Genomic DNA, 124,402 nt, shown 5'->3' on the forward strand with positions numbered 1-124,402 from the left:
AGTAAAAATGTCACCCTAATATTGGGGCAGTTCCTAGAGATTTTGCTATTTATAGACAACCCTAAAGTTACTGGAATACTAAGGAAAGCATATCTAAAGAACACATAGAAGATTTAGGACAAAATTGGCAAAGCAACAAAAGCAACAAAAAGAGTTAAAAGATCCCTGGGAAAGAGCCCATGGCTGAAGCTGCCTGTAGCGAGAAAAACTGGCTGTAAATTTGCTTTTGATCAGCTCTCCAGATATGTTATGCTTCTTGCAATTCCTTTTGCATCCTCTGAGTGTGTATGCACAAGCATCCTCAAGAAACCTCACTATGCACCGGTGGGAGCAAATGATTTGGGCAGAATTTTCTGAAGAATGGGCAGTATGTGATTGCAGTCCCTCATGGGGCAGCCAGATGGATGGTGTTCGTGTTGTGCTGCTGCAGAACTGGAGCATGGCCATAGTCCAACCTTGCAAAATGTTCAGAAGCTAACATTAATATTTCATTGAGTAACACCAGATGCATGTTATGTACTACATTTGTAGCAATACCTTTATTGTGATTTAAAACAAATTTTCTCTCTCCCTTTTGGTTTTTTGTGTCTTTTTTGTTTTCTTTTCTAGTTGTTTAGCAACTCCATAATCCCCCTTCTGATTACCTGTTGTCAGCTCAGTCTCTCTTGCAGGAGCAATAGCAGAAATTCCTTTTCCAGGACAATGTGAAAGGGGTTTCTCCAGAACAAAAAAGAAAAAAAAATTAAAAAGTAGTTTTAAGTGCCCACAAAGATAGAAATTGAGGATTTTGTTTATCAGTCTTTGAAGCAAGCCATGGCCCATAAAAGTGGCAGATAGATTGAGGAGAAGACCACAAACAGCAAAGAAGTCAGTGGCTACAGAGGGTCCTGAAGAGTGGTGAGGCTGCTTTGCTCCTGCAAGTGAGTCGGGACTCCTGCAGCTTCCCAGGGGCTCTGCAGCAGGAGCTGCCAGGAGCTGTCTGCATCTTCTGCTCTAGAAACATACACTCAGAGGAGGACAGAAGTTAAAATCCTATCCCATTTCCCACTGGGGTGACAGCCCCATTGGGTACCAAGAAGAAGGCCTCATATCTCTTCTTAGTCACTTCATTTTTCAGCTTGCTATTGCTTCCCCTAATTTCAGCATGTGAAGTGTTTGTTTTTCAATGTCCTACAGGCAGTGGTAAGAACAGTGGGTAAGAACATACCTGGGTTTTCTGCATAAAAGAGAACAGGATGAAAAAGGAACACATTTCTTTTTGAAACAAGGAGTGAGGGCTGGCAAGCAGCTAAAAAGTGTGTGGCTGGTAATTCCATGGGAGCTCTTTATATATTATGCAACAGTGTTGCCCTAAAGGACAGCAGGTACCATAAAGAGGGTGCTTTGGGTCAAAACAGATTGGTAGATATAAAAGCAGTGTGTCCCAATCTGGGCTTCTCAGCAGAAGAGAGACATGGAGCTCCTGGAGCAGGTCCAGCAAAGATCATTAAGGGACTGGAGCATCTCTGTTTCAAGGAAATCTGTGGGAGCTGGGCCTCTTCAGCCTCTGGAAGAGATGACTGATGTCGTCTGATGCCTCACCAATGTCTGTCAGTGTCTGAAGGGAGGGTGCAGAGAGGATGGAGCTAGGCTGTTCTCAGGGGTGCTGAGCAATAGGACAAGAGGTGATGGGCAGAAACTGCTGCACAGGAAATTCCACCTGAACATGAGGAAGAACTTCTTTACTGTGTGAGTGACCCCACACTGGAACAAGCTGCCCAGAGGGGATGTGGAGTGTCTCTTGCTGCAGACACTCAAGAACTGTCTGGGTGCAATCTTGTGCCACGTGCTCTAGGATGACACTGCTGGAGCAGGGAGGTTGGACCAGATGATCAAATGTGGTCCCTTCCAACCTGACTGATTCTGTGAAAAGGCTGCAGCTGCCCTTCTGAACAGAGTGGGAACTAAAGAGCAGTCATTGTCCTGCAGATTTATACTGATGGTGGCCCGGGACAGAGTCACACAACTCCAGGTTGTTGACACTATTTGTTACATTGCAGTTCCACATGCAGACCAGGTCTTCACTGTGCTGGAAGAGAACCTCATGTATGAAATGAAGTGCTGGCCTCTTCTCTGACAGTTAAAAATGTAGTTTATTTGCTTCATCACAGGACTAAAACTGGTGTCCTTGCTGCTTGTACTGCCCTTGTTTATCTGGATGGTGCAGTGATTTGGGTGAATGGCATCTGTAACAGATGATGCAAGTACCCTGGGGTGGGTGGCTTTCTTATTGCCAGAGACAGCTCTTTGCAGCTGGGAGATGGGATTGTGCTTCTCCTGCAGAACCAGTTGCTGTCAGCTTGAGATGGGGCTTATTTGGTTCTTCCACAGTTACTGTCCAGCCTTGCCAATGCCGACGTACCACAGTGTGAGCAATACAGTTTCCAAAAGAGAAGGAAGACCAGCTGTATCCTGAGAGGGAGCATTGTCAGGAAAGGAAACAATGAGCAGCTGGTACTGGGAAAGCATGAACTGCAGTTACTCCTTTTTCCTAGGACCTCATGACTGCACACTTCAATACTGAGAATCATATTTCAACATTTACTGTTTCCTGTCATTCCTTTCTCCCACCACGTCAAACAACCAATTCATGTTGTTATCAACACCAAAGCATTCACACGAGCATCAGCTTTAGGAAGCTTTGCACCTACATAAAGTACAATGGAGCTCCTACTAGGGCTTTTTTATTTTCCCTGTGATGTGGCACATGCTCTTTTTATGCTCTTTTCAGTTCCTGATATTCACAGGTGATAAGAATATAATATCCTGGAGTACTCTACCCTGCATCACCTTTAACTGAAGCTTTAGTCTGTCTCCAGAATGAAAGAAGACATGTTAAGGAAGGACTAGACTCACCATTCTTTAGTAACTAGAAAAATCAGAAAAAGTCATGCTTGCCCTAACTGACCAATTTGCAGTGCCTCTCTTCGGCAAAGTCCTTAGTAAAAGATTTTCCCCACCAAAGAACTTCATAATTTGGTGCACTATTTTTAAACCTTGTAAGAATAATTGATTTTTCCATCCAAAAAACCCTATATAGCTCGTGTTGCCTTTACAGGGTTTGCTTCATTGACCGAAGTGCAAGTAGCAAACAATGAATACAAGTAGGATGACCTCTTGACTTCACTCCATCTTCACTCTGTCAATTGCCAAAATTATAACAAACCTTGCAGTAAACAAAACTGTAAATCTCTTTCAGCTCTTAGACAGGTTCTCATCTATTGATAAATCTACATAATCTTCCTTGCCTTAGGCAGCAATCTAGGCATTGCAGACACATCCTCATAAAAACCAAAGGAGGAGAGGATTTTTCAAGGCATCTACGGCAGTAATTCAAAGTTGCCTTACTGCAGCCTTTATTTCTTTTTTTTTTTTGAGACAAGCTGAAAAGTAAGGAATTTGTAATTTTGGAAAACAATTTTTATCAAGAAGTTTTAAAATGTTAAGCAAGCAAAAAATAAGTACTTTTGAATTTTAACAGCTGGTTTTACTAGAATAGCATGTGAAACATCAGCACATAAAATCCTCAAGGATAAGTAGTACCCTAATATTTAGAGGAAGACAATAATTCCTGGAGTCTGAAATTACAGTCAGAAACAGCGGATGTTAATACACATCATCTTGTGTTCCAGGAATTCATTACTGGTTCAAGAGCCTGTAAAAACTTACATCAGTGAGCCCACAGAGACAAATTCTCAGTTAACTCAAGCCTCAGCTACATTCAGCTCAGTAGAGCAATGTTGATTTACCTCAAATGAGAGTTTGCACAAAGTAATTTCAAATATTTCCCTTGGTACAGAGTAAGCAAAGATACAAATTCCTAAGTATACATCAGAATTTCGATTCTGGCCAGCTTTTAACCCCATTTAAAAACAGTAACTCCACAAATTCTTATGCATAAAACAGAGAGGTCTAAATTAAAAATCAATAAACCAAGCACAGACAGCAACATTTGCAACATGAAAGCAATATAAATAACATATAATTATATATTCTATATATAATATAGAATTTATAGACCATAAAAAAACAACAACAAAAAGCCAAGATGTGTTGGTTACTATGTAGAGCAAGCTTTGCTCAGCTGTCACTGTTTTTCCTCACCCTATGAAGGTCTGAATCATTTTGCAGTAAGCAAAATGACTTTAAAATAGAGATTACTGTAAATGAAAAGACAGCTGCTCTTAAACACAAATTGGATGCAAGTTCTACACTCTCCAAGTTTATCTTGCACTTCTGTAGAGGAGAACAGCCTGTTTTGTCTGGGGAGCACTGACCACACTGTGGGTACTTGGTGTGGTATTAACTTCTGGGGCAGTCATGAGAAATTCACTCTGCAAGAGAAATTCCTGCTGCCCTGGGTGCTCATGAGTAGGGCACCAATAATGAGCATCCCTTGCAATTTTCCTCTCCCTTTTATAATGAAAAAGATACTACTGCTTCTATAAACCAGAACTTTCCCAGCAACTTGAACTAAATGCTAGTTATTTTAGATACCAATTAAACAGTATCAGATCTCTATGAAATAAATCAGGAATGAAGTAATTCCCCCTGACATGATGAGAAAGTTCCAAAGTTCTTAACCCAATAGAACCAAAATGGCTGGATTTCAAAAATCCAGGAGCTGATTCTGGCCCACTGTAAAGACTGTTTTGCTTTTGGCCTCTATCCTGATTCTGCCATGTACCACAGTTGAGGATATTTGGCATGGTAACAAATCCAGAGATCCAGTTTTCCCAGCTGTTTCTGAATGCTCCATGCTCCCTCCCACCAAATCTTTGCAGACACTGAGGCTGCAAAGTGCTGCAGAACTGCAGTCAGGAATTTCGTGTTGGTCAGGAGTTACACTCACTGTACTCTCATCCTAGTCCATCCATATTGCATTTTATACACTATGGTGGGACTGTGAGACATCACTGAAGTCTGATTGGCAGAGCTGTCCTGAATCACCATCTCTAAGGGGAAAACTACCACATTTCTATCCTTTCTTTCCAGTTATTTATTTTACCCAGTAAATACCATGTTTCCTTGTTTTTAAAAGTTGTTTTATGGAAAACATTTAGTTTGTGGTTTCTGCACTCATAATAAAGCATAATATTTTGCTGGACATCTGTATGCTAAAAACTGCTTTTAAGAATAAACTTCCAGCTGTAAATGGATTCCATCAGCTTACCCCCTTTCCTGTCCCAGTGTCTGGCACATTGGCTGTGCAGCAGAGCTGTGCAGAGCAGTACAACTGGAACACTGCACAACTTCCAGACAGATTGTTAGAGTGATAAATAAGGGTTCAGCAGATGGAAGCTCTTTCCTACTTGCCATTTTGCAAAGTGTAAAAAGCACAGATCACTACAGCAGTGAGATTTGTTTCAGCTGCCACTAACAAACTTTGAAGAAAGATGCTTACAACCCCTGGGAAAAAGTCAGGGTGCTCTATGACCTTTTGCAAATATGATTTATTAACATCCAACTAAATTGCTTACAGAGACAAAAATAATAAATCAAGTTGTGCATCAAGGTACTCCAATGTTATTACAAATATTTGGAGTGAAGCAGAAAACAGGGATGGTCCTGACTACAGAGAGACTTCTCAAATATCTGAAAGTCAGCAATAATTCTAATACATAAGATACCTTTCCTCATTCTGAAATCACTAATGCCCTATCAAGACAAACAACAAATTCAGCATTTAGCAGCTTTGTTTATGTAATACCTCATACATGTGAAATGGTTTTCCAATACTGGAACTAGGAAAATACTGTTAACACAAAGATCAGATTCTCAGGGACGCCAATCATCTCCAATGTGTGGAGCTGATGGACATCATCACCTCTTGTGGATCAGCATCCCAAACATTCTCATAAGCTTTAATTCAGTTTTGTTTTACACATTAAAACACCAAATCCACAATTTATATTTTAAAAAAATGAACCATTTAAAATTATTCTTGAACATATGGCAACTACTTACGCGGAAAATTTCTCTTACTGCTTTCAAAAAGCTGCAGCAAGAGCAGTAGCTAAGAACTGAGCAGTACAGTAATACATTTGGTGGTAGGTTACAGCATGTACTAAGTTTCAAAAGGTAAGCCAGATAATGTGCAGTTTCTTATAAGCCCACAGCTGCTGGAGTAAGTTGCACCCACCAGTAGCTAGAAAATAGAAAGGATGAGTTATTGAACACTGTGAATTTTATTGTAGGAATAATTCAGGAATGAAAACACACTCAACCAAAAAAACCCTGTAATTTTAATGTCACTCATTTCAATAGCACCATCTCATTCTTCTAGCCCTTGCAAGATGTATTCAGATATGTGGACGAGTTGGATGTCATCCTTCTCGCAATTAAAATGCACCATGGGCCAAGTTTTGCACTCCTCTTCAGCTTGCCCCCTCTGCATGAGTTGTACACAAAAAAGAAGCCATACTGAACAAAGCAGGATCTGCTGAAAGTTTCCTGCTCTGTCAAGCTGGTCATTTGGAGAGACAACACAAGAGATTACACAAAAGCAGATGCAAGGACATTTGTAATTAGGATCTGTTGAGCAGGTATAGATGCGTATTTCCATAGCACACTACCCTTACCAGGTTTGACTGGTAAGAAAGTCTTATTCACAGTCAAAGAAAAGATACAGAAGGAATTTATGGGGAAAAAAATTAACTACAGCCTCTAGGTATGACCTATCATTTGTTGCTATGGACTGTTTTCCTATTCATCACGTTATTTTAATAAAGAGAAAAATAGGACACTGAATAAGGGACCACAAAGAAAACCCGAGCAGGACTGTAAACAGCTGAGGGAAAGTGGGGGGCATGGAAAGGTGTGAAGTCTTTGTTAGGTTGGGTTTTTTGGGGGGGTTGTTTGTTTTGAGACCAGCACTGGACCATTGTGCAATGTGAAACCACCTGCCCCTGGTTGGGCCCTAATTTCTGGTCCCGTGAGTTGGTGTTCTTTCTGTACCATGATCTGGACTCAACACTAAGCTGCCAGGCAGTACAGGTGAATGTGTTTGCAACTATTATGTCCTTCAGAGGCCAGATTTTAAAAGAAAGCAGCAATCCTGTTTCCAGTCCTTCAAAGAAAACTGGTTGGTGTAAGAACAGATCTCCACGATGTTTCCGTATCAAAATTTGTGTTGGTTTTTGCATTCCTTCCAGGCATCTAACTTTCTAAGCTCTGCAAAAAGGATCTAAGTACACACTGCTGGATCTGTATTTCAAAAAGTGTCTAAAAGAAGTAGTTCAGTGCTGGCAATCTACCACATCAAGGATATCTCAGAGAACAGAGATCCAGAAAGGAATGCAGTCATTAATGGCGCATTCTAGCTCCACTTGGTCTAAAGGGCACTTTACACTACCCACAGTTGCCTCCTGAACAAGTGATGCTGTTTTGTAATCCCAAATTTACACAAAATCAGAAACTAAGCATCAAGACTGCAAATCTGAAAGCAGAGCTGTGGGTTTCTGTTCCTATGTAAAATATTTCCCTGGATTTTTTTTCTTTCTATGCTTTACAACTTGAATAATGACACAGGGGCTCAACACCCAAAGGCCTGAGCTGCTCCATCACCTTGATGGAAGTTTATAGTGAGGGTTTTGCTTTATGAAGAGACACACAAAGACAGAGCTGCATGAGTGCTTCTCAAACTGGCCTCCAAATTCATATTAAGCAGTGTCTATAAAGTCATGAAATAAGACAGCTACAACAGCAGGCAAGGGTCATCAGGAAATTTTAAGACGGGTCCATAGAGCCACACACCTTGGGGATCACAGCTGTGTCTGAAAGGAAGCAGTTAAGTTGCCTGATGCATTCTTTTTTTTTTTTACCATTCAGGGTAGAAATAGTGGGTAAAAAGTCCCTCAGTGTCAGTTATTAAGAATAACAGTTGTCTTCGTTATACTGCAGAAAGCTAATATAAATTTTGTACCCATTAACACAGCTGAAGTTTTGGGGAAGAAAATTACCAAAATTTCAGATTTTACCAAGAATAACTTTATAGAATATATTAACTTTGTGAATGTTGAATATATTTACATGCAGAAATACACAGAACTAACATCAAGACAAATTTCTTCCACTTCTTAATATACAGATAACAGAAGTTTAACAACTAAACCAAATTGCTTCATACAAAAGTAAGCAGGGAAAACTATACTGCAGTTGGAAATGTGGGGTCAGAGGATCATTCACAACTGGTTACATTGTATTTGGAGGTGTGTACTAGAGATTTACAAAAGGAGCAATTACTTGTTCAATGATTTTGCTTCATGCATTTAAGAAACACCCTGGATTATTCTCAGGCATTTTTACGGAGACAGTGCTAAAACTCTGGAGTTTACTTTCTTGGTACAGAAATTTTGATGAAGAAATTTTTATATAAGGCACTGCTCAGCCCAATGCTTCTTGTCATTCATCCCATGTCTGTATTTCAGAGAGTTTGGAGTGTTAGAGAAATCAGACTTGGCACTGCCAGTCTGATTTCTCAAAAATCCTGACTCAAATACCCCATATGAGACTTGTTTTGTTTCATACCTGCGTGGGGGAATCCCCTGCACACACAGAACACACAAACTCAGCAATCAGATCAGGCAGTATCACAGTAGCTGCCAAATATGACAATGAGCAAGCTTAATGCAGCCTCCAGAAATTTTGCTCCTTTTCTTAAAAGCTTTTATTTCCTCTACCCTCTTTTGTTTTTAAATGAACCTTAATTTTAGTATAAATTGTAATTACCAACAGCAAGGATAATTGCAATTATCAACTCATTTCTGTGCCAGGTTTTGACAGTTAATACAAGGATAAAAGACAGGAAGGGAACAAGGCATGAAGAGAACCTCATTTTTCTTGAAAAGCCAAACAGCCCCCAAAGTTTGAGACTTCCTTTGGAATCAAAGCCCAGATTTTGTCTTCATATAAGTGTGAACCTCGCCTTGTTTAAAGCTGCTGGCATGGTAGTCAAGTTTTTCGAAGACATATTAATTAGATATAATTATGCTAACTTCTTTGGTAATAAATTATGGAAATGATGGTGAGGCAGATCCTGGGCAAAATGAAAAATGGTGAAAAAGCATTCATCTGCCTCTGAGACAATGAGGCTTCAAGGTAATAGAAACCAAAGTACAAATACACATCTAATCTGAAACCACAGATTTTGTTTAAAATTTAAAGCCTTCATAGTATTTCCTTCATGATACATATAATACAAAGATCCATTTTTAATAGATTTTCTCTAGAACAATGCAGCACAATTGCAGTAAAGTGCAAGCTTTTCTAAGCTATTAGTCTGTCCTCCTAGGAGTCTACTTTATCCATACCATATCCAGTTGTTCCAGCCATAAGCCAATTTAACAAACCCAGCATTTGGGTTTGTTTTGTGTCTTTACAGTGGCATGTAAAGAAAAGAAAAGGGTGTGATGACAGAATGCAGGTCTATCACATAGAAAACTGCATTGCTGCCAGAGTTGCAGACACATGGAGCAGATTTGAAGAACCATGGATCAGGCTTGGGTTGCAGATATGTGTGACTGATCTTTTATCTTCTGATCTATCTTTTAAATTAGTCTGTTAATGACTGTGGCATTGTGATTTGATGAAAAAAACCCAACAATACTACCCATCTCTATAATCTTCATTCAAAAGTGAGGCTTCTGCTACATTTGCTTCCTGTTAAATTTCTGACCTATGGTTTAGTAGCTTCACAAATTGAACCATATGTATAAAATTACAGCAAAGGGATGCAATTGATTTAGTGCAAGACGTTTAAATAGCTATCTGAACTTAACAAACAAACAGAGGAAGATCAAAGACTCCATACACTTCTCCATAAGGCAGATGGTAATTTTTTAAATATAAGATTTTAAATACGTTATTTCTTAAGAGGTAGAAAATATCAAAATACTAGGAAAAAATTTCTAGCTTAAAATAATCAGTTTGCTTACTTTTTAAAAAGTCTTACTGTTGCAATTTTTAAGTGAATAAAAACAAATGAAGCTATGGAAGCACAGGATTTCGTGCTCTGTATAAGATTTCACTTACTGGAAAAAGAGAGAGCTTCTTCATCTAGTCAGTGCTCAAGCAGTATATACAAATGATCTCCTCTTTTTGCCCTGTTGGGGGCTATAAATTTGAAGTGAAAATTTTTCCCAGTGGAAAATTTTGGCGATTCCTGACTTTCTAGCACTACATTTAACCGGGTACAGTTTATGTATAAGGCAGTAGAACCACCGACATAAGCTCAGAACTACCTCTTCCATAAAGCTCAGAAGAAAGTTAATAGAAACAAAAGCTTACTTAAATCTTTCCTGCAGACAGCAAAAGATCACAGTCAGATTCCAGCACCAGCTGATAATCTGTTTCAGCAATTTATACCAGCCCAGAGACAGCTGAACTACTCATTGCACTGTGGAAGCCTACCTACAATTTGAGTTACAAAGGCTTGCACTCTTCCTCAGCACAGCTAGGAGATGCTGATGCTACTGTCTCCAATGCAATTCAGTAAGGCATAATTTAACTCAGAACTGACATTATTACACATTGAAAAAGTAGTGTAAAAGCTCCTCTCTTTTCCATCTGTTAACATTCAGTACTATTTATTAAATATTTTATAAAAGGAAGTTAGGATATTTATACATTCAAACAATCACTGTAATAGTTGAGTAAAGGAAACAAATGAATTATCAGATTCTAAATTAAGCATGATTCTGGAGATTTGCACATATGCACACACCACACACATTCTGTATGTGTGTGTATATATAGATATATAGTTATATTTTATATATATGTGTTTTAAATCAGATTCAAGAATACAGCACAGAATGTCTTCACTTAGCTCCTCTTTCACCAGAGGACAGGATTGTCCAGTTTGGAAAAACCAGGTTCTTTCCTAAGGTCCATGTAGGTTCCATTGCTCACCCAGGAGTCATCGCTGGATTTCCTATGAAAGATTAAACAAATGTAAGCTTATATTTTCCATCTATATGCTGTGTAATGCAGTGTAGCACCATGCACAGATACCAAATCCAGCCCACAAACCAGGAGCAGTGCAGCTCATTGCAGCCTGCAAACAAGGCAGTACAGCTTGGTGTGTCTGCAGTGGGCCAAGGAGAGGCATCTCAATCTCATGTTCACAAGAGAACATCACTATTAAAGAGCCAAACGCATTAACTCCTATCTGCTCTAATACTTTTGCTATATAATAATTAAATTCTTTATTCCACCATTTAAATCTACAGGATAAATCTCAGCTTTCAAATCCTCATTGTAAGGATTCAAATCCTCATTCTTATTCACAATTCTCATTGTGAATATACAATCACAAAGTATTAGTGTTGCAGACATCTTTTATGAAAAATCCTTTCTTTAGGATTTTTCCTTCTGAGAAGCTGAGAGGCCTCAGGAACAAAATGTAAACATTGATTATCTGCTGCTGTGGATGCAACAGGTGGATCTGTGATTGGCCCATGTTGGTTGTTTATAATTAATAGCCAATCACAGCCCAGCTGGCTCAGACAGAGAGCCCAAGCCACAAACCTTTGTTATCATTCCTTCTTATTCTATTCTTAGCTAGCCTTCTGAAGAAATCCTTTCTTCTATTCTTTTAGTATAGTTTTAATGTAATATATATCATAAAATAAATGAATAAAGTCTTCTGAAACATGGAGTCAAATCCTTGTCTCTTCCCTCAACCTGAGACCCCTGTGAACACCATCAAATATTAGACTTTGCCTTTATCCTGCTTCCCGTTAGCAGATGGGGTTGGCATGTGATGAGTTAGCTCACCAGCTTGTCAGATGTAGTAGTGTAAGCCATTCCCTTTTGCACCTATTTAAACCATTCCAGTGTTCCTCAGAAGCACAGTATAGATATATCCAGAAAAAATAGGATCCTAGATCTGCTAATAGGCCCATACAACATTTATCTTGCCTCCAACTCTTTCACTGCAGGGGGACAGAGAAACTAGGGGGCAAAAGACCACATCCTCACCAGCATTCCTTTTTGTCTTTTGATGCCTCAAGTCTCCTGTTTAACTGATTTACAATAGGAAGAGATAAAGTGCCCTCAGAACAATAATTCTCCCCCCATAAGATAGGGGAAGCATGTTCAAAAATAGCCCTGGAAGTGAAAGTCTGCACACTTCCACACCAGGCAATCCCACTGAATTCAGCAGAGGTAATTGAGCTAAATCCAGCTACTCCAGTTTGCTTCAAAGAATCAAAGGTGCTACATTCACTCAGGCAAATTCAAATGTAGACCAATTGCCATCAAGGCAAAAAAAAATAATATTCAGGGATGCACTAATAAAAAACTAATACATAACTGTGAGTTTTAACCAAGTCGGGGGTATTCTACATTACCAAAGTACAAACCCAAAGTATATGGGGGAGCCCTGGAAAACACTGGAGCCTCTCACATGGAAATTCAGAATCAGATCTATAATAAGCATTTCAATAAATGATAGTATATGCTAATTATTATGCTATCTAGTACCTGAAAAATCTAGGCTGATGCTCTAGATTGTTTTCTTCTAGCACCTTCCGTCGTTCTCGCTGTAGCTGCTCGATCCTCTGCTTTTGCATTTCAGCTCCTTCAATATTCCCTTCTTCCAGAAACCTGCAGCAGCAGTGATATAAACAATTGGTCTCCTGCCCCCAGAAGAATCTAATCTTTCCAGCAGGTATTTCACAGTGTTTGAAAGGTAAACAGCTACCTCTGCAGACAACTGCACTATGAAAAAAAGCACTTAAGGAAAATTGACTCTTGTAAGAAGCTCAGAGTCACAGTTAAATTAGATTCTTCTACTTGGAAATTTGCAAAAGCTAAAATTTCACTGCAGAAAGGAGTTTCAAGTGTCTCAGTTTTAGGTTACTCAAATACTCTATGCTCAACATCCAGTACCTGAAGTACTGAGGTTTTAACCTCCTTGGAAAGACAGTTATCTAGAAACATCCAAGAGGCAATTTTAGGATACACTTCCATAATAACTAGACCATTTCTCAATAAGTGATTACAATGTCTGTTTCAGATGCACATTAATGTAAAAATAGAAACACACTGCAGTTATCCACAGAAAATAGTCTGAGTTCAGGGTAAAGTGAGTGTACAGAAGATTAAGAACTATTTAAGGAAAATATTTCAGAGTTAAAGCTTCTTACCTTTGGTCTGGCCTAAAACGTGTGTCAGTGGATGGGAGTAATGACCTAGTTTGTGGGTCCAGTTCATTTAACTCCAGTGCAAATTGTGTAAATCCATACCATTGTTCATAATCTTTAGGCATTGGATCTACAGAAGAAAAGAGTACATTCAGAATTCCAATTAAATGCTATTACACTGAGAAAGAAAATTTCAAGCTCCCTCCAGTCATTTGTTTATGCCTGATCCACAGTGTCAATTCTGGGGGAACAAGAGGTTTTTAATAATGTGACAAAAGAGAACATCCCCCTTGATAATTGCACTGCAACAAGACAGATTTCTGTTCTCTCAGCTGAATCACAGCACAACTGTGATGAAGGCCATGCTATTATCATAATGTTTTTTCAAAACACAGTGGATAAAACCCCACAAGCTTGGGAGAAATTCAGCTATCACTGTCATTACAGAATTGAGCTTTGTGGGCTATCCTCCAGTGTTCAACACATGAAATAAACAACACTTCTCTGCACAAGCAGTAGGAGTTTGTTCCTTTTTTCCCCCTTCCTGCTAGAGTCCTCAATACTCACTTCATGCCCAAATATGAAAATGAGGGAGAATGGAGAAAATTCAGCCATGGGATTAAGTTCTCATATTATTTAAATTATATATTCTTCTGATGTAACTTTTAAATGCTTGACAAAAATCTAATATTCTACAGAAAATAACAAGAAATTGGGGCATAATAAAGATATGAAAACAGTAAGCTTATACTGAAGATCCCAGTTTGTGTACATGAGCAATTCTGATCACTAACTTGCTCTCCATATGCAGTTTGAAGATGAAGTTGTCCCACAATATAAACTTTCATGCCACTTCCCAAAGAGTCGATGCACAACTTTCCCAGATTTATCCATGACACTGCCTTCAATCTCATGTGCATTTGGACTCCAATACTTTGCCTAGAATGAAAAGGAACAAGGAGAAAGAAGGTGCATAAGAGCTCAAGTGCAGCCCATTTTGCCATGCCAGCAGCACCAGGCTGTAGACCAATGAGAACTGTTCATTTAGGTGTGCATTACAATGTCAAGTGCAAACAACAGCTGTTAGTACCATTAAAATACAAACCTATTAGTATGTTAGCTTTTTAAAATACTGATGTTGAGAATTGTATTTATTTTGTTTGCCTTTTTTAGGAGCAGTATGAGGTGAAGTGCAGCTGACCCTGAATTTTGCCCAAGGACAGTTGACCCGAGTCCTGGCTTGGTTATCTACATCTCTCCCAAATTTGCAGAAGAGGAAGAGAAGGAATTCATACGTTAATCTCCACTTTAAACACTTTACAATATCAAAGGTGTGAGATTTCAGGCTCTCAGCCTTAAATATTTGAACTTTGAGTATCCAGAGTAGCTCTGAAAATACATGTAAGTACTTTCAAGTAAGTATTTGGAAAAAAAAAATCATCCTAATGCTTCTTAGAAAGCACAAAGTATTCAGGAAAACAAATTTAAAAACCCCAAAGTTGCTGGGGAGCATGCCATGCTGCATAGGTACACTGAAGTACTGTATCCCTTGTATTTGTATGGTCTGTTTTATGTCCAGCAGAGCCTTTCTCCATCAATCAGGTACACAAAATGCAGGTTAAGGTAAGTCTCTTAGGATGATTTATAAAAGTATTTCTCAGGTTAGAAATTTTGGCATTTCTTGACATTTTCATTGATTTTCATTTACTACAAAGTAATCTATTGCCAAAAACTGAATTTCATTTCAGTTATAAGGACGATTCCTGAAGAAGTCATATACTGTACTTGTACTGTAGCAAAAGCTTTGAGTAACACCCCAGCCTCTTACTTAAACTCCTCTGAGTACCTGCAAAAGGCTAGAAAAGAGCATCAGGAGAAACACCCTGCATAAGCACTGGTCCTACAGCTGCTGAATGGCTGCAAGCACAGCATGTGCCAGTGGGCCAGCAGGAGGCATGTGGTAACCAATGCCAGTAGCCACCTTGTGCCTTTGTCTCTCATCAAACCCAGAGTAGGTATTCCATGATATTCCTTTCCCCATAATTCCTCCATTTCCAGTGGAATCACTCAAGAAAGCTGTTGCTTCTCTTTTGTGTCTAGTGAATGGCAGTTCCTTCAAAGTCAGTTTTCAAGGAATCACAGGTAATTACAGCTTGTAAGCAGAAGTACTGAGCTTCAGCAGGGAGCATCCTCCCACTGCTGTGCCTGTTAGAAAAGGCAGAGCCAGCACTGCTGTGGTTACCTTTATGAAAGTCAGCTTGCAGTGGCACGTGTCATCATTTAGATTTTTTATGATGATCTCTCCATAGTGTTCAATCCATCTTTGCCCACTCAAGATGTTATGGATGCAGGATGTCACCTTGTTCCATGCAAAATGGTCTTTAAAACTGTAAGGAAAAATACACACAAGAAAATTGTCATGCCATGTTCAAGTGAGCTCAAGCTTGAGGAAAAACATTTGGAGGCAAATTGATTAGAGAAACCAAATAAACTTTTTTTTTTACTAGACTGCTTCATCTTGTTCCAAACCTTCTCAAAAACAAACCCTATGGCAACAATTCCACCTCCCAGAAAATCCTTTTCACTTCTGCTAGATACTTTGGTCTTGAATTCAGTTTTCTCTCCATCTACTTGTCCTTCTAACCAGTTTTAAGTTTCCAGAAGTAATCATTCTGCTATCTTCTACAGTCTGAGATGCCCATCCAAGTTTGTAACACAGTGACAAGGACATGGGCCACCAGAACATGTACTTGGCTCAAAAATAAGCTTGGCTCAAGCCCTCAAGGCTGAGCCTAAGATGTGTGCTTTAGGCAAGAGCCAAAGTTCTCACCAGGCACTTCAAGATGCAGTTGCACACTGGGAAACAGCAGACAGGGAGAGATAAACAAGTACCAATAGTGAATGCAACATTTCACCTTCTATGAAGGAAGCAGATGCTCTTATAAAACAGCCTTATAAAGCATCAAGGAAAGGAAAGTCTCATGAAGACATACATTCTACAATTTCTTCTGGGTATGGATGGCCAACTCACCACAGGTAAGGTAAAATATAAACTTACAAAGCACCACTTTCCCCACAGCAAGTGCCTCACACACTTCCTTGTGAAGTTACTGGAATCTTTCCCTTCCTCCCCTTAATCACTTGCTTTCACTTGCTGCTTTCTAAGGGCACACACAAGGACAGTTTGTACAAACTTGCAGATATGCAGCCAATTTATCCCACAGTAACTTGTTTTTCTGCCCTTACCTATGCATGTCACATCTTATCATAAATGCTAAAAACATCTATTAGTTTAAAAATGAACCTTAATACTAATGCTTAATTTTCCCCATAGCCTGAGCACCTTTTTTGTACCCAATTCTGTATCAAATAAACAGGGATACAAATCAACACATGGAGATCACACATGAATCAGATTGCTTCCCAGTTCATCAGCCCATCATAGGCCCTAATATATTAATTATTTTGGCTCTGAGCACTCATTCACATCCTTTCATTTCAAAGCTTAGGGCAGGTGCTATGAACATAACATGGTTTATACATCACCTTTTGGATACTATCTTACTAGGCTACAACTTTATCCACTTGAAAAAAAAAAGACATGCTTGATTTGATGAGTGCTAGGTACTTGAATTCTTTGTTGTTTTTTGGGTTTTTTTTGTTTTTTTTTTTCAGATGGCATGATGGCAGATTAATTAATTTTGTACTTTCTCACTGGAAAACAGATTTAATTGGAACAATACTCAACCTTTAGACCTCTGGTTCTGCAAACATGATGGATATAGGCCAAATTTTAAGGGATTTTAATTGCTCATCAATAATGGGCACTCTGACAAGCCAGCATTGAAACACTACAGATTTTTATTTAAAAAAACAAAAGGAAACAAACCAATTATACTCAACACTTCACTACAGTGGCTGCCTCCTTGGATAACGAACACCAGATATGTAAGTGGTTCTACTTATCACTTACAGTCATTATTTCTGCAGTGATGATGGTTGTTTGCCTTGCCTACAGCCCAGAACACCCCATGGTGTCAGGGTCCCTACAAATATAGTTAAAAAAGACAGGAACACCACCACCTCTTCCCCCAATCCCATACTTGAGCAAAAGAATTCATAGCTTCCTTTACCCTACAGTTTTTCCCTGTGAGTTCAAAATGCATTAAAGTTGAAATTCAACTGAAGTATGAAAATACCTTTTCATACTTTCAAAAAGAAAAAATACTTCTCTTTTTTCAAGGTACACAGAAGTAAAGGTGTTTTTTTTCATTGTTTGTTTTTCATAACTTTTGAAAGACTCAGTGCTTCTGATTTATGCTTCTGGTTTGGTTTGGTGGGGTCTTTCTTCCTCCCCTTTTCTCTTTAAATGAATTCAAAGCCCCCAGTCCTTCCAAAGGGCAGAGCAGAGCTGGCTCTCCTCTGAATGAGCGTGGCTGCAGTGTGTGCAAGCACCAGTGCCTGTGCAGGAACAGCAGAGCCCAGTGGCAGCACTTACGCTGGAAGAGTCACGTGTGTTGTGCCAACTGGAACAATCTCCATGGACTTCCCCCAGAATTTGTTTTTCCATCTGACATCTGGAACAAGAAGTAAAAAAAAAGACAGGTTTAGTCACAGGTGGGTGAATCATGCTGTTTCTGGGCTCTACTTTATTTTCAAGAAATTCAAAATAACAAAGTGCAACAGAAGCGTTCAAAGAATGTTGTGGGACCTTCAAATACATGCTGGTGGGTTTGGTGTTGTTGCTGTTTGCTTTGTTTGATTTTCATCATAATATTGGTTATTTAAATAGTAAAGTAACAGATGTTTAACAGTCCTCTCAAAAATTTTTTCAAAATAAAGGAATTTGAATAAACCATAGGCAGCATTTACTTGTCTGCAATTCAGTTGCTATTCAATGAATGCAGACATTTTCAAAGACAAAAGCAGAATTTCAAATACAAAAATATAACAAGAAAATTCACAGTCAAGAGGCTAAAGAAGGTTTCAAATGGCATAAAATGGCAGAGGGTTTTAGTCCAACTCCCTCTGTAATTTTAACTGGTCTTTTGAAATCTTGTTTGAATCAAAGAAAGAGGTGTCCAAGTCTCATGCCTTTCCTTCAAAAATATAAAAAAGATAAGAAAACTCAATGCAAGTTTAGCCAAATTTATTGAGCAAAAGCACCTGGAAGAGAAAGAAACAGAGAGAAGCATGACAAAATGTGTGTACAGTTAAATTGGGCTAGATAACCAGGCAGTAACTTTCACAGTAACTTCAGAGCTCAAGGGAATAGTACCCTTCCTATTTTAGATTCTAGGAACTCCGTTCCCTGCACAACCTAAAAAAGAGGGGAAACTTCAACTCTAGTCTCAAAAAGATGCTAGTTATAACAGAAGGAAAACAAAACACCATTTCATGTATAATTCTGGGGGAAACTCTTACACTGGTTGTGAGATGGATGCTGAAACCGCAGCTAAGAAATTACTCAGGTATCCCCTGAGTGTGTATGTGCAAGTGAGGAACGAGCCACACTGGGCTGCCTATCATTGCCAAGACTAGAATGGGATATAGGGCAGAATTCTGCACACAAAGAAATTACTTTTCTTATCATGTGAGAAAAGGACCTTTTGGGTTTTTTGGTTTTGAAGTCTGGCGCTGGGTCAGCATCTTCACTGACAGTGATTCTCTTGTGATTCCTACACTGCACAAGTTCTCCAAAGCTACTTCCAGTATGGTAATGTTGAGGCAAATTCTGTCCTGGCTGTCTCTCTTGTGCAGTGGGATGGAAGAGAAAGGGCAAGGGTACACCCTACGAAGTTAAACAGTTAAAATGCATCACCAGATTGTGCCAAATTCTGTGCTGTCATAAATGGCAAAGCTGTCCCACAGCATGTGGGAAACATCTTGGGAGCCAGGGTACAACTTGATCACACAAGAATTTTAGGACAGAAGAGAAAAAGCACAGTGTTATTTCAAAGCTGTGCTCACACTAATTCATGCACAGATGCTGGAATAGCTGAAACTTCCTTCATTTCCACTGCTCATGTGTTGACACTCCTCTGCAAAAGCAGAGCCAGCTTCCTAAGTCATGGAAAGCTATTTCCAAACTATTGGTGCCTGTGAGAGCCCAGTCTTCAGTTCACAAGGTGTGATCAGGAGATTCCTTAGTGATGGAACACATGAACTAAAGTCAGTGCCTGGTGGGATGACAGCATTACCCTGGCAATGTTGCTGTCTCCTTTTGAGCTGAGAAGATGACACAGTAAGTGAAAAGGTCTTTGCACACAGAAGGAACTGAACTCACTGACAAGCTGCCTTTATGATTAAATTGGTGTTAATCTTTCCATGTAAGTTAATGTAGCCTCATTACAAGAGGTCAAAGCATTTTAAAATTGCCTTTACAATGGAAAAAAATCACTGTCTAGCCCTCCCATAAGCTCAGTCAGCCATATTTAAAAACAAAAGAAACAAAAATCCCCAATCCTGCTGCACCCTGATTGAATGTCCTGTGCCCACCAAGACCAAATCTCAGACTCTAACATTAATCAGATTCTCAGCTCTCATTAGAAGAACTTCATTCTCTAAATGGAAGTGTTAAAATATTTGAATGATAAGAGTTGTCAAAATCTGTTAAACAAATCAGTCTCATCTATCTTTATTAAGACAGGGTGCTATCTGATCTTATTTAAACAGTGTTCAAGTTACAGAATAAATTTTTGGTCATCTTAGCTTTTGGGTTACGAACAAAAGGATTCTTGTGTCCCTGTATTTGTTTACAAAGCAAAGAATTACACAGAATAATAAAGCCCAGACTAATGGGTTCCAATATCTGTTCAGTATGGCTCCATCTGTAATAACTATAATCAAGTCAGCAGAGCCAATCAGGAAAAAAAAAAAGATGACAATATGGCCACATTGTGATTTGACAAACCCCTGGGTGAAGGATTTTAAGTGAGTTAAAAGGCATGGTTATGTTTTGTGTGCACTCCAAAATTATCTAATCACACAGGTGCTGTTACTGGCTGACACCTTCACTACAGTACACAGCAAACAAAGCTCCAACACACATCTTTGGAAAAAAACCAGTAGTCAAATAGCACAAAATCTTACATACTGTAATAACGCCAGCAGAGAAAGAGAAGGTAAATGTATTTCCCCTTGCTGTTATGCTCATTTCTGAAAATTGCTTTCAGAACAGGTTTACAAGAATTGCCAAGGTTCAGGATTTAACCTGTAGTGTTTTCATGCTGTCTTCAGGCTTGTTTGTTTTGTAAATAGCTTGACATACAATTCTTTTTTATTAAAAAACAACATCCCTCCCCAACACCCCAAACAAACCTGATTTTAAAGAAGAACAGATATTTGTACATGAAAGTAATAATCAATTAATATTACATGAAAAAAATCCAAACAAAGCAAAATCTCTTGAGAATTTTTATAATAGCAGAAGATCCAAGTAAGAAACATGCAAGTAAGGATAGGCTAAGATAAAACCACTCTAATACAAATTTAAGGAAGGAATTTCAACTTTTCCAAATTTCTGGATACTTTGTGTTAGACATACAATTAAAACATTATGAACATTGTAAAAGTAAATGACAGACTGAAGAGTTACCTTGCCAAAAAGCAAAATTCACAGATTCAGCATGGCATGCAGAAATAGGTGGGTGGTGACTGACCTAATAGCAAGACATGAAAAGAGAGGGGGAAAACAGATTAACATATGAACACTTGAAGAGTCCTTTTGGTTTGGCTTCTTTTGTTCGTTTTCTCCTTCATTCCCATATGGCATCTACAATTTGAACATTAGTTTTCACTTTGCAGTTGTGTCCTGAAGGGGGAGGCAGTGAGATTAATAAAGGCTCTCAGACCCAAGAAACCTTGAAAGAAATGGCAAACAATTATTTTAAAAGGCCTGAGATTTTGTTCCAGTGAAAATCTTGCAATATATTTTGTACATTGTCTCTAAGGTAACAATTAAATTTACCCTTAGGACCTCTTACAGATTAACAAAAACCACACTTCGAGTGCACAGACAAAAATTTTCAAAAAACCAAAAATACAAGAAAGGGCCAAAAGCTTCTGTACAGTGAATAACCACAAAACCCTGAGTATGAGGGAGCAGATGGTGATCAGCATCTCCAAGGGGTCAGGGGTGAAGAAATGAAGCCAGGAAATTCCATCCAGCAATCCCCACCAGTGCCGCAGTGACACCCCAGGTGTTTCTAGGTGAAACTCTAACCACATGCACTGCATTTCATCAGCTTTGGGCAAGAGCACGTGCCGAAATTAGGGCAACCACCAAAGCAGCAAAGCAGGGACTGTGAGCAAATAAACAATTCAGACTATTAAAATGCAACAGTAAATAAAAAAGCACAAAGTGAAAGGAGGAGCAGCCACTCCTCCTCAACCTGAATTCTCCCCTCTGGGTGAACACAATTAACAACTGACCAGGACCAGCTCTTAAGATGTGCAATGCCTGCTGTTCCTTGGGCAACTTTATTTTCAAGTCAGACTGCTATTTTTCACTATGAAAAATCACCTCAAAAAAGTTAAGTCAACTTTTACTTTATTACTCTTTTCACAAATCTCTTACTAAGCATTTTTTCCCACAGGCATCCAGTTATTTATTGAACATCCTCTATTTGGTTTAAAAAAAAAAAAAAAAAAAAAAGAAGTACTAATTACTTTCAGCTATGGCCTAATTCAGCAAGAGCAACACTCTCTCTCTCTCTCTCTTACATACTGTACCCAGATTAACCCCAGATGTCACTGTAATACTTGGGTTAAACTTAGCTCTCAGTTAAACTGTTATAATTCCAGAGTAAGGTCATGGTGCTTACAGGAGTTATTCTAAACTCCCTCTAGTGATAAAACAGAATCTTTCTTACTTTTGTATCTTCTGTCAGTCTATGCCATTAATTACATTCTGCCTGCACTAACAAGGTATCTGGAGCAAGCACCAAAATGCTAGTGCAAGCAATAAGACACTGGTCCTGATGTAAAGAGAAATATTTAATGCTTGCAAGCTGCATTAATTTTTTTCTTCCCATACTGTGCTCTCTTCCTAATATTCCTCTACCCCATATTCTTACAATAAATTTACCACTCTAAATTCACCTTGCTTATTTCTCATATTAGAACAACAGTTGTACATAGCACAAGCCTGCTCAAGTAGTAAAATTCTTCTTAATAAAAACTAGCCTTTGTACTGGTTTACCCAATATTCAAGTGAAAATATCTTCCTTTAATTCAGTGTAACGTTAAACTCAGTGCTAACTTTTATTCACTACTTTGCTACTCCAATTTGATGCTGTGCTGATACTTGCAATGCTCCATACACATCATTTTAGTACTGAAGTAGCACAGTGATGAACCAGATACATGAACTTTAAATTTGATTCTTGCTTTGACTGTATTACTTCCTGTTGGGTTTTTTTCCCCCTCATTTTTACTCTTGCCTGTGACATTTCCTGAGACTAAGGAAAGATCACATAACACTCTTTTCTGTCAATTCTAAAACATAATGTGCAAAGTGCTTCACAGGCAGTAAAAAGCACTTTTCATTTCCTAAAGGAAGCCTCTGAGAAGTCTTTCTCTGATCAAATTTCTAGGTTGCACACCTTTGCCCACTTGCACATTTTGTATTTTTTTTATGTCTAGACAGAATGAGACAGCTTTCAGTCATTCTTACTTTGCTACCAGGCACCAGGTATTTGAGTTTTATCTTTTTAACGTATGTTTCAAGTTAAGCAATTTTGGTAGCTTGGCTGGTTTAAATTTAGAATTTAGTATTTTTCACTCATACTTAATAATTATTCTACTACTGGGGAATTATCTTCATAAACACTCAGACCATGATGTGCTGTATAAATCCTTCACCTACTCAGCTGTGGTAGCGAATTCTCAAGGCTTAGCCTACTAAGTATTTGGACAGGAAGCACAAAGAGTCATGGTGCCATTGGAAATACTTGTGGTTGATTGACTTATACAAGGGATACATTTGTTATAAAAGAAGGCATTAAACAGCTGAAGATACAGTATTTTTAATGACCACACACAAAAGAAAATGACAAGAATGTAAATTTTTGTTGTGGTTGTGATCATATTACAGCATGGGGAATTGCACTCAACCAAGATATCTTGTTAACTGGAGCAGGCAGCCTGCCAGCCTGTGCTCCTCCAGTGTCAGCTGCTGGTTGTGATGTTCCACATCAAATTTAGCAGACTTTCCTCAAAAAACATTCCCTTTGTTTGTAATTCAGCAAAGTCCCTTGGGTTTTGCTGGGCTCAGGTAATGTAGAGTAATCTTGTATTTTGCCAGTAATTCTGGAGAATTCCAGGCACACATTTAGAATTCAGCAGTGTATCAAGTAGCCATTCTAAGGGTTGCAGCATACAATACCTGTTCTGCAAAGAACTGGAAACCCTTATCTTCACGGATACATTCATAGGTTTCTCCAAGCACAGGATTAAATGGCTTACTTCCAGCTCGGTAGTAACTGGATGCATAGGCAGAGACTGCAAAGGCAGCTATGTACACCTGGGAAGTACATTTTTGGGACTTAGGTTAATTAATTTACAACAGACACAAAACAAATAAAAGCAAGCTTTATCCTGATTCTGTATTTTCCCTTTCATTTGCAGGCTACGGACATGCATGCCTCCAGCAAGCTAAGCCCTAGTTCACACACTAGAGGATTATTCAATTTTCAGAGTCATTCAATAGGTCAGGGATAGAATTTCTAGGGTCAGATACTGCAAATTTCATCAACTGAAAAGTGTTTGAAACAGTTTAGCATTCTGCAACACAGTTTAAAGAAGTAACCTTAAAGTCACTGTTAAATTTAGTATAATAACTGGTTTTTATAGTTATATCTGTGTCTAATAAAAGTACCAACTATCCTTTTCATAAACATGGCACACGAAGTATTGGATGATTTTTCACCAGCTTTGCTATTTCTAATGCTGTTTGACTTAAATTGCTTTTTATCTACTGGGTGCTATTATCTAATCATGAAACTGTTGATCATGACTGACACACAGGTAGCCCTTCCAAATTTTTGCTGTCAACTCAAGCACAACATGAGAAATTAGAATTCAGGGTTGTTTGATTCTTTTTTGTAACACTTTTTTTCCTCTTTTCATTCCCTTTTCCTCATCTTGTGAAAGTGTAGATACTCTCTTTTCACAGTTTCAGAAAACAAATCCACTGAGGATAGGCTCTTTTATGAACTATTGCAATTACTATGCAACAGCTAGCATTAAATTTTGCTTGAGGAGTTTCTCAAAGGCAAAGAATACACCAGTCTGAGATAATTTCCAGACGCTTGGGTGTGGGGAGAAGGGAAAAGGCTTCTTTTCCCTCCCTTTTGAACAACTACTGCTCATTTCCTTTTCCTTTTAGCAATATGTTCTCAAGAGAACACAAAATGCTATGGACTGAAACCCCCATTGAATGACCACACCCTGGGAACAGGCCCTAAATTATAACCCTTGAAAGTATCAGAATGAGGAAAGAGACTTTTCAAGTAGTATTTCAACATGATTACCTACTCTCATTAATAACCTCATTTTGAGATAAGATACATTCAGTTGGAAAGGCTTAATTTAATTTATGGGAAAATCTCTATCTCTCATTTAAGAGAATTTAGGGAGCTTCTAATCCTTTATTTATGGGCTTGCATATTAAGTAGCTCTTGTACACCTGGAAGCAGAGCAACAAATGCATTTCTCTCTTGTTCTTTTGCCAAATGCAGAATTCAGGGTTCTGCACTGGAAGAGGATGACATCATTATTGTACCCAACATACAGCATACAGCCTGGTTTTGAGATCTTGAACATTTTGGATAAACACAAAAGCTTCAGAAAACCAGTTACCAAAAACAATGGAGCTCATTTAGTTAATATAAAGATGTCACAGTCATGTAGGCTGGAAGATCCAGCATCTCTATGAAGAAATGTGTTACCACATCAGACACCCTTGAAAAAGATCTATTGTAGCTTTCATCTTTGAGAGGGAACTAAGTTCAATCCCACCCTCTCTTTTTGTTGTAATTTTTAATATTAGAGAGCAAGAGCTGCAAAACAGAACTAAGCTCCTTTCTTGTTTAAACTTGCAGTACAGCAAGGTACTTGAGGAGAGAGAGACTTTCTGGAAAAGCAACAGAAATGGAACAGAATAGTCAAAAATTGTGGCTGTGTGAGTATGTACAGACATTTGGAGAGTTTGCCTCTCAGCTGACAGAAACAAAACAACGGACTAGAACATCTTCACTTGTTCAGCACTGCTTTTATGTTAATTCTCACTCTCTAGAGTGTTCTGAGAGTTTGGAATCAGGAGCTTACCATGCGCTCGAAGGGGTTTGGCGTGTGCGCCGCTGTATCCAGGAGCTCGCTGTACTCCAGCTCCTCGCAGAGGCGCTGCAGCGTGTTCAGGGGCTCGTTCAACTCTACAGGCATGGCCACCTTGGAGAGATCCTTCCCTATGTTATTCCTCAGGATATTCCACAGGCTGATGTTACTGGTGTTAGGGCATGGAGCTGGTAAACACGTTCTCCGTTTAGAATTGCATCCGATTCCACTTTCAGAAATACAATCTGAAAAGGAAGGAAGTGGCAGAACAATTAAATTCACATTTTCTTAGTTTCATCCCCCTCTGCAAACATACATTAAAATGCAACCATCTTTCCTTCTGTCAAAACTTCCTTCCACCCACGAATCATTTAAGTATTTCACTTGTGGTTTGAAGATAGCCTGTTATAAAAATGACAAAATTAAGAATCACATTTTATGTGCATTAGCGGAAGTAAAATGCCAAGTACAAGAGATGCATAAAAATGACCTTCTTTTCCCTTAAAGTCTGAAAGAAAAGGCTCAGACTTTCCACTGAATTTGAAAGAGTAAATATTATAACCATTTTATTTGTAACGGAGATGGATTCCTATCTGTTTAGGGGATATAAAACCTCCTTCCTTGACAGAGCTTCAATTAAGTTGACACTTCTCAGAAGGCAAGATATAACTTACAGATGCAAGGATAATAACTACTCCTACTGATCTCTTCCTACTTCTTTGCATACTCCTACCAGGGAAATTTACTGTACCATGAATTTACATTCAGGCTTTTCCACATTGCTCCCCATAGCATTTAAACTTAGTGGTGTTACTTTGAGATATACCCCCCATATATTGATGGAGAACTGATATGTTGTAAGGATGCAAAAGCTGAAGCAACTGTAGAGCTATGGGTTTGCTCAAGATTTAAAAAAAAAAAAGGACTCAAGTCAAGAGTCCTTGACATGAATATCTGAACTCTGTGTTCCTGTATCAAAGCAGTCAGAACAGGATAAATAGCTCTAAGTGTGCCATGATAGGATTTGTAGCAAAATCCAAATAGAGCTACAAGCTTCCACAACAGGCACTAGTCTGAAGTGATTATATTGCTTAGCTGTACATCACTTTTGTTTCAGAGTGTGTTTGCCACTACAAGAACATATTTTATCTTTCCACATCCTCAGGAGCACCTAGGAAGCTCCTGCCTTAGGATCAGTTACTATTTGGAGACACCCAGGCATAGCCTCAGTCTGTCAAGCCCTGTCCTTTTCTGGCTTTCCTCACACAGCTCTGTCTTGAAGGAATTAAACCCACACTGGGCTGCACATCTCCTTCTGAGCTACGCATGCCTGGAGAATCCCTGCCCTTAAATGCACTTAACCAGTACTTCCTCTTCTCTGCCACTGACATAAGCAGGGTATCAGCAGTGCTTACAGCAGGGACAGCTGACCACAAGGACAAACTTCTCCATGCCTGCCATGCCTCCCAGCCCCTGCCTCACGTGGAACATTTAAAGGGTATTCAGTAGCATCAGAGTTTTGAGGAAGGAGTTTCCATCTTTCTTACCACTGGCAAACTCCAGTTCCTAATACCTCATATGACTGAGTTACTCTAACAAGGTCAGATGAACCATTTGCAGCTCCTTGCCTCTATCTTTCTTTTTGCTTAAAAAATGGCATGGGCACTATGGGTTCAAAAACCTACCTGAAACAATTATACTGTTGAGAGTTATGGAGCTCACTTCTATACTTCCCTATTGGAAGAATTTATTTCATATCAGAAGAGGCCAAAAGGAAGGATGTTCCCTTAGATACCTCAGGAATGAGGTAAATGCTAAAAACTTATCCTTGTTTAAAAGAGCTCCCAGAAATGGGATTTGGCTATGTCTTTTGACAGCTTCTGATTAAAAACAGAATGCAAATTGGCTCATTTACGTATTCTGGACCAGTCCATTAATTGAGGTAAGCTGCTGAAAAAACAGAGTGGACCAAGAACTTCAGTACTCAGATACCAAATTTTCTAAGCAGTGAAGTTTGCCTAGTCTCCATCACAGAATGGCCCAGGCAGTTCTGGTTTGTAGGAGCTGTGACAGACAGGATGAATGCCAAAGGAGGTTTAGACATCTGACCTCCAGTGGGAGTCAATGACTTCTGAGGCCAAACTGCACCATTATGAACATCTGATCTGACCTTCTACATTACAGTGGCCAGAGGATTTTGTCATAATCCCACAATTTATGGTGCAGCTAAAGCCCTGTAGGAAAATGACATCCAGGTTTCTATTAATGGCAGTGGCAGGCTGCCCAAAGCACAGAAATAGCAGGTACCAGAAGCATGCAGAGGTGCTTCTTATACTGAAGAGCTTCAGTGACAGCCTTTGTTAAAAAAAGATTAACTGCCACATTAATACAGCTTTCTATGGTCCCGATCATGAAATAAATTCATTTGTATTCTTTCCTATTTTAAAGGAAAAATTTGAAATTTCTTCATTTTGACCAGTTACAGGATACATATCAAACTACCCAAGTTAATAGGAATCTGCTGGTTCTTGGAGATGATCAGGAAACAGCTGCTAGTGAGAAATCACTGTTCAGCATTTTTTGAAAATAAAAATATATTGTTAGACTGGGAAGAACATTGTGGTTAGCTGAAATGAGTTGAAGGCACAAAGCCAAGTAGGTTGTAATGACCAATTCTTCTCCTTTTTTTGATTCTCTTTCCATTAGGAGGAAATATTAGCATAGGTATTATCAAGTACTTATGCTTGTACCTTTTTTGCTTGTATTACTCAAGACTATCATGAGTAATACAAGCAAGAGAGAAATTCTTATGGTCATGCACCAGAGCTGCCAGTGTTCCTTTAAACACTGAGTTCTTCTAAAACAACAGGACTTCTGAATGCAGTTGCTAAATTGCAGACTGAAAAAAACAGTGTGACAAGGAAAAATAACTTTTTTGAAAAAGTGAAAGCAGCTGGTCCTTACTACTTTGAAAAATCCTGTGGCCATGAGAAACTGAGAGAGAGTGGGAGTCACTCAAAGAAGCCAAGGAAAGAGGTGTTTCCCTGCTGATACAGATCCATCATCCTGCTTAATCAGCAGCGCCCAGATAAGCAGATTAGCTGGAATCTGCTCTTCCAAACCAATCTCAGTCTATATGAGAAAAAAACACAGACTTTTTACATCTCAAAACCCATAATATCAAATTATCTAGTAAGAGAAGAAAAAAATATCCAAAACAAGCAGAAAATAAAATTCTCAAAACATGGCATAAAAAACTCACTGAACTTACCTAAAGTTTGTCTTTCATTCTCCATGTCATTGCTTAGGTTATCTTCTGAGGCATTATCACTGATATCACTTACATATGAGTCATCATCTGATACCTAAGTGTGGGGTGGGGAAAAAAGCAAGATATATCACTCATTAAAGTAATCCCAAGTGCATGTGGACATTATTACTTTCAGCTGCAATTACTGTTTTAATATAATTGAACTGTCCAAGCTGTCTTTCAATGCTATAGAAAAGTACTACGAAGTGCTAAGATGTTCTCAGAGTGGAGCCCTTGCTCCACTCTGTTTGAGTTTGGGAGAGATTGCTATAATTGAAATTTTAACTTGAGTGGAGACATGCTTCCTCTCCTTGGCTTCACTACCAAGAAGGCTTTCCTCATATCAAAACTCAAGGTTTTTATGGAACTCAAGAGAAGAAACAAAGATCTAATAAATTTCAATATGCCTGACATCAGCCTCAAGGCACCTCCAGGTACCACAAGGACAGGTATGAACAAGTATTTTTGTGGTGCAAAATACTTTTTTTGTGGTGTAAAAATACAAGTTCCCTGGGCACCTGTATAATGGACTCAAGGCAGACTACATGTCTGCAGTATCTGCATACAAGCTCCTTAATTGCCATCTCCCTCACTGTGTATGTAAGACTTCTTCATAATACTTGCTACCCTTTACAGTGAAGAGACAATGACAACAAATAAATATAAATGACATATTAATTTCTAAAAGTTTTGAAAATTTAAATTTTCTGGCAATCTTCTGATGTACAGTTAAGGCTCAGAAAGATTGCCAGTCAATAAGCAGATAAGAAAATACATCTGAATGACATCAATCTCCTTGCTCAGACCTCATTTTCTGAAGAACTAGCAGACAGCAGGACTTCCTGTGCATCAAAGAATTCTGTGAGAGAGTCAGCAATAGACAGTCTGCTTTCATTGGACACCTGGTGAACCAGACCTCTGCCTTCCTCTCTTGAATTTTCCTGTTTAAAAGAAAAAAAGTTTTGAGCAGGGAAGAAGCACAAACAACATTCAGGCATGCAATTCCACAGTCTCCTAACTTGAAGGGCTGTAAAACACTGGGAGAAGATTGCACATGCTCCTCTTCAATTTATGTGAAAGACAGCATGTGTTTCAAAGTGGGATTTAAAACCAAAGTAAAACAGACCAAAGAGAAGGAAAAAGAAGGAAAAGAAAGCAATGCATATTGAGTAAATCACCTAAGGTGCTGTATATAAAAATGCTTTGCTATTTGAATGATTTAACCAGATATATCCAAGTGTATCATCAAAAAGCCCACAAAAGAACAAAACTCCCATCTCTTTATATTATACCCTGGATTTACATTCCATCCTGATCTTAGCAAATTAATAAATCTTTTCCTGCTCAAGCTTTGCTTAATGCAAAGCCTGCCATAGAGTAGTCTATAAAACTCAGAGGGGTAAAGTTGCTTTGTTTATAATAGTATGTTTTCCTAGCTCTTTTTATTCCCTAATTTTCTATGCTGTGCTTTTGAAGTCATTCCTTCATATCCACACCTGAGATATCTCCACGTTACCCAAAACCAACATATTATTAAAGCCACATAACCAGAATTGCTTTTGCTGCTGGAGGCACATTTGACTGCCACAGAGATCCTGACAGCCCCTCCCATGGATGCACTACAGATCACTGGTGCAAGCAGAGCTCCAGTGGGTGGCCTGGCAAAGGTGGGGTGACCAGTGAGACCTCCCATTCTGTGCAGAAGCTTGTGTGCTACTGTTTTCCCAGTAACTCCACCAACGCAAAGGGAATGAGCTATGCTGGCCCAAATGAGTGTATTAGCTGCTCTCAAGATTTTCTGCATGAGATGCTTTACTAGCTTATAACCATGACTTCCACATCACAATTTTGCAGGAATTGTAGTATTTTATTTTCAGAACAACATAATGAACAACCTGACAAGCCCAGAATCGAGCTGGCAAAACTTCTTTCAAAGCTTTTCTGTTGGTAGGCTGTGCTGTGGTATGGAATGTTATTTGGTACACACTGATAATGGTGACATGGAAACAAAACAAACTGCTATAAAAAATACTTGAAAAATCCCTCCTTTTACAGCAGGGATAAAAGAGAACCTCAACATTGTTCCTCCTGGAGGAAGGCAGTAATACTAGCCTACAAGTAAAAAAAAAAAAAACAACCAACCTTACACACATAAGCATTGCTACTGGGATTATTTCCAATACTATTTTGAATCTGAGAAGGAAAGCAAGCAGGAAAGACTCATAAAAGAGCATCAGGTTTATATATCTAACACATAAGCTTCAGTTTTTCTTGTTCCACATTGGCATGATGAACTACAGTTAAATTACCCAATAGACAAACAAAACTTTTCCCTTATGCAAAGGCTTGAGATGCCACTTTATACTGCTTCAATTTTCACAGGTGGATCACAGCACCCAGTGTATCATTTAGTGACAAGTTTTGTGCAGTGGCCCTGTCTTCCTCAAAGCAGCACTACTGTATCACAGTCCTCACACAGTCTTAAAATGAAGCTTCTCCAGTATAAGTGATTTCATCCTCAAGTTCCAGCCCGAGCCATGCCAGAGGGAATTTGTGAATGCAACCTCCAAAGGACCTTCTGAAAGCTATTTTTGTCATGTGTGTCTCTTTGTGTGTGTATAGCACATAGCACAAGATTCAAAAATAACCCATTGTCATTGCAAGGACCTCCACTGAAAAAGAAAATAACTCCTGAAACGAAGTAACAATGCATTAATGCTTTTCTGGATAGCAGTTTAAGGGCTGTTCAAATTCTTGTGGGTTTTAAAGCAAAAGGCATTAGAATGATCAACTACCTAAGGAAAAAACCCAAAACTGAACAGCTAAATATGACCAAAACACAGCTCCACTACACCAGAACTGAACCAGAAGCGAACAGATGGAATCTGTTCTGGAATGACTAAACTGTCTTTAAAAATAAAAGGAAATAATTAGTTATGTAAAAGCCCCAGCATTACATGCCCTCAAGTTCTAATGAAAGATTTATACTACAAGCACAGCAGAGGTTTCTGTATGAGTTAACATTTAGGAAAATCCATCAGAAATAACACAGTTCTGGCTTCCCTCACTAACACCATTAACACCCACATCTTATGACCTATAATTACACCATTTTCACATGCATTCTGCAGCGAGCCAAAAAACTGTCTGAACATCAGTGGAATCTCAAACCAGCTAACTGGATGTAGAAGAGTCCCTGGCTTCACACAAAGACAACTAAATGGCTGAAAGGGCTCTTTTATGTCCCATTTACTTTGATCCTTTAATGGAAATGTCTGAAAATCATTCTAAACCTTACATGATCCACAATAGTAGCCAACATTCTGGGCTAACAGCACTTGGATGGGTGACAGAAGATCTACATAACTTAGCAAAGGATTAAATGGGCAAGAGAAACAGTGGCACGAAGGGTGACAGGTGGCAGCTCTGTGCATGCTGAATGAGAAGCAGGCGAGGGAGAACACCAGGAACCAGCAGCAGAAAGCAATGGAAGATGTGCTCAGGAAATCTGCTCACAAGGCAAGTCTTTGAAACCAAACACCACACAATGCATCACCAGATGACTCACAGCCAGGAAAGCAGACTGGCTCTGCTAACACACCACACCACGGGGCAGACACCGAGAACAGACAAGAGGCAGCTATGCAGCACTGTCTAGGTGTAAGGGCTGGAGGAACAGGACATCACTGAAAGAGGAAATCCATACCCACCTTCACCAAATCTGGGCTTGATTTTGCATTAGATGCTGAATCAATGATCTTAGATTCGGCATGTATTCTGCGTAACCGGTCTTTAAGATCTGTGTTTTGTGCTATTGCCTGGAACATTTAACAAAAATATTGGGGATATAAAGTTCTCTCAACTAACTCAAATGGGGCTTTATTGTATAGAAAGGGGCAAAGACTATTTAAAGTGTAATATAAAACACCACCACATCCCTTTTTTACTGGTTCAGCAAATCCTTTATTATAAATGCTTCAAACCTTATTCCTTATCTGTCAAATTAAAACTGTTTTTTCTAGTGTGAGGAAACAGAGACATCAGTGGAGGAAAAAAGTCAAAGATGGCAGGGATATTTTTCTTTTACACCTCCTTTCCTTCACTCCCATCTCCAACATAGCCTCACTCAACGTTAGTTCTTGCCACATCAAAAACCATTTGATTTTCCCATACTGGCAGTTTCCTTTGCCTTTCAATGACAGAGAAACAAGACATAAATTCACACAGGTAACAGGTAAAACTTGTGTCCTATCAGATTATAATGGCAATGGTCAGAATAAAAAGCCTCTACTGCAGACTCATGTTTGTTATATGTTATTTACTTATTCTGGGTGCATCTGATAGACAGATGTCAATTAGAGTAGACTTGTAGGAAGAGAGCCTAACTCTGCAATGAAAAGGTCTCTAAAATAAAAGACTGTATTATTAATTTTGGGACAGGATTGAAGACTTACATCCCATTTTAGTGATCTGAATCAATAGCAGGATGTGGAGAACCCTGCTGTTTACACATACACTTTATCCCACAAATGCTTCTGCTCCTGGCAGTAATTTGTGTTGGAAATTATCTTGGGTGCAGGAAAGCCGGAAAGCTCAATGTGATGATGGAGGGGAGAAAACTTATTTCTGGCTTTAGCTGTATGTGGTCTGAATTTGCCATAAAGATTTATATATCCCTACTGTGTCAAATGCTCAGCACTGTGTTAAATCCTCATCAGGCAAGTGCAAAATAGCTCACCTGTAATGACAACTTTCCATTTTCATTATTTGCTACAAAATGTTTTCTTCTTTCTGCTGGCTTCTTCCTCCACCCCAAACCAGAAATATTGTATCTTTTCCCATTCTGTATTTCCTTTTCTTAGAATGTGTGTAGGTCAAGGCTACTATCTTAATGAGGGGAAGCAGAGGCAGATGTGCTAGTTTTGTGGTGGTTTATTCACTTTAAAGCTGCTCATTTTTCTTCCACTGCCAGCCTGATGGGAGCAAAACAGACTTTACAGATCTGCAGATTAAAAAGAGCCCTCATAGGTGATTACCCTGCTGAAACAGCCAAGGTTCACAGATGACTTCTGGATGGGCTACAAGACTGATCAAACACCAGATAAAACTTAACAGAATTGCTTTTTAGACATGTACAGGATGAAGATGGACAACCACATTTCACTGCCCAGAAAACAAAATAATTCATGCTAAGCTGAGTGTTCACTAAGTTCAGCAATCTTAAAAGTGGTTTTCTGATACAAAATGGTAAACAAGTAACACTGAAAAAATAAAAGTCACCTATTCAAATACCATAAGTGGAAAATCTGAAAGCCAAAAACAAAAGAAGTGCAAGTGAATGAGTTGTTACACAACTTCAACTTCCTCTAAACACTGTGGAGACATCACAGCCTCTGTGATGTCCAGGCAAAGAGGCATGTCATACTCTTAAAAACTGTGATCACATGCAGCTTTTGTAAAGCAAAGGGAAGTTTTCATACTGAAATAATTCTAGAGAGAATCTACATCACACTGATCAGTGCCAGAGAGTCTTCCCTGCCCCTAATGTGGTGTTTGTAATAAACTCTGAAATTTTAAGACCCTGGTAATGATTGCCCTCATTGCCCTGGAATCAGATCAGTCTTGTTGTCATTTTTAAGCATGACCAAGTTGAAAAGTTCTGATCTCTACCAATTACATAAAGCACACCAACCAGACCCCTACCTTTTTAAAGAGCACAATCTTTTGTCATTTAGAACTCTGCCCTAATAGCTCCATTGCTGCTTTTAGAGGAGTGAGAGATAATTGAGGCTGGAAGTCAATATAGCAAGTTGTACTTGAATTTGCTTTGCAGAGTCTAGGTGCAGCATGGTGAAGCTCTAGTGCATTAGAAGGGACAGCTGAGTGCATTCAGCCACCATCACCTTTGTTTTATGCCAAGTCATATACAGAATATTTGAGTGCTGTTTAGGTAAAGAAAAGGAAAAGGAAACCTGCAACCCATCAGAAGTAAGTATTAGCATGTTCAGAAAGAAAGCATACTCATAGTCACAGAGCAGCCCTCTGATTCTCCATCTCAAATGATACAATTAGACTACATACCTAAATCAATCCATCTATCAAAATCCAATGATCTGACAATACCTTTAACATTTAGCAAAGTCTCTGAAAAATGTGATCTAGAATAACTTACTGTGATTAAATTCTGCAAATTTTAGCACACAGCTGACACTAAAGAAACAAATTAACTACTCTAAAATTTAAAAGTAGTATCTGATGACAATGAAGCTTTGTGAGCTTCAACATGTCACTTACAGATGTTAGGGCATTCTTCAAGCCCACTATTTGTGCAGATGGAGATGAGGATGCATCATACTCCAGCATCTGCTTCAGCTTTTCTCTCTCTGTAGATATGGTGCTGAAAGCTGACCTCAAGGTGAAGTAAACTGGAAGCATTTCATAAAAAGAGACAGTTAAAAACAGTAGCAGCCAATTGTATACACACCAATTACATAAAACTTCAATAAAGCATCATTTATGGTGACAGAAGCAAGAATTTAGGTCGAGAGATCCAGAGTGGGTTACTAAAACCAAGAAATATTAATCAAGGCTATAGGGCAGATTTTTTGTAGGAGACATGTTTATGGTGAAGGCTACTGTGTTGACTATATTAGCCACAGCCAAAATTCCTCTGATTCTTTGTGACAGATGGCAACAAAGCTAACTAACCACATCTGCTCTTCACTTGCTTTTGTTTCCCAATTAGCTTGAATCTTCAGATGGTCATGAGTCTATTCCATATTCCTCTATAAATTTCAGTGGGGGGGAGAAGAAGAGACAAAAGGAAAAAAATCAAATAGGGAAAAAAAAGGCAGTTCTAACACATATTGTGCAACAGCTATAGGGTTAGTAGTTTCCCCACAAGCAAGTCAACTGTGGTATTATGTTTTGTTATCTCTTTCTGTGATAGAGAAATTTCAGCTTGTTAGATGATTTAGTGACTCAAAGGGTCAGATCCTGAATGATGTGCATGCTGTGCTGCTACTTCTGCTCCTTTCTGAGGCACTATCACCAGCCCAATACATTTAAATCAGACAACAGATCATGCAATTTTAACATCACTACAGGGGGGTTTATAGGGGAAATGTACTTTTAGAATTTTTTTCACCACTACGACATTGCATCTTCTCTTTAACCGCAGGGAATAAAAATTTATTTGAGCAGTACTTGTTGGTGTAGGTTTTCAACACTCATCTGACTGGAGCATTAGAGGACTTCTGAGGACCTAATCAAGCCCTGTAATACAGCCATGAGACTTGCCAATGCAAAAATGAATCCATTTACAGGGAAATGAAGATGATAGAAAATCTGAGCATGGATGCATGAGAAGGGCAAACAAGAAATTCCTAATACTCTGTCTCCTGATCATCCACTCTTGAGTTAACCTGAATCTTCATCATTTCACTGAGTAGTTATGTAACCCAATTTGGTCTTCTGAAAAATTATTCTTAAGGTATATTCCAATACTGCAAACCATTACCAAAGCTATTCTTATACTACCCAAATAAATCTTTAACAGTATCATAGGGTGGGGAAGGAAATATGTCCACTGTGATCTATTCTGTTAGGCTTTCTTTTAGATATAGACAACATGACCAGAATCTTCAGTGACCTTCAATGGCATTTCATATTTTGTATACTAACTTTACTTTTCAAGAATTTCTGCCTACTAAATGACTGATGTTACATTTTATGCAATTTGTATCAAAAAAGTGACACAAGAGGTTTCTCCACTACTTTTTCTTGGAACAGGGGTGCTATGAAGTAACTTAAGAGAAAAATTCTTTATCCTCTTTATCCTCTTAGTAAAATGATTCTGCAGTCATTACAACAAAGTTAATTGTCCCTTCAAATGTGTGGATCAATCTAACCAAAATTTCTGTCATGGGCAATTCCAGTAAGATGATCTTGACTAGGTGATTTCTTTGCTCTGCTTAACAGCAGCTTTTCCCACTGCATCCCACCCTCACTTCTTCTCTTCTTCAGGAAAACATACGTCAGTTTTGACTGTAATTGGCTTTATGAAGTTTACTACTTGCATACATTCCTTACATAACAGAATCAAGATACATCAGCACCAAAGGGGAGCAGCAAGCAAAGAATGCTTATTGATACCATCAACCATTATCTGTGCCAAAGGGGACAAAGCCAATCCTCCCAAAAGCCTTTCAGCTATAAATGCTTAAGTGCCTCCCTCACCAAGACCACTTAAACAATAAAAATGTTTCTGCTGCGAGGGTGATGGAACAAAGCATTGCTAAATGAAAAATGATTTTGAGGGAAGAAATATTTCTAGTCAAGCTCCCCCTCTGGCTGCTTTGCATGATTTACTCTCCTGTATTCACTAAAAATAGGTTACTACCATAGCAACCCTTGCATCACCAACAAATGTTGACTCTGAACCACAGTGAAGCACACAGAATATAGAAACATAGATGTGCCCATATGCACAAATATGCATGCAAGCACAAGAGAGTAAAGTCTGCTGTATGTATTTCTAGCAGCTGATTTTAGGTAATTTACCTTTTGGCAACAAATAAAACAATTTAGGCTTTTAGCACATAAAATAAGGAGTAGTTTTCTATTAAACAAAAACTGTAAAAAGTGGGGATTAAGCCACCTTTTTCAAACTACTCAAGATCTCAACACTTGCAATTCCTCAAGGAAATTAAAGGAAGGGTGTTTTCTAAACAATAAACAGGAAGCATTCTCAGAAGTCATATCATTATCTAAACTGGGATGATATAAAACCATTTATAAAAGACAATTTCATTTACCTTTATGTGCAACGTGAAATAAGTCCTCTTGCATTTTAGTAAATTCTGATGATGTTTCAGAGCCATCAGAGTAATTTTTCTCCTCTACAAAATCTATTGTAGATAAGTTTGGATTGGAAGCATGCAGTCTCATAGGGGCAGAAAATACTGAAGGCACCTGCAAGTAGGATAGTAATTTGTGATGGTTTTATAAAAAAAAGAAAATCTTGTTTTATTGCACCCACTTGGATTCCATGTTGGAGACACCAAAACCAAAAAAAAATTACTGTCAATTTTCAATTGAAACTTTGAATGGATGACACCTGGCAAATGAAAATGAAGAGATATAACTTTGCCCAAGGTGCCATAATGGGAGATTCCCAAACTCAAAAAAACAAGCCCATTGAGATCTGTTACATGGGCTAGGTTATTTCCCCCCCCTTATAAGTATCTAATCACATGACCTCTGGATGCAAATGTGCACAAAGCTATCTAGGGAATTTGCAAAAATCTGTACTCTTTAAAAAAAAAAAAATACCCAACAAATTAGAGAAGACTGACAATGGGTAAAAAACACAACCAGTGTCTGAAGGTAACAGGACAGATATTTATTGCAGATATCAATGACATCACATTTGTGTTTTGTCTGAGATATTACCACTTAAAATGAGCTAACACAGGACTCTATTAAAAAGGACTCATATTTCCTTAAGTGGTCATGCCAAGAAGTGATCAATAACTAAGGTTTGGAGGAAGGTGGGCTCTGAAAGGACTGAAGTTACCTGTAACATTCCTTTAGCCTCTTTCCCAACAACTCTGGATCGCCACCTCCTGTGTGTTCTCTTTTCCTTCTTTGGGCTTTCATAAGGTCCAACCTTTTAACAACACACAGGACAAAAGCAATAGAGACTGCCATAAATCCAATAACGCTAAGAAACACCTCAATTCTTTAGGATTTGGGGTTATTTTTTGGAATTGAAAGGGAAAATAGTTTTTGGTTTTGTTTTTAAACAACAAACCTGCATAGCATTTATAGCAGGCGCTGAATATGTCCTGTGAAGAACATCCATGCTCTGTAACAGCTGGTTCATTTCCAGTAAATATGTGTGACAGTTGGAGAGGTCTGTTTGGAACAAGAGAATGTTTTCAGTTGCCCTAAAGTAACAGACACACTGACAGTTTTCTTTCTTTGGAGGTTAAGCCTATTTTGATTGCAGCTAGCTTAAGTTATTCATTGACTAAAAGCATTAGACTGCTGGATAAAATGATTGTAAATTCAAAATATTGAAATGCATCTATGTGGTGTATATAATGATTATGATATCTTCTCCTAGCTGGATGCAGAAAAATGAGAATAATGTAATAATTTCTGCAGTTTGAGATTTGTCAGAGCTCCTCATGGTGAGGGTAACAATGCCACAGGCATCAACACTGAATTGTACATTCAGACCTAGAGGTGAGGCTCCTCTGCATTAGAGACAAAGCTCATTGGTAGGTAGAAATTTAAAAAACAAATATCACATAGACATTGCCAATATGAGAAAGATCTTCCTGCTCTTAGTAAAGCATGAAAGCAGAAGGTGACTTTGAAGTACAAAGACTTAGTGCTTTTTAAGTTACTATGTTTTGGATGTTCAAATCTTACTACTGAACATGATGTTCCTACATAAAAGAAAATGTACTGAAATGCTCTTGGCTTCTTGAAGAGCTGCCCACAATTGATACCCCCACTTCCAAAATTACCAGTTCTTTTGAAAAAAAAAAGTGAGTAACCACTTAATTGACAACCACATCTTTCCTCCCTCCAGTTTCAGAGAAAATTCTAACAGCAACGACTACTTAGCGTATAATACTCTCATTGTTAAGGGAAAACTAGGGAAAATACTAGGCAACTTTCAATTTTCTTAAAATATAATTACCTCTTGAGCATTTTTCCATGTCTTCAGAAGACTGTAGCCAAGATGAAATCCTTGACTCATTACTCGAAAAAGAAAACGACAAATTACCTCCAGTTGACGTTGAATTCTGTTTGGTCAAGCTGCCTGCCTGTTCCAAAGAAGAACGAGTGAAGTATTAACACACAATTTTTTAATGTTTTATGCACAAATTCTGACAACCAGCAGTTGAGGACCATGATCATGGACAAGGACTGAAGGCATCAATTACATGGAGGGGGAAGAAGTGTATGATCTGGACTAGGTATACAGTCATTGAGCACAATGGCATGATAACTAATGTAACTGCTGTCCACAAACAGCAGAAAAACTCAAGGAACCATGAAAATTTGCTGAAAACTAAATTTTGAGGAAGGGCAAAGTTATGCATAAGTTAAGTCAACTCAACATAGTCTTAAGTTGCGCCAAAGGAAATATAGGTTGATTATAGGAAAAAGTTTTTGACTAAAAGAGAGATCAAGTACTGGAATGGTCTGCCCAGGGAGTGGGGGGAGTCACCATGTGTTTAAAAAAAGACTGGATGTGGCATTGGTGCCATGGTTTAGTTGAGGTGTTGGGGCATGGGTTGGACCCAATGATCTTGAAGGTCTCTTCCAACCTATTGATTGTGTAAAATAATTAAAGTACTATATCTGAAGAGGACCAAATTCAGACATTCTGTTCCTCCTCCACGCTTCCCAAAGAAGCCCCAAAAGTAGCTAAGATGTAACAAACACATTTGTTAATGCTATTTTTCAGTGTAAAAACAAGATATCATTTAAAATTTTGACGCTAGATGTCATTTAAAATTTTACACAAGTTTGAAAGGCTTCAGCATGGATTTAGCTCAACACTCCTTAATACAGGGATGGCCATAAACCTTATCTTGGTAAAAACTATCCTTTGACAACATCTCAGTAAACATTTCCACATTAGTTCAATTACAACAGTACTCATCATCAGATGCTCCAAAACGTGATGGAAATTCTGCATAAGAGCTAACTGAGGAGTATAATTATATAGCTTCCAATGGCAAGAAATTTTTACCCAGTACTAGTACTATTACTATGCTGTTTTCTTTTCTAACCTAACTACAAATAATAGCCATTCAAATACCTAATTATTTGTACATCTTACTAAACCTTTCATTTTCAAAAAAACCCAGGTAGGAAGATGCACAAATCACATGCTTTGTCAACATCTTGTTAATAATCAGTTTTAAACTGTTTCATCCTAGTGCCTTTACACAGCCACATTACTTATGGTCATGAATAAAGCTGACTAAATTGTTTGGCTCTTCTCTGAAGCATGCAATTTAAAAACTTTGTTACAACCTGCTGCTCACCTTATATCAGAACTCCAATAGTAGTAATTTTAAATCTATTAATAAGAAACTTCATCTACATCTCAGTTAGCTGCATGTTTCTTAGTTGGCCTTTTTAAGTTTACAGCATAACCACCAACCTGAGTTTCAGAATAAAATAAAATGCACCATCCATGTAATGCCATTTGGTATTTTGTCAGTATGCAATAGCAGTAAGCATCAGTGAGCACACTTGTTTTTAAATTAATCAATGCAGCTTAGCTGGCTTATTCCTACATAAAGCTGTCCCAGCTTTAGTCATATATTTAGACATATACATACACACACACATATATATCCAAATAATAATATCAGCACCTTTAAAAGCACAAGTAAACTGAATTTAATGATGGGCAATTATATTGGCATTTTGTGAACCAATTTCACGTTTATCTCTTCATTAATTGGCCTCACCTAACCAGTTTTTCCAGAACTCAAATACATAAGTGAGGTGAGCATGAGGAAAGAAGGAAGTAGGGATTACCAAGAAGCAGACAAGAGAGAGCTTGTGTAGCTCCAGTTTTCATAGTTTTGCTTTGGATCAGCACAGTTAAGCTTTAGAATCCAGGAATTCCACATACACATGTGTAGATAACTACACCTGTCTCTCAACAACAATAAAAAAAATGTGGAAACCAATCAGGTGCTGCTAAAAGCAAATAAAATGCAACTCAAATTTCACTTGATATATATTTCTCAAAATAACCTAAGTGCTGGAGTGATATCAACTAACACCAAGCTAAGGCTGGTGTAAATTGGCAGACTTCCATTTAGCTTGAGCACAGCTAAGGTGATTAACTGCAGCTTAAGAACTATCCCCTTCTATTTTTCACATGAAAATAAGTAGGGCTTCTTTGCAGTGCAAATCTGGATTAATAGTCTGAATTAAAGCCTTTCATGCCAAAGAAGAAATGGTTAGTTTCCTGACAGTAAGCAATAGATTTTAGATATGCTGATCACATAGGTTTCTTTGGTGTGGGTTTTTGGGTTTGTTTTGTTTTGTTTTTTTTTTTTTGAGGGCACCAGCATAAATATACCACAGACTTTGCTATGTTCCACTTCTGCCCTTGATATTCTCCCCTGCTTCTATCCCTGCTGTCTTTCAGGAGAAAATAACTGAATGTCCACGGGAGACCTGCCCTTCCCTGGCTCTCAGGAGAGCAGGCTGTCAGGAGAGCAGGCTGTCAGAGCCCTGGAGCTGCTGCTGGCACACGAGGTGCTGCAGACAATTCTCTGCAGAGCGGCCTGGTTACCGCAGGGTGAGTTATTGTTCCTTCAGCTGCCCACTCACACTGACCCCCATCCTGCTCCACCACGAGCAAAAAGCTGCTCAGACACACGTCCGTGTTTGCTACAACTCATTCTCACTCACAGGATAAGGTGAGGAACGGTGGGTATTGGAGAACAAGCCTGCTCAGATCATAAAGTAATTCCACCAGGGAAAAGCAAGCCTTGGGCAGAAGGAGAACAAGAAGGGCACTGCTGCTTAGGAGTCATTCTGGAGCTGACAGAAACAGTTACTACATCTCACTTGTAGTAACACAGAACAGTTTTGGGTTTTTTTTTTTTTTGATTCTCAAAAGCAACCAGTGATTCTACACTGGAGCAGAAGAGCTGCTTTGGGTGAAGGTCAGCCAGCCAATGCACAGACAGCTCCAGGCACAGAGGCTGTGTTCAGGCACAGAACACACAGCATCTTCCATGAAACTGCAAAGAGGTCATTTATGGGTTGGACTGAGCATTTGTCAGGCCATTTGTGAAACTAATTCACAGACTTTACCAAAAGAGAAGTACACGGCAGACTGGACCCATCCAGACCCCATATCCACCCACAGCACAGCCCTTGGATTGGTCTGAGTAAAGCTTCTGCCTCAGTTAAAATATAAATAGTGGTCTTCCAGTATAATTCCTTTTAGATATAATATATTAAAATATATAATATACTACATAAATTCACATAATATAAATATATAAATATAAATATAAATGTATATGATTATATAAAATATTATATATTATATAATATAAATATATAAATAGTATAACATATGTATAATATATATTCCTTGTATATATAATTTCTTGTATAATAGTGAGTTCTTGCATAATTCCTACATACTCCTTAGTTAAGTAGTCCGCTTCATTCATGTAAAATGGGAGAGGGTTTATAAGCTAAAGGACACACAGCAAAATGCTAAAGGGAAAAAAAATACCTAGCTAAGTGCTCTTCTTTGACTAATAATCACCAGGACATATCAGACAAATATTGATATATGTCCCAAAAATTATGAGGATTCTAACTCAATATACAGTTTTGAAATTCACTGTGAAAGTACAATTTACTGGATTAAAATAGTGAAAAACTACTAAAAATTTAACAACATCATAAAGGAAACTGCTCGAGTGTAAACCAATAAATAATAAATTTTCCTCTTGACATTTTACAACGTAACTTAAGTGCCACCAACAACTTCCATGACGCTCTTTATTTAATGAACACAAATTAGACTAATTTACTTCCTTATGGAAGCTCATTATTTATAAATAACAACTATTACCTTTCTACCTGGTGCAGAGTCACAGAAACCTGGGACAGAGTCCGTGGTAGTAGACCCGGGGAAGAAAATGTTGTTGGCGTCGTGAGGAAACATGGAGATCTCGTTCTGGCGGTACATCCTGTGGTGGCGAAGCTTTGCCACCCACTCATCAAACAGCTCCTGAGACTTCACCTGTACAAAATTTCAGGGCGGATGACATTCACATTCGAGATAACTAACAAAGAAATTATGGAATTTTGTGCTCATCAGACATCTAGCCTGGCTGACCTTTACTGGCAAAGTATCAGGAAAGTTTTTTCTATGGATGCTCCTACCAAAATGCAAACTCTATGAGCTTAGGCATGACAGAAAACCAATCACAAGATAAAGTCAGGGAAAAAAGAAACTACAGTTAGTAATTATGCCTTCCAATGCAGAACACAATATTAGAGCAACTTACAGATTAAAAAAACCCTTAAAATTTGAATAAAGCCCTTCACGTTTATCATTTCTTAACTGCCATAGTTAAAGCTAGGTCAGTGTTTAATTAATTACAAACAGAAATTTTATTTTCTTGATGTGTTTCAAAACAATTTATTCTGCAAGCAGAAATCCTCATACTTGACCACAGGAAGCACGTCTTCTAGATAAGACAAGGATGAAGATACTGAAAATAAAAAAATTTGTGCAAGAAAGGAAAAAAGCACTGCTAAACATGAGGCATCTTCAAAGTTTCTGTTCAGAACAGGGTTACTGATTCTGGGCCCTAAAACAGTGCCATAGGACCTCTCCCATTATTAAGTGCAAACTAATCTGATGAGACTAAAAAGTTACTAGTGCAATTGAGAAACCTCGTGCTATAAAAAAAAAGTGCTCCAAGCTACAGAGCTAATGGCAGTAGTTTGGGAGCAAGGTTATAACAATCTTGAAGACCTACCTTCAGGTGGTATATCTGCTCCTCTGTATCCAAATCTATACATTTTGTTGATTTCTTTACAGACATGACAGAAAGTCCAACATCGATACAGCCATGAAGTTTTCCTCTCTCTATCTGCAAAAAAGTAGAAAGTAAAACCACAATCACTCCAGATGAAAGCAAAAGGATAAATATTACCTTCTGAAATCAGCATTTCTTCCCCTCTCAACCTACTGTTTAGAACTACTGAAAACTCTGTTTGTCGTTGCCAACAGTAGGGAATTTTTGTTATTTTGGATCCTTGTTACTTTGTAATGGCCTTAAAGGGTTTCAGATCACTTACATCAGCTCGGCATTTAGAATACTTCAAAATCCCTCTGTCCAAAAAGAAGTATCTCTGTAACAGAAATGCAGAGAATTAAAACCAAACAAAACATACACAAAAAGAAAAAGCCACAATGAGAAAAATAGCACAAACACATCCTCTCTGCTTCCATTACTCTGGAGAACACTTTCTCTGCTTTTATGTAACCTTTTTGTCAGAAAACCACACCAAATAAGTCCCACTCAAGCTTTCAGATGCACATTCCTTTCCTACCTTGTGCCAGCCTTTCAGAGGCCATTTCCTCTTTTTCAGCAAGCAGCCCTCCTGCTTCTGTGGCTCCTGGGTACAGTTCATTGCTCCCCGGAGTCCTTCCACAATTTCCCAGCTGTCCTGCTTAAACAGAAAATCCAAATGTAGATCTTATTTCTTCCAAATAACTGAATTTTTAAGAGAGATTCAAGAAGAAGAAGGCTATAAGAAAAAAAGACAAAACCCAATTGATGTTGAAATATAACCAAGGTTCCATCTTGACACTTTGTTATGTATCATTAGAGAGATAAGAATCTTTTTAATTTTGATGGAAACAACATCATTAAACAAAACACAATTTTTATTACACCATCCTCCATTGAATTTTTATGTATCTTTTCCTGCATACACAGTGCATAACCATAGCATAGTCACAATTTAGCAAAAAACCTTCTGTCATCAGAGACAGAAAATGTTCTATGTTAAAAGGATAGATTTTGTAGGTTATGAAGCAAAAAATAAGACATTAAAAATGAAGATCTTTTATCTGAAACTCTTTTGTTACTCAGTAACTCAAGGTTTTGTGTTTGGTGTAAGTCGCAGCCTCCCTAAAGTAAAAATAATAAGGTAACTAAACTAAAAACAATATAAAAAGCCAGGGAAGTACTGTGAGGAATATGACATAAATGGAAACTACAAGAAAAACAGAAGTCACCCTTCATCAGATAAAACTAATTAAAAGCGAATCGCTCTTTTTGCCACCAGGAACTCTTAAATGAAAGACCCTACAGCAACAAACCAGAAGAGTCTAAATCTCACAGTATTTTTATAGCTTTTATTTATGGAACAACTACAAATGACAATGTAACATGAGTTTCAAGGTTTCTGATGAGAGATCTCATGAATTATTTATTGCCAGGACTTGGCAGATGCAGCATTATAAATAACTGACAGGAAATGGTGTGTGCTAGTACCATCCCCTTATATTTGAAAAAGATAAAGAATACTTTAATACATAGAGTATGATAACAGAAAAGGACAAGTATGAAGCACATTAGGGAGAAGAGAACTATTCTAGATAGGTAAGTACTCATGGTGCTCCCTGTAAAATACATAGTGAATTATTCCCAAAAATACCTTGGCTGGCTGAAAAAAAAACAAACTTAAAAAGAAAAATGAAAAAAAAATTACAAAAAAAATATCAGCAAATGTGCTAGCTCTCCTCATTTACACATTTTCAGGATCCTTAAAATTAATCTCTATAAACTCGGAAAAAATGACATCAGGTAATATGTTCATTACTTATGTAATAAGGCATTACAAGCAAGTCAATTTTGAAAAAGCATCTAATAATTCCACCACACTGTTGGTGGCACTCTGTTATTTCTGTTGTTTTCCTTGTGCCTCATTTAACAGAACAAACTGGTAAGCTGCTCTGCTTTCCTGCTTGGAGTTTAGCCTGCCAACACTCACCACACAATGAGCCACAAGCAGTGGGACTGTGGGGCTGGGCAGCTCCTGCCAACCAACACCCTACAGACCATCCAGTGATGTTGGACTACCTCAACACAAGCCAGAAGTGCAGTTGTCCTAACCAAAGTTTTTATGAGGGAACACATTTTGTCATATAATTCTAATTAAGAACTAACAGCTACAGCTGTGAGATTAAGAAAAATGTTCTGTTAACGGTTTTGTTTCTTCTTGAAAGTATCCAGAAGAACTTAAAGCTGCTTTGCCCAAATACCAAGCAAGCAATTTCTCTTGTCATGTAAAATATATTAAACTGCATTACCCAAGCACGTAATTTTTCCACTGAGAATTAATCTGGTAGTAGTGAACAGTGGATCTTTTTCAATATTCTAGTGTTGTACCTAACCAAAGAACTTTCTCCAGTTTTGGGATCAAGTTTCCACAGTTTGGTTAAGCATAAACAGAATACATCATTGATTGAAGGAGACAAGCAGAAATTTCATCTCAGTCAAGGAAGATTTACAGTAACATAGATCATCTTGGTTTGGAAGGGACCTTACAGGATCAGCTAGTTCCAACCCCCCTGCCATGGGCAGGGACACCTTCCTCTAGACCAGATTGCTCACAGAGCCCCATCCAACCTGGCACTGAACACTTCCAGGGCTGGGGCATCACAACTTCTCTGAGCAGCCTTCAGTGGTCTCAACTTTCACAGTAAAAAAATCTCCTAACAGCTAATCTAAATCTCTCTTCTTTCAGGTTAAGACCAATCCCCTCTGTCCTATCACTATGTAAAAAACCCTTCTCTGTCTTTTTTATTTGCTCCATGAAGTACTCAAAAAGGCTTCAATAAGTCATCATGGAGCCTCATCTTTCTGTAAGGATAAGCTTAGAAAGAAAGGGACTCCTGAAATGAGACAGACCCATGATACTGGATGTGTGAGGTGAGAAGAATCAGCTGAGAAATAGCTCAGCCAATTACACTCATCTGGAATAAACACAGTGTTAATAGTTTTGATCAGAATACAATTTTTTAAAAATTCTTTTTAGTACAGAATACAATGTTCCCTGCATTAGAACTCCAATTTTGCCTGACCCTCTCCTGCAGTCCAGACACAAGGTGTCTCTCACATTGCTGCAGGAAAGTCATATTATCACAGTTCTCCAGGTGAGCAATGTGTCCTAGAGTGTGCCTTCTCAAATAAAAAGTGTGAAAATGGGAAGAAAATCTGAAGTGGAAGCACTGCTTCCCCTCAAGCAGGCTTGACACCCTGCCAAATCTCAGGTAGAAGGCAAGTCTGCTACTCATCTCTCTACCCTGGGAATCTCACACTTCAATTGTCAGCTGTACATTAAGGTGGCTGAGTTGAATTAGAAATGGATCCTCTTAAAATCTCACAGAATTAACAGTTTGGGGACCTGCTGGATAGATGCAAGGTGGCATGATGCATTGACAGAATCTGGTCCTCTTCCATATACATCCTTCCAGATGAATCCAACCTTTCCCACCTGAACAAACTCTCATATTTTTCAAAAACACTGCTGCTGTGACTGGTTTTGGTTTTCCACCAGACCCTACAGATCTTAACCAGGTTTTTTGCTTTGTGAGAGATTTGACACCTCACTGAATGAGGGAAAAGCGTCAGCTGGCTATTCCTGGGAGCAGCTGCAGAAGTGAAAGAAAACTGCTTACTCTCTAAAATGAAGGCAAATGAATCAGGCTGGTCGATTATCATCTCTACTCATCCCTCTGAAATAGCAGAGGAGCAAACTGGAGACAAAGGATTTTCTGAAAGCATTCAGATTATACTCCCTTCTGCTTATTCTTGCCCCCCAATAGGGAACTGAAAGAGATAGCCCAAAACATGGCACTAACTTGAAAAAAACCAACTGCACGCCCCCCTAAAAAAAACCCCAAAACTCCCAGATGAATGGCATTAACAATTCTAGCATAAGTCTCCTGTCTAGATTGGTCGTGTTTTAACATTATGATGCTACAAAAGATTTTTGGGCCAAAATCTACACAAAATTATCAACACTGTATTTGCTGCCCAGGAAGAAATTTCACTTGAGGCTAAGGGAGGAACAAAATCTTTGCTTTTCTCAGGTCTAGAGGTGCTCATTTCAGATAGGCACTGAAAAATTACCCTGTACACGTTCCTTGGTGCATACTCAGTCTATGGCTGAGGAAAATACCTATAGACTTTGGTCTTCAGAGATAAGTCCATTATTAGGTAAATGTATTCATTTTCTTTATTTAATATAATGAAAGCCTTCTCATTTTCTGCAACATTCTGCACCATATTGCTCCTTAAGGAAATTATTTCAGGGGAAAGTATGAAGTAATGACTGAATGGCTCTCAGACTGATGCTTGCAGTTGCAGCTCCCTGAAGGAAACAGATGACAGTGCCACACTCTCTTTCAGTGCAAAATGCAGTCAGTTGTACCAAATATTTCAAACTGCCAAAAATAGAAACCTACTTTGTGGAGGATAAGGGTTGGCATCAGCTGCAACTAAGGCATTTGTTACGGTTCATAAAATTGGCAGAAATGATTTAATTTTCTTTTATGGAACAGGAGGTTTTTTAAAACAGTTCTCCTGTCACAAAGCTTTTCCCTGGTGGATATATTTTAAAAGTTAGTTAACATATTAGATTTAAAAATAACTAGCACAACATACCTTCTTTTGATCACAGGTCAATTTAAATTTAAGGAAGGTGAACACCAGTTTTCTTTCCTCACAAAACTGAATTTGAGTTGTGTCTCTGTGGAAGAGATCCCTTTCCATAACTGAAGGAGAGGGGAACAGAAAAGCAAAGAGGTGGGAAGTGGCAGTAGCCTCCAACTTTCCACGGGGCTTCAAAGTGCAAGTGAATTTAGTGGAAGAGGATTAAGTGTTCACCTGTTCAGTTCACACAGCAGTGTACCAAATCAGGCTGGAAATGGGCACCAAATGTAGCAAAGGGAGGAGTGGATCCCTCAAAGTCCTGCAGCCCTGCTTAAGTCAACTCCTTTCTAGCACAGTGGCTCATTTTCTGCATCACAGGAATCCCACAAACAGCCCTCCAACTTGGAACTAAACTTTAGCAGACACAGCAGCCTGGCACTACTGTGTTTCCACATCCCAGCCTCAGGTCACCTATTTGGTGCTGGCATACACCAGCAATAAAGTCTGCATGCAGGAAATCCAGAGAGGCTCAGAATTCAGATCCTGCTATTTTTTGGGCAAATCTCACCCTGCTCCAACTCTTCTTCCCCTCCCAATGGTCAGACCTTATTTCTATTTAATCAGATTCAAAGAAGTGCTGCATCAGAGCAGCAGCACAGAGAAAAGCACCCCTCAGGAAGATCTGTCACTAACCCATGAGCCATGAGCACAAGTGATGCCAGTGTTTGAAGGAGGAATAAGAAGCCCTCCATGGAGCTGGAATATGAAGAAAAGAATATCAAAATCATTGCATGTCACTCCCTAACCTGCACAGCACCTGGCAACATCATTTAAACTTTCAGGACAGTTTTAATAAAAAAGTATCAGTAACAGCATTACATCCCACTATTCTACCAGGATTTTGAAACAAACACCAAAACAAATCCAAACAAATGAACAAAAGCTCCTGAAGGTTATTGTACATGTGGTCCTTTTTTGATTAGGGGATTCTTAACCATTTCATACAACTTTAGATGGTTGTTGTTGTTTTAATGGAACACCTAAAGTATTGTCATTTAAACTAATATACAGATGGAAAGGGCAAATAAATGGCATTATTATGTTTCCTTACATTGGCTGCACTACACACCAGTGAACTTAGTCATACTCATATAAATCCCATTATTTACATAATAAATTATAACACTTGATAGACACGAACTGTTGAACAGACAATACCAAATCTTTTAAATTATACTTTCAAAGGTAATCTCATATGGAGCATATAAAAAATAGTACTGCAGGAAAACAAAAAAGACATCCTGAGAGCAAGGATTTTATTGTACAGTAATGCACAGCATTTCTCACAAGTGCAGCACTTCAAAAGTCATAAATTGTTCAGACATTTGTCTGCCGTGCCAACTGCATGAGCAGGGCCAGAAGTCCTAGAAGAGCAGCTGCTGTTTCAAAACACAGCTGAGGGCTCCAAAGCTTTTGGGGGATTGGGATGCTCAATTCCAATTAAAATATCTGCCTGAGGCAGCTTCCAAGAGCTCCACCAAGCCAGCACTTGTACAGATAAAAGTTTATGCTGAGCACTTTGCTCATGACTTTGCAAACATGGATTGAGCACATTTAAGTTTAATTCTCAGTGCAGCTGCAGGTCAGCGTTTCTTGCCCTCAAACAAAGCTGTCTTCAGCAGCCTCACCTGTCAGGTGCAAACACTTGTAGACAGGTCTTTTGAAACTGAGAGGTTTACAGAAAACAGAAGCAACTTCTTAGCAGGAAACAAAGCAACCTTCACATTTGGCACGCAGAAGCATCGTGTTACACAAATGCTCATTTTGCTATCTGCAGCTCTACAGCATCAACCAGCACAAATGGGCATTCAAAGAAGCCCTGTGTCAGGTTCATGAAAAATGAATTATCTTTCACACATCCATGCACACTTTTCCTTGGAAACTTGAAATAAACAGAGCAGTTACACAATTTTTTAGCACAAAAGTAGTGCCTAACAGAAAAGATTTAGTATTTTAGGATCAAACTACTGAGACCAAGATGCTACAGCATCTCTATTTCACTATAAAGACACAGATAGAAATCAAAATTCACTGTAAGCATCCCAGTTTTACACATGCCTGCTATTCAGTAATGTGTGTTTAATGCATTTGACTTAAAACAAGATGCTGCTACCAACAAAAAAAAAAAAAAAAAAAAAAAAAAGAAAAGAGAGAGAGGAAAGCAAAGAAGTGATGAAATAAAACAAGCAAGCAACAGGAAAACAAGGTTTGAGAGATTTGCAGATATCTAAGAAAAAAAGTAACAGCCAATCTTAGCAATGCTTTCAGCTTGGTGAAAAAGTACCTGTCGACTTCCCTGCTTGGAGGAGCAGCTGCTGGTACTTCTTGAAGGAGACAACATCTTCTGGGATGCACCAAAGCTTTTTTCTTCACTCATGATCCAATTCTGTTTGTGTCACATAAGCTCACTTAGAACACCATTAAAAGGAATTTGGAAAATGTGTTGGAAGACTCCTCAATGAAACACCAAACTCATCCTTTATCCAAATGCAGTCCAGTGGCATGATCTGTACCCCATGGAAACTCCTAAAAGGGAAAAGAAAAAAAACACAACAGATTATCAGATGCGGTCTCTTGCTGCCACATTCTAGCATGAATCATAATAAAGCCTTTGGTCAACACAAGCTGAGCACATTACTGTATTTTTATAAGAAATAAATTGAACAACCACTTTAAGATAAATTTGAAAGTCTCAAAAAGGAATTATATAAATTTTGATATGAAATGGCCCAAAATAGATCCAAAGTAAGAGGCAAATATCCAATAAATTGCCACCAAAAAACGATGGTGTAATTAAATAAATATCTCTTTTTCTCTGTTTCTTGATAATTTAAACAACTAAGCATGGATTCATGTTATAAGGAAAACCCCCTCTACATAAAAGAGTAATTCCTAAAAGTACTGAGCATGAAAACTTAGCTGCCTAGAGCTGTGCATGGGCACTTTTACCTGGAATCAGAAAGCTCTATCTACTGTCACATCAGTTGTCTCAGCAAGTGACTGGAAGAATAATTAGCAGTCTGTTTAATAACAGTGCTCCCCGCAGCACATGCAAATGCAAGCCATGCCAGGAGCTCCCAGTAACGGAGCTCCAGCATGGGTAAAAGCTGTCGTGGTAACTGAATACTTTTTAAAAAAACCCAAAAACCCAAAACACAAACAAACAGAGGACATTACAAAAGAGTGATGCTTTCCAAAACTTGAGGTGGCAATATAAATTGTGTAACACTTCAAATCTTATTGCTTCACACAAAGAATTCACAATTAGGAAGAGTCCAAGAACAATCAGTGATAAAGGTAAGGAAGTTTCCACAGAGAGATTTCATTGCTGAAACAGGGAGGCACTACTTCACAATTCCCTCACTTGCACTGTCACAACAGTCCTGAGCTGGGATCACTGATTATTGAAGTTTGCCATTCATTTTTTCCTTGAAAAGCCTTAAATTCTATTCTAAGAGAAGCAGTAATGTCAGATCCCTAGTAAAATATTTTGTGCATCTTAAGAATTCATTTTCCTTAAAACCAAAACAAAAATACATCAAAAGCCACAGACAAGGAAAACCATCCAGAACACAAAATTAAAACCAGGTGCTATATTCAAGATGAAGACAGCACTCTGCAGCAGAAAACCTCTCTCCCTGCAACTGTAGTCTGAAGCATCCATCTTCTGAACAGAAACCTTTTCCAGCCTACAGGGCTTTCTGGCAATATAGTTTGCTGTAACATTTCAATCAACATGCCCTCTTTTCACCTGAAACACAATCTCTCCTCATGGCATTTACTTTACCTAGTTAGAAATACTCTGTAACCTCCAGAACAAATCTGTTCTACAGCGCCAACCTCCACAAGTGAGGTGAGAAATCAACGCTCCTGGGGTTCTTCCAGGAGTGAAGATGAGTCAGCTTGGTAAATATTCCAGGAACCATCACACAGTGAGCACAATGAAGGCCAAAATAAACCCCAGAACAGCACTGTGGCAAGCAAGGTCTCTGTGATTTGGGCCCAACACAGGGACTTGAGACTGAAGTTATGACTGAGATAAGGAGCAGTGCATTTTGGAGAAGGTATGGTCATTTTCCATCTGGAAGATAAGTTTATGTGGCATTTCATGAAGAACAAATACTTTTAACAGCTTTAGATTTATTTCCATTTTCTTTTTAAAGCAGGTAGAAGCATCTCAGGTTTTTTACTATGGTGTAAATATAAAGGATAATTTTCTTCCTTACTTGCAAGATGCATTCAGCAAGACGGTTTAATGGTAATGTCTCTATTTACAAGAACAGAAACACTCTTCCTGCAAACATTGTTCAGATATCCCCTTGAAACCAGGCAGCAAGTGTTCTGCTTCTGAGCAAACACACTTTGCTCAGATAAATCCCTGCTCTCTCCACTGCTCTTGTTCAGAATGAGCCTCTCCAGGTTTCACTGGTGACTATCTGGCATTTTGGCAGTCATTGGCAGAGCTCATGGCAAGAAACAGGCTCTAATTTGCAGCAAAAAGCACTGGAAACTTTTGCAGCAAAAAGCACTGGGTATATCTCCAGGACACGCTAAATTTAAAATATACAATGTACTTTGCTTGTCTGAACACACAGCACAATAGCTGTGATGTCCTAGAAGTGTCAAATAACAAAAAAAAAAATACCGCTAGCGGTCTCTTGGACTTCAGCACAGAGAGAAGACACACAATCAGAGGAATCTTTCTATCATCATGTTTCTGGTGTGGAGTCTAAATGAACTCAAGGCTTGGCTACACCAATGTTTTAGGGCAGAGCAGAGGGGGGCTTCCTCTGCAAATATCCTGCAGTAACAAGGTCTGCACTGCAGGGCAGTCTTGGAACATGGAGGTTGAATCTCTTTTGGATTAAATGTGCTCCAGGACTGCATCCAGTGCTCAAAGCACAACACCAGACCAGAGCTAGTGCTGAGGAGTCTTATGCAGGGGCTGATGTTAGGTCTTCTTCCAAAGTGATTGACTACAAGGATCCAGCTTCACTGCACTGCTCCACTTGCTAACATTGACGTCAGAGACACTAAGAAAGTTCTTAAGATCTCCTACAGCAATGTCATTTGTCCTTTTGGAATCAAAAAGAGTGTGATGGGCAGGTTTCCAGAATTCAAATGAGCTGAAGATGACTCACTACCCAACAAGAGGTGCTTGAACAAGGAGCAGGTGACAGGTGAGGTAAATCCAGCAGAGCGCACCTGAAGTATTTTGTCAGTCTACTTCTAAAGTGGGGTTTTGCATTTTCCTTTATTCCTTCAAATGAGTTACTGCATGGGCTGGATGAAAGGCTTTTCTTACCAGCCCTGAAGAATTCAGGAGTGAAAAATATGTCTTCTCTCCAAAGTGCTTTATTCTATAGGTGTTTCTCAAAGTAATAATTTAACTTATTACCTTGAGACTTCCAGATTTGAGCATGAAAAAGTGTATGTGAATAACTATCACGGCCCCAACTCCTCTACAAAAAATGCTATGTATTCCAGCAACAATTTTGTGCTCCTTTTTAAAAATTTTCTTCAAGTTTAGAAGAGAAAAAAGAAAACTGTGGCTGCCCTTGAACAATAACACACTTATTCTTCTGGGAAGGTGAGAAAACACTGATCCTGCATCCCAACTTGACTGGATTACAGCAGTGGTGACTGGGCCTCTCTAGGGCAAATGATATTTTGCAATACCTGCAGAAATTAAGGTCACCAGGTATAAAAGCAATTACAACATTAAAGCGAGCATAAAATGCAGTGTTATGCTAATGAAGAGAAGATTGCAACTAAAACTGATTTTTAAGGTCATAAAGATACAATTGCTTCAGATTCATTAAAATTTGCTCCTTTCCATGCCACAGGGTGGCCTCAGAACTGTATTTGTTCCCACATTTCTCTGGAGCACACAGGGCCACTTTTGTCTATTCAACAAAGACAACTCAAAGGTGTGAGGCTGAGGCAAATCCAAATAAATTTAGGACAGTAATTTTCACAAGTGCTAAGTATTGCCCTAATTCTTTTCTATAAAGCCAACAGCTGCAAAAGTAGGCCAAGAGTGCCTCTGCAAATGACCTCACCAGGTGCGTTTTGAAGAATTAAAAATACATGAGCATCAAATATTGGTTAGAGCTACTACACCATAAGATGATAAACAGCACTTATTTCTACTTATCATCTGCTACTAATAGCCTTATCATTCTATATCAACTAAAGATAATGTAAACATATCTTAATATGTAAAACAGGAATACAATTCTTTTTTTTAAAAAAAGTACCATCCCAGGTTGTCCTCAAACCTTTAAAATTGCACAGGTTCAAAGCAGCCTTGCAGTATCATTTCATCTCTCACAACTCTGAAAACAATAAGCTTATAGCAAAATCAAAGATTTTTCACGTCTCACAAAAGAAAAGAAGGGAAATTCAGAAAAAAAAATATGTAAAACTGCAGTAAAAAACCCCTCAACATTATGCAATTATTTTTGCCATGGTTCTGGAGGAAAAGTAAAGCCTTAACAGCTGCTTCAAAGCTGATTCAGCAGTGAAGGAACACTAGAGACTTTGAGAAGCAAGACTGGAAGTGTACATCTCATTCTGTAGTCAATTAAGGTTTTTTTGGATAGAAGAATAGTAACAACATAAAGCCTGATGAGAGTCAGGTGGATACAGCAAGCATGGAACTGAGCAATCCAAATCAGAGTTGCAAGCAATGCTGAGTGACTTTTCACAGAATTAACAAAGACTTTGTGCTGAAACCTTTGCTCTGCAGCTATTATTAAATTACATTCACTCACATCTGCCTGGATAAACAAAGCAATAGTCTTATCCTAGTATTGCTTTCATGTCTCTCTCAGTTATAGTTCAGTTTGCCAGCTTTAATCTATCCCAGTGTCTTATCTACCTCAAGATAGGAAAGAATTATTTATAGGCTACAGATGAACCACATACAACTATGGGAGATGTCTTTCCAAGGCAGGTATTTGCTGTTCCTCAATTACTGTAAGATTCACACTACTGAAGGTCAAAGCACATGAATCCTGTTCTGTTACTGGCTATTCTCTTTACTAAAGAAAACTTTCAGAGACAAACACAAAGCAGTCTAAAACAACTCTTACTGATAGGTTATTAAACCTATCTTTGAAAGCAAAAGTTCAAACAGCTTAGGAAGACTAACAATAACAGGAAGCATTTCAGAACTGCCTTGCATCAGATAAGTGTTCACCCAAATCACAACTTCTCTTGCGCAGATGTTTTCATCAGCCATGGAAAAATGCTACTTGGAAGCAGTCTGTGATGCAAAGAAACAGTTCAATCTAGCCTGTCTCCTTAAGAAGGCTTTTGTAGTAATTTAATCATGCTGTGTCACTGACCTAAAAGAGGAAAATTTAGTTCAAAGAAAACTCTCCTAATTGTCTAATCAAGAGAGACAGACAGAGAGGGAAAGGGGAAAAGCTGGACAAACAACAAACATACTGCATTTAAGGAGAGATTGCTTATCATGTATAATGTTCATCACTTGATGAAAGAAAATCCTGTATGTTTCAGTGAACAGAAAGCAAAAAAACTCCAAAACCACAGAAATAGAAAACAAACCACAAAACAAAACCCCAAAAACAATCCAGTAGAACATCCCAAGACATCAAAGAACATGCTTCAATGTCAATCTAATTTGACCTTCTGGCAGCAAAGCAAATATTTGCTGTTTCACTAATAAGTCAATCCTTGCTTTATAGATATCCAAGCTAATTCAATCCTTACATTATAAAAATCTTATTTAAATTTAGAAACGGGTCATTCAGCATCCTGAAATATGAGTACATATAAAAATACCACCTTTTTCTCACATCCGCAACAGAAACTGTCTATAATATTGCACATGACATGATTCATTTTAAATGCATACTCCTGACACTGTTTCCATCTCCCCAGGAGATCTGTGATAGATTGCACTTGTACCAAAAACCCAAACTTACTGGGTATATAAACTAGAGAGACATGTTAAAAGTCCTGATGACAAGTGACACAGAAAATACACGCGGTAATAGCAGTACTTTTACATAATTAGTCAGCTGTCTTACTACCTTTTCCACCCAACTTTCAATCACGGTTGAGAATCAGAACTAACAGGTCTAACCTAGCCCACAGGCAGGTCCTAAATGATTAAAATTCTTTTTCTCTCCCCGTCCCTTTCAGGAGGAGTCCTGCCAAGGGCCTGCCTGAGCTCAGGCCTCAGCAGCAGGACCGAGGGAGCCGCATGCGCCCCGTCCAGCTCTTGGCAGGCCTCAACACCTCCCCAACCAGCCAAAAGCTGGGGGACACCAGAAACAACTTGTGACCCACTAAAAGAGGCGTCTACAGCCTCTCTGCCGAGAGGGTGGAGCATAAAACAGCAGCTCCTGAGCTGGGATCAAACCCTGGGCTGGGATCAGGTGCACTGCACACCGCAGGGCTAACAGGGTGCAGTCCTCACTCTGCTCAAACTACACACCAGGAGCTGGGCTGTTTGCACTGAACTGCTGCTCAGCCAGAGAAACCTCACAAAACATGATCAGGCAATAGAAAAGAGAGAGAAGCTTAGGAGGGGCAGGGTTAAGGAGGTGCAGTCCTCGCTCTGCTCAAACTACACACCAGGAGCTGGGCTGTTTGCACTCAACTGCTGCTCAGCAAGAGAAACCTCACAAAAGATGATCAGGCAATAAAAAAGAGAGGGACAAGCTTCTTATCATCTTCAGTAAGGAAAAGAACAGGCACATGGTATCACTTTACAGCCTGTACTACAAGCCTTGGAAAGGCCCATCTCTTAGTGATAACATCCCTGAGTGGGAAACATTTGGAAGGAGCTTGGTTGTCTTTCATTTTTCTGCTCTTACTACATAAAGCTTTGCTTTGTTCACTGAAACAAAGACATTTCACTGTACCCTGAGGCTTATTCCTTTTCAAAACTGCAGTCACTAATGCTAAAGTGTTAGTGAAATACACACTGTTTGTTGTCCCGGATTCAGTTTTGATATGCACAATGTCAGCTCTGTCAGTCTGCCAGCATGTAGTAGATCAAGATCTTAAGACAGAACTGTCTGCACATTAAGCAAAGGACACCACTTTTCTGTCAAATCATTGAAGGCATCAGTGTAACTTTGAATCAGACTGGCTCTTTGTGACCTCATGAACTGCATAATGCTGTGAGATCCATAAATCCATCAAGCCCAACATTAAACAATAGATTTTATTAAACCAGCTGACATTTATTGGTTTTAACTATAGAGAAAGAAACACAAACCCAGTCACCTCTGGTTTCAAGTAAAATGGCAAATAAAAATACTAAAGAGTTTTGGTCAGGCATGATCCTGACCAAAGTCTGAAGGAAAATATCATGAGGGTGCTATGACCAGCAAACACACTACCTATCCTTTATCTCATGCAGGAGAGCTAGACATGTTCATTAAAGAATGGCAGGATCCAACAAAGCAGGATCCTGTTTTGTCCTCTTTGATGAGCTCTTTTACCTTTCATACTTTGGCATCATCTACTTTCTAAATAATAAAAAAACCCAAAACAAACTAAACCATGAAAAACATCAAACAAAAAACCACCAAATGAACCAAACAAAAATTTTAATCTCCCACTAAGAAACCTGTTTTTCTATGACACATGGGAATTGTCATTTGCCCTGTATATCACTAATTGCTAAAAGAAAAAAGGTACAAAGGAACCAGCACTTCCTTTGAGAATGTTTCATATTTTTCCTTTGTAAGCAGGCCTATTATTTCAAAACTTAAATCTTATTAACTTTAATAACTGAGGTAACAAGATTCAGTTCTTCCTAGGATGCATGGAAATTTGTTTACACATTTTCTAAAGTGCAATGATGACGAGCTATAAAAATCTTGTATTTCTTCTTGATCAACTTAACATAACTTTAGAGGCTTCTGTCTCTTAAGTCCACTCCAGGACGCCCTTTTTAGGTACTTTACAGCATTAGCATTTATATATGTAGCACTGCAGCTTTCTTTTAAATATTATGTAGATTTTTTTTTCCAGAAGGTCCTTCATATTAAGAGAGCTGGAAACCACAAAAGAGGTGTGTGGTGTCCTGAACAAGGGCAGGTAGTTGTCAGCAGATCAGTGTTAACTCTAACACCACCTTAGGTGAGAGGCCACTAATTTCGTAATGCTGTGTTTCTAAACACACAATGTGCAAACAAATATCAACACTTTAGAAATGCACTGTGGGAAATAATAACATATAAAGCATCCTGAGAACAATTAGTACTACAGGTGCTAAGTAATTTTATTATTAATGCCAAAAGGTAGGAGTTTGCTAATTCCAAGTTTTCAATTAATAAAAAAGAAACAAACCAAAAGTCTGGGTGAAGGAAAAAAGTATACAGAGAACCACAGAATCAAATGGCTTAGGCGTGAAGGGACCTTAAAGATCACCCAGTTCCAACTCCCCTGCCATGGGCAGGGACATCTTCCTCTAGACCAGGTTGCCCAGAGCTTCATCCAACCTGGCACTGAGCACTGGCAGGGTTGGAACACACACAGTTTCTCAGGGCAGCCTGTGCCAGTGCCTCACCACCCTAATAGAAATTCTTCTGAATATCTAATCTACATCTCCCAGAGAAATGTGTTCATTTTCAATACAAATTAAAACTGTTAGGGCTTTAGCAGGAGCTCCTGCATGACAGACAGGAGGATGCCTGCAGCTGTCCTTTTCCCTGGAAACACATGACCCACATACATGTATGCAGGTGACAGGAACCATGAGTCACAGATGCCAGCACCACACTCTTGGAAGACTCTGCATCACATCTGCTCTTAAATCCATTCATATTTATGCTTGTAATGAACACCTTGACAATGGGAACCAGGAAGGTGGTTCCATGGATCAAGTTTTCTGCAACATTATCTTCATGGCATAGGGAAAAGATGAACTGGAAGAGACCAAGAAGCAGAGAGATGCAAGATGTGGGAATGCAGGTTATAAATCTGAATGACTCCATGCAAAGCTTTGCCTAATTAATAATAAATGGGAAAGTATCAATCACAACAGCTGGGTCAGACAAAAAAAGATGCAGGCCAGAAGTGAGGGTCTCTGACTGGTTAACAGGGCAGCTCTTGAACAGCAAAGAAGCAAACAGGGGATCCTCTCCCCACCTCAAATGATGCAATCCCACCACCATGTCCCCAAGTTCTGAAATACAGGAGGGGAAGACAAATCCATCTAGGGTTACCACAAAGGCTCAACTTGGATAGAGCTGGTAAGAGAACTTCTGCCCTCAAAAAGGGAAGAAACTAAACATGAAGTTGCAGAAATTGAAAATCTGTATTTGAGAAGATCAGAAGGTCCATCTCAGAGTGAGTGACTTCATGTCAGATCTTGCCCTGCCTCTGACTAGCTACAAGGGTACAAAATCTAAAAGCAAGTTCAGAGATTAGCCAGAAAAAAAGGAGTAATGTAACTATTACAGACAGCCCAGAACAAGGAAGACCCAAAGAGTTTTAATGCACCAAGTTTGTTTATACAAGTCTACTACAACATGATGTCCCAATGTAAAAATATGGCCTGCTTCCAGCAGTAGAGCTCAGAGTTAACACAAAGCTGCTGAGAACTTTTGTGGGTCTCAGTAGCAGCTCAGAGTGCCGCCATTGATGGGTTAGAGCTCAAAATCATATTAACTTTCAAATCTGCCAAAGTAATTAAAGAAATTCTTGCTCCCAAGCAATTTGTTACGGTCCTTTCCTGGAGATCAGTAGTTTCCCTGACAAAAAAATAAACAAATACAAAACTAAAAAAATCACAGGAGCCCTCCCTGCTCCACTTCAGTAAAGCAAGATTTTTGTCACAGCAAGTAGTTCACACACTTTGCTTTGGGATGGTCATCACCAGCTGGAAAATGGAAGTAGTGTTATTTTCAATTGATCCAGACAGTTCTGCCCCCAGTTTTACATTTAGATTCTGGTTAGTGCAAGCTAGCAACTATCTATTTGAATTTAATTAAATACAAATTAAACACCCTGTGATTAAAAAAAGCTTTAGCTATGCTCTGATTCTCAAGTATTTTTAGAGGTTTAAAAGATGGAAGGTTTTAATTAGGATGCCTCAGCAACATGAGAGAATGAATAATTTACACAGAAATTTATTTGAGCTCAGTGAAAGAGTGGTACAAATAAACTACCCAGATTTTTTATTTCTAAGTAGTAACAATTCTAGTAAATAATTTTTAGTTCAGCTCCAGTCACTGCAAGCAGGCCATAGAGATGGCAGACAACAACAGTAAGAGTTTTGTAATGTGTACAGTCCAACATTTTTGTTGCTTCATAGCATTCTTGAGGTTGGTTGTACTTGAACAGCAACCAGCAAGCTGGATTTTAATTATAGGCTATAAAACCAGAAATAAACATAAGTTTTCACAAGAGATGTAGATTCCCCTTAAATAGCTAAATATTAAAAGAGTTCCACCAGTCACTCAGTTTTCTCTCTCTACTCTCCTTCCAATCCTCCATCAGTTTTGTGTTAGTTTTTAAGCTGCTGACATATGGCACTGGCTCTGCTAGACCATCAGGACTTGCAACACAAAAACAAATCAAAGCTGTGGTTAATTATGGACAGTGCATGAAGTGAGTACTGACCATACTTAACAAGTCTTATTTCATGTAACTCTCTTGATGAATTTCTGAAAAGGAAAGTAGAACAAAGCAATTTCTTAGAAGAAGACATTAAAAGGTTCGGGGTTTTTAATAAAAATGTCTAAAATGACTAAAACATCAACATATGAAGTTGCAGGAAACATAATACTGCAAGCTATTTTCCTAACAGATGGCACTCACGCCTACTTCACCCATGCTGACCTACATTTTTTTCTCTTAACTTTTACTAATATTCATCTTTCATTGAATATGTTTTTTTACCATTTTGCCACCAAGTAATACTTTAGCATTAAAGCTTTGAGATACTTATTCAAGAACATATTTCTAATAATATAAAATATAGAATGCATAAAGAAGGAAAACACCTTTACAAAGCTCAGGACATGAAATTTGACTTCTGACATAAAATTGTCTTATCAAAGGCTGTTCAGCATTGAAACTCTATTCAGAAAGTTTTCATCCAGCCTTGACTGGAAAACATGACATTTGGAGACATTAAAGCATTGTCATAACTCACACTGCCTTGTAGAAAAAAATACACCTGTGCAATACAGGCAGTTAAACCAGAACCATTGAACTGACTTTCATTCTTTTGTTCTACATGTTTAATTGTGAAAAGGTAAAAAAATTAAATATATGTAGAAAAGGAGGAGCTGGAGGAGAAATGTGAAAAAATTTACAGTGAATGGTAATTTAAGTAAAAAGCCCCTAAGATTTCCATACAAAAATGTACCGTATTATTTCTCCTAACATGCTACACCGTTTTTGAGATCACATAATAAAATATGTCCAAAAAGCCAAAAATCTTTAGTGTTGTTGCACCAAAATAACAAGGATTTACATGCAACATCCCATGAAAAATAAATCTGGGAATGGCCAATGGCAGCTGGAAGCGTGACATTTGGAGAAGCTACATTATCAGCATGTGAAGTTTGACAGTCCTCTCTTCAGTACTCAAAAAATAAGAAAATCAACCCACTGTCTGTTCTAGCTGCAAACAAACAAGGTGCCCACGGGAGCTGGCAGTGCCCCAGCTCCTATTTCAGGCTCTTCTCTAACCTGTTGACTCACCTGACTGCTCACCAGCCCCATGAGATCCCTCACTGTAATCCTCTTCCAGAGGAGGACACTCACACTAACAGTGGGAATAATAAAAGAGGTGTTGTTGAAACTCTTCCCATATGGCTCCCAGGGTGAGAGAGCAAAAAATTGTTCTCTAGAGTGATTTTACAATACCAGTTAGGCAGATCACAGTGAGGGTGATGACTGCTCCAAGTCACTATTAAACTATAAAACACAGGGACAAAACCAGCAGGATCTCCTGCCACCCTCCAGCATCACAAGAGATGATTTTGGGCATAGATTGCTTACCAAGCTGAATGGGTATCACACTTTTAAAAGGTACAACATAAAGCATTTCTTGGGGACCTGGTTCTGCATTCCAAGTGGTCATTTTGGCCAATTGAATTAAAATACTACTAGAGCCACACAACAGTTCATTTTTGAACTGCATACATAAAAATGTAAATAATTTATATTTGTGTCAAGTACAAAAAAGTTACTGAATTATTCTGAGAAGAATGCTCTCATCCCTCTCCTTATGTTTTTCTCCTTTCAGCACATTAGGTTTTTGTAAAAGGATTTTGAAAATGGGACAAATGGTAGCCACATGCCAGGCTCTGAACAGCATCAAGTGAAAGCTGATTGCATCTTCGTGCTTCCTAAAACAGCCACCCTATGGTGAAGTTCATTTAGACCCAAACCTGCAGGAAAAGCTTTCACACTCCACATTTTTCTTTCACATAAATGATAGCATTCCCAGAAATACAAATTTTGACCTATTACCAACTGCCAATCTAGTCAAAATTTCAGTATTATTCCCAAAATTGGAATGTAAATTTGCTTCTGCTCCCCATGGCATTCAGCAACTAATTTTGACAAGTCTGTTATTTGTTCTTACAGATTGTTCATACAAATCCAGCATACAGTGCTTTAAAATAATTAAAGATTCCAATAAATGCTGCTGCCTTGTGCACAGGAATCTGACTTTATATTAATTTTGCCTGGGGACTTCACGAATTGCTCAGAGTTCACATCTCCTTTTACCAGTCTGAAGAGCTCAATTTCTCTCTGTCTTCCTCCCTGCCCCATTGCCCATGCCAGGGATACTTTTCTGGAGCTAGGTGAGGACATGGAAAAAGCATTAGGCATTTGGAAGTTAAAACCAGCAGCTTAACCACCTTACACAGTAAATCTAAGGAGCTTAAACTCACCAACAAGTGCAGGAATTGTCAAGTTGGATGTCATGCATTAAGCATGAGAAAGTAAATACATGTGACAAATGCGTTACTTCCCCTGTGAACATAATGATTCTCGGTTAACATATCTAAATTAAGTCACACATTAGTTATGTCTGAAGAGAGCAGAGTGACAATTAACATTTTGTACATAAGCAACCACTGTTTTTTAGATTCAGAACCACTTTCAGGGATGCTACAGGCCTGATTTTTCTTCAGCTGAGCAAACAGAGAGACATTATGCCAACAACAAAAATGAGCCTTCATGTGCCCATGGACAGAAACAGGGTATTTCCCAGGTAGCAAATTAAATAAATCAGGTAAAAGCAAACAATTCAAACTGAGTTGCCACAATTTATCCAAAACCACAGAACAGTCTTCCATTTGATCTTCCTTTTAACATACTGAACCAGAACTTCTTTGCAACTGCTAACTTAAATAAATAAGTAGCAACAATGCCAGTTTTTACAATCATTTCAGAACACTCTGAAATTCAAACACATGCAGTCATATGGATGCTTTTATGATAGCAATAAAATATTCTTTATAAAGGAAAATACATCTTCCTATCATGTTAAGCCTTGTTCACTGCTGTCTAATGAGAGGAATTTTCCTAATTGTCATTTGTGGCAGTAGCAGCTTGATGCCACAAGGCCAAAAGGCAATTAAAGGTCACTGCCTATTAGATTACACCAGACTGATGGCAGCACAATTGGAAGCAAAGGCAGAAGCCCCTGAGCCCTGACTCACTGCAGAGACTCAGATCTGGACATTTCCCTCAGCACCTGCACGGCTGGGCCTTCTGAGCTGGCCCCTGTACCCAGGTCAGTCAGCCTGCCATCTGCCTAAGTGGGCACTCAGGGGGACTGCAGCCTTCCTCTCTTCCAAATACACCTTCACCAGCTCTGTTCCATCCATCAGGCTAAGAACTTCTGCTGCACTTGCCATGGCAAACCAAAATTCTTGATGATGATAAAACTGTTTCATTTCCAAGACCTATGCAAAGTATAGGCATAGTGATATATTGGTATATTGCATATTGACACTCATGTTTTCTATATATGCATCTGAAGTGATACTAGCACCTTGTTCAAGTGTTAATGATCCCTTTTTAATCAAGTCTTAATATGCACATTTATTTTCTCTTTGACAGTTGCCTTTGTGTTTTAAATGCACACATCATATCGAGTGCATTACAGTCACATTTCTGGGCTATAAGTTAAATGAAATGTGATGCATGGTTATGTAAGTGAAAGAAACCCATGAATTTATCTTCCCACAAGTGACAATTGAATCACAGAATACTCTGAGTTGGAAGGGACCCACAAGGATCACTGAGTCCAAGTCTGCAGTGAATAGCCTGTAGAGCACAGTTGGAGCATCCCACACAGAGCCAGCCACCGAGGCAAAGATTGCATTAGTGGTTCCTCATTTCTTACAAGGTACTGCTAAAAGGGCCTCCAGCCTAAAGCCACAATCCCATTTCAGAAGTACAGAACAAGTTCTGTGGCTCTGCACGCTGGAGCGGCAGTGCATGGAAAGGAGGAACTCCTGGAGGAGTGTCTCCCATGGGAGGGACCCCATCCTGGAACAGGGCAAGAGAGTCAGGAGTCCTTCCCCTGAGGAGAAAAGAGCAGCAGAGACAACGTGTGCTGATGTGACTACAGCCCTCATTCCCCACTCCCTGCTCACTAGGAGAGGATTTGGAGGTTGAGCCCAGAAAGAAGGGAGAGCTGAAGGGAAGGTGTTTTAAGATTTGGGTTTATTTCTCATGACCCCATATTTGACAGGAATTCAATTACATACATTTCCCTCAGTTTTGCCCATGACAGCAATTGCTGAGTGATCTCTGTGTGTCCTTACCTTGACCCATGAGCCTTCCACTCCATTTTCTCTGTCCCATCCAGCCGAGGGGAGTGACAGGGTGGCTTAGGTGCTGCCAACCCACCACACAGCCATTGTGGCAGCCCCTGCACCCTGGTTACCTGCACTTCACCAAGGATTTTGCAAAGAAAGAATAGATTGAGACTCCACAACTTGCAGGGGAAGCTAGTTGCAGCAGGAGATGCTGAATCATGCTTTTAACAGCTGTCACTTAGCCAGCACCCCCTCTTAATTAGTGCCTTCTTTTAGATTTCCTCAATAGCTATATGGAACCAAAAAAAACCCCACAAAACAACAAAAAGAGGAAAAAAAGGCAACCCAGCAAACAAAAACCCAACAATTCTAGCTCAAAACATAAACCACATGTAAAAATGTTAAAGGTGAAGTATAAACTATAATTTGTGTAAGATAAAACAAACAGCCAATTACAGGCATAGAAAATGTTTATTTTATACTACCCTCATGACAAATGAGGGTAGTATAAAAATCCATTGAACTTTTAAGTTCTAGATTTTACAGCCTGTCTCACTCCATAGAGTGGAAAATCCAATTTCCTTCAGAGTCCCAAAGCTTGAACTAAACAATGAATGCTTTTCCTATTTCTCCTGGAAAAAAAACGTTTTCCCTCAAAAGCTGCTGGCCAGATGCTGAATGGTATTAAGGGTAAAACTATAAACCAGCTTTTCTCAGAGTACATTTTACTTTGCTAACCACCTGTTACTATGATCTTGTCCAGTGCTGGCAAAAAAAAACAAAAACCAAGAAGGTTTCATTACAATGTGTTAGAAACAACATTAACAGTTGAAATCTTTAGAAGCAAAAAAAAGCCCAGTAAAAGTTGAAAAAAAATCACACACAAAGGGACAGGGCCATTCTCCAGTCCTCCTTGTCATCACCAACACCAAATTCCATTGGTGTCCCTCTGCCAGAAACACACAGCTTTTTTTCTGTCACCACAGTGAGTATTGCTACCTCTGGACCATTCAAGCAGCTGAGAGTTTCTGCCTTTTAGCTAATGTAAGTGCCCCCAATAAATAAAATTATTTCTTTTTGGAGCATTTGACAGCTTGTCAGAAGTTCCAAACAAATGCTGTGCTACAGAAAGATTAGTGTCAACATTTTGATTAATCCTTTATTATTAGACTTCTATAGTAGAATAATAACTTGAGTTTCTTTGATTTTTCTGAAAGCATAATTCTTGCTGTTTAAAATAAAATACATCTTGAAGTAAGTTCAAGCACACCTGTGGACAGTCATCAAATTGTTCAGATATTTAAGCACTGGAAGTAAAAAACTCCAGGGTACAAACACACCATGGGCAGAACTTAATGGGAAAAAAAAGAAAATTTTTGCTACTTTTCAAAGTAAAGCATCATATGAAATCTGGTCTTAGATCAAAAACTTTTCCTTTCTTTAATAACTTGCCAACCTTCAAAAATACAGCAGCAGAGCCAAGGTCTCCTCCAGATCTGAAGACAGAGAAGTCACCTGGACTTTTCTGAAGGTAAAAGCAGTGAAAGTCACAGTAAAACATGCTGCTGCACTGAGGGCTTCTTAAAGCTTTTTCGTAATTTTATTTTATCACCATCATTTTATCATCAATTTATTTCCATCCTTACTCTGATGCTCACTATTGTGTCTCCAAGTTACCAGACAGTGTGTTTTACTCCCTATCAGGTAACACCTTTCCTGGATTTCTCTCAGAATGTTAATGCTCCTGAAACATAAGCTGATGTGAGAATGTACTTCTATTCTGAAAAGCTCTTGCTATGCACATGTCTCCACAACAGACATTTTGTGAGATGCATAAAGTTGGGTAAGTTAAAGAAACTCATTAAATACTGCAGATTTTAAATTGCATGAAAACATCTCTGTTTATCCATCACTATTGATACTTATACTTCACCAGGTTTGACCATTTTTCATCCCTCTTATATGGTTTGATAAGAAGTGCAACAAAAAAAATCTACGATTCTTGGGAAAGCACACAGGGATAAAATTTAAACACATTACTGTAAGAGAAGCCCAGTGATTGAAACCAAAAAAGCCACTCAGCTTTATACATGTAGCTCAAAAAAAATTATACTGTTAACATTTTACTCAGCCTTTAATCTTTATTTCTCCTTGAGAAGTGACTACTTCAATAATCATATTTTTCTGCTTAGCAGGAAGCCTTTTCCTACCTAAGGTAACAATTTAATTTTCATTTTGTCTTCAAGTACCTGGTGCTATGAGAACCTGCCTTATGAACTAAACAAGAATATGACCTTTTCCCTGAAGCAAATGTGAGTATAAGGCACATAAACTAGGAATCAGTGAATAAGCAGCAGTGACTAGAGGCCAAAGCCATCCCTCATTCACTGTTACACATGGCAGCATTGGGGATTCAGTCTCACATCCTCATTACCACACTAGAGGAGCCCACCAAGCACTGGAACCTTCTCTTCCATCCTCCTGCATTTCTTTTGCACACAAGAGCCCTGAAGCTATATAACTATACAGCTGTTGGTCATAATTAATTTCCAAGGCCACCTTTGAAACATGACAAATCTTCTGTCTTCTGATGTATCTGTGGCATCATTTCTATTATTTCTTTATTTTATTCTTCAGCTGGTGGACAAATAAATTACCAGAGTCTACATAAGCAAAGACAGGAAAAATCTTTTTAAAAAAAGATAAGCCTGGCAGAAGTACACGTTCAAGCATATACTAAAAGACAGAGATGATCTCTTAGAGCTACTCTTAAAAGAAGATGCAAGTTCTTTTGGCTTTTCCAAGCAAAAAATTCTGTACATCAGAAGACTGAGTTCATGAAAAGTGCATGCTTCTGCTCAGTGAGGGTGTGATGCAAACATTTTCACTGGTGCAGGAATAGGGACTATCTGTATCACTTTCTGTAAGCAAAATGCAGAATCTCACTTCATAAAATCCTCACTGTAATGTCAGTAAGAAGGCAACTTGTTCCCACTGCTGAAATGGGAAGGGTGACCCAGCTGATTGTCTCTGGAACAACCAGACACACAGCAGTTGCTACTTTTCTCTGCATTTAAGCTTAAGGAATCAAAAGTTTCCATAACAGGAGACAAGACTCACAATCTCCTAAATTACTTTTGGCTATGCTAATTAGCTGCTTCAAGCACTTAAAGTTCATGGTCTCTGCCAAAGCAGGAAACAGTAACTATTAAAAAGACCTGAATTTGCATGTGTGTGGCATAGTCTGCCCTTAATCCAGGGAGAATGGTCTGTCACCTTGGCCCCACCAAGCTTGTCACACCACCTCAAGCCAAACATCAGCTTGACACGTTTGGCACAAGCAACAATTTGCCCTAAAAGATGCATTTAAATGATAAATAATATCCTGCTGTCTTAATGAAATTGTGATGTATCTTTCATTCACCTTTTTGTAATTTCACACTTATTTTCTACTGAAACAAGTCTTTAAAAATGACTTTATTCTGAGATTGTATAAAATCATCAGTCTGCTTGCTTCAAACAGTTCCTCTGTCTAAACAGGTGTTTTCTGTTTTAGACCAAAGTATCTATGAATAAAACTAAAATATACAAATTATGCTTTCATGAGGTAAGTAACCTGCTTGTTCACTTCCCCCAATCAAAGATGCAATCCATTATACTCAGCTGTAACAGTTTGTTTTAGTCTTAAAAAATAACAAAACTGATTTGTTTCAATAGCCACTAGGGAAACAAGAAGTTAACAAAGAGCCTTTCTTCCCTGCACTTTTTTTTGCAGGGGGTTTACCTATGCTACTATTCACTGGACAAGTTAGTACAAATATTCATAGCTAATTCCAAAAGAAACACATCTGAGAGAAGTGGCTTAAATTTATAGTTCTGAGCTTGTACAGAAAAACTAGGATTGTACATATATTATATTTGCATTTACAAGCATATGCATGCTAAGATTTGGCCTCTTTTTCCTTCAGAGGAAGTATTAAATGATGTATTTTAACAGAGAATTTTGTTCTGTATGAAGAGTTTTTCATATAACGCTATTAGTAAAGAGCAGCAGACAGCATTGAGCTGCTGATATTCAGCTTAAAAAGTAAAATTAAATACCTTTCACAAGTGAGATAAAACCAAATAGTCGAGGTACATAATATTTGTACGAAAGAACTCAGGCTGGAACTTTAGGTTGGCAAAACTAACAGAAAATACCAACAAAGACCAGAATACACAAGGTTTCTATTAAGTTTCTTTAAAAAAAAATTATGTGGACTGGGGATCATTCTTTCACTATATTTTCCTATATTTGGGAGACCAGTAAAGAATTCCTCTAAGGGCTCAGGGACATGGAAGTTGCTTCTGTAACAGCCATAGATTCAATTTTCAAGCTTGTAAAAATGAATTTAAATAGGCACCTAAAGGTGAATTCACTTTGAGCACCAGCTACTGCTTCTTTCCTTTTTCAAAAGACACAGAGCTATTTAGTGAAATTATTCCATGTGTCAATGTGAGATTTAATGTATCTCAAAAAACAGGGTGTTACAAAGTATTAATGCATTCCAAGAACATACACCGACAGGATTGCACTGCATCAGTATGGAAATGGAAGTATTACAGTTAAAGTAAATCCTAATTCTCATTTCAGTATTCTGCTGCCACTGTTAGAGGAGCAATGAAAAATTCCCTTTTTGCAACTGTTCAAATGCTGTCAGTTCTGTATCCCTGTAAATCTACCACCCTTGCTATCCAAGTTGCCTTTCAATGGGGAACACTGGAAAGATTAGGACAAGCAGATAAGGTCTTGACCAGAGTTTTCCACAGGTTTCCTGCATGACTCCATGCGAATTCACAAGCCTATCTGTTCCACAGGAACCCCCTCTGTTCCACAGGAACCCCCTCTGTAAATAAAATTGCCATGTGTTGCACACTGGGGTGGGGCAGGTCTGTGTTCATTTCTGCCTCGAACAGAAATGTTTTGAAAGTCATTAGGCAATAAAAAAAATCTTTGGTTTGCTACTTAAACATAAAACTTCCCAACTTTATCAGTGAGCTGTTTTATAATTGTGTTGATAAACTCCACTATCTTCACAGGTAAAAGGATCCTATGCAACTGGGCACCTCCCATTGGAGCAGCATGGCAGTACCTACCAACAGAAACAACCAAGTGAAAGTATTTTCCACTCCTTGCTCTCCTCCACTGACACCTTTACAGCTTCTAATTTAGAGAAGCAGAAAACATATGTGGTTTTTAATGTGCTTTACAGCAGTCAGATCCAGCAAAGATTCAGTCCTTGTGCCTGCTCCGTACTTCAGTTCTCATGACTCCTCTCCAGCTTTCCCGAGGAAACCAAGTTCCTCCTGGGCACCACAGAGTCAGTGATACCTTTTACATGTTTACAAGAGAAACAGAAATTCTGCCTAAAAATTCACCAACTTTAAACAGTGATTAAGCCTACACAAACACAGGTGCAAATGCAGTAAGAAATTAGTGCAAACAGCAGTGCTCTATTCTGGTCTCCAAGTATGAGATCCACGAAAGTCTATCAAGACTGACTTTAAAAACATCAATTTATACACAAGACTATAAGAACTGCAAAGTTCAGAACACCCAGCCTTCCAAAACTGCAATAAAATATGTAAATTACATGCACATAAGGCCTAAAACATCCTAACCAGCTTATGTGCTCTAAAATACTAATCGAGTCCCTACAGGTTTAAAAGGACAAGAATAGATATATTTATAAACACATGCACAAATACAAACATTAAAAGTTGAAATGCAGCCCAAGCAGCTAGCCAGAAAGTTCAAATACATTATCAACGTTCCTACACCAAGAGAGAAATTAAGTATTCAGAATGCATTGTGACTACATTTACATACTATTAGAGAAGATAAAATGCCACAAGTGCCATGGAATTATGACTCAGGACAGAGTTTTCTCCCAGTGCTAAATCTCACAATTAGTGAACACTCGGGCAAAAAATCCCACCAGCAGTACAGGAAGTTTTTCAATGTCACTGATAACATAATCTCAACCTTGCCCAAGTCCTATATTTGGCTGCAGTCTAAGAAAGCATTTCAGAATGAGACACAAACCACACAGTCCAGTGCTGCAATGGGTGAGAGTCCCCCTTCCTGACTCAGTGGGTGATCAGTGAAAACCCCAAAGCCTTGGACTGAAGGGAGCCCAAACACAGTACAACCCAACAAATGGTATTTTTTCCCCATTTCCCTCAAAAGTAACACAGCTTTGAGGTATTTTTGAACAATTACTCTTGTCTAAGCAGAATAAAAGGTTACATTAGCACAACTTCAGGTTTACCTATTCTATTTCTTTGTTACTTTCTTCTAGTAACTTTCTTCTCTTGACATTTAATTAAGCAGCACGTCTTACCCCAAAAGGGGATGAACTGCTGCCCCTTCTCAGCTATACTGCAGACCCCTCCCATTCTCCACTGAGTGATTCTTCATACCAGGAAGCTTCTTAGACAGCTTCTTTGATCATGCTCTCTCTAGGCTAGAAGGCTCCACAGCAATTTAACCTCTTCCTTCCCAGAAGGAGGGCAACACAGCTGTGAGAGAAGGATGGCTGACTTACAGTGACTGGGTAGGATCACTGCCACCAGGAAGAATCCAAATCTCTTCTCTCACAGAAGTGAAAGGATGAGCTATTCCATTAGGCAAGATGTGGCAAGCTCACATGAGTCTTGTGTTGGATCTGAAAAACAAACCAAAAAAATCAGATGAGAAATAAAACGTCCCGCTGCATTGTCCTTTCATACCTGAGAAGCACAAGGGAAGTAACAAGTAGGATATATGAATAGCTGAAAATTTTTCTGCCTTGATTTTTGTGTATTCTCCCCTCCCAAAACATTTCCCTAAATTACAGCATCTACAGGTGACTTTTTTTCCCTGGAAAATATGCATTAAAAATTCAGGTTACCCACATTCTTGCATATAGTTAAGCAAGTTGTGTTTAGTCTACTAATACAGTATGAGAGCAATGCATTTTGTAACAGAAACCCTCCTTTCTCCAAAGATGCAGAACTCTGCACAAGTGTGTAACGCTACTGAGGCTGTGGGGAACCCACCCAAACACCTTGTCAGCACTAAAATGAGAAAGAAGAATCCTGAATAGAAATAGATGCCAGGGTACTACTCTTTACAAACTTGTAACATTACTCAGCCATTGCTTTGAATCAGCTAACACAGGGCTTTGATGTTTAGTCAAATGCACTTTTTTTTGAGGACCATCCAATTTTACAGTTTTAGCAGCCTGCAAGACTTTTCTGTACAACATGAACACTACCAAAAAGACATTATGACAAAGTTTAACATGCTTCATTTCAGCTAAAAAGGAACAATGGTTTAGTCTGCCTTTATTTTCATGGTCTGCATGGTTCTTCATTCCAATTATTAGATTTGAATTTCTATTGCCCCGAGTCAGTTCCCATATCAGCTTGATGATAAATTTTCCAAAAGTCTGCAATCAATCAGCCCCAGACAAACCAGTGTCTGACTACCACATACTGTTTATAAAAACGAGCACACTGTTAAGCTTTCTCTGAGGCTGAGGTTTTCCTGATCTTTTTCCAAAATCGAGAAAAAGAGAATTCTTCAAATTTCTTGTGATAACAGTTTTGAATTTCAGTTACCGTTACCATTTAACTTTTTCTTAGCTATTACTTCTACATGCTGTCATAGACTACAGCTTTAATTCAGTAATGAAATTAAATTCTTCCGCATTTCTTGAATTGACATTACTGCCCTTATTTAATATTATTCTTACAGTCTTCACGTATTTTCCAAGGAAAAAGGAATTTCTTTTTCCTATTTTCGACTCAGAGTGTTGAGCTATACTTTTGCCTTCTCCTATCATCTGTCTACATTTAATATCTCCTAATTTCACATTTTACACTCAATTTCTTGCTTCTTCTATATCGATTCCTAAAAATGCCACTGTTCCCATCTGGTTTGTAGCTTAAACATCTGTGATTTAATTTTAGGATAATTCAACACATGAACTTGTGTATTTTTAATCATCTAAGTATTAAGGGTGGAAGTTTTTTAAACTAGAGTAAGAAAGAGCACTTGATGTGTCAACTTTGATATTTTTGATTAATCTAAGGTTCTTTCATTGTACTGCTTTTTAAGATTAGAGTCCTAAAATAGCTATTAATATAAGAGCCTATTGACATTTTTAGCCTGTAGGAATATGCAGTGGGCAGAGGCAGCTGAAATAACAACATATTTGAGCAATGAACCAGCTTTATGATTTTATTACTCAGACTTTCCCAAATCTATGGCTGGCATTTTTCCCAGTAACTCAAAAATTAAGCTGTTCTACATTCAAAACTTCCAAGTAATCATATATTAAAAACTTCTCATGGCTAAGGCAACAGAATAACCTTACAAAAAGCCTTCAAAAAAAACCAACCCAACAAGCTAGATCTGAAAAATTTGTGCCTTGAATTCTCTGTGCTGTTTGCATGAACACTGTAAGAAAAACAGTGAAAAAAATTATCTGATACAGGTTACAAAGAACTACGTTAGTTACTAGGAGTATATTACATATCGTATTGAAGTAAGAGGGACCCTAGAAGGACCCTAAAGGAAAATGACAGACATAAGGAGATAGTCTAAGCATCCTTCACTGGGTACCTTAGGCCATCAGCAGCTCAGGAAGCCAAGGTATCAACCACTTAGGCACCCCATAAAGCCAAGTGATGCCTTTGCCATTCCACAGTCCTTCCCCATTTTTGCACAGACATCGAGTTTTCCTCCTTCCAAAATGAAATTTCCCCAACAGTTTGCTGGTCCAAAAAAGGCTCCATGTCCCCCCTTGGTCCCCAAACCACTGCACTCAAGAGATCTCTTCTGAACAGTGAGCATAAAGAAGCACACCTATGATTTTGTTTCTGAATATTTTGCAACATAGGTACACAAATTCTAAAACCAACTGGTAAATCAAGATTAGCTTAACAGCACTGTTGATTGATTTTTAACTTTTTCTGTGCCTGTGTAATAAAAAAGTAACCCATAGTTGTACAGACATACCCAAGAACATTAAACCAGAAAAACTCTCGAGCCTGATGCACTGGAATAGAAGAACAAACTAAGCAATAAACAGGTCTGGCAGTGGATGGCCATAGATCATGTGAGAATCACAGAGGGATGTTCATTTAATGCAGAATGGAGAAAATTAATTATTTGGTACCCAAGAGAAAAAAAAAGAATGAACATGCAATAAGTGACCTTTTAACAAATCTACAGCAATTAATTAAGCTGGTTTGTACTGTATTAGTCCTAAGGAAGGACTAATATTTCTAACAGTTTCCAGAAGAGCCTACCAGGAGTGTAACAAAGACTCAGTCTGGCAATAGACTGCAATTTGGTGTAAGCCTGCATCAAGCAGAACTGGGCTCCTGGGGAGGAACCAGCCAGTTCCCTCCCTTCTCAAAGTTAGCCATTTATGCCCTCAGCATGTTCTACTAAAGCCAGTAGCAACACCACTACAGAGAGGAATTAGAGTAGAAAATTAATTCCATTAATAACTGAAGAAGGAAAAAGCCAAATTTTTAGCCATAGTGTTTGCAGAGTCATTTCACTGCACCAACATGCTGCAAGCATAAAGATGATGAAAAGAGCAAACCAGGCATCTGCTGACTGGAGGGAAGAGCAGAACTCTCTCTTTCAAAAGCAACATGGGACTACAGGGTTTACACTGAAAATGGAAGTAGGAACAAAGTGGGAACGGTAAGCAAGCAAATAACTTCTCCAGAACAACCTGCACCAGACACACCTTCTAAAATGTGTAATTTCATGAATGTAAGCAGAAGTTAACAGTAAAGCCAAGTCTGATTGAAACCAAACATTAAAATCTTACTGTTTGCCTGATGGATAAGCTAATCTCAAGTGTCATTATACAGTGCTAGCTTTAATTGCTCCCAGCTAAATATAGCTTTCAGAATTTAATAGCTCCCCCTCAGCTTTTCTGTCTTTCAAGGAGGGAAAAACCTTCTTGTTAGAAAAAGCAGCCAGGCATGCAGAGTGGCATGCTAGCACAGCGAGGCAGGAAGCAAACCATTTGGATGATTACATTAGTCTCCAACACTCATTCAGAACTCCTGCTTTTCCAGAGACCAAATGTTTCCCTGTTCCACCACTCTGCTTCCACTTACAGCAGGTGATGGAAGCATGCATACCTTTTTAAACTAAGCCATTTTGCTGCTTTGTTAGCAGACTGTAAATCTTGCTTGCCCTGTGCTTCCAGTCAAAGATGTGTCTTTGCCAGCAAGCTTTTGTGGTGCCCACACACTTCTTCCTGTGCCACCTCACTGGCACCATGGGGCAGGAAGAGGAGCAAGGCTACACACTCACCCACAGCCTGCCCCTTCCCTGCAGCCACTGGATGGGCACAGCTTGCACGAGAGGCCCCAAAATCTGCTGGAACAGCTGAGACTGCAGCACTCTGATAAAGGCATGAAACAAATTCTGTCCTCTGCCTTGTAATACCCAATAAAGATCTCAAAAAATGTAACGAAAAGTTTCATATAGCAAGCTTCATTTTCCTCTCTGTGCTGATAACGGGTTTCACTCAGAAAATTTGGCTGACAGCTTAGAAATGTGTTCTCTGAATTCAGCATTTCTGTTCACCTTCATTTTAAAGGTCATTATGTAATTAAAGTGCTCACAGTTTTTCCACAATCCATGGAGTTAAATTAAAAGTAACCACTGCTGCAATGACAAGTCTTCCCACTTTCCCTCAGGCCAGAACTCCAAACTTTGTTCTCTCTCCCTCAAACTGTCATCTGACCATCTTACTATTTTCTCTCTGGTTTCATCCATCCCTCTCTCCTTTACTGAGTGGGGAAAAGAAGAATAATGCTACTTATGGAAAATAAAGTATTTACCAGACCATATGAATCACCAAATGCCACATTACCTGGCCCTTCACTTGAGCTGTAAAACTCCAGGACTGGCTGTGTTAGAGCTGTGCAAGCACTTTAGAGACACTGCCTGGAGGGCTGCCAAGAAGTACCTACAACACTGAACAAGACCAAAGGTAGAATGCCACTGATTTTCTGCCCTCTGACCTACCATTTGTGAGGTGCAGACCAGGCTGAATAGAACAGGTTAAAGGAACTATGTCTGTTTGCTGTTTAGGAGAGGTTTTAAAGCGAGTCTCCTGACATGTTGCCATTCTGCACTGGGAAATCTGTGCTCTGCTGCTAGCTGAGCTGCCCCAGAACAGAAAGGCTCCCTACTGTCAGCGCAGGCACAGACTTCATTTACCAACAGAATCATGGCACTCATTCCCATTAAGATTCTTCCTCCTGAAGTAACAAATCAAAGTTTGGATAAATAGCACCAAAAATAAGGATGAGTACTGGAGGATACTTTGTATACTAGATCTAGCTACGCTTACAGAACACGTTTTTATTTTAAAACTCTGCCCATCACAACAGACTATTTGGAACAAATGAAGGTTGAAAAATCCCAAAGTGTACAAAACATCATGCCTGTACTGTGGATAAATACAGTCCTAGAGCAGCTCTGTGTCAGCTGCCATGGATCAGAGCTCAGTGCCCCAGAACTCCATGGGGCCCATCCGAGCTGAGCCACTCCGCTCCCAGGCAGCGCCAACCAGGCAGGGGCAGGGCAGGCAGCCTGACAGCCAGGGTGCACAGGTCCCAGAACCACCCCTTCTGAAACCACCATGTGAGGTGCAGAGAGCAGGGACACACCACATGCTGCCTCTGAAGAAAAAAAGCGACAAACCCACGCAAGCGAAGGGAGGGAGGAACAGAGGAGATCAGCCAAGGCAACTGCAGCATCAGAGCGGAAAGGAAGCACGCAGCGACGGTGCACAGACACACGGTGCCTCTAAATCTGGATCTGGGGATTAGCAGGAGAGAAAAGATACCACAAAAAGGTAATTTGTTTTCTCATCATCCGTAATACTGAAGAGATTTTCCTTTCCTCTCCAAAATTGGAACATGTACAGTGTAACTCCTTCCCCTCCTAAGAGTCACATGTATATAAAAAAAGCCACCAAAAAAAAAAAAAAGGCATTCTCAGCTTCAGGTCAGGACAGTTGTGGCCTAAATATTCCCAAAATTGTCATGAAAGCATTTATTCAAAAGCAATTATGTTAAAACAAGAAGATCCATCAGAGTAAATATATGACATCCACCAGCATAAATAAATACCATCCTGCAGAAGCTTCAACCTAATCACAGTAAGTTTATTCAGAGACATTTTCCTGAACAAAAAAGGAAAAAAAAAAAAAAAAAATCAAACAGATGTGACCAGTCCAGATGTCGACAAATTCTAGAATCTATTTATTTACCAGATGTTTTCCTCTGCATCTGATGACCTGCAAATTTGCCTTAGCTGTAGCAATAGCAACCTGGGCAACATCTACTACTGTACTTGTGACTGAAAGAAAATTACATATAATAATTTTCAGTTAATTATTTATACTCACTTAAATGCAACATGAGGCACTTCTTATGTTTATAAAATATAAAAAAGCCACATTTAAGTGAACAGTTTCACATATATTGGCTTTCCCCTCCTCTCTTGCTCTTTGAGTATTTCCCTGCTGATTCAAAGCTATATTCTATCTGGGTGTACAAGGTTACTTAAGGAGGGGGGACAGACTCTAGAGATTATTTATATGGCAGGACTTCAAACAATTGATCCAGCTATATCTCAAGTGACTTGATAAAAAGGCATTAAAATAATGAGCAGAGAGAAAGATGGGTGAAACATGACAGCATTTCAGAGTCACTCAGCAGGACTCTCCTGCTCAAGGGCTCTCAGTTATGAGACAAGGACACTGACCATGAAGGTGACACACCCAGGGAGGGAATTACAGATGAAAGTGAGAAGTGAGACTCGTTGGGCACCCACACAACCTCACATCCAACCTCAAGGCACAAGTAAAGGAAAATGAGAATGTGACCAAGAAGGACTCTTATCTCTGATGTTTTGATAAAGGGCTGAAAGTCCTAGCACAGATTAGAACAGGGTTCAGGCAGACACGCAGTCTGCCCGGGTAAACAGGCATGACGAGATAAAACATTCTAAAGCATTTGTGTACTTACAAAAAAAGAGGCCTCCTCTACAAAACTAATGCACCTGAATTAAATGCAAGATTAAATATCATAGGGACAACAGCATCTTAGTGGCTAAGACATAATGAAATGCACATGCTATTCAAAAAAAGCCCATAGAGGCAGGGGGTGTTTAAATATACACCACTTAATATTGTGATAGATTAAAAAAACCAAAACCACCCCAAACACACCATTGCAAGAGAACTTACAGAATACAATTGATTAAAAAAAAAAAACAAAAAAAAAACCAACAAAAAAATAACCACCAAACCAAAACCAAGCACACTTAAAAAGGACAGCCTTGCTCAGAGTCTGCAGTAGATTCAAAGAAACCAGCATTGCTACAGACTTTATTTTATTAGAATGAAAAATATCCCAGTGAGTTGGGCATTAGAAGAGATTAACTTATGACTCACATAAAGTTTAAAGTAGTCATGTAGACTGAGGAGTTCAGACTCTCTAAACTGAAAATGCTGAGTTGCTGCTTCATTAAATGTGCATAAACAAATCTGGAAATGCCTCATGGGATGCAGCATGCAGAACATAACTTGGAAGATGAAATAGCCCCAACTAGATAAGCACTTCACCACAGCTCCCAAAAGACAGAGAACAAGTTGATTAAAGAAGTTGCACTTCAGATGTTAAAGTGCAGGAATAAAATTACAGCTTAAAAAATTCTGATTTAAAAGATATTAGAAACTAAATTCTTCAATACCTCATAGAAACTATAAGAAGTAGTTACCTGGAAGTGAAAATTTCTGAGTGAAGAAAGAAATATAGGATGTTGACTATGAAACAGACCTGGAAACTACAAAAACCAGCATGAAATTAAAAGTAACATCTTCTTGAGCATGTGTGAAGAAAAATAGATGAAACCACTGCAGATTTCTGCAAAAAAAAAAAAAAAGGGCAGATTGCACATAGAGTTGCAAATAAAACTTTGATGTATTCTAAAGCTTTTGTGTCTACTTTACATTGAGCCAATGAAATAATTTAAAACCTACAATCTGTATTTCTAAAGCACACAAAAAAACACAGTTGGAGATGATGGCACGGGAATAAACTGAATACCTGTCTTTAGAGTTGAAACAGAGAGGAGAAAAGTAAAAAGACATCAGCCCTACTACAATCAGTACCATGCAGTCCATAGTAACAGAGTAACTTTTTACAAACAGTTAAAAACAAACAGGAGAAATCTTAGATCACGTCCGGACTTGACAACAGCTGAATTACAAAAAGTTAGTAAGGATCTTATTTGGTAGAAGAATTGCAAAGTGACTGACTGGCCACAGACAATAACAAATTATCAGGCTGGACGGCTGGACCTGGATCACCAGAAGAAGTTGCCAAGAATTGTCTGGGAGCTAGTTTTATTTAATAAGGGAATTGAGGTGTCTACCAAAAGTTGCTGCTGACAAAAGGCACAGAGGCACATCTGATGCACTGAACAACTAGGACACCAGGTGAGAGGAGCCACATGAACACAAGCAGTGACAGGGAATGCAGTTTATCAGCCCTGGAGGCAAGGTCAGTGTGAAAAATGCGTATTTTATGATTGGCTTTTCGCAAATATTAAAATGAATATTAAATGTGTTGTGTTAGAAAGTAATCCTGTATTAATTCTCTTAAGTAGTGTGGTAAATATAGTTTTAGGTTATAACAAAATGTTAAAATAGAAACTATGCTATGTAGGATACTTTTTTTTTTCCCTAAAGCAAGGACTCACACTGAGATAGCAGCCACAGGACACCTAAATCTTTCAGAGAATGAGAATTTATTGCTCCCTTATCAGGAGAAACGAACTTCTTCCAGCCTCACACAGTCAGGACGACGCTGTCAGGATTCAGAGGAGAAGCTGACACTGACCAGACAGAATCCTGTGTTTGAATGGAATTTATGCATCATGTGTGAGATGTATGAATATGCAACAGGCTGTTGTTTTTAAGGGTTAATCCTCTGTTAACGGGTGTCCTTTTTCAGGCTTATGCTACCCAAAAAAAGGTACCCAGACTTCTGTAACTCTTTGTTTCTGTTGTCTCATATTGTCCCAGTTCAAATAGTCCAAATTATTATTACTCTAATCGTATTGCTATTTTTATAACCATTTTATTGCTATTAAACTTTTAAAATTTTAAAAACAAGTGATTGGCATTTTTCACAGTCAGGGTCCAAGGAGTAAGCCAAGCACAAGTCCTGCTGAGACTCTGGGAAGTGACCAAGGAGAGGAAGGCACTCACATGCATGGAATACGTGTCTGATCAACATTATCAAATTAATGAAGGTATGAAAAGAGAAAAGAGCTACCCATTACATAAATTAAGGCATTTCCTTCAGAGCTGTGTAGGGAAACATCAAAAAAAGGCACTGCCAGTATCTAATCTGGTCAGAAGATTTAAAAATAGCACCTAAGACACAGGTGAGATATATGTAAGTTTATGCAAGGAAGATTGACAGCATAATATTGTTCTGAAATGAGTACCATAAGCATACCTAATCAGCCAAATCACAAGATTCCCTGCATCTCTTCAAATCTAAATGCAAGTCTCCTTCACCGACTGGGAGAAAGAGAGTCACCCCTACACAAACAGAGAGAAAACCACTTTACAAAGGGTGGAAATGCTTTTATAAATACCGAGAGAAAATACCAGTTTTATCCAACTGGGCATACAAGCTGGTTGTGAGTACTTTTAGCCAGAATCCTGGGATAAAATTTTAGTCCAAATACATAAGCTTTGAAATAATTTGTTAATGAGACAAGCTTTGACTACTTTAAGATGATGCTTGGGAACTTTGCAAAAGGGAATATACAAATGCATTGACTGGAACAAATACTGAACATGAGAATCCAGGAACTCTCTTCCAGTTGTATGATGTGCCAGTACAGCCAGCTTCAGCAAGGAAGTCTTTATATATCACTTGCCAATGTTATTATCGCTGATTTAATCTGAGCTGAAAAATGACCTTGCTTTAATACTCTTAGGTTTCCATTAATAAAAAGAAATTACTGCATCTTTACTCACTTACATGTATTTCTTTTGTGCAAAGTTTTTGTGTGTCTTTATGGATATTTTTTAAGGAATGTAATTTTTTAAAGTGGTAGATCACAGAAATGGTATGTTTTAGAATCTATGTTTAGGTTTTATAATCTATGTTTAGACTACCAGTAATAGCTGGCTTCAATTACATCAATTCTGACAATGAAAGTTATGCATATTTTCTTCTTGATTTGATGTCAATGCTTTGCATGTCCTTGCCTTTCCAAAGACAGCCACACTCCCCAGACGCAGAGAAACAAGCACTTCAGAATCTCAATGCAAGGAGGAAGTGGGAGATTATAGAACAATTCCCTTCTTCAAAGTCAATCCCAGCACAAATCTAACCCATCTATGCCTTGCAATTTTTCTGCACTCCCACATTTCACAAAGCATTTTTGCATGCAAATGTGTCAGTGGCATTCAAAGACTGGGCAAAACAGCTTCATAAGATGACTTAGCTGTGTTTACTCAAAACACCCTCATGATTTTCAAGGGCCAAAAAAACCCACAAGGAAATAAAAAAGAAGTTGGTAAGCCAGAATCAAAAGAGAAGAATTTAAGTTTTGGGCATTAATATTTAAGAAAAAATAGAAAATCCTGTTTCCCTGCCCTTCATCCCTAGTTCCATTACTGAGTACCACTGTTCCTCTCAGTTTTAAGTGCATTATGCTGGACTAATATAAGACATGTTTTTATCAATAAATTAATGTACAACAAATGCACAGCCTGTACCATCTCTCTTCTTAAGTAAGCCATCACAAGGCAGATCAAGAAGCAATGCACTTGAAGAGTGTTGAGTAATGATATTAAGAAAGAAAATCCCTCAAGAATTCTAGTTCTGCAAGATGTGAGTGCTGGGAGACAGGCCGTGGTGAGAAAGGCATCGCATCTTTCTAATGGTCAAGAGACAACTTTTTCTCTTTTTAGCTTAGAACACAAAATTCACTTAACAGCAAGCAAAGATGATTCTTTTGTAGAAGGGCTCTGGAGACTGAACTGTAATTTAAATTTGAGCAAACAACTCTCATCCTGCACTGAACAGAAGGGTGTGTTTATGCTAACCATGCATTCTAGTCATATTAAAGTAAATAATGCAAACTCACTTGACAAGGAGTGTTAGGTAGTTCCATGTGACCTGTCATGTCTGGAATGCCAGGACTGAAATGGCATCCGCACTTAGAAAAACATCAATATTTTCAAATGCTGAGCTGTGCCCCAAAAGCAAGATTTCCCAAGCCTCTTCAAATAGGAAGATGCTATCTCCCAAAGTGAGAACAGTCACTTGGTGTCACTGAGATACAGCCACTGTTCTAGCACCAAATTACTATGAGATTAAGAAATCCACTTTAAAAACAGAGGTGGCTGATACTACAACCAGAAATAAATGGGAAGTTGCATTTTCCCCACTCAGCTTATCAATGTAATCAACTAGGACTAAAAGCAGATTATTAAACTTTTCTGGTGGAAACAATTACTTGCATGCATTTAAAAATACTCAAAGGTGTCCCATTACTTGAAACCTGATCTTTTAAAATGTAATATTATCTGTAAGGGATCTTCAGTACACCAACAATTGCACACACGTGACATGGCACAAGAAAGTGATATTGTGCACTTAAGCGTTCTGGCAATAGAGGAAAAAAAATTATAAACCACACTTATAAAATACGCCACTTTGTCAAAGCCTGACATTACTTCCTTTTTCCTCTTTCAAAAACAAGCAAACAAACAGCAAGTGTCATCTGTGAAAGTGTTATCCTGGCAATAGCTCTGCTGTTGATTTTCAAGTGCAAGCATTGATCCTGCTGAACTTCAAGTAGTAAAGTACAATATAGTATTACACACAGGAAAATAAGCTGTAAAATTGTGTCCATGTGTGGAGAGAAGACTATGATTCAGCCATCCTGTGGAAAATTCTAATCTCTTATCTCTGAATCTGAAGTTCCATATTTATTCAGTGAGTGAAAAAACATGATTTCAGCAAAGCATTTGTATTCTTGTTCTAAGAAATAGGATGTTAGAAAAGATTGTTTCAACAAAACAATCTGGCTATCAGCTAAAAGGCAAGAACTTACTTTATCCACAGTAGCACTTCCCTCCCCCAGCAAGTTCTCCTTCCTCAACAATTTGACACTCTCTAAGCACTGGGAGATATTTGATAAGTGAACCTTAGTTTTATAAGGTTTACAAAGTTATAATTATGAGTGCTTCTGGTTTAATGTCTTACAGTTGAAATTGGTGGATTTGAAAGAGAGCAAGAAATCTGCAAGTGAACTCACTGATATACCTTGTTTTTTTGTTGTTTTTTTTTTTTTCTTTTTAAACAACAGGAAAGAATGAATCTGTTTTATACTTCCTGAATTTCAGCAGCTGTGGCAGTAGTGTAAGAACTATGAATTGTTAACTTCCTACTTAGGTCACTCAGTAAAACAATATCAGTGCCATTCAGTTAAGGAAGACAAGAATTAATCATAATATTTTGACTCGATATTTTTGGCACAGAAATTTTCCTGGAATCTAAACCCAGCTGGCTGCTTTCTCAGCCTACAAGTGGTACAGATACCACAACTGTAAGCAAATGAGGGTCCATGATACATCTTTCTCATCCATCATTCTATTCACTAAATAGTACTTGTTGACACTAGTAAGAGCACACCTACTGAATTCACATGATAAAAACCAGCATCTTTCTTGCCAAGACATGACAAAATCCTGCAGACCAACACCTAAACTCTTTTCCTTCCATTGTTTGACCTTAACCAGAAAGCAAACAAGAAATATTATCTCTTCTTTCCTAACAGGGTTGTTAGAGTTCCATAACAAGGCAAGATCTAGCAGAGATTCTCCTCTCTTCATATACAAATGCTGTTACTTGACTTCAGTATCAAGCCAATTAGAAAACCCCAGTAGCTCTAGCTCTTTTTAAAACTCAAATTGTCTCAGACAGACATCATCAATCCTCCACAGGAAGCCTACTCCAACAATGGATGCACCCTGCTGTATGAGAGATGACCTGTACCCCAACCACAAGGCTGCTCATTGACTTTAAGGCACAGCCAAACTGGAAAAAAAGATCAAGACCCTGGCTGGCTTTTAAAAATTAATTTGTTTGTCTAAGATTTTGAAAAGCAGAATTGAACCACACTGAGAAATACCCTAGTAAAATTATCACAGAATGGTTCAAGGTGGAAGAGATCCCCTCAGTTGGACGGCATCTGGTCCAACCCCCCCCCTCAAGAAGAATCACCTGAAATGGGTTATCCAGGATCACATCCAGAAAGCTTTTGAGCATCTCCAAGGAGGGAGACTCCATCTTCTCTGGGTAAGCTGTGCCAGTGCTCACTCACCCTCCCAGTGAAGGAGAAACTTCCTGATGTTCATATGGAACCTCCCCAGTTTCAATGCCCACTGTCTCTGGTCCTCTCACATATCTTAAGAAGTGACAAAGCTGTTATCAGGATGTTATCTTTTAAGGAAACTGAACACGGCTGTTCTGAATGATTCAGCTAATCCTACTTAACAGTAACAGCATGTAAGATGGAGTTCTGACAAGCTCCCAGGGTAGACCACAGAGTCCTGTTAATTACTCTCATTAGCAAAAAAAAAAAAAGTTAGGGAGAAGCCTTCTCTTCAGGCATAGTCTTAACACCTTTTCTTTTTTATTATTTTTTATTCCAATATTGCTTATTTAATAAGCAAATACCTTCAATCTTTCAGCAAAAATATCAGCTCCAAAGAGCCTGATGCATCCTAGGTGGCCTACCTTCCTTGGAGGCGGTGAATCATTGCTAAAAAGATGGACCTGCCAGCTAAATGGATGCACAGCTCCCATGAGCTAAGAGCTCACGTGCCTCTGTGCTGCACAGACACAGACACATGCAAATAGGGGGGAAAACCCCACACAGCTACCAAACTGTGGAAAGGCATCTCTCAGCAAGTACCAGCCTGCCTTCCTCTGGCAAGCAGCAAGGCATCAGGGAGTGAACCTGAGAGAGCCACCTCAAACTCCCAACCACAGTCATCTGCAACCAGCACAGACTCAGCAGCCACTTCCTTTGGGGCTCACTTCATCTGCCCCCAAACACACAGAGCATAATCACTTGCCTGTCTTCAGGACTGCTGTTGCTGCTGATCATTTACACGTTGTTCTTTTAAATCGGTCAAGAATACCACAGAAGATTAACAGACACTTGCTGTTTCCTTTTTTGAGGTATACGAGACTGCCAGTGACTGAATCACGTTCATAGTGAAACTTCCTCCCTTCCTCCCATCACAAATTGCACCTGAATTCAGATTTTATGCTGTCAAAGCTTTGTAGGGCACCTCAGCACTCATATTTGTCACAAGCAAGAAATATTGAAAAATGATAGAATCATTCACCCTCCTTCAGAATATGGTATTTTATCAGACTATTAAACAAACTTCTTTTCTGGCAGCACAGTTACAGTTAAAGTAGTCTCAGCTGCCAGTATGAGCAGGATGCATTGCACATCATATTCAGGGCAGCTGCCAGGGTTATGCCTCACAGCCTGAGGTAGCACCAGAACCTTTTTGACAGACACACTTAGCAAGACTGGTCTCAAAGTCGTATGTTGTCACTGCAGACAGGACGGAAAAAGTCCTGTAAAAATAAGAATTGTATATTTCACTTCAGCAACTGTGAGCATGAAGTAACTCTATCCCTCCTCAAGGCTATTTTTCTAGGCACACTGACAAAGCAATTATGTTGGAGAAGAGGGAGAGGTTGCAACAAAATGTTTTTAACATGTGTGATTGGCAAGATGGAAAAAAGTAGTACCAGAGACCTACATACTACCCTGCTCACATGAAAACTTGAAGGGCAGGACTTGACCTTCTGTAACAAGCAGAATTAACAGTGACACAGATGGGCTTGTGCACTGAGAAGGATAAAGTCTCCAGCACACATGGTTCTTTCCCTGATTGCCAGGCTGTTCAGAAATTGTCTCTCCAGGGGTTTCAGCTACTCTCTGGGCAGAGTGTACATGGGAGGCAAATGGAGTATATCCACACAGCTGCTCCCTAGCAGAACCATGAACACCAGGAGCTTCATTCATTTTCACCAACAGCTCCATGAAAGTGGAACAGACTAAAATTGGAGCAGTAAAAAAGTGTTCACTATGACTAGGAAAAGCCTCCAGAATGGTGAGAGTAAGGGGCACCAGATAAGAGAGAAGTGACCTAAGTGACTGGCACAAGAGATAGGAGATTACAGTGTGATAACAGACTCTGCAGTATCATCATTAGCAATAATAAAAAAAAAAATTGGCTGCAGCTAAGATGGGAGAAAAGTATGACTACATTCAGTAAAAGAAATATTTCAAATTTTTAGCCTGAAAATATTCATCAGAGGATACACAGAATAGCCAGAAAGCCCAATACCTTTTTTCCCCTAACGATAATAAAAAGTCACTACTGAAATTCAATAGATACCACTACAGTAAACACAGAAACACAAATAAGGATGAGTTTCTCACCTTTACTGTTTTGTCTTGTTACTGTCTTTGTTCTAGTACAGCAATTACATGCAACTGCTGCATGACAGCTATAGCACCACATACTACCATGGTTTTGCTGTGATTTTTTCAGGATTAAGTTCAACTAGCACAGAGGCAGAATCTGAAGATTCTGAATTGAAGATTCAGTTTAAAAGATGCTAATATATAAAGATGAATCAAAAGAAAAATGTCATTAATTCTCAGCCTATGCATTACATTGGAAAGCAGAGGAAAGGGAGATTTGTTTGCACACTCTTGTTAATATAATTGCCAAAGAAAATGTTCAGAAGGAAATAATTAAGTGTTGACATGGCAGCAGCTGTGTTTGCCAAACTAAATATGATTCAGGTATCAAACCCCCACAACTTAAAGACTAGAAAGCAAATGTTCAGTTCAGGTACTTGCAGTTTAACAACTGGACTTTAAAATGTCAAATCTAAAACCAAAGATATATACACACACCTCATGGCTGCACAAGGAATGCAGAGCTTGTCTAGTATGCTTTTTAATAACTTCAAAGGACAAGTTCTCACATTCAGTCTAAGCAGTTACAATATTGACAAACAACAGAGACACACAAGACATCCTATCTGCAGCCTTTCTGCTGTGACTTACCAGATGCTATTAGACAGCCACTATCTTTTTGTCAGGATGTCTGTCTCACAGCCAGATGTACAATTATTTAGTTTAGAGATATCTCTAAGAGCTAGATGCATATAGCAGCTCTCAGAGTACTCCCTAAGCTTAGGGCTTAGATGTCAGTGAAAGTCAGTTCTCTCTATTTGTTCCTCCTGTTGCACATGACAGGGATTCCTGTCAAGTCTTGCTTATCAGTACGTATTTTCCACAATTCAAGGGGCATGTCTAGAATGGCCTGCATTCAAAGACTGAGAATCATTAGCAAATAGCAAACAGACATTGCAAAACCTGCTCAGCACCTGCCAGATTGAAAGCAGCTCAATTCTGTTTCTTGACTTCCATGGTTAACATCACGGAGTGCCCAGACACTGCAATAGGATTAGGCCCTGCTGCGCTCAGTGCCTCACACCAACACGTGACGCGTACCCTAAGGAGCTTGCACTGAGTCAGGCACACCAGACAGGCAGGACAGCGGAGGCTGAGCGGCAATGGCCAAGTGCATTTCCCACTTTCAGCTACCATTCCAAGAGTCCTCACTGCTTTTAGCAGCAAGGCAGGTAGCAGACTTGCCATTGAATTTGTATTTTAGAAAAAAACAAAACTAAACCAAACTCCCTGAACAAACAAACAAACCCAGCAGCCACAACAGCTCTGACCATTTAAAAATTATCTTAGTTGCAACAGCTGAACACAGAAAATCAGAAAGAATTTGTTCAAGTTTGCCATTTTCTTCCCCAGCTGAGGCAGTCCTCAACTTTATTTTTAAATGTTTCAAGTGACTTGCAACAACGTGCATGAGCTCCATGCTGACAGAGTTCCAAAACCCCAACGCTGTTCATTCATGTCATAACTTCATATATAATAGAATCTATTTCTGAGCATACACCCTATGTGAAAGCCACAAGCATCTTCAAGAACTCTGCCCATGTAACAAGCTAAAACAGATTTAAGGAAGGAGTTAGAGATATCCTGCCTCCCAGGGTCAGACCCAGAGCTGTGCTTTTCTTAGCTATCATGCCTACAGCTTCACCTAGGCTAACATAGTCATTAGCATCAACACCCACATCACTCAACCTTGAAGGCAGACAGAAAACCTCCCTCTAAGGTAATTAGAAATTAACATGGAAGAGATACGTATTATGTTAGTAGAATAAAGACAAGTACCCACCTACAACAGGACAGAATGTTACAACACCCAAAACCTCCTTGTCCTTCAGATAAATGACAGTCTTAAAGAATCAAATACGTATTTCAAGGCACAATATTAAAGCACGTTGCACAAGTGACAGCTGCAGGAGCCCAAAAACAGTGTCTGCCCCCCAAAGTATAATGTTTGAACATAATCACTAATGCAGAAGACAGACATGCAAATCCAGCATCTCAAAGAGCAGAGCAGGGTAAATTTGGAAACATATTAGTCCCGGTCCAGAGAGTTGTTTGTCAGATCTCAGTGTATCTGCATCCTATTATCTGAAACTTGATACAGAAAAAAAGCAATTAGATTCTCCTAGAAGTTCCTTTGCTACCTTAGTAGCAATGCATCACAGTATCTATACCACAGCCTTTTATCAGCAAAACTTCGCTAATTCGGTAGGTCAAATCTTACCTGCACTAAAGTAGATTAAATTTAATGAGATCAAAATATGCTGACACAGATAGTACACTGCTTCTGACATAGAAAAGTACCCATGCATGGTAACACACTCATTCTGCTGCCTCGTTCATCACTGCATGGTTTTGAAATGCACTTTGCAGCAAATTCAATTTAATCTAAAACATATTAGTACTTGAGATATGAATTAACTTTTCTATAGAAAGGCTTTTGTCATTTGGCAGCTAAGAGCATCATTTGTAGAAACTGAAAACTCAGCTTTACAGTTAGAAACCATAAGGTCCGGGAAATGCCATGTTTGACTCTATTTTCTCCTCAGTATGTAACAAGATCTAGAGAATGCAACAAATGCGAGAATTAAGCTGACACGCATCTGTTTATAATAGATGTGGTTTGAACAAGACCCAATTCTTTACAACAATGTACACATATCTACTTAAAAACCCAAATAAGGTTTTGTATAAAGTACAGCATACGTACATTTGCAACAGTGAATGAGCTGGCCACACACAGAGTGTTGCAACAGGCAGACTCCAGCAGAGCCTTACCATCATTTCCTGTCCTTGGTGAACACACCAATAATTTCAGCACAACCACAACTCTTCGGTGCACACACAGAGAACATCTCCAACACCTGAAAGTCCCCTCCCACCTTTCCTGCATGCAAACTCAGATACTATACAAAATGATAAAAGAGATGACATAAGTGGGCCTAATGCAATGTGTGGGGAAGGCAGTATAAGAGTAAAGAGAAAGAGAATTAAGACTTGTAAATGCTGTTGCTTTGAAAATGGACAGGAGCCACAATGGGAAACTAGTTAATCTATTAATCTATTAACTAGTTTAAATCTATTGGGAGCGCAGACTGGGGAGCATTATTTAAAGATATCTTTAAAAAAAAACATTTTAAACAATAAAAACCCAAAGCTCATGGAAATTAAAACTGTCGCTACCCAGGGCTTTACAGAAAATGTCCATGAAAACACACGCTTTAAATACCCAAACCGGACTTACAAGCTCTGTTGAAATTAAGTAGAGTGAAACACTCTGAACTCTATGAGTGAAACACTCTGAACTCTATGATTAATCGATGAAAGTCAAGGCATGAAGCAACTGTTCCCTTTGTGCCTTCTCAAGAAAACAGAGAAAGAAAAACACGGTTACCATCATTAGCGGCCTAGGACAAAAACATACGGCAGAAAATTACCTTACATTTATCAAATATCCATTTCTCTAGCTGTCCTAGATATCCTCCTAGTAAAAACGAAACAGGCTCAATGAAGAGTACTTCACTGTCACTGAGCTGTGAAGTACTGTACACCAAACAGTTTTCAAATAATGGAGTATGTAACAGCTTATACTGTCTAACTGGTCCTCAAATGGAAATTAAATCAACCTAAAAACAAGCTGGATTTAATTAACCTATTTAAGATAGAGACAAGAAATAGTACTACTAATAATAATAATAATGGTGGCTTTTTTTTTCTTCTTTATTTTACATGAGCACAGAGAGCCACAGATTGAGCAGAGACCGATGGCTTTGCAAACACGCCCAAGATTTCTGAAGTTCCAGGGATTTCACAGCCAGCCGGCTGCCGGGCGATGCCCCGGAGCCGCAGCCGCGGGGAGAGCGGCTCCAGCCCGTCCCCGGGGCAGCGGCTGCCCGGTACGTCCCGGCTCACCGGGAATTCGCTCCGGCTGGTGCCGCATGGAGCGCCCCGGCAGGAGCATGAACCCCTCAGCAGCAGCTCCCGGAGCAGGGGAGGTGTCTAAGTTGGCAGTCGCTCGGAACAGCCTCGTGTGGCTGTGACAGAGCGGCCGGAGACCCGCGGGCGGCGGGAGGAGGCTGGCGGGATGAGCGCGGCACCGGCAGCAGCAGCCGCTGCCTGTCCGCCCGCCCGCCCGCGCCCCGGCCGGCAGCCGCGGGCGCCCTCGCTGCCAGCCGGGCGTGAAAGGCGCTTGCTGAGCGCCAAAGCGACACTTTTCCCGTGTGCCGAGTTCGCCGGCTGCCGGCCCGCCCCGTCCCGCGGAGCCCCGGCTCGCCCCGCAGCGCTCCCGCCAGCCCGTCCCGTCCCGTCCCATCGCATCCCTACGGCGGACACCCACCTGAGCCCCACGCCTACGGCCGGCCGGGCGCCCCCGCCATGGCCCCCGGGCAGCGGCGCCCCGCAGGCAGGAGCGAGGAAGGAAGGAGCCCGGCAGGAGCGACAGCCAGCACACAGGGCCGGTCCGGCGGAGCGCTCGCTCGGCTGGCAGGGAACACCCACGAGCGGGACCGGCGGCGGGACCGCCGCGCTCGAGTGACGGCCAACGGGAGGAGCCTGCGCTGCCCCCGCCCCGCCGCCGCCCGGGGCCGCTGCCGGTGCCGTGCCCGCCTTCCCGGGCGGCGGGGCGGGGGCAGGGGGTGTTTCCATGACGTCAGGGGCAGCGCCCGCGGACAGGTGGGGAGCGGAGCCGAGGGGACGCGGGGACAGGAGCCCCGGGGACAGGAGCCCCGGGCTAAGCCGCAGCTGAGCCCCCGAGCCCGCCCTAAGCGGCTGGGGCGGGGCAGGGCAGGCGCGGAGCTGATCCCGCAGCGACCCGAGGGAGCCTCGGCAGCGATGGCTCCCGGAGCCGCCGGGTCCCGAGGGAGCGCTCCCCGCGCCGCAGGGGCGAAGTGCGAGGCAGAGGGTTTGCCGGGGGATCGCCGCATCCACGGCAGCCTGCGGGCATCACTTCCCGCGCACGGCGAGCGCTTCCCGCGCCCCACCTCGCCATCCGCCTCGGGAAGGGCTCCTCCGTGGGAGAACCACCCCTCCCCGCCTTCCCTCGCTACTCCTTCCCTGAACCGGCATCCTAAAATTATCGTGTTTCTCTGTACCTTATTTAAAAATAAACATCTTGAATGACTAATTACATCCAAGACGTTGGAAGCGCGCTGGACGGCTTCCATGAACCCTTAATGTGTGCACTAAATCTTTCAGAAATTGTTACTGCTTGCGAGGAGGTAGACGGGATGTGACCTGGCACACCATTCACACCGTCTTTACTTACAAAGTGCGATTTAATTCACACTTAGGGGAAACGGAGGGGGGCGGGAAGAACCACCCCGGTTTCTTTACTCAGACTCACATGCCCAAAACTGATCAGCTGCTTCTCAATTCCATTCAGAATTTGGTGATTTCTCGACTGGAGGGAAACAGAAACCTTTTTCTTCATGAATAGCATTCATACAGCATTAAAAAAGAGCAGAAGCATTTGTAAGAGCAAGCTTAAGTAACATCCCAAAAGTTAGGAATGGTGTTTACAGACTGGAACTTAAGGCAGCATAGTACATAGCACCTTGAACAAAGTCTTGTAAGGGCATGAGAGATGCTGCAGAACATCACTTTTGGTAAGGACAGCATCCACAGTAGGCTTCCCAAACCATCAGCAGCAGCGTGACCCAAACACCCTGAAAGCTGCTTTCAGAGCTGGCCTGTGTGATGCTACAGCAGGGAGAAATGCTTCTGCTCCTGATGCCTCTGCTGCTGGCTGCAGCTGTACAGACTGACAATGGCTTAAGGAGATGCTGCCTACACAATGAAAGCTCAAGCAACGACTTTTTAGCATCAAACTCAATGAAAAGCAACAGAAGTAGTTTTAGTTTTCATAGTATTGTTTACTGTAGCTCCAAGTCACTGCTGTGGGAGTTCAGGCATTGCCAGAGGGTATATATCTGTTTGCAAGCAAGTAGAGTTTAACAATAACATTTAGCAATTCCTTGGGTTTCAGATAGTTTGATTTTATAAATCCCAGTTTTAGGACTAAATTACCAGTGCCTGTCATTTTAAAGAGCACAATTTTTGAACTAAAGGCACCAAACAGCCTGCAGCATCCATTCAGTTAAGGAAAAATTAGACACCTGGAATATGTTGATCATATACCTTTCTATTGTTCCCATGATGTTAGGATGCACAATGATGCACATTGCTAGGTAACGGCATGTTTCCTATGCATGTGTGGCCTCTTCCAATTTCCATTGAAATCAAACTCAGACCACCTCTTTATTTAGAAAGTAACCATGTGTCTACCTGAAAATGTACAAACTCCAGACCCTGCAATAAAAAAGACCCCAACTGCAAAAATAAAATTATCTTCCAGACCAAAATCTTCATATTGAGTCCTTCTGTATAGATGTTGGCCTATTTGAGATTCCTGAAATATTTAGGACTTCTATTGTTCCTGTGTAAAAAATATGGCCTGGGTGCATCCACGGGCTGTATTACATTATTTCACTGGAGTTACATTGGGAAGGAGTTTGATCTTCTTATGGATTTAGGGCTTTGTTTCCTTTCCTTTTGTTCTTTCTTTCTGTCACACAGAAACAATGAAAAAATATCAGAGTGCTCTGTTTTCCTGTGCTAAAGAAAAGTTTTGAAATAAAGTAATAACCAGCCTTTTGAGAACAAGGTTCTTTCTGTTAGAAAAGCAACATACAGAGAAATAGTGGCAGTTCATAATCTGAGATGGCAAGATACAATGTGGTCGTACACATTGGAGGAAATGTATGGGCAGAAAGCCTCTGTGTGAATATAGATTGCTGTTTTTTTGTTCTTAATAGATCCATCAACACAAACTCATCCGGTTTATAATCATAAAAGGAAGGTGGTTAGGGTGTTCCTCAGCAACATGCACTTAACCTTCGATTTATCCTTGCTCTTTGGGTTTTCTGATTGATGGAGCCTCATGACACAGTAATCTTTTCAGAGCTATTAAGAAGAGGAACTCCATTCTGCATAATCCAACAGGTATTTTTTTAATTCAATTTCCCTTTGATCTATTGTAATTCAGAATTAAATTACATGGTCTGAATTAAAACTCTACCAAAACGTGTGTTCTTTCGGCTTGCTCTTTCCTGTGGTTTTGTAAAGACAGTTCATAATAATGTTTCCAGTGGTGCAATGAAAGGGATTGTCTTTTGATTTCAGCTTGATTTTTTCCTTTAATTATTAGGTAAAAATAATTATTGCATCCCTATTGAACTCAAAGAAATGATGTCTCATGTTTAAGCAGTCTTAGTCTGGTGAGTGAGCCAGCTTCCATTCCACGTATATGGACCACAAGGAGAAAGGCTCATTATGAGACACAAGTTTTGTCCTGCGGTTTGAGCTGAACAACTGACAAATAAGTTTTGCAAAGAGTTTCTACATTTACAGCAGATGGATATTTTTATCGGTATTTGTGTGGCTGAGATGTGAGCAGCACAAATTGTGCACATTGCAAAGTTATTACATTCATCTGTCTAACTCTTCTGATGACTATGCACATATATTTTCAGTCCCGGACAGGAGTTATCTATCTTGAAATTCAGAAACATCTTTCTTCATGCACAAAAATAAATCTGTCCTTGAGAGCTTTTTTCTTTCCACCAGCCCTCCCCATGATGTAATTTCTGTCCTTATGCCAGTCCCTTCTATGTTATTCTTGGTCACCACTGAGGAGCCTCTATCCCTCTGACAGTGCTGTGGCAAACGTGGCTGTTGTCCTGTTGCACTTACTGGCTGGTAGTGTGGAAGCTCTTGGCACCACCTTGCACGTGTCTTTCTTGCTGGTATTTCTAAATTCTTATCTCCCTGGGCTGCCCAGGCCTCTTTTCACATGACCATGGTTACTGGGTCTTCCATGACTTGTCTGGCTTCCCAGCTAGAATTAGCCTTGTCGGATTCCCTTGTCGGATTCCCTTGTCGGATTCCCTTCCCTTCTGGATACCTCCAAGGCAAAAGCATATCATATGTGTTGCAAAATTCATTAATTTTTGCAATACTTTTAGCAATCTTGACTGTGCCTTACCATTTATATGGTGATAAGAGCTCTACAGCTGTGGGGGAAAGCAGACCTGCTGTTACAGCACCCTTTACTCTTTTTCTTCTTATATTGATTTTTGTTTACTTATTCAGATGAGGGCAGAGAGAGAGCAGGAAGGCTTGTAGTCTTTCCATGTTGGCAAAGCAGGTGGGTGGGCAGAAGGAAGTCAAAATGGGAAGATGAAAAACTGAAAAGGAATTAATATCCACCAGCTGGGCCCTCAGGAAGAGAGTTCCTGTGCCAAATGGTCAAAAGAAGTTTGACCTGTACAAATGTACAGAGCTGGATAGGATGAGCCAGGCAGTAAACACTAAAAAGATGCACAGATTTACTGTGGCTGCCATGAATGACCATGCATAGTGTATAGCTGTGTTACATGACATGATATACACAACACAAGATGACATACATAACATGACAGGATAACATAACACAACATGGCTTCACAGCCTCTTTCCACAACACTGCTGATCTGTCCCAGAAGGCACCAATGCACACCAAAGAAATAGAGAAGGCAGGCAACATATATTGCTCAGAAAAGACCCAAAAGCCAAAATGCAGACTCCCAGGAACCCTGTCTTTTGTGAGTGTGTGTGGTTTTGTGCATTATCTGCCACAGTAGGATCTGTGGACTTGGCAGTCACTGAATTCCAAATAGTAATGTTCATCATGAGTATTAAAAGTACATTTCTCGCTGTTGATTTGAGTTTTATTTGTCTGCTTTACTTAGATCCAGGGAAACTGTGCGGGCTCACTTGCATTTGGTCTGGCTCCCGGGCTTACTGCATTTGAGAGCCAGTTTCGAATGTCAAGTGGTCACTGTGTGGTGGATGAGTAAAATTAACATCAAGACCTCTAGAGAAACAGGGAATAAAGAATCACTGAATTTCTTCTTCACACAGACAAGGACATTTTTCAAGTAGTAACTTAATACTGCCTCAGAAATGAGAGGAAAATCCAAGGTTTTCAAGAGAAAGTTATTCTGATTTTTTTTTGTAGTACTTAAGAAGAGAAGTTAAACAAACTGGCAATTGGAGATTCTGGATTTCTCAGTCTTGTGCTGGTTTCATACATACCAGATGCTGTTTTATAACATTTGTCCTCCTCCCCCTCATTGGTGACTATTACTCATTTGTCCCAGCGTTCTGGGATTTTAGTATTTATCTAAAAGGCAGTCAGATGGAAAAAAAAAATTAGTCCTAATTTTTTTTTTTGTATTACTTAAGGCAAAAAACATCCGAGTACATGGAGGTTTACCGTATTTAGAAACCATGTTTACAGAGATGTGATACAGGTCTCTGCAGAATCTGGCAGCCAGACGCTGTTCAGCTGGCAGAGGGCAATGCAGCCATTGGGCAACTCCGGAATTCAGTGCACTGCAGGCCAGGTTATCCCTCCCTGCTGATGCAGGCCTGGTTATTCAGATTGCTGCTGAGGGGTTCTGCCTGGACTAGGAGAGACAGAAACCTCCTGTGGGGCACAAAGGATTAGCAAAATACTCCATGCCCATGGGTCCTTCAGCTTTTTAGAGTCTCACCTAGATGCAGATGGAAGACTTAATATATTTTCTATTGCAACCAAAGTTTCTCCTTATTTTCTGGGCTCTGGGTGAGGCCCAGGCATACCTCTTGTGTTCTTCTTTCTCCTTCAAGTATTGCACACAGCATGGAGCACTTCAAACCCAGAGGTTAGGTCCCTGTTCTTTTCTCAGAGGATCTGCACGCAGATTCTTTAATCTTTGATGACTGTCATGCTTTCTGCTTTGAGAGTAGGATCCCAGTTTCTCTTATTAGTACTAGCTTTGCTGTTCCTTTCCTTTGAATACACATGAGGAAAAAATGCAGATACACTAGTACACAAAAACTGCTAATGCCAAGTTATTTAATTCTTTTGAGACACAGAAGATAAGATAAGATACTGAGTTGTTATCTGGAAGACCATGGTGCGGGAGTCCACAAAATCAGAGAGTTTTGGGAAAGCTGCAAAAGGCAGGCCTCAGAGACAGCAGAACTGTGATTAGAGCTAAGCAGTAGCCATGAGATAGGTCAGCAGAAAAATTATTTAAAAAGTAGAAAAGCAAGGACAAGTAGAACAATGGTCTGTGTATTTACGCTTCTGTAGAAAAACTCCCTAAGCTACAGAAAAGTTTATCTAGTAAGATATTAGGAAGTTTCAAGCTCAATAATGGAGTTCTATGCATTGTGTTTTAAGGCATACAAGTAGTATTGTACTTGAAATAAGCAAGGATTGTTTTAACCAAGGGTACATGTGCTTATAGTGGTTGGATAGAACTACTGTCAATATGCTTTTGCTTTGTGTGATTTGTCAAAAAACTTATAAAGTAAGTTGTAATATTAAGTTCTTCGTCTGCTGCCTGGGATGTGAGCTGATGGCATCTTCCCATTGTTATAACCATGTAATGAGAGTGATGCTGAAAAATAAACCAGCTCAAGGCACATTCCTCAGCAGTCCCATCCCACTTGTGATTTGTACCTATACCCCCGGCCAGTGATAAACCATGGGACAGATACCTTTGCATTTAGCTTCAAAGGAAAATAAATTATATTGCTCAAACCTTGTAAATTTGATCTACAAGGTACATTTCCTGCCAGTATGAACAATGTTTTCCATTGTGTGAACTCCTGAAATTGCTAGTACTTCATTTGAGTGCATGTGATACTCAGCAAGTGTCAATAATGGCAGTAACAAGCACGACCTTGACAATGTGTGCAAGTCCAGCTTGACAGACATTAAACTTAGCAAACAGTTATTCCTGGCTGGCATCAGAGCAGAAGAACAGAGAACCAACTCTCCTCATACTCACTTGAGAGTTGGGCTTCTGGCCTCCAACCAAAGAGCTGTTCCAGAGCCTTCCTGCTCCAGTGATCAGACAGTCTCCTGGCTCTCAGACTGGGCACAGTTACACCCACTTTGTGCCTGTTGATACCTCTCACCCTATCGTGGTTTAACCCCTCAGTCACTCCCTCACTGCCCCACCAGTGAGATCAGGGAGAGAATCAGAAGGATAAAGCCAGAAAGCTTATGGGTTGAGATAGAGATAGTTTAATAGGCAAGGAAAAGCTGCACACACAAGCAGAGCAGAACAAGGAATTCACAGCTTCACAAGGCAGCCAGGTGTTCAGTCATCTTCAGCAGGGCCCCATCATGCCCAACGCGTATTTGGGAAGACAAACTCCAAATGTCCCCCTCTTCTTCCTTCTTCCCCCCACTTTATATACATGATGTCACATGGTCTGGAATATCCCTTTGGACAGCTGGAGTCACCTGTCTGTGTTTCCTCCCAACCTCTCATGCACCCCCAGTCCCCTCACCTCCGTTACAGTATAAAAAGCAGAAAAGGCCTTGGCTGTGTGCAAGACCTGCTCAGCAATAACAAAAACTATCTCCTCTATCACCACTGTGCTCAGCACAAATTCAAAAGACAGCCCAAGTCTAGCTACTGTGAAGAAAATTAGCACTGCCCCAGCTAAAACAAGCACAACCCCCACACCTGCACCTCACCAACACTTAATGTAGCAAAACTATCCATTGTCACAGCTGCTAGACACATGTACATGGGTCAGAATTTCACCAGATGACTGTAGAAACCATGCCTGTTTCTGCTGTGAATGAACTGCTCATTTGCATTTAGAGATTTCCATCAGGAAAACCGTTCAGTCTGACTGCCAAGCTACTGTTAGCTGAGGGAAAATAAGCTAGGTGGGTTGAGTTCTGCTGGGGTACAGTAGCAGCCTCTGCTCTTTCTGTACTGCAGCCATTGGTGCCATGGCTGAGTTTTAAAACAGCTCAGATGCATACTAGTAAGCTTACTTCCCACTTTTACTGCTGGTAGTGGACCTTATTTGACAGAAAAATATGTTTTCCCAGACACCATAACCCTGGCTTCACACAAAACAAGTCAATAAGTCCAAGCAGACTTTATCTTTTTATTTGCCAGAGGTCAGCAATGGTTCCAGGGAGAAGGAACATCCAAGAAATCAAATCTTCTGCTTTATTTGAAGTAACATTACCATTCCAGACAGCAGCGTCAGACGATATCTAGAGCTGTTGAAATCAATGGAAAAATCATCCTGTAAATTCAATGGGTCAGATGCCTCACCTAATGGATCAAAATGTTGAGTGGCTGTGATTTCCCCTTGCATCTTAAGATACTGATGAGAATCCAGGGAAGACAAGTACTCCCCGTCACTATTGCCTTATGATAATTGAGATGTGCCACACAGGCTGTTGCTCAATGCTAAGGGTTTACTGCTGAGAATGGGTCTCTGTGGTTAAGAAAGTTTTGACAATGACAAAGCAATGAGAATTGAACTCAAAGGTGATTGCTGAGAAAGAGAAGAAAAAGAACATTTATGGCACTAGTGCCACACTTTGACACACTGGCTGACAAAGTAAAATAGAGGAAAAGCAAACCTCCCACACAGTCCACCTTGGGCAAATACAAATAGAGAGGTCATGAGCAAAAGGTATGAAGGGAAGTTTACTCAGCTGCAGCCCAGGTATAGCCAGTTCCTCAGTCATCTCAGTCAGCTCAGTTGCTGCTCAGTCACTTAGCACAAGTTCAGTCTCAATCATGACAGAGATGTGCAGCTGCCTTTCCACTTTTCTGCCTCCAGAAGAGGTGTTGGAAACAGATATCTGTATACGGTTTTTAAGTCAGCCACCTCTAAAATTTATTTTTGAATACAAATAGATAGAGATTCACCAGCTGTTGAAAAGTTCAGCAAATATTACTGAAATAATATTTCAGTAATATTTGCTGAATATTTACGTTGAGGTGATTGGTCTGTTTACATTTGAAGGAGCTGAGGGTGAAGTGTATACTATAATCTTCAAAAACACCAAGTGCTCCATTCATAACTGAAGAAGGAAAACATTTGGCAGAGACACAGACCTGTTTATGCACACTCATCATCCCCCAGGGCTCAGTGTTGGGGCCAGTCCTGTTCAATATGTTTATCCATGACCTGGGTGAGGACATGGGCTGCCCTCTCAGTCAGTTTGCAGACAACACCAAGCTGGGCAGGAGTTTTGACCTGCAGGAGGCTAGGAAGGCTCTGCAGTGGGACCAGAACAAGCTGGATCAATGGGCCAAGGCCAAGGCTGTGACATAACAGGGTGAAGTGCTGAGTCCTGCACTTGGGTCACAGCAGCCCCAGACAGGGCTGCAGGCTGGGGGCAGAGTGACCAGAAAATGCCCAGGGGAAAAAGACCTGGGAGTGTCAAGTGTACCTTGACAGCAGCTGAACAAGAGCCAGTGTGTGCCCATGTGGCCAGGACCAGTGGCATCCTGGCCTGGATCAGCAATGGTGTGGCCAGCAGGACCAGGGCAGTGATTTTATTTCCCCCCTGTACCCAGCACTGCTGAGATCACACCTCAAACCCTGTGCTCAGTTTTGGACTCCTTTCTACAAGAGAGACGTTGAGGTGCTGGAGAGTGTCCAGAGAAGGGCAGCTGAGCTGGGGAAGGGGCTGGAGCAAAATCCTATGAGGAGTGTCTGAGGGAGCTGGGGGAGTTTAGTCTGGAGAAAAGGAGGCTCCAGGGAACCTTATCACTCCCTACAGCTGCCTGAAAGGAGGGTGTAGCCAGGTAGGGGTCAGCCCCTTCTCCCAAGTAACTAACTATAGAATAAGAGGAAACATCCTCAAGGCGCACCAGGGGAGGTTTAGATAGGACATTAGAAAAAATTTCTTCACCAGAAGGGTTGTGAGGCATTGGAACAGGCTGCCCAGGGGTGTGGTGGAATCACCACTCCTGGAGGTATTTCAAAAAAAATGTAGATATGGCACTTTGGGACATGGTTTAGAGGTGAAACTGGCAGTGCTGGGTTAATGGCTGATTTTAAAAGCCTTAACCAGCCTAAAGACTTCATGATTATCACAGTGATTAGTAAAATCAAATGGCAGGAAATAACTGCCTGCGGGGAATTCAGGGGTTTCTTTGTTTTTACAAGCAATATAGGCAAAAGACTCCTGGAGACATCTTGGAAAAGGTGAATTAAATCATATTACATAACTGGGAGCAGGTGACATAAGAATGTCTAGAAAGAACTAAAATAAGAAGCCTCTGAATTCAAAAAATCCATCCCACAAAATGAAAAATGCCCTTTGAATTAAATGGGCTGTTAAACTGACCTCAAAAAGCTAAGACAATGTGTTGTGGCAAACATTTACTTTGCAAGGAGAAAATGAAAAAACACAATATTCACTCTCTAAAATGGATCTCGTGTTGATTTTAGGAATCACACAGGCTATAGACTTTTAATCAGTGTTGAGGTAAAGAATTTAAGGTCTATTTCTGTGGCAGCTGGGGGGGACTATTATAGACTGGAAGCAAACAGTCATAACAATAGGGGGAGAAAAACTAGCAAATATACCTCCCATGCACCGGTTTGGATAAGCCAAAATCAAGTCACTTACAAATGTCAGGAAGAGCATTTATTTTCTAAGATGTAAACATTATTTCAGTATTAAAATACTGGCTAGTGAAGGATGAAGGGATGAAATTAATTGAGAGCCTTGAAACACTGTCAATAAGGTCTTTTTCCAGGAAGCTGTAAAGGATCTTGAGAATCAGACAGGAAAGGTAAAGTCACATCATGAGTTAAAAACTATCTGAGAGACTATAAAGAGCTAGAGTAAATTACTGCCTCTTAAAGTGGAGAAAGGTTAATAGCAGGAGGCCCCAAGGACCCTGTCTGGAGCCACTGTTCTGTGCAGTGTTCAGAGTCTGACAGGATGAATGGCCTGGTAGTAAAATTTGTTTCTGATACAGATTATTTGGGTTTGGCACAGTTTGGGAGGATCATGAAGAATGCCAGATGGATCTAATAAAGCTACTGTAAACGTTTGGAAGCAATATAATTGTAAATGAAATACCAACTGTCATGGTTTAACCCTAGCAAGAAATCTAAGTACCACACTGCCTCTCACTCTCCTCAACCCCAGTGGGACAGGCAGGAGAATTGAGAAGGGGTAAAACTTGTGGTTTGAAATAGTAACAGTTTCATAATTGAAATAAAGTCAAGTATAATACTAATACTACTAATAATAATAGTAATGAAAAGAGAGGTAACAAAGAGAGAGGGAGAAATAAAACTCAAGGGAAAAAATCCCAGTGAGGCACACTACTACAGTCACTCACCATCCACTGAATGATGCCCAACCCATCCCTGACCAGAGATTGCACCTCCCAGCCAACTCCCCCCCGTTTATGTACTGAACATGATGTTCTGAGGTGTGGAATATCCCTTTGGTCACTTTGGATCAGCTGCCCTGGCTGTGCTGCTCCCTCACAGCTTGTTTGTGCCTCCCCACTGGCAAAGCATGGAAAACTGCAAAGTCCTTGGTTTGGAGAAAGCACTACTTAGCAACAACTAAACACCAGTGTGTTGTCAACATCATGCTCACCCTTAATCCAAAACACAGCCTTGCACCAGCTACTAGGAAGAAAATTAACCCTGACTCAGCCAAAATCAGGACACCAAGAAAACAAGCTCAAGATAAGGCTTGTTGGAAGGAATGTAAGTTTTAGCATACTTGTGTGCAGTGGGCTCTGGTTGAACTGCAACCTCCAAGGACAGCCCTGAGCACAAGTGGCAAGAAGACCACTAAAAAAGCACCAGTAGAACTGCCAGTGTGCAGTTGCTGTCATCTCGAGACTGTTTGCAAATATGAACTGACTAGCCAAAGAGTTTCAGCAAGAAAAGACCCAAAAAATGTCAAGGGCCAGGTTCAGAAAAGTGAAGTAGTAACTGGAACACTTGGAAAAGATGCATGAGAGCCAGTTCCCCTTCCTTCCTGTAAGGGAAGTCCCCATGTCATGGAGGAATGCCACAGGGCTACCACAGCATAAGCTGTGCCAGAGGGTGGCAGATTGAATTGTTTCATTTCCTTGCAGAATAAAAAGGAAAATAATGAATTCCTGACCTTGGCAGTGATTAAGCTATTCCTAAGAAAATGCAGTGCTTTAATGCCTCTGCCAATCCAGTGTGTTTAATTAGTGGTATTCCCTCACAAAAAAAAAAAAAAAAACAAACTTGATTCCTGTCAGGAAATGCTTGATTCTCAGAAAATGCTTTAGACAGGAGGTTAGGGTTCCCACTACAAGCTTACTCACTGAAGGAGCAGGAACAATAAAATTGGAGGGTTAGACTAAATTTTCTTCTATTTTTCTTCTGAGCAAAGTATTTCTTGGAGGCTGAATGGAATTGCATCAAATGAACCAGTGTTTTCCAGGGTGTCTTTTGACAAGAAGATAAACTGTAGTCTTGATTGTAACCATTTTTTTGTTTAAATTGTCCAGTTTAGCTGTCAAATCAATTTGTGGTGCTCAGGATGCAAATGCATGCTGTCAGTTCATTGAAGACATCTGCTGAGTGCTCAGCAATTGTCAAGAAGTGAGTGAAGCATTAACATTTTTAAGAAGAAAATGAAAAGTAATAGACAAAACAATATGATACCATGCAGCCTTCCTTTGGTCTTCACTTTGCCAGTTAACAACAGGCTGCATCAGAGCCCTTGAAACTTAAAGGCATTTTTCAAAGACATCCCACATTGCTTTTTTGGGTAGATTTTGCATTTCCACTCCCTCATTTCATCACCCTCTTTTCTCTTTTGTTCCTTCACCAGACTCACAAATGCGTAAAGTGCACACCCAAACAATTCTTCTGCTATTTTTCCTTTCTTCCCCCTCTCACTTCCTCAGGTGGCCATCCTATCACTTCTATATTTGACGATGAATTTGAAAAGCCCTTTTTGCTAAAAATCTCTATGCTTTCAATTCTTGAAATCTCCCACCTGAAAGAAAATTATCCACACATAACCAGCATGACAAATCATAACTGCCACCATAAAAGGTCCCCAGTGTCAATGTGAGTTGTATATTCAGTATCCACTGCCCAAAAAATAAAAGGAAGGCAAGTGACACAAAATGTTTGGCAAAGAATGGATGTGCTGCTCGAGCTTCTGTCAGCCTGAGCAGCTCAGGGAGGAGGTGCCCAGAAAGGTGACTGACTGTCTTTTTATTCATCAAATGTAGGCTCAATGGCAATGACAGACATCTTCAAACTGGCAGCTGAAAAGATCTGAATCACTCAGGTGAGATTGCTGAACGTAAATGGAAGAAAAAAAATCAGAGTAAGAAACTTCAGAGGGAAAGAGAAGACAGTATGAAATGGGCAGCAGAATGAAAGAAGTTTGCTGTCTTATAGATTTGTTTCTTTACATGCTTCTCACGAAGCTCAATTCAACAGCCATGGATTTCCCTTCATCTTGCAAAGTTCACCTACATGTCCCGCAGCTCTCCTACAATAGCTTCACCTCACTCTCACCTCACTCCAGGTCTTCTAATTACCAGGCAGGGAAGAGGCCAGATGTGCTGCAGCTGAATTCAAGCTCAGCACCTGGTCAATCAGTAACAAGATGAACAGGTCAGCCTGCTCTCACCCAAAAGATCAGTGCCTGAGTGCCTCCTTTTCCTGCATCATGAAGGAAATAATAGGCTTTTCCTACCTAACTACAGGGTTTTAATACAATTTGCAGGAATGTTGCAAATTTGCCAAATCTGCCTGAAATCAGTCTGATGTTCATAGTTATTAGAGCTAAATTGATAGATGGGTGAACAAACAACTTGGCTGAACAGGCACCGCTTCCTTAAGAAAACAGTCTAAAAATAGTTTTCTGTGGTGAATGCCCAATACTCTGGGGACTCTTTTCACAATGAACAGACTTAAATAATTTTCAGCCATTTTAAAGGAAGTGAAGCTTAGCTATCTGATCCAGCTGAAATAACTTTGCAAATGGAAATTAGCTCCTGGAAATGCAGAAGAAGAAAAAGGCAGAAGTGTCTCTAATAAAATCTGCCTTGAAAGTACTGCAAATGCGGAGGAGATTTGCAGTAAAATAATATCATTTTAGCCACCAGATTAATTCTTGTCCTTTATAGCTTGTATGAAATATAGCCAAGTGGGCTTGAGTTTATAAAACCCAAAATAATGACAGTCTCCTCCTAGTCAGCTGGGAGAGAACTAACTAGGTGGCATGGTAACTCTGCTCAGTGTGGAGATGTCTGTCCCCAGAGGCTCCATGTGAGCTGGGTTGAATCTGGAGGCAATACAGCCATGGTCTCATGAGGATGCACTCGAGGACTTATTGCACTGAGTTTATGCTAGTTTGAAAAGCCTTGTAATGCAGAGTTGCCTACTGAGTTGCCTACTCTTTTTATGTGCTGATGTCAATTTTTACCAGTGTTTTTATTAACTCTGGGATTGTCTAGTCTAACTCATCCTAACACCTCCCTCATGACTAAATTTGCAGGATTATGCTGACTAACTTTGCAGGATTGTGCTGCTGAATCTGGTTTGGCAACCTGAGGGTGACCTTTACAGACTGCCAGAGATGATAGAAATGTACAAATTATTCCCAACTAGTCTCTTCCAGCAGAACCCAGGCAGGATTCAGCAGTGTTTCCCCAGCCAGAATACTCTTCAGTGTCTGTTTGTCCTCAAGCATTTGCCCCAAGAATTTAATCCTGGTCCAGGCTAACACTGGGTGAGGAAGGTAGAAAGTCTCTGTCCTGTCTGCACGATATAAAAAAGACTTAAATTGTGAAAGCTATAGGGGAGAGATATTTGGGTGTATGTGTATGGGGGAGAATGTCTAAAGCTGAACTTCTCCACCATCAAGTTCAGCCTAGAAGCCAGTTACAAACTGCAACTGGTCCAGGCTAATAGCAAATTTTGGTGACACCTGGAGTAAACAGAAGTGGTACATCCTGAATCAATTAATACAATTAATGAAGAGACATAAGACAGAGCCACCAGTCACAAGGTTGATCATATTCATTGTGCTTCAGACTACTGAGACCAGAGAAAATGGGGTCCTTGAATTCTGTAAAGAAGAGCTGGTGATAAAATGACAGGTTCTCAATAAGAAGTGGTCTCAACAAAAAGAAGGTGGTCTGCAAAAAGAAAGGTGGAGGTCTGAGCTGGAGGGATGCTCCTGAATGTGGAGGAAGATCCTGGAGACCTGGGTGCTGTGTGTAGGTGAATGCCAGGGGATGGCCTTGCTGGTTGAATAGTGATGATCCTGCTGGGAAGTGGAGACTTAGAGGTCATAACACCGACAGTAGGACTGAGTAGATGAAATAACTAAAAAGGGTAAAAGTTATAGTCTTGTTGGTTTTTAAGTAATGCTCAGTTCCTGGATCAATGGTGGGTTGTCATTTGCTCTGTCTCATCCATGACATTGCCTTATTTAAAGCAGTCTGAATTTCCAGGGCTAGTGATGATGTCAGATCTTGTGACTTTTGTGCATTTCTTTGCTATTGTAATACAAAAGACAAAAAAAGAACATTGTCATATAATTACTGTTTTCCTCCAAAGATTTCTCAGCTGGTACAAAAGCACTCCAAAGCACACCTCTCAGTGGGAAAGGAACACTGACACTTTTAACCTTGAAAGGAGGCACCTGAACCAAAGTAATGCAGCATGAAAAGTAGACACTGGTCTGATTTTAAAAAAAAAGCTGGTATTTTAAGTATGTGTATGGGAAAGGCCTTTTCTGGATGCAATTTGAAAAATTTAATATGGAAACTCATCAATATTAAGAAGTCTGTAAACTGTTAAAATGTGTGCAAGAAAAATTAAATTATCAGGAATATGATTGATTTACAATGCAATAAAATTGACTGGTGTATGGCTGAGTCATAGCAATATTTATTTTTCAAAGGAATTGCCCACATCTAACAGTGAATATTCTTGAGTGACTAAGCCCAAGTCCTTTTTGTGGCGTGAAGTGAAGCACTGGAGATTTGCAATGACATCCTCTGTCTCCCTGTGTTTAAAGCCCATCTAGATAATAAGAACTAGCCTTGTATTAGCAATCTGCTTCTCTTCTCTCCTCTGTCTCCACACAAAGTCTTGACAACCCTTTCTGAAGGTCAGATACTTGCTTTAAGGGCATGTTAAGCTGTCCATGTGGATGTAGCAGTTTTTTTCATTGTTTTCAACCAAGTCTTGTAAGCAGAGCTGAGAAAAGTCAGAGATCTCTAGTTCCTTGATTACAAAGAGCCACCTTCTTTGGCAGCTCAATACCTTGCTCAGGGCAGGCATTTTCTTCTGACAGCATTCCAGTGATGCAATCATAAAAGCTGCAAACAATTATCTTCTTAGAGAGTTTCTGAAACTTACTAATAAGGGCAGCAAGAAAAAGTAGTGAGAACTCTGTCTGTGATAGAACTCTTGGAAGGAAAAAGATGGTGTCATCAGTTTGGCATGCAATTTCCATTTCACTTTTACTGCTAAATTTTCACAGGCCTAGATTAGGAAAATAAAAAATGTTGTCTGTCTTATTTTTTGAAGAGCAAACTTGTGATCTCTTTTTGACCTTTTTTTTTGGCAGACTGGACCCATTGTCTGTCTACAAAGAATACTGTTGCAGCATCTTTCAGCCTGGTGAAAAAAATACCATGCAAAGCCTCTGGTTTACTCTCTGACACCAGGCTTTCCAGTGGCCATTGGTTTCCTCACAAGGCACAACACTTTTTTTAACAGGTCCCGCAAAATTCCACAATGCTTTACATCAAATCACATACGTGAGGAGTAACACAGATCCTGGAAATCTGGCGGTAATTACCCTAAGTCTTTTCACTTTTTTGTATCCCACTACTTCCTTGGAGGCTTACAAAAATATTATTGCTGTTGTGTTTTGCCTTAGGACTTCCATAAAACACAAGTCACATGAGAACATAATAGTGAACTGCAAAAGGGTGATACCATACCTTGACTAAGGGAACAGTGGTAAGATCTACTGCAAGTGGTATTCTTGGAAGTAGGTAACAGATCAAGACACAGTCTCTATTTGGTACTAACTCTGAACTAGGCATGCTGCCAGGTGAAAAAACTCCAGTCACCAAGAAAGTGGCAGATTACTCTATTGTAGACTGCTAGTGCCTTTTCCACAAGCATTGTACAGCAGAATCTGGTTTCTTGCACAGCAGCAGCTCTTTCAAGGTCACAGCTTGATAAGTCCTATCCATGTTTGCAGAACACCCACACTAAACACATCAGAAATCCAAGAGTGGGAAAAGGTGCTGAACACTACACTTTGGGTAAGCTCTGCTTTCATAAGCTGGCTCTGTAGTGACTTCTGCCTCTAATTTGTAGAGATTGCTGCACCAAAAGAGAGAACCAGTGCTGACACAAGCACACACACACACTTCAGAGCTGTGGCTCTTCCATCTGCTAACTGTGGTTATTCAGGAGATGTTCCCTGGCTGGGAAACACTCTTTTTTGTCACACAAAACTTTCAAGCTGCTGTGGAAGTTTGTGTCTGCCTTCCTAGTCATTGTTGATGGGGGAGCTGATACAATGACAAAGCTATAGTGATTGGGACTAAAGAGGGAAATAACTTATTCCACTAGCAGGAAAGCAAACTAAGTCTACCAAGCTACAAAAATGTGTTGTGTGTCCTGAGCCCTAACATGTATTAGTAATCCATCCCTCACCATGTTTCATGCAGTACTGCCATTACCATGTCCCCAGTCTCTGTCTCTTGTAAATTCTCCTCACCTCAAACTCCTCTTACAGTCCCTTGTCCCATTCATGCAGCATCCAAAGATCTACTTTTGTCCCTTATTTACAGCCTTTGGGTTTTCTGCTGAGCACAAATGAACACAAATGAACACATGGTATGAAGAGCACATGAAGACCTCAGTCACTGGTTAACCAGCTGCTATCAGAGAGAAATCTCATCTGAGTTCCCCCTGCTGCTCCCTCTGTCCTGCTCCCATCCAGTCATCTGTCAGACCTTCACATCTCAGAGATGGCTGCTCAGCCATCCCTCTTTGACATACACTTTATTTTCTTAAGATGTGTCAGTGAAAAATACAAATCAACTTGCTCTTTCTTTCTTTCTCTCTCTAAGAAAAACAACCCACAAAGGATGTGCACACTTAGCATCCTTATTCAATGGAACCTACAGAAGTGAGAACCTGGTGAAGGATAGGAGGTGTGTGCTGCTCCAAGTAAGGGAAGAACTACCAAAAATCTAGGGAAGAAAACTCAGAATCAGCTCTGTATTTCTTCCTAGCCAAGGTCAAAGTGTCATTTATGCCCAGTGGTATAAAATAGGAGTGGGACTGCATTCCTGCTGCCACCTGGATTCCAGGGGGCGATTGTGGCTCTGCAGCAGCAGCAGGAGCACTGCTTTGCAGCAGGGGAGGTGTGGGTGACATCCAAAGCATTACTCATGTCCTTCTGTCTGCACATGATGATGGCAGGCCCTGGCAGCTATCGTCTGGCAAGGGAGGCACCGAGCAAGTTCTCAATTCTGACTTCTCCCTACCCAGCCTTCCCAGAGCTGCAGATGTCATCTAAAAGGTCACAGATATCTCAACTGTTATCAGTATTAACAATTCTAAGCAAATTTAGGTCCTCCAATACTCCAGCATGATGGGTGGTAATACAGAGGAGTGTTGGATCAGTCATTGTAGGGAACTTGAGATAGCCACACAAAACAATGTAACAGCTCACTAGAGCTCTGCGTAAATACATTTGCTAATTTCAGGATAGGAGCAGTGTAAGTGTGAAACTCAGCCAACAACTGTGAAAGCCACATACAGGTCACAACCTCAGCCATTCTACCAGGCATGGGACAGCAAACACAATCTCATTGCTGGGAGAGATCAGAAACCCTACAGCTAGCATCAGGGAGGAGGAAAATGCAGTGATGTTTATTCATATATATGATATTTCCCATGGAAGTGTGTAGGAGTTTAGCCTCTTACCATAACTTAAATTTTAAGAAAAGCAACAACTTGTTTCCTGTTCAATAACACAAGCATATGACATTTTATATTAGCCTGAGAAATAAGGGAGGACAGAGTATGATGTAAGTCTTCCCTTTGATGCTCCATATTTTGCAAATTCATGATATTTATGTGCTATTTGAAAAGAGTGAAAGAATATATTTGGAGAGTCATAAGGCCACATCTTATCAAGACTCCTAACTAATAAATATAGCACAGCTATGATCAGATGTTTCTAAGCTGTCATATTTTGACTTACAGAAAAAATAGAACAGACAAAATTCTCAAGTAAAGATTGATATGAATAACTGGATTTAATGAACCTGACTTCCTTAAGCAGCAACAAACAAGTCGATAAGGTCTTATTTCAATGCACTTTTCTATCCATAGATTCTGCACCAGAAAGCTGGGCCACAAAGATCTAATTTTCTCCTCCTAATGCTAACAAAATGATGGCTGAAGCAGATTTTAGGTGCTTCATTCTTTTTTGAGCACTGGCTATGATCTTCTGAAAGATGCCAAGGGAGACCAACCAATCTACACAAACCAGAAATCTGCCTGTAAGGAACTATAAACAGAAGCTGTGGTGTAGGAGACTCGTGATATGAAGTTAGGGATGACTGGCAGGGTGGGAATACAATATCCAGCAGCACCTTGGATTTGAAACCTGTATCCTGATTTTTATTAAAGGTATATAGCCTTTTTATGTCTTTTGTTCAAAAACAGCCCTCCAGCAGAAAAGAAGCCGCTATGCTAGCAAGAAGAGGGGAAAATCAAAGAAATTTTTCAATGTTCCTTACTCTCCATTGTTCAGTGACATAAAATTACAAATCATAAAATGTTGGTCTGTGCTGTTGTATTTCCTAGTCATTCAGTTCACTACAATATGGAGTAATCTTATATTATCAGTCATTCCAACTATAACAGAGACACCCCCCCATTCTATACAGCATCTCTGCTGTAATTCCATGAGTTATAGCCAAGAGTGCAACTACAGAAATCTAACTTTAGATCATTTGTTCTGAAGCTGTGCTGCTGCCAGCAGAAATTCACTGAAAGAAAGCTTAAAAGGACATGTTTCTCCTGATACTACATAGTTTTATAATTTTACCACTCATTGCCAAATGCAAGAGTTCAAGCTATTGTAGCTCTGGAAAGCTAAGGGAGATGAGCCAATTTTTACCACTCAAATCCTGGCTTTATTTCCACATTCCTGTTCACCCACTTGTTCTGCATTGTTCCATAAAACCACCTCATGCCTGGGCTATTTATTTTCAAATGCATTATGTTATCTCTAATTACAGTGAGAGAATAGATGGACTTGTTATTTTTATGTGAAATATGGTAATTGTAGCATCATTTGAATAATTTTGGAAAAAATATCAGCTCTGAATAAAGAACACAGTGAATGAAGAAGTAAGACACAACCACAAAGTAGTCCTGACAACTCAGGAATGTGAGTCAAGTCTATCAGAAAGTTTGGAGATTTAGGAAAATTGGTTTCTGTACAGAGCCCCCCTCACCCCTCCCAAAATAAAAACTCCTCCAGGCTACTTGCTAACACAGTTGAATAAAATTTGTTTCTTTATATAGCTTGCAGCATACAAAACTCTGCAAAGAGAGTCAGGAGTTGCCGGAAGGGATGAGTCAGTGACTTAGAGAAGGAAAGAGGATTGTGCACACGTGGGGCAGCGGGCGTGACACAGCACTCCTTTCCTGTAGGACATGGCACAAGTGCAAAACAAAGGAGATCTGGGTTTGTAAGCAAAGAGACACACTTTAACAAGTTAAGCCAATTTATCTGTCCGTGGAAAATCAGCATGCACTAAGCCCCAAATGGCTGTCCTCCTTTAGGATTAAAGTGGTCCTAATGTGACTAAAGTGGTCCTCAGTCCTTGGGGATTTAGTCCTTGATGAAAGAGTGCTCTGAATTGATTCAAAGGCATTTTGTAGAATAGAATCTCAATGTGCAGGTTTCTCCCTTTTCTAGTCATGTCAACTGACTTCATACTTCTCCTTGACTCACCATGATGTTGCTGATTTTCCCCATGAAACACAAGCTGAATTTGAAACATGAACATTTAGAGTGACAGGACAGAACTAGTCTTGGGAAAACTGCAGCCAAGGATTCTATTGGGAGCACTGGAGGCTGAATAATATAATTCAGAGAACAGGTAAAATCAGGGCAAAACACTAACCTGACTTGCCATGAGATAAAAATTTCTAGGCAAAAGCCCAGTGGTAGCCACTCTGGGCCAGCAGCACACAAGACACTGATGCCAGGGTAAACCACCCTTACCCCCTAGGAATCACCTTGTGTTGTAGCTGCAGGAAGCCAGCCAGGGCAGGTTTGCCTTAGTTCAAGAAACTTTGTCATGTCCTTCAGGGCGGAAAGGAGGGAGTTAGGGTTTCCCAAAGGTATTTCACCACTCAGAGTTAGTTGTAAGAGAGTCATGATGACACTTTGAGGGAGAAAGCAGTCCCTGCCATGGGCACTTCCCCATCTGACACAAAACATACTGCAGTACTTAGAGATGAGGAGAATTACATTCCTCCTGAATTACATCCCCCTGCAAATCCATCTCTGCAAGGCCTAAGAAGATAAAGCCAGAGGAAGGCAGGACATGCTGATCTCCAGGGCATATCCAGCTTTCAGCCTTCTGCATTCAGCTTCAAGATAGGATGGGATGTCAGCACCAAATGTGTCATCTTGTGCAGAGCAGCACCCATCTGCTAGACCCTGGACATGGCTTAGGTTAATTTTACACAGCCCCAGCAGCTGTTCCAGGCAAGCAGCTTCTTATGAGCAGCCAGCAAGTTAAAATTGACATAATTAAGGGAGGAAAATCTCAATCCAATCTCAGCTTCCAAGGACACTGGCAGCAAGGAGAACATGGGGATTATTCCTGACACGTGCACACCTGCTTCACTCTTGTTTTAAAATCTTCCATTGAAGAAAATACAAAAGCATTTATTTTCCAATGAGGAAAACAGAAACTCTGACACTGATAGAAACCATACAGATTGCCTCAGTGTTTGACTCTTTTGACATGCTTACCTAATCTTGTAGCATGCATTTCCTGCAGCTTGGGATTGTCTACGGTCTACTTGTGCTATCAGTCACAGCAGAGGTTTTCTGCATTCTGACTTCTGCATGAGCTGAAGTGTGGGAAGATATTTCCATCTCAGCTTCATTCATGTTGAAGAATTAGGCCCCAGGCTCTGCAGATCAGCTGTGCTGGCCTCCTCTATTAGACATGCAAAAGTGTCCTATCAGTGCTCTTATGTAACTATATCATGATTTCTAAGTAAAAGCTATTTGTGTGGAAAGTGCTGGGCAAACTCTGGTGGTAAAAGAGGCCAGGTGAATGAGCAGATCTAGCATATTCATATCTCTGAATGACAGTAACAGTTACACACAGTTTGGAGTGCTGAGTTCAACAACTGCAGTCCTCTCAGTCCTTAAGATGGATAGTGAGACAATTCAGGCAAAACAGTGATGTACAGGTTCTTTACAGACAGAGGATTAAAATATTTGCTGGCAGTCCCAATGCACAGTGGTGTTCCTCAGCCACAAACTCCAGATTATGAGGGCTGCTCTGGTTCTTGTCTGTTTTTCACGGGGTGGGATGTCACTGGGCCAATGTAATCATATGGGAATGGAGACTTCATTCCATCATTCTATATAGCCTGCTGGTGTGACAATCAAGACTAAAGGGATGAGAAACATGAGGTAGGAGGCTATACATGTATTAATGTCTGTGTGTGTAAAGGAAAGGAAAGGAAATTTTGTTTGCTATGTATCAAGGTGAATTTGTCTGGTCTAGCAGCAGTGAGACAGAAATCCTTACTGATGCCCTTAGCTGATCATCTCAGTGGCTGAAGCATGTCTGGAAAGAGTCTCTAGAAAAGAAGAACTGACCAAGAGAGAGTCATTGAGAAATTAGCTGTGTTTCTGCATAAACAAAATAATGTAGACACAGCAATGTGAAAATGCAAGGGATACAGATGGGGCTTGTGCTCCTGCAGCACTCCTTGCACCCTTGCAGCTAGGTTAAACCCACAGCCTGTGGAATCTGGTGAGCTGGCATTAGCATTCAGCCTCTTTAAAGCACAGCTTTCTAATCCAGCTGTCATGGAGGTGTCTGGTCATACCAGCTCAAGGAGACAGAGAAGGGTGAAGAAGACAAATGAGAATGGGATGGGAGGAAGGAGAATGCAGACAGGACAGACTGGCAGAAGAAAAATGAATTTCAGGTATGAGATAAACCCAGTGGACAAAATGGTGTTTCCTATGAGTCCTTCTTTTTCTTAGCAGAACTAGGATGACAAAATTTCATCTCAGGAAAAAAAAAAAAAAAAAGAAGAGAATGCTATTATGTAACAGAGCACTTCAGTAAAAGGTAAAAGGTAGAGTTATGCTTGCAAAGCTGGACTCTGAGTGACAGCTTGGCACTTCTGGCATCAGTACCGAAGTGCAAACATTGCTTGAATGGTTTATTGCCTCTTTTGTTTGGTTTGGTTTTTTTTTTTTTTTTCAACAATAAGGTCTGATTTCAGATTTACTGGAGGAATTACATTGATTTCTTGTTAATGCACTGTTTCCCAAATATGATCTCAACACAGCATATTCTTTACAGACTAAGTACTTTTCTTTTTTTGCCTTTAGCTTTTTCTGACTTTTTAAAAAAAGTTCACAGAGCAAGCAGAATTTGACCTTTGCTGCTTAGTACACCTTGGAGTGTAGTCCATAAACACAATGCTAGCTCTGCCCTTTTCAAGGGCACTCTGCCCAGAGTGCAGCACAAAACTGCCCTAAGGAGGGCTGAATCTGGGTCCAAATCATGCAACAAACAGCTTCAAGAATAAATCACAACCATTTTTATCTCATATTTTTGATCATTCTTTAAGCAGTAAATGCCTGGAACACTTGCAGTAAGTCCTGCAGAGGACATTGGTGAAGGTTAAGTAGAGCTACATGTATTTTGGACAATGAGTTTAGGAGACATGGGGATGAAGACATTACTCTTCTTTTTGAACTGCCCGTTATACCACTATGTCTAAACATCAATTGCTGTTGTCCAGAGGAAGGTAATTTACCTAAAGATAAATCTAAGAGCCTGTGATCAGCAAGTCATCAGCTCAGTGTTAAATTAGATTCTCGAGGTTTTTTCTGCACTGCAAGTTTTGCAGTATCACAGTCATATGATGCCAGAAAGCATTTCTTGTCATTTGGCTAAAGGAAAGTGAGTGTTCCCCAGTAAAGAGCTTCATTACTGAGTCCACTGACAGTGCATCCAACAAGCAGGCCTTGTGCTGCTTGAATCATATCTCATGCATAGTTAAATACCAGCATTGCTCATTTAGCCTCTCATTTGCCTCTGGTTCTAATAAGCCAAGCACTAAAGCTGATTTATAGAATTGCACTCACTCAGTATGAAACTTGGCACGATAGTCCTTCTTTCTCAGGACAGACAGAGCCTGGCATAACAACAGATTTCCAGCAATCAATCAGAAAGATGATATACTGTCCCACCACACCAGGCCTAGCTAAACCCCTGAGCTCCCTGAACAGTATGTGGAGGTGCAGCAGATCCTCTGCTGACACTTTTCTGATGCAGCTTTCAGAAGAACAGAACCTTGACTCAGCTTGAAGACAAGAGAACAGAGCAAAATCAATAGCACTGTTCCTGGTGCTGGATGAAACACTGCCTGTAATGACTTCAGAGCCTCCCCAGGCATTCCCAGGGGCACTTCACACATGCTGCTGCCTCAGGACCTCGCACAGCCAGTTCCCTTAGAAAGGAGGGATCCTGCTCTGCTTAGGCTAGAGAAAGAAAGCAGTCAATAGGGAAAGAAAGCAGCCAATAGCCAGATCGATGCTCCCAGGCAGCCGCTGCCTCTTCTCCCTTGGAGGAGTTGGTCGGGGGCCAAAGATGCAAAGGTCTCTTGGCCTGTGTGTGTCACCCATGACTGAACAGGTCCTTTGGAAGGCCACAGGACTCCAAGCATGGATTGTTAAGAAGCAGGCTGAGCTGGTGAATCACTGGGGGAAGCGGTCAGTGCTCTCCCCCTCAGAAACACTGCCTGTGTTTCCATGCCTGCACACAGTGCCTGCCTGTGATGCTCAGTGCTAAACGAGTGGAGGCAGCCAGGGTTGTTTCTCAGCTGGAGGACTTGGCTCTGATGCAGTGCTCTGCTAATGCAGCTCTTCTCTTTTTGCTGCCAATGATAGCTCTGTTAAAATTAGCCTGGAAATCTGTACACTGTGCTGCATTGTACAGCACAGGTGCACCTACCTCTGAGAGTGAAAAGATGAGCAGGCTTAGAATGGAAGAGAATTGCAGAAGCCCCCATTTCTGCTGCCACCTGGGAGTACAGAAATGTTGCTTCCTAAAGGAGCTTTTACTTGACTGCTAAACATCCTTTTAACCAGGCCATTTCCTAAGCACACATTTAAGAAGAAGAGAGGAAGCTGATCAGAAATGAAAATACTTTAGTCAAAGATCTAATAATGTTCCTGGTCTGTCAGGCACAAAAACAATTTTAAAACTTCATTTTCAGTTGAAATTAAACCTTCAGATGGTCCAAGACTTTTATTTATTATCAGAGGATAGAAACTTTCTATGTATTTACATATATTCAATATTTTGGTTAATACTGAACTGTAGGCCAATATCATTAAAAGGAGCACCAACAGAACTTGGGTAGTATTTTTCTCTACTCTTTATTTCCAAAACAACTTTAACCAGAAGATCACACTTCAGGACTATCAATTTCAGCAATGAAAGATGCTTCCACAAATTACTATTATTTTATCAGTTTGAAAATAAGTCTTAGCTAAATGAGCTATTTAGTGCTACCAGTGCTATTCTATGCTCTGAAATTCCTTCAAAGAAAGGGGAATCATGGGTGTTCTTTTTCTTCTGTATAAGAACAAATTAAAGAAATTAGAGGATTCATATCTTTATGGACAAATAAGATACAAAGTTTAAAACCATATGAAATAGAACACAGTTTTCCTAGGCATTTTGGTAAGTATGGTTTCAACTGAATAATTTATAATTGTTTCAGTGCATATGTACTCCTGTTATGTATATTCTACTTACTAATGAAGTAACTACATAATTAATAACATGAAGCTTCTCCTCAGTTTTCAGTTGTTACCTCTCAGTTATTGCACAGAATGAGACCATAGGCATATGAAAATGCTCAGCTGAAGAGCTGATCAGAGTGAAAATTAGACCCCATTCCTGCAGCTGCTGCCTGTGGAGGCACAGTGATTCGCTATTGTAATATTGCTTTTTGCTGTAAGATTACTTTTTTGAATTTTTATGGACTTTCAGCTGTATGAGTGCAAGATCAGGCAGCTTTTCAGAAGGAAGCAAAAAGAGGATGGTGTAGGCTGTATTGAATGTAGAATCTAGGGAGGGAAGCAAGCTATTAGTCATTTACAGGGCAGAATGCTTGATGGGCCAAGCACTCAATAAAACAGAGTCAATAACATCCTAGTCCTGCTCCGATTCTTACCTTCTTTTTCTCCACCGCCATCCTTTTATGTCTGGATAAGCTTTCTGTAGTCTTCTTCATGTCTCACTCTTTCCATGGAAATTCTTTCATTCTTTTAAATGGTATTTGCTTTGCTCCTTCTAAAAGCTGCCTGCTTTTCCTATGACTGTCCTCCCTTCAGTGCTGTCTCCCTGATGCAGGTAATCATGACTGCCTCCCTAATTTTTGTGGGAGCACTTCACCAGCTTTCCTTTCCCTTGATTATCTACAGTATTTTGTTCCCTTCTTCCCAAAGAATGGGAACCCTGGGGGCTTTCTTCCTACCACAAAGCCTCTTCACCATCTCCTCAGCCCCTTCCACATTTCCCTTACCCCCTTCTGCAACTGCATTTTCATCTCTCTATACAAGTGCCCATGCATTTCTCCATCTAGGTGCTGGATATGGAGCACACCAAAAACACTTGCATGAGTTGTTCTTTCCTCTCCACACACTTGCCAAATGAGAATTATGTAGTCAATTTTTCAGTGACTCAAGGAAACTCTTCTTGTTTTGGTGACATTGCCGCTGGGTCAGGGATGCCAAAGCTCCTGTTAGTAAGTGGCAGCCAGGACAGACACAACATCCAGTGCCAGCAGGTGGCCAGAGGAAGCAGCTCCTTGTATTGCTCAGGCAGTTCTTTAGTGCCACAGGGTGGTCTGTAGTGACCATTTCCACAATGCAGCTTTTGTGTATTGTGTGTGTTGCTGCTTAATGGCCATTTTTCCTGAAAATATTAGTAGAAATTTAGATGTGAGCAAACAAGTGAATATTCCATGCACTTGCAGTTCCCACTGTTAACTGGCATAGTGCCCTCTGCCTTCCCTCCAGAACCTGCTGATTTCTTGTCCCCTCTCTTCTCTCTGTAATGCACTGAGGAGCACGCTTGATTTTACCTTGACTTTGCTTACTTTCTTTCTTTCTCCTCAAATTTCTTTAAACTTCATCTTTTATGCCCTTTCATATGACAGCAAGAGTGTCCAGCTCCACTACAGAAAAGGCTCGTGGCTCTGTTGAGATGAGGTGACAGCAAATGAGGCTTGTGTGACTCCTCTGACTGCCTGGGAGAGGAATTTCCTTTATGCCAGTGGCTCCCAGGCCTGGTCCCAGCAAAGGCGGGTGCTGGTGGCTCTGCAGCACCTCAGGGCTCTCCTGTTTTCCAGAAACCCCCTGGGTACTCTTGGGTATGGCAAGGTTCTCCTGTTTTCCAGAAGCCCCCTGGGCACTCTTGGGTATGGCAAGGTGCATTTGGTCTCTGCAGCCAGGCAGAACCCAACGGGACATGGGAACAGCGTGTCTGCCTTTCCTCTCCTGTCCCAGCCCCTGGAGCTGCAGGGAAGGCTTGCATGATATGGTTATGTTCCCCTTCTGAGTGTCAAATGTCTTGTCTGCACATCTTGCTGTCTGAAGAGGCCTATTTGGAAACAAATAATTACTGCAGGACTGGGAAGGGGCATCAAACCAGCTACCCCCTGTACTTCCCTGCAGGATTTGAGTTCAGATTCCTGTCCACTTCAGATTCATGGACTTTCTGTCTTTGCCTTCTCTTCTTTGAAGATCATGTACTCCACCTGCATCTAAATATTCTCTGTTTTGCCCATCTTAAGCCCAAATTCTTTCTCCTCCCCCCTGCTTTGCACCAGTCTACATTTACATTGTGCCTAACATTTATGCCTCATTTGTGTCACTATAAAACAGAAGGGAATCAAGCCTTACATGTGTAAACAAGAAATCCTCAAAGACACAATAGCATTTCTACCCACTTTAATTTTCTTTTCTTGTAAGTAAAAGATAATTTAAAAAGCCTAATTAAAATGGATCTTGATTTTCTGAAACATTGAATGATGCTGCCCTAAATCAAAATTATAGCAGCTATCTTTTTAACAATCATGAGATTGAAGAGAAAGAAAGTAACTGTCAAAACAGCTAAGAAATATTATCAGTATTGGTTTGCTGGCTCAGGAAACAATACCAGTCTTTGAACTGCAGTGTGGTATATTCTTATTCAGATAGGTGGCTTGCAGCAATCCAAGAAATCTATCCTAGTGTTCCCAGAAGGATAATGTCACAAAAGCTAAACCTCAGCGTGGCAGTGGCAGCAGCCTAGGGCAGGACTCACTGCAGGCTACACAGAAACATGAGATCATAAACAAATCCTGCCAGAGCTGAAGGAAGGAATTATGAGCATTTTTAGGTTTCATGTATAGAGGTGAAGATGGAGAAGAAGCAGAAGGAAAAAATACAACTCTCCACAGTCCCCAAATTGAGTCAACTGTAAGAAAAACTTTAAGTCACAAAGTAGCAAAATGTAGAATATGTTTCCTTTTCTATGGTGACACAAAAAACTCACCCCCCCCATCCAAAACCCCACAAACCAACAAAAACTCCAAACCAAAACACTCCCCCAGCCCCCGCCCTCCCCACTCAAAAACTATATTTTAGAACATACTGGGCAAAAATAATTAGCTAGGAGACACATCTGTGCCTTTACTTACTTATGAATATTAGTATACACTAACACTCGAGAAAATGTATTTTTAGAATGAAAAAAAATAGTGCAGTGACAATTCTTTATACTAAGGAACACTCCTGTTGTTTTAAATGCTTTTAGACCTGCTGCCCTAAACCAGCTGTCAATGCATTTTATTTGAAATAATGAAGACGCTGTTGTCATTCACTGAAATACTTGCCAAAGTAGAGCTTGCCTTCCCGTAAATGATAACTTTTAATGCTGCTAATGAAGTCATGTTCTGCTAATGCATTTGATATTTTTCTTGGAGTGAGAACTAGAGCTTTCTGCATTTCAGTCTGTAGCTGTTGTGCCATCCTTTTTGATTTTTATAGCTACTTCTAAGTTGTAGAGTAGCCATTAAACTCAACTGCAATGACAATTTTGGAAGATAGTAATATTGTATGCAGGAGATAATTCACAAAGCCTTTATTACTTGAGTGCTTAGAAACAGAGATGCACTGTAATGCCTAAATCCCACAAAAGCTGATTATTTTCCTCCTGAGCTTCAGACAAAAATCAAGAAAATGCATCTGAATAGGAGGAAAGGAGCTGCAAAAACAGAATTGCTGAAAACATTGTCCTGGGCTACATATCTTTATCCCACATCCTATTAGTGAGTTCTGAATTACTAGGGATCATTACTTAAAAAAAAAAAAAACCATCACTGCATCCAATCTGATGCACTAATGCAATCATTAGTGAAATAATTTATATGCTGCAGACATTAAATGTCTTATTATCTAAAAATTATCTTCTATATCTTTATATTCCATTAACTGTGAAGCAGCAAGAGACTACAGAACACACACACACACACATATATATATATATATTCATATATATATTTGAGATAGTAATCAATGAGCAAACAGTAGAGCAAAACAAAAACAAAGAGAATGGAGAAACCACAACTTTTTCAGAAGGATCTGGGCTGGGGATGGTGGAAAGTTCAGCATCCATTCATGGTAGACAAGCTCATCCTGAATAGACTATTTAATGCTGAATAAATGAAGGATGAAGAGTTGATCCCTCTAGGGATATAAAGGACATAAATCCAGGATTCCACATATAGGAAGTCTTTTTAGCCATTTTTTTTTTTTTTGCTTCAGTCATTAAATTAGATTTTCTTGCTATATGACATTCAATGCAAGAGCAGCAAAATATTCACTTCTGTGTAATTATTGGGCTGCCTCCTCTATGTCTTCCATAATATGGAATTTAAGCAAAAAATACAGCTATTGGCCTCTAAGCCTTTCTGAGACAGACTTTGAAGCTACAGAGAAACAATTCAGGAAAAGACACAGAATCACAGAAGCAATCAATGCTGAAAGACAGAAGCCCAAACCTATAAACAAACAAACAAATAAATATACATGAACACTAGCCTTGCAAGACCCTATTGAGATGCCTTAAGAAGTGGTGTTTACATGTGAAATTAAAACCCCATCTGAGGTTTTAATTTTTGTTATGGTGGCAGGGAAATAAAACCAAGGCAGATATGGAGAGTAAATCCTATCCAATGAAGTCTGGGTGTAGGAGCCAAATTTTAGGCAGACGTGGGACACACATCCACACTGATATATACTCAACACCTGCAATGTTTTAAGACCTTGGGTTCCCTGAGACTGACAAGAAATAAAAGTCAAGTTCATATGTCTGGCATGCTTTATACATGCTGTGTAGACTTCCTGGTACTTGCATTTTCTGGAATTAGTTAGTTATTGGCAGGTTCCCAGTCTCATATATGCATTAAAGCACAAGAAAAATGCCCCAGCATTTCTGAACTCACCAAAGTCTATTAAATACTTAGAAAATGCTTATAGTGCTATGTAATTCCTTCAAAGCTTGGCAAGACAGAAAAATTCCACCTACTTGCAAAATTTAGACAAATGTATATTTTCCCTCAGCTAGAAAGTTCAAAGCATATAATTTTACAATTGTAAGTGGATACCACTCCTGAGAAGAGTGAATACTCTTCCGTTTATAAAATAAAACCCCTGCACCACTTAAAACTTGCAACAGAAACAGAGAAAGTCACAAGACTGTGCAAACTCCAGACTGCATGTACCTATATTTACTGGAAAAGATGGGCTTAGGTAACAAAACACCAGGCTTTGCTTTAAAAGGTGGCTTCATGAAGAAGGAGAAGGTCTCCTTCTCTGGGATTGGAAAGAAACTGCAGGCATGAACAAGTCACAGGACAAAAAGAAAGTCTCACCCATATGGATTGCATCCACAGCTATGGGAAAAAGCTCTATACAGCAGTCAGAGCTCATGAGCCCCTCTTTCCTCTTCTACCCTCCATGCGTGTGAGAAAGAGCCAAGGCCTTCAATTAAATAAAAATAAAAGAAAAATGAACAATTATTGTGTTTATGCAGAATGTCTCCTAAAAACAGCTCAAACCAAGCATTTGCTAGCTGAATGTTTTAGCAATCACTACAAACATATATTTGATTTCCTGGAAAAATGTAGCTGTAATAGCTGTAGACAGCAAAAGAAAACAGGATGGGTCACCAGAGGATCAAACATTTCAGAATTTCATTAATATTTTCTTGTTTTTATATGAAAATCCAAGTTAAAGATTCTCATTGTGCTACCAGAAAACTTTTGCTTAGAATTAAGCACCTGTACTACTGAAAGTTAAGGAATCTGTCTCTGAAACATTTTCATGTCGAGTGCTGTCATAAAATGTACACTTTATATTTACTATTACTTTCAGTAAAGTTACAAGATCTTGTGTTACATTAGGTCCATAAATAAAGAGAAATTGAGCACAGGATGTGCACCAAAAAAGTGAATATATGCAGACGAAGTAGTAAGAAATACTCACCCAATAATTACCCTGTATTTGAAGTCCCTCAGGGTCAAATTCAAGCACATAGAAAAATAAAAGAAAAGCCTTCCTGTTTATGGTATTATATTCTTCTCCCATGTGGAAGGGACTGGCTGGGCCTTTCAAATACTTTCTTAATTAAAACCTATTAGTAGCTCTTGCAAAACAAATGAACAAGCAAACAACAAAGAAACAAACAATCCACCCAGGAAAAAGAAATTAAAAACACTCTCCGAATCTTAGAAGACCTTACAGAAAGTGAGGATCCCAACACTTTCATTTAAAGCAGATGAGTGACTGGAATGCTCCAAAGGCATGGAGAAATGTAAAGATTTCTGTTCTTAGTGATCCTGAGATCCTGTGCTGTTCTTTAAAGTAAGAACCAAAATCTGTAACCCTAAAATGAAAAAGAAAGGATGTTTGGAAATTTTAACACAGTAGAAAGAAAATTTCCCACACCAGTAAGACAATTGGAGACTGCTCCCCTTTTTGAAGGAGTCAAACCAGTGTCTGTGACCTGGTTACTGGAAGTTCCTGCTGCAGCCAAGCAGGAAGAGAAGCTGCACTCAGAGAATGTGAGAGGCAGCAGACATTATTGGAAATGGGCAGTGGGAAGATCAAGATTTAAGATAAATCTGGGTGGAAAAGCATCTCTTGGCACACCATCCCAAACTGCAACCACAGTGTAGAGACTGACAACAGTTTCCATCTCTCCCTCCATCCCTCACCCTTTTAGCCATGGTAGCAGAGGGCATGGCACCCAGAAAGGCTTTCTAGAGCTGTGGCAAAAACCCTCCAGCTGCCAGACACCAAAATGTCACAGGTGCAAAATTTGGGACAGTGCTGTCCTTGGGTCATGGTGTGAAGCCCTGGGAGGGGATTATCCAGCTCACTCAGGCAGCAGGGGAAGCCTTCATGGGGACATTTCCCTCTCCTGCTTTCCTGGCAATAGCACCAGTTGTATGCACAGCACTGATTTGATTGTATGAGAAAAAATAAA

At 39.8% G+C, this 124,402-nt stretch overlaps 1 protein-coding gene across 4 annotated transcripts; it reads right to left on the minus strand.

Annotated features, from left to right (window-relative positions):
- Positions 1–8,046: 8,046 nt before the first annotated feature.
- OSBPL3 (oxysterol binding protein like 3) lies at positions 8,047–92,127 on the minus strand. 4 transcript variants are annotated; one of them, XM_063153350.1, is made up of 24 exons: positions 91,960–92,127; positions 72,526–72,645; positions 51,436–51,677; positions 44,977–45,096; positions 44,722–44,775; positions 44,400–44,513; positions 43,484–43,654; positions 39,548–39,674; positions 38,648–38,751; positions 38,411–38,503; positions 37,650–37,806; positions 35,128–35,258; positions 32,544–32,651; positions 29,640–29,774; positions 28,795–28,888; positions 25,518–25,768; positions 23,575–23,712; positions 20,785–20,848; positions 17,686–17,764; positions 15,430–15,574; positions 13,982–14,126; positions 13,191–13,317; positions 12,526–12,648; positions 8,047–10,972 (listed from the first exon to the last, which is right to left on the minus strand). In XM_063153350.1, the coding sequence occupies exons 3-24, from the start codon at positions 51,526–51,528 to the stop codon at positions 10,876–10,878; spliced, it is 2,670 nt and encodes an 889-aa protein (XP_063009420.1). In that variant the 5' UTR covers positions 51,529–51,677; positions 72,526–72,645; positions 91,960–92,127; the 3' UTR covers positions 8,047–10,875. The 4 variants fall into 4 exon arrangements, with proteins under 4 accessions (XP_063009420.1, XP_063009426.1, XP_063009433.1 ...); XM_063153356.1 differs by having other exon boundaries at positions 44,977–45,093; positions 91,960–92,126; XM_063153363.1 differs by lacking the exon at positions 32,544–32,651 and having other exon boundaries at positions 91,960–92,126.
- Between the last annotated feature and the right edge of the window lie 32,275 nt (positions 92,128–124,402).

This window comes from Melospiza melodia, chromosome 1 (assembly GCF_035770615.1).
Source record: "Melospiza melodia melodia isolate bMelMel2 chromosome 1, bMelMel2.pri, whole genome shotgun sequence".
Taxonomy (NCBI): Eukaryota; Metazoa; Chordata; class Aves; order Passeriformes; family Passerellidae; genus Melospiza; species Melospiza melodia.

What these genes read in the sequence shown, in the direction of transcription:
- OSBPL3 (XM_063153350.1), bottom strand. Translation starts at nt 51,528, where the DNA reads ATGAGTGAAGAAAAAAGCTTTGGTGCATCCCAGAAGATGTTGTCTCCT. An exon ending in TGAAGAATGCCCTAACATCT is followed by an intron (nt 32,652 to 35,127) that starts GTAAGTGACATG and finishes TAAATGTTCCAG; the next exon opens with GCAATAGCACAAAACACAGA. An exon ending in CAAGCCCAGATTTGGTGAAG is followed by an intron (nt 29,775 to 32,543) that starts GTGGGTATGGAT and finishes TCTTTTAAACAG; the next exon opens with GAAAATTCAAGAGAGGAAGG.